The sequence below is a fragment of the Salvelinus namaycush genome, chromosome 7 (assembly GCF_016432855.1).
Source record: "Salvelinus namaycush isolate Seneca chromosome 7, SaNama_1.0, whole genome shotgun sequence".
NCBI classification, from domain to species: domain Eukaryota; kingdom Metazoa; phylum Chordata; class Actinopteri; order Salmoniformes; family Salmonidae; genus Salvelinus; species Salvelinus namaycush.
The window spans coordinates 3,252,190-3,396,368 of NC_052313.1; the positions used below are offsets into that span (position 1 = coordinate 3,252,190).

The 144,179-nt window shown below is 45.7% G+C and overlaps 1 protein-coding gene across 1 annotated transcript; it reads left to right on the forward strand.

The window, feature by feature from the left end:
• The first annotated feature begins 3,644 nt into the window (after positions 1-3,644).
• trpa1b (transient receptor potential cation channel, subfamily A, member 1b) lies at positions 3,645-115,051 on the forward strand. Its single transcript, XM_038996867.1, has 28 exons — positions 3,645-3,798; positions 18,707-18,852; positions 24,743-24,905; positions 25,298-25,473; positions 29,898-30,005; positions 45,541-45,649; positions 55,427-55,572; positions 62,843-62,979; positions 68,177-68,225; positions 70,543-70,642; positions 71,373-71,473; positions 75,781-75,950; positions 80,176-80,340; positions 80,683-80,797; positions 82,942-83,108; positions 83,511-83,601; positions 84,036-84,095; positions 84,294-84,392; positions 85,605-85,675; positions 85,957-86,116; positions 95,728-95,817; positions 101,174-101,343; positions 104,613-104,742; positions 108,632-108,814; positions 111,663-111,731; positions 112,005-112,106; positions 113,882-113,982; positions 114,255-115,051. Exons 1-28 carry the CDS (start codon positions 3,645-3,647, stop codon positions 114,454-114,456), a joined length of 3,534 nt encoding a protein of 1,177 aa, XP_038852795.1. The 3' UTR covers positions 114,457-115,051.
• The last annotated feature ends 29,128 nt before the right edge of the window (positions 115,052-144,179 follow it).

A 144,179-nucleotide genomic window follows, 5' to 3' on the forward strand; every position in this document is an offset into this window, starting at 1 on the left:
TGGGGTATTCAACTCTGACACTATAGAACTGGGGTTATAACTCTGACCCCTAGAAACTGGGGTTTTCATCTCTGACCGTCTAGAACTGGGGTATTCAACTCTGACCCTCTAGAACTGGGGTTTTAACTCTGACCCTCTAGAACTGGGTGTATTCAACTCTGACCATCTAGAACTGGGGTATTCAACTCTGACCCTCTAGGACTGGGGAATTCAACTCTGACCCTCTAGAACTGGGGTATTCAACTCTGATCCTCTAGAACTGGGGTATTCAACTCTGACCCTCTAGAACTGGGGTATTCCACTCTGACCCTCTAGAACTGGGGTATTCAACTCTGACCCTCTAAGACTGGGATATTCAACTCTGACCCTCTAGGACTGGGGTATTCAACTCTGACCCTCTTGAACTGGGGTATTCAACTCTGACCCTCTAGAACTGTGGGTATTCAACTCTGACCCTCTAGAACTGGGGAATTCAACTCTGACCCTCTAGAACTGGGGTATTCAACTCTGATCCTCTAGAACTGGGGTATTCAACTCTGATCCTCTAGAACTGGGGTATTCAACTCTGACCTTCTAGAACTGGGATATTCAACTCTGACCCTCTCGGACTGGGATATTCAACTCTGACCCTCTCGGACTGGGATATTCAACTCTGACCCTCTAGAACTGGGGTATTCAACTCTGACCCTCTAGGACTGGGATATTCAACTCTGACCCTCTAGGACTGGGATATTCAACTCTGACCCTCTAGGACTGGGATAATCAACTCTGACCCTTAGAACTGGGTATCAACTCTGACCCTCTAGAACTGGGGTATTCAACTCTGACCTCTAGAACGGGGTATTCAACTCTGACCTCTAGAACTGGGGTATTCAACTCTGACCCTCTAGAACTGGGTTTTCAACTCTGACCCTCTAGAACTGGGGTATTCAACTCTGACCCTCTAGAACTTGGGGTTTTCAACTCTGACCCTCTAGAACTGGGGTATTCAACTCTTACCCTCTAAAACTGGGGTTTTCAACTCTGACCCTCTAGGACTGGGGTATTCAACTCTGACCCTCTTGAACTGGGGTATTCAACTCTGACCCTCTAGAACTGTGGGTATTCAACTCTGACCCTCTAGGACTGGGGTATTCAACTCTGACCCTCTAGGACTGGGGTATTCAACTCTGACCCTCTAGGACTGGGGTATTCAACTCTGACCCTCTAGAACTGGGGTATTCAACTCTGACCCTCTAGAACTGGGGTATTCAACTCTGACCCTCTAGGACAGGGGTATTCAACTCTGACCCTCTAGAACTGGGGTATTCCACTCTGACCCTCTTGAACTGGGTGTTTTCAACTCTGACCATCTAGAACTGGGGTATTCAACTCTGACCCTCTAGGACTGGGGTATTCAACTCTGACCCTATAGAACTGGGGGTATTCAACTCTGACCCTCTAGAACTGGGGTATTCCACTCTGACCCTCTAGAACTGGGTGTATTCAACTCTGACCATCTAGAACTGGGGTATTCAACTCTGACCCTCTAGGACTGGGGAATTCAACTCTGACCCTCTAGAACTGGGGTATTCAACTCTGATCCTCTAGAACTGGGGTATTCAACTCTGATCCTCTAGAACTGGGGTATTCAACTCTGACCTTCTAGAACTGGGGTATTCAACTCTGACCCTCTAGAACTGGGGTATTCAACTCTGACCCTCTAAGACTGGGATATTCAACTCTGACCCTCTAGAACTGGGGTATTCAACTCTGACCCTCTAGAACTGGGGTATTCAACTCTGACCCTCTAGAACTGGGGTATTCAACTCTGACCCTCTAGAACTGGGGTATTCAACTCTGACCTCTAGAACGGATATTCAACTCTGACCCTCTAGACTGGGATATTCAACTCTGACCCTCTAGGACTGGGTATTCAACTCTGACCCCCTAGAAATGGGGTATTCAACTTGACCCTCTAGAACTGGGGTATTCAACTCTGACCCTCTAGAACTGGGGTTTTCAACTCTGACCCTCTAGAACTGGGGTATTCAACTCTGACCCTCTAGAACTTGGGGTTTTCAACTCTGACCCTCTAGAACTGGGGTATTCAACTCTTACCCTCTAGAACTGGGGTTTTCAACTCTGACCCTCTAGGACTGGGGTATTCAACTCTGACCCTCTAGGACTGGGGTATTCAACTCTGACCCTATAGAACTGGGGGAATTCAAATGACCTCTAGAACTGGGGTATTCAACTCTGACCCTCTAGAACTGGGGTATTCAACTCTGACCCTCTAGAACTGGGGTATTCAACTCTGACTCTAGGACTGGGGAATTAACTCTGACCCTCTAGAACTGGGGTATTCAACTCTGATCCTCTAGAACTGGGGTATTCAACTCTGATCCTCTGAACTGGGTATTCAACTCTGACCCCTAGGACTGGGATATTCAACTCGACCCTCTAGGACTGGGATATTCAACTCTGACCCTCTAGAACTGGGGTATTCAACTCTGACCCTCTAGAACTGGGGTATTCAACTCGACCCTCTAGAACTGGGGTTTTCAACTCTGACCCTCTAGAACTGGGGTATTCAACTCTGACCCTCTAGAACTTGGGGTTTTCAACTCTGACCCTCTAGGACTGGGGTATTCAACTCTTTCCCTCTAGAACTGGGGTTTTCACCTCTGACCCTCTAGGACTGGGGTATTCAACTCTGACCCTCTAGAACTGGGGTATTCAACTCTGACCCTCTAGAACTGTGGGTATTCAACTCTGACCCTCTAGGACTGGGGTATTCAACTCTGACCCTCTAGGACTGGGGTATTCAACTCTGACCCTATAGAACTGGGGGTATTCAACTCTGACCCTCTAGAACTGGGGTATTCAACTCTGACCCTCTAGGACTGGGATATTCAACTCTGACCCTCTAGGACTGGGATATTCAACTCTGACCCTCTAGGACTGGGATATTCAACTCTGACCCTCTAGAACTGGGGTATTCAACTCTGACCCTCTAGAACTGGGGTATTCAACTCTGACCCTCTAGAACTGGGGTATTCAACTCTGACCCTCTAGAACTGGGGTTTTCAACTCTGACCCTCTAGAACTGGGGTATTCAACTCTGACCCTCTAGAACTTGGGGTTTTCAACTCTGACCCTCTAGAACTGGGGTATTCAACTCTTACCCTCTAGAACTGGGGTTTTCAACGCTGACCCTCTAGGACTGGGGTATTCAACTCTGACCCTCTTGAACTGGGGTATTCAACTCTGACCCTCTAGAACTGGGGTATTCAACTCTGACCCTCTAGAACTGTGGGTATTCAACTCTGACCCTCTAGGACTGGGGTATTCAACTCTGACCCTATAGAACTGGGGGTATTCAACTCTGACCCTCTAGAACTGGGGTATTCAACTCTGACCTTCTAGAACTGGGGGTATTCAACTCTGACCCTGTAGGACTGGGGTATTCAACTCTGACGCTCTAGAACTGGGATATTCAACTTTTACCCCATGAGGTCCAGAGCTTTATACTTGTATTTTTTTATTTAAATGTTTTAAATTTTACTCCCTCATTTTTCTCCCCAATTTGGATCTTGTCTCATCACTGCAACTCCCCAACATGCTCGGGAGAGGCGAAGGTAGAGTCATTCGTCCTCCGAAACATGACTTTCCTAACCGTGCTCCTCATCACCCGCCAGCGTAATCCGGAAGCCAGCCGCACCAATGTTTTGGAGGTAACACCGTTCAACTGGCGACCAGAGTCAGCCTGCAGGCCCCCGACCCGCCACAAGGAGACGCTAGGAAGCAATGAGCCAAGTAAAGCCCCCCCGGCCAAACCCTCCCCTAACCCGGACGACGCTGGGCCAAACCCTCCCCTAACCCGACACGACTGCGGCCAAGAAAACCCTCCCCTAACCCGGACGACGCTTGGCCAAACCCTCCCCTAACCCGGACGACGCTGGGCCAAACCCTCCCCTAACCCGGACGACGCTGGGCCAAACCCTCCCCTAACCCGGACGACGCTGGGCCAAACCCTCCCCTAACCCGGACGACGCTGGGCCAAACCCTCCCCTAACCCGGACGACGCTGGGCCAAACCCTCCCCTAACCCGGACGACGCTTGGCCAAACCCTCCCCTAACCCGGACGACGCTGGGCCAAACCCTCCCCTAACCCGGACGACGCTGGGCCAATTGTGCGCCGTCCTATGGGACTCCCGACCACTGTTGGTTGTGGCACAGCCTGGGAATGAACCCGGGTCTGTAGTAACACCTTAGACTGCGGCACCACCCGGGAGACCCCACTGCTTTTCTGTTCTACCTGACAGTACATGGCACACACCTTGTGTTCTGTTTCTAAATCAGCCCCTGATTAGAGGGGAACAATGAAACAAGCTCAGGTCCAGAGTTGAGTTTGAGAGATCTAGGAGCTATTGTAATGGGATCAATCATGGGTTCAAATACTATTAAAAATAATTGTAAATACTTTTTTATCTGGGTTTGATTGAGCTTGCCTGGCACAATGGAACCAATAGAATAGTCACAAAGAGTGCAAACCACGCCCATCTGGCACTCCAGGCAGATTCGAAAAAAAACGCTGAAAATGTTTGAACGGTTTTGAATACTATTTGAACCCTGGGCTGAATGGGATGTCTCTGAACTGTGACCACTACACTACAGTACATAAACCAGCACTCCACTCATCCCGGGAGACAGACCAGACCGCAGCAGACAGCTTTACTCAGAGAGAGACAGTCAGCATCCAGCCAGCCAGCCAAACAGCCAACCAGCTAACCAGCCAGCCAGCCAGCCAGCCAGCCAGCCAACCAGCCAGCCAGCCAGCCAACCAGCCAGCCAGCCAGCCAGCCAACCAGCCAACCAGCCAGCCAGCCAACCAGCCAACCAGCCAGCCAGCCAGCCAACCTGCCAGCCAACAAGCCAACAAGCCATCCAGCCAGCCAGCCAGCCAACCAGCCAGCCAACCTGCCAGCCAACAAGCCATCCAGCCAGCCAGCCAGCCAGCCAACCAGCCAGCCAGCCAACCAGCCAACCAGCCAGCCAGCCAGCCAGCCAACCAGCCAGCCAGCCAGCCAACCAGCCAGCCAGCCAACCAGCCAACCAGCCAACCAGCCAGCCAGCCAACCAGCCAGCCATCCAACCTTCCTAACCACCAAATAGGTAAGTAGGCATAAACCCTTGTCTTTCTGTGGCTTCCTTTTACTTTCTTATGTACTGGTAACAGAAACAGGATTGTTGGAAATATGGTATTTTTTTATTAATACATCTAGATGTATTTTGTTGTTACCTAGCCAATTATAAACTTTTTCTACTCTCATTTTAAACGTTTCATTCGTCCATGCTTATTAAATTGATTGTGCCATTGGCAATGTTTAACTTTCGCTTCTTGAAATCTGATCCGAAAGCAACCTGTTGTTTATACAGAGGTGTTTACTGACGACAACTAGTACATCGCTGACCTGTACTGCATCAGTCACTGCTTCCTCTATATCTTTATGAGTTCTATGTTTAAATGTTTAAAAGTCTCGGTTTAAAATCTGTGGTCAGGAAGTGATGTACGATTGCATCAATGGCATTATATGTTTCATATATTACTGTGTAATGGGAACCACTCAAGACAACTTAGTATTGTGAAGTCGTAAAGCGCAATTGTTCCTGGAGACATTAACGTGCTAATATCATTGGCTGTTTGATCATTACTATACCAATATGTTATCAGGATGGAATAACAAGACAGACACACACAGACACACACTCGCACACAGACACACACTCGCACACAGACAGACAGACAGACAGACAGACAGACAGACAGACAGACAGACAGACAGACAGACAGACAGACAGACAGACAGACAGACAGACAGACAGACAGACAGACAGACAGACAGACAGACAGACAGACAGACAGACAGACAGACAGACAGACACAGAGACAAACACACACAGTTCAAGTCATGCGGTGAACTGTTAAAGGTAACACATTGCGCATGGAGGCAAAACAGTCATGTCATTTCCTGTGATTATAAACAAAACATTAGGAACACCTGCTCTTTCCATGACACCGACTGACCAGGTGAAAGCTATGATCCCTTATTGATGTCACTTCAATCAGTGTAGATGAAGGGGAGCAGACAGGTTAAATAAAGAAGTATGTTTAAGCCTTGAGACAATTGAGACATGGATTGTGTAAGTGTGCCATTCAGAGGGTGAATGGGCAAGACAAACGATTGAAGTGCCAGGCGCACCGGTGTGTGTCAAGAACTGCAACACTGCTGGGTTTTTCAAGCTCAACAGTTTCCTGTGTTTATCAAGAATGGTCCACCACCCAAAGGACATCCAGCCAACTTGTCACAACTGTGGGAAGCATTGTAGTCAACATGGGCCAGCATCCCTGTGGAACGTTTTCGACACCTTGTAGACTCCATGCCCGTATGAATTGAGGCTGTTCTGAGTGACTGCAACTCAATACTAGGAAGGTGTGCTTAATGTTTAGTAGACAGTGTATGTTTCCCAAATTAAAGAAGGAAAGATATAGAAGAGAGGGAGAATAAGATAAAAGCAGAGTTAGGAGAGAGATGATGGAGAGAGATGATGGAGAGAGAACAAGAGAGAGAGAGAGAACAAGAGAGAGAGAGAAAGAGAGAGAGAGAAGTGTGATGAGAGAGGCTGTTCTGAGGGCAAAAGGGGGTGAAACCCAATATTAGGAAGGTGTTCCTAATGTTTGGCACACTCATTGTATACTAAGTTGTGCACTATAAAGGGAATAGGGTGCCATTTTGGACACAGCCCCTTCCCACTGCACTGGCAATGACAGGAAGTCTAATAACACTGAGCTATATCACAGTTAAAAGTGGAACAACGTGATGTTATTTTCTGACTGTGTTAGTAGAATACGTTTCTTTGTCCATTTCTAGGGTTCTATTAGGTCCTATCTAGTCAACAATTAATCTCAACGCTCATTGGAGGAGCAGGGCCAATTATTCTCAAAGCTCATTGGAGGAGCAGGTCCAATTAATCTAAAAGCCCATTGGAGGAGCAGGTCCAAGAGAAGAACCTAGGAATCCTCTCTTCCAATGGTTTGGAGAGTAATTAAGGACGACGGAAGCAAAGCTTTCAGTCACAGCCTGGACTCAAAAGTCTTGATCGACACGATCAGTGTCCCATTGGAAAAACACCAGTCCATATAATACAGTCATACCCAGCCAATACCTTCAAGGTCATTTAGTAGACACTTATCCAGAGCAACTTACAGTCATACCCAGCCAATACCTTCAAGGTCATTTAGTAGACACTTATCCAGAGCAACGTACAGTTAAGTGCTTTGCTCAAGGGCAAATCGACAGCATTTTCACCTAGTCGGCTCAGGGAGTCGAACCAGCGACCTCTCTGTTACTGGCTCAACTCTCTTAACGGCTAGGCTACCTACCTGTACAGGACAGATGCATAGGACAGGAGATGTGACTTCACATGATGCAAATTAAGTTCCATCCAGGCAGCTCTTCATTATATAAATAATGTCTGTCTGTTTGGTCGCACAGAAACAACACTCTCGTTCCACGTCGGTGACATCACTGACTCAGACACGCGTTCCAAATGGCACCCTGTCCCCATAGGACTCTGGTCTAAAGTAGTGCACTATATAGGGAATAGGGTGCCATAGGGCTCTGGTCTAAAGTAGTGCACTATATAGGGAATAGGGTGCCATAGGGCTCTGGTCTAAAGTAGTGCACTATATAGGGAATAGGGTGCCATAGGGCTCTGGTCTAAAGTAGTGCACTATGTTGGGAATAGGGTGCCATTTGGGACGTAGCCTGACTGGGAGGAACAGACAAAATCAACAGTGTAATCACAACCATTGAAACGACCATGCAAATGTTTGGACATGGTGAGGCGGCAGGTAGCCTAGTGATTAGAGCGCTGGGCTAGTAACCAAAATCCCTGAGTTGGCAAGGTACAAATCTGTCGTTCTGCCCCTGAACAAAGCAGTTAACCCACTGTTCCTAGGCTGTCATTAAAAATAAGAATTTGTTATCAACTGACTTGACAAGTTAAATGAAGGTTAAATAATAATAAAATACAGTTGAAGTAGGAAGTTTACATACACCTTAGCCAAATATATTTCAACTCAGTTTTTCACAATTCCTGACATTTAATCCTAGTAAAAACTCCCTGTTTTAGATCAGTTAGGATCACCACTTTATTTTAAGAATGTGAAATGTCAGAATAATAGTAGAGAGAATGATTTATTTCAGCTTTTATTTCTTTAATCACAAGTTTACATACACTCAATTAGTATTTGGTATCATTGCTTTTAAATTGTTTAACTTGGGTTAAACGTTTTGGGTAGCCCTCCACAAGCTTCCCACAATAAATTGGGTGAATTTTGGCCCATTCCTCCTGACAGAGCTGGTGTAACTGAGTTAGGTTTGTAGGCCTCCATGCTCGCACACACTTTTTCAGTTCTGCCCACACACTTTCTATAGGATTGAGGTCAGGGCTTTGTGATGGCCACTTCAATACCTTGACTTTGTCCTTAAGCCATTTTGCCTCAACTTTGAAAGTATGCTTGGTGTCATTGTCCATTTGAAAGACCCATTTACGACCAAGCTTTAACTTCCTGACTGATGTTTTGAGATGCTGCTTCAATATATCCACATGATTTTCATACCTCATGATGCCATGTATTTTGTGAAGTTCACCTGTACCTTTTCCAAGCTGTTTAAAGGCACAGTCAACTTAGTGCATGTAGACTTCTGACCCACTGGAATTGTGATACAGTGAATTATAAGTGAAATAATCTGTTTGTGAACAATTGTTTGAAAAATGACTTGTGCCATGCACAAAATAGATGTCCTAACCGACTTGCCAAAACAATAGTTTGTTATCAAGAAATTTGTGGAGTGGTTGAAAAACGAGTTTTAATGACTCCAACCTAAGTGTATGTAAACTTCTGATTCCAACTGTAAATTGGTTGTCTATTATTTTTTGTCAATAGGCTAAAATAGCCTCTTTCCTCCCCTTCTTCTGACTGTTAAGACTCCTATTTAGGGAGCTTTGAGCGGTTCTGGACCAGTTTCCGACTGACATATTTGTCCAGAGTAGACCCACAACTGATCCAAATGGAATGAAATATATATATTTTTTTAAATCACAGGGCTTTTGCGCTGTTAATCAACTGACATTTTTCACTGCAGTTTACAGCGTTCCCCAAACTCGGTCCATGTTGACCCCAAAGGGTGTCCATTTTGTAATTCAAATTCTAATTCAAATCATGACCTCATTATTATTTGAATCAGCTGTGTGGTGCAAAAACCAAAACGTGCCCTTTTTGTACTCACTTGAAAATCAATAACACAATTATTCATTGCATTGTGGTGTTGCAGGCTAGTCTAGGTAGGATCATTGTATTGTCCCTAAACATGATCAATAGGGAACATTTGAAGCTGCGTGTCACGATCGTCATAGTAATCGGACCAAGGCGCAGCGTGCGTAGAGTTCCACATCTTTTAATAAACAGAAACTCACCAAACAAAAGCACAACCGAAACGCTACTGGTGTGTGTGCACACAGGCATCTATCTGTAGACAAGATCCCACGAAACACAACAGGGACATGGCTGCCTAAATATGATCCCCAATCAGAGACAACGATAAACAGCTGTCTCTGATTGGAAACCATACCAGGCCAACATAAACCATTAACCACCTAGATGACCCACCCTAGTCACTATCACGCCCCAACCAACAGAGAATAAACAGCTCTCTGTGGTCAGGGCGTGCCACTGCGTGCCTCATGTCTTTACTGTTCTTATATGTGCAACGAATAATCTTGGCCTCTGCTTACATTGAGCATTGGTGCAGATTTGTTTACATCCCTGTTAGTGAGCATTTCTCCTTTGCCAAGTGTATCCATCCACCTGACAGGTCGTGGCATATCAACAAGCTGATTAAACAGCATGATCATTACACAGGTGCACCTTGTGCTGGGGACAATAAAAGGCAACTCTAAAATGTGCAGTTTTGTCAGACTACACAATGCCACAGATGTCTCAAGTTTTGAGGAAGCGTGCAGTTGGCATGCTGACTGCAGGAATGTCCACCAGAGCTGTTGCCAGATAATTTTATGTTCATTTATCTACCATATGCCGCCTCTCTAGAATTTTGCAGTACGTCCAACCGGCCTCACAACCGCAGACCACGTGTAACCACGTCAGCCCAGGACCCCCACATTCGGCTCCTTCACCTGCCGGATCGTCTGAGACCAGCCATCCGCACAGTTGATGATACTGTTGGTTTGCACAGCCAAAGAATTTCTGTACAATCTGTCAGAAACTGTCTCATATGTGTGCTTGTCATCCTCACTAGGGTCTTGACAAGTTTGGCGTCGTAACTGACTCAAGTGGTCAAATGCTCACCTTCGATTGCCACTGGCAACGCTGGAGAAGTCTTCCCGGATTAATCCTAGTTTTAACTGTACAGGGCAGATGGCAGACAGCGTGTATGGCATTGTGTGGGCGAGAGGTTTGCTGATGACAACGTTGTGAAGCGAGTGCCCCATGGTGGCGGGGGGGGGGGGGGGGGGGGGGGGGGGGGTTATGGTATGGGCAGGCATAATTTAATTGAGCAGGTTTGGGATGCTCTGGATTTACATGTTCGACAGCATGTTCCAGTTCCCTCCAAAATCCTCCAACTTCGCACAGCCATTGAAGAGGAAAGAGGAGCGGGACAACATTTCCAAAGGCCACAATCATCAGCGTGATCAACTCTATGCAAAGGAGATGAGGCAAATGGTGGTCACACCAGATACTGACTGGTTTTCTGATATATATTCCCTGCTATTTTTTGTATCTGTGACCAACAGCTGCATATCTGTATTCCCAGTCAAGTCAAATGATTTGGGCCTAAGGAATACATTTTTAACTGACTGATTTCCCTATATGAACTGTGACTCAGTAAAATATTCTAAATAGCTGAATAATGCATTTATATTTTTGTTCAGTGTGGAAAGTATTTAAATCATTCAAGCCCTTATCCCCCACATTTTTTAATAATACCAACAAAAAAATATATATATATATATGTTTACAGTTTACTCATATTTGTTCAATGCACTTATGTACATGAGCTTGAGTCCTGAACAGTGACCTCAACAACTATCATTATGTTTACTAGAAAGGTGAGTTCCAGACCTTTCTAGAACTACTCAGTATTACTACACTGTATATTGTTCATGGTCCTCTCATGGTAAGTAAATACTTTTTGTTTTGTCTATTTAGCTGGAAATCTACATTATACCATTCCATTTATTTCATTTGACCTTTATTTAATTAGGCAGGTCAGTTAAGAAACAAACTCTTATTTACAATGATGGCCTACCGCAGCCAGACCCTAACCCGGACGACGCTGGACCAGTTGTGTGCCGCCCAATGGGACTCCCAATCACAGCCGGTTGTGATACAGCATGGAATCGAACCACGGTCTGTAGTGACGCCTCCAGCACTGAGATGCAGTGCCTTAGACCGCTGCGCCACTCGGGAGCCCCTCTCCACTCGAGAGTCCGATCTAACAGGGTAAAGCAGTGGTGGAAACCAATGATGTATATCAGAGGAGCCTGGTGGGTAATTTATAGGAGGACAGGCTCATTGAAATGGCTGGAACGGAATCAATGGAACGGTATCAAACACATCGACATATGGAACCCACATGTTTGACTGTTTCATTTATTCCCTTCCAGCCATTATAATGAGCCTATCCTCCTACAACTCTTCCCACCAGCCCCCTGTATATAATTGCTGATGCTGGATTGATGATGCTATGTGTTGAAAGTAAATCAAAATCCAAATGTTCCCCATTAAAACCATTCATGATCATTGGAATTGAAATCTCAGTGTACTTCCTGTATTGACAGGAATTTAAATGCCAGTGTACTTCCTTTATAGACAGGAAGTGAAATGGAATTGACATCAACCTTGGAACTTTCTGTAACCTATTTCAGCTCAGTGCAGGAAGTAGAAAAACAGCCAACAACCACTATAGTATATACTCGTTCAACTCTTTCGGTGATTTTCAACTCTTTCTGATTGAAACCAAGTTAACACTCAGTATTTCACCTCTAGTAGACACTTGCTATTTAAAATGCTATTTTAAGTATGGCTCCATGGCTGTGCACTTGCCTGAGGACAAAGCTATTTCACACTTCTATATGCATGAATCAAGCCAATACTTATCTAATCTAAAGAGAACTGAAGTTGATGCCAGGAGAGATAATTGATTGGATAGCTACGACCACAGTCTCCGAGAGAGGCCACGTCCCAATATTGATCCTCATTCAATAAAAGAGTCATTATTCTCTCAATAACGGAGGGATCAAATCAAATCAAATTGTATTGATCACATACATTTGTTTAGCACAGATGTTATTGTGAGTGTAGCAAAATGTTTATGTTCTAGTTCAACAATTCACATCAAATTCCTAATACACACAATCTAGGTATAAGATGAAGTCGTTTTAGGGCAAAATATTGACTGTCGCAAAATCACCCTCTTCCCTATATAGTGCATTACTTTAGACCAGGGTCCTATGGCACCCTATTCCCTATATATAGTGCACTACTTTTGACCAGAGCCCTATGGCACCCTATTCCCTATACATAGTGCACTACTTTAGACCAGAGCCCTATGGCATCCTATTCCCTACATAGTGCACTACTTTGACCAGAGCCCTATGGCACCCTATTCCCTACATAGTGCACTACTTTGACCAGAGCCCATAGGAAACAGGGTGCCATTTGGGACACATATAAAGTTCCATAGGACTCTGAGTGTTCAAAACATTAAGAACACCTGTTCTTCCCATGACATAGACTGACCAGGTGAATCCAGGTGAAAGCTATGATCCCTTATTGATGTCACTTGTTAACTGGCACCAGTGGGACAGTAGTGTCCCACTTCGACAACAGCCAGTGGAATTGCAGGGCGCCAAATTCAAAACAACAGAAATCCCATAATTAAAATTCTTCAAACATACAAGTATTATCCACCATTTTAAAGATAAACTTCTTGTAAATCCAGCCACAGTGTCCGATTTCAAAAAGGTTTTATGACGAAAGCACACCAAACGATTATGTTAGGTCAGTACCTAGTCACGGAAAAACACAGCCATTTTTCCAGCCAAAGAGGAGTCACAAAAAGCAGAAATAGAGATAAAATGTATCACTAACCTTCGTTGATCTTCATCAGATGACACTCATAGCACTTCATGTTACACAATACATGTATGTTTTGTTTGATAAAGTTCATATTTATATCTAAAAACCTCAGTTTAAATTGGCGCATTATGGTCAGAAATGTATTGTCTCAAACAAACATCCGGTGAAAGTGCCGAGAGCAACATCAAATAACAGAAATACTTATCATAAACATTGATAAACGATACAAGTGTTAAGCATGGAATTATAGATAAACTTCTCCTTAATGCAACCGCTGAGTCAGATTTCAAAAATGCTTTACGGCGAAAGCACACTTTGTGATTATGTTAGGTCAGCTCCTAACCACAGAAACCCATACAGCCATTTTCCAAACAAGGAGATGTGTCACAAAAGTCAGAAATAGCATTAAAATGAATCACTTACCTTTGATGATCTTCATCTGGTGGCACTCCAAGGTCTCCATGTTCGACAATAAATGTTTGTTTTGTTCGATAATGTCCCTCTTTTTGTCCAAAAACCTCCTTTTTGTTTGCGTGTTTGTCCAGTAATCCGAATGCAGAAGGAGCGTGCACTAATTCCGGACGAAAAGTCAAAATAAAGTACAATAAAAGTTAGTAGAAACATGCCAAACGATGTTTAAAATCAATCCTCAGGTTGTTTTTGTCAGAAATAATCAATAAAATTTCAACCGGACAAAAGCTTCGTCAATAGGAAAGGAGAAACAAGAAAGGTTCCTGATCAGGCGCATGGCTGATGAATGGAAATTTCCACTGTCCTCATTGAAAGTGGTGTATCTCCCTCATTTTTCAGAGTAAAAGCCTGAAACAATGCCTAAAGACTGGCCACATGCAGAAGAAGCCATAGGGGTCGTGAACTGGGTCATAAGTCTTTGTATGGTGGATAGGCTTTCAATGGAAAAACAGCCTTTCAAAATAATAGTACTTCCTGGTTGGATTTTCCTCGGGTTTTTGCCTGCAATATCAGTTATGTTATACTCACAGACATTATTCTAACAGTTTTGGAAACTTTAGAGTGTTTTCTATCCAGATCTACTAATTATATGCATATCCTATCTTCTGGGCCTGAGTAGCAGGCAGTTTAATTTGGGCACGCTTTTCATCCAAAATTCCAAATGCTGCCCCCTACCCTAGTGAAGTTAAATCCACTTCAATCAGTGGAGAAGAATGGGAGGAAACAAGATAAAGAAGGATTTTTAAGCCTTAAGACAATTAAGACATGGATTGTGTAAGTGTGCCATTCAGAGGGTGAATGGGCAAGACAGATTTTTTTAAGTGCCTTTGAACGGGGAATGGTAGTCAAGAACTGCAACACTGCTGGGTTTTTCAAGCTCAACAGTTTCTTGTGTTTATCAAGAATGGTCCACCACCCAAAGGACATCCAGCCAATTTGACACAACTGCGGGAAACATTGGGGTCAACATGGGCCAGCATCCCCGTGGAATGCTTTCAACATCTCGTAGAGTCCCTGCGCTGACGAATTGAGTCTGTTCTGAGGGCAAAGGGCGGGGTTGCAACTCAATATTAAGAGGATGTTCTTAATCTTTTGTACACTCAGAGTATAGGGATTTGGGTACTCTTTAGGACACAGCCCTTTTGTAGAGTTTAAACTCCAGAGTAATGATGGGTTATGACTCCACTAGAAAACACATAGGCTCCCCTCAGGCGGTCCATACAGCCCTTACCTTATACATCAATAATATGGCCATGTTATCGTCACATCCTTCCTACAGACACTACCAACGGCTAACGTGGGATTGTCTCTTTATGTTGAACAGTTGTTTTACGTTTTAATGTGACACACAGTAGAGTTGGATTAAAAAACAGAAGCCCACACATATCTACCTGTGTGACAAGATGTTGATAACGTCCATCATTTTCTGCTTTAGGCACAAAACAAGAAAATTTAAAAAAAAGCGACAGGAGGAAACACTGACACGAAAGCTCTACCACCAGGGTCATTATCATTTGTGCAAACCGTAGCAAACCGTAGCAAACCGTTAGCAAAACGTAGCAAAACGTAGCAAAACGTAGCAAACCGTAGCAAACCGTAGCAAACCGTTAGCAAAACGTAGCAAACCGTTAGCAAAACGTAGCAAAACGTAGCAAACCGTAGCAAACCGTAGCAAAACGTAGCAAACCGTAGCAAAACGTAGCAAACCGTAGCAAAACGTAGCAAAACGTAGCAAAACGTAGCAAAACGTAGCAAATCGCAGCAAAACGTAGCAAAACGTAGCAAACCGTAGCAAACCGTAGCAAACCGTAGCAAAACGTAGCAAACCGTAGCAAAATGTTATGCAACAGAAGGCACGTGTTTCTATTAGTGAAATTCAGCCATGTCCCATTCCGATTGGGACCATTTCTTTACATTTGGGTCCTGGTGAACACATCCCTGAACTTGTTCAATGATAAACTGTGCTTTTTGTTTCCGTTTTCTACACGAGATAATGTGGCCCAGGTGTAACCGATGTGAAACGGCTAGCTAGGTAGCGGTAGTGCGCGCTAGCATCCTTTCAGTCGGTGACGTCACTTGCTCTGAGTCTTGAAGTAGTGGTTCCCCTTGCTCTGCAAGGGCCGCGGCTTTTGTGGAGCGATGGGTAACGACGCTTCGTGGGTGACTGTTGTTGATGTGTGCAGAGGGTCCCTGGTTCGCGCCCGGGTCGGGGCGAGGGGACGGTCTAAAGTTATACTGTTACACAGGCATTAAGGAGAATGTTCTGTAACAGTGACAAAAATACCTATCTTGCTAGCTAGCACCTGTTAATGCTCATTTCTGTGTGCCTTTTCTGTTCGTGTGCCTACACTCAACACGACCCAGGACTGAGGTAACAGCCAGCCTCTCTCTCCAGTCTTCACCAATGTCATCTAGTATAGTAGCTTGGTCCTTGTGTTATATTCAGGGAGATAATACAGGGCCTCTCTCCTCCCCATATCACCCATCCTCACCTCTCCTCCCCATATCACCCCTCTCACCTCTCACCACACTCTCCACTCTCCAGAGTTGTAGGAGGATGGGCTCTTTTCCTCTCCTCCCCTCCCACTCTCCTCCCCATATCACCCTGTCTAAACTCCCCATATCACCCCTCCTCACCTCCCCTCACTCTCTCCACCCCACCTTACCTCACCTTTCATCACTCTCTCCACCTCTCCTCACCTCCCTTCCCTCTCTTCACCCCTCCTCACCTCTCCTCCCTTTTCCACCCCTCCTCACCTCCCCTCACTCTCTCCACCCCTTCTCACCTCCCTTTCCTCTCTACACCCCTCCTCACCTCTCCTCCCTCTCTCCACCCCTCCTCACCTCCCTTTCCTCTCTCCACCCCTCCTCCCCCCTCACTCTCTCCACCACTCCTCCCCTCTCATCACTCTCTCCACCTATCCTCACCTCCCTTTCCTCTCTCCACCCCTCCTCACCTCTCCTCCCTCTCTACACCCCTCCTCACCTCCATTCCCTCTCTCCACCCCTCCTCACCTCCATTCCCTCTCTCCACCCCTTCTCACCTCCCTTTCCTCTCTACACCCCTCCTCACCTCTCCTCCCTCTCTCCACCCCTCCTCACCTCCCTTTCCTCTCTCCACCCCTCCTCCCCCCTCACTCTCTCCACCACTCCTCCCCTCTCATCACTCTCTCCACCTATCCTCACCTCCCTTTCCTCTCTCCACCCCTCCTCACCTCTCCTCCCTCTCTACACCCCTCCTCACCTCCATTCCCTCTCTCCACTCCTTCTCACCTCCATTCCCTATCTCCACCCCTCCTCACCTCCATTCCCTCTCTCCACCCCTCCTCACCTCCATTCCCTCTCTCCACCCCTCCTCACCTCCATTCCCTCTCTCCACCCCTCCTCACCTCCATTCCCTCTCTCCACCCCTCCTCACCTCCATTCCCTCTCTCCACTCCTTCTCACATCCATTCCCTCTCTCCACCCCTCCTCACCTCCCTTCCCTATCTACACCCCTCCTTACCTCCCTTTCCTCTCTCCACCCCTCCTCACCTCTCCTCCCTCTCTCCACTCCTCCTCACCTCTCCTCCCTCTCTCCACCCCTCCTCACCTCCCTTTCCTCTCTCCACCCCTCCTCCCCCCTCACTCTCTCCACCACTCCTCCCCTCTCATCACTCTCTCCACCTATCCTCACCTCCCTTTCCTCTCTCCACCCCTCCTCACCTCTCCTCCCTCTCTACACCCCTCCTCACCTCCATTCCCTCTCTCCACCCCTCCTCACCTCCATTCCCTCTCTCCACCCCTCCTCACCTCCATTCCCTCTCTCCACCCCTCCTCACCTCCATTCCCTCTCTCCACTCCTTCTCACCTCCATTCCCTCTCTCCACCCCTCCTCACCTCCCTTCCCTATCTACACCCCTCCTTACCTCCCTTTCCTCTCTCCACCCCTCCTCACCTCTCCTCCCTCTCTACACCCCTCCTCACCTCCATTCCCTCTCTCCACCCCTCCTCACCTCCATTCCCTCTCTCCACCCCTCCTCACCTCCATTCCCTCTCTCCACCCCTCCTCACCTCCATTCCCTCTCTCCACTCCTTCTCACCTCCATTCCCTCTCTCCACCCCTCCTCACCTCCCTTCCCTATCTACACCCCTCCTTACCTCCCTTTCCTCTCTCCACCCCTCCTCACCTCTCCTCCCTCTCTCCACTCCTCCTCACCTCCATTCACTCTCTCCACCCCTCCTCACCTCTCCTCCCTCTCTCCACTCCTCCTCACCTCCATTCCCTCTCTCCACCCCTCCTCACCTCCATTCCCTCTCTCCACTCCTTCTCACCTCCATTCCCTATCTCCACCCCTCCTCACCTCCATTCCCTCTCTCCACCCCTCCTCACCTCCATTCCCTCTCTCCACCCCTCCTCACCTCCATTCCCTCTCTCCACCCCTCCTCACCTCCATTCCCTCTCTCCACTCCTCCTCACCTCCATTCCCTCTCTCCACTCCTCCTCACCTCCATTCCCTCTCTCCACTCCTCCTCACCTCCATTCCCTCTCTCCACTCCTCCTCACCTCCATTCCCTCTCTCCACCCCTCCTCACCTCCATTCCCTCTCTCCACCCCTCCTCACCTCCATTCCCTCTCTCCACCCCTCCTCACCTCCATTCCCTCTCTCCACTCCTCCTCACCTCCATTCCCTCTCTCCACTCCTTCTCACCTCCATTCCCTCTCTCCACTCCTCCTCACCTCCATTCCCTCTCTCCACTCCTCCTCACCTCCATTCCCTCTCTCCACCCCTCCTCACCCCTCTGCACTCTTGCTGGGGGGATACCTAGTGAGTTGTACAACTGAATTCCTTCAACTAAAATGTGTCTTCCACATTTAACCCAACCCCTCTGAATCAGAGAGGTGCGGGAGGCTTCCTAAATGGACATCCACGTCTCCGGGCGCCCGTGGACCAGTGGGTTAACTGGCTTGCAGGAGTGTGTGTATGTGTGTTATCCTGCGTGCACACGCGTGTGTTAATGACATCACTCTATCCTTCTTCCATTCAGCGATTGGACTGTGCGACAACATGCAGCTCACCAAGGAAGTGGCACCTCAGAATGGTTCCTATAAGTGTGTGATTGATGATGCAACAACATCTCACCAACTCACTGCAAAAACAGACGTCACGCAGGCAGCTATAAACCTGGTTGAGGTTAGTACAAGTTACAACGCTTTATTGTTCATTGAAATGTCAGTTTAAAATATGAAATGTGTCTTTGGCTTGTCAAGGATCGCAAAAGGGGAGGGAGTGGGAGGGGGGGAGTGGGAGGGGGGGAAGTGGGAGGGAGGGAGTGGGAGGGGGGAGTGGGAGGGAGGGAAGTGGGAGGGGGGGGAGTGGGAGGGAGGGAGTGGGAGGGAGGGAAGTGGGAGGAGAGGGGAGTGAAAGGGAGCGGAGGGAGTGAGGGAATTGTGAGTGGGAGGGGAGTGGGGGAGGGAGGGAAGTGGGAGGGGGGGGAGTGGGAGGGAGGGAAGTGGGAGGGAGGGAGTGGGAGGGGGGAGTGGGAGGGAGGGAAGTGGGAGGGGGGGAGTGGGAGGTGGGGGAGTGGGAGGGAGGGAGTGGGAGGGGAGGGGAGTGAAAGGGAGTGGGGGGAGTGAGGGAATTGTGAGTGGGAGGGGAGTGGGGGAGGGAGGGAAGTGGGAGGGGGGGAGTGGGAGGGGGGGAAGTGGGAGGGAGGGAAGTGGGAGGGGAGGGGAGTGAAAGGGAGTGGGGGGAGTGAGGGAATTGTGAGTGGGAGGGGAGTGGGGGAGGGAGGGAGGGAATTGTGATTGGGAGGGGAGTGGGGGAGGGAGGGAGGGAATTGTGAGTGGGAGGGGAGTAGGATATGAGGGGAGGGGATAAAGAAGGATGCATGGCACTTTCACCTCAGGTTGTACAAAATAGGTAATCTACAGTTAAACCCCATCTACTCATAGGCAACACCTCCACCACACCCCCACAGGGAACCAAAGATGCAAAACAAAGTTGGGCCTCTTCGGTTACGTTATCTTTGTTTCTGTTGTTTTGCTGTACTCAGTATTTTCCAGGTTTCTCTGCTTATTCAGGAAGGAAACTGAGCTTTTCCATTCCAACACCTGTTGTCCTCAATGCCTCTCTACATGAGGAGTTAGGATCTGATACAAACATGCAGAAACAGGAAATGTGATGTCATACAATACATACACATCGTTCAGTTTACCTGAATTGACTGAAGGGAAATGGAATTAACCTTTTCCTTACCTCTGTCTCCATCGGTTCCTTACCTCTGTCCCCATCGGTTCCTTACCTTACCTCTGTCCCCATCGGTTCCTTACCTCTGTCCCCATCGGTTCCTTACCTCTGTCCCCATCGGTTCCTTACCTCTGTCTCTATCGGTTCTTTACCTCTGTCCCCATCGGTTCCTTACCTCTGTCCCCATCGGTTCCTTACCTCTGTCCCCATCGGTTCCTTACCTCTGTCTCCATCGGTTCCTTACCTCTGTCTCCATCTGTTCCTTACCTCTGTCCCCATCGGTTCCTCACCTCTGTCCCCATCGGTTCCTTACCTCTGTCCCCATCGGTTCCTCACCTCTGTCTCCATCGGTTCCTTACCTCTGTCCCCATCGGTTCCTTACCTCTGTCCCCATCGGTTCCTTACCTCTGTCCCCACCGGTTCCTTACCTCTGTCCCCATCGGTTCCTTACCTCTGTCCCCACCGGTTCCTTACCTCTGTCCCCACCGGTTCCTTACCTCTGTCTCCATCGGTTCCTTACCTCTGTCTCCATCTGTTCCTTACCTCTGTCCCCATCGGTTCCTCACCTCTGTCCCCATCGGTTCCTTACCTCTGTCTCCATCGGTTCCTTACCTCTGTCTCCATCTGTTCCTTACCTCTGTCCCCATCGGTTCCTCACCTCTGTCTCCATCGGTTCCTTACCTCTGTCTCCATCGGTTCCTTACCTCTGTCTCCATCGATTCCTTACCTCTGTCTCCATCGGTTCCTTACCTCTGTCCCCATCGGTTCCTTACCTCTGTCCCCATCGGTTCCTCACCTCTGTCTCCATCGGTTCCTTACCTCTGTCTCCATCGGTTCCTTACCTCTGTCTCCATCGGTTCCTTAGCTCTGTCCCCATCGGTTCCTTACCTCTGTCCCCATCGGTTCCTTACCTCTGTCTCCATCTGTTCCTCACCTCTGTCTCCATCGGTTCCTCACCTCTGTCCCCATCGGTTCCTTACCTCTGTCCCCATCGGTTCCTTACCTCTGTCCCCACCGGTTCCTTACCTCTGTCCCCACCGGTTCCTTACCTCTGTCCCCACCGGTTCCTCACCTCTGTCCCCACCGGTTCCTCACCTCTGTCTCCATCGGTTCCTCACCTCTGTCTCCATCGGTTCCTCACCTCTGTCTCCATCGGTTCCTCACCTCTGTCCCCATCGGTTCCTCACCTCTGTCCCCATCGGTTCCTTACCTCTGTCCCCATCGGTTCCTTACCTCTGTCTCCATCGGTTCCTTACCTCTGTCCCCACCCTTTCCTTACCTCTGTCTCCATCGGTTCCTTACCTCTGTTCCCCATCGGTTCCTTACCTCTGTCCCCACCCTTTCCTTACCTCTGTCTCCATCGGTTCCTTACCTCTGTCCCCACCGGTTCCTTACCTCTGTCCCCACCGGTTCCTTACCTCTGTCCCCACCGGTTCCTCACCTCTGTCCCCACCGGTTCCTCACCTCTGTCTCCACCGGTTCCTCACCTCTGTCTCCATCGGTTCCTCACCTCTGTCTCCATCGGTTCCTCACCTCTGTCTCCATCGGTTCCTCACCTCTGTCCCCATCGGTTCCTCACCTCTGTCCCCATCGGTTCCTTACCTCTGTCCCCATCGGTTCCTTACCTCTGTCTCCATCGGTTCCTTACCTCTGTCCCCATCGGTTCCTTACCTCTGTCTCCATCGGTTCCTTACCTCTGTCCCCATCGGTTCCTTACCTCTGTCCCCATCGGTTCCTTACCTCTGTCCCCATCGGTTCCTTACCTCTGTCCCCATCTGTTCCTTACCTCTGTCTCCATCGGTTCCTTACCTCTGTCCCCATCTGTTCCTTACCTCTGTCTCCATCGGTTCCTTACCTCTGTCCCCATCGGTTCCTTACCTCTGTCCCCATCGGTTCCTTACCTCTGTCTCCATCGGTTCCTTACCTCTGTCCCCATCGGTTCCTTACCTCTGTCCCCATCGGTTCCTTACCTCTGTCCCCATCGGTTCCTTACCTCTGTCCCCATCGGTTCCTCACCTCTGTCTCCATCGGTTCCTCACCTCTGTCTCCATCGGTTCCTCACCTCCGTCTCCATCGGTTCCTTACCTCCGTCTCCATCGGTTCCTTACCTCCGTCCCCATCGGTTCCTCACCTCCGTCCCCATCGGTTCCTCACCTCTGTCTCCATCGGTTCCTTACCTCTGTCCCCATCGGTTCCTTACCTCTGTCCCCATCGGTTCCTTACCTCTGTCCCCATCGGTTCCTTACCTCTGTCCCCATCGATTCCTTACCTCTGTCCCCATCGGTTCCTTACCTCTGTCCCCACCGGTTCCTTACCTCTGTCTCCATCGGTTCCTTACCTCTGTCCCCACCGGTTCCTTACCTCTGTCCCCACCGGTTCCTTACCTCTGTCCCCACCGGTTCCTTACCTCTGTCTCCATCGGTTCCTTACCTCTGTCCCCACCGGTTCCTTACCTCTGTCCCCACCGGTTCCTTACCTCTGTCTCCATCGGTTCCTTACCTCTGTCCCCATCGGTTCCTTACCTCTGTCCCCATCGGTTCCTCACCTCTGTCTCCATCGGTTCCTCACCTCCGTCTCCATCGGTTCCTCACCTCCGTCTCCATCGGTTCCTTACCTCCGTCTCCATCGGTTCCTTACCTCCGTCCCCATCGGTTCCTCACCTCTGTCCCCATCGGTTCCTCACCTCTGTCCCCATCGGTTCCTCACCTCTGTCCCCATCGGTTCCTTACCTCTGTCCCCATCGGTTCCTTACCTCTGTCCCCATCGGTTCCTTACCTCTGTCCCCATCGATTCCTTACCTCTGTCCCCATCGGTTCCTTACCTCTGTCCCCACCGGTTCCTTACCTCTGTCCCCACCGGTTCCTTACCTCTGTCTCCATCGGTTCCTTACCTCTGTCCCCACCGGTTCCTTACCTCTGTCCCCACCGGTTCCTTACCTCTGTCTCCATCGGTTCCTTACCTCTGTCCCCACCGGTTCCTTACCTCTGTCCCCACCGGTTCCTTACCTCTGTTCCCCATCGGTTCCTTACCTCTGTCCCCACCCTTTCCTTACCTCTGTCTCCATCGGTTCCTTACCTCTGTCCCCACCGGTTCCTTACCTCTGTCCCCATCGGTTCCTTACCTCTGTCTCCATCGGTTCCTTACCTCTGTCCCCACCGGTTCCTTACCTCTGTCCCCACCGGTTCCTTACCTCTGTTCCCCATCGGTTCCTTACCTCTGTCCCCACCCTTTCCTCACCTCTGTCCCCATCGGTTCCTTACCTCTGTCCCCATCGGTTCCTTACCTCTGTCCCCATCGGTTCCTTACCTCTGTCTCCATCGGTTCCTTACCTCTGTCCCCATCGGTTCCTTACCTCTGTCTCCATCGGTTCCTTACCTCTGTCCCCATCGGTTCCTTACCTCTGTCCCCATCGGTTCCTTACCTCTGTCCCCATCGGTTCCTTACCTCTGTCCCCATCTGTTCCTTACCTCTGTCTCCATCGGTTCCTTACCTCTGTCCCCATCGGTTCCTTACCTCTGTCCCCATCGGTTCCTTACCTCTGTCTCCATCGGTTCCTTACCTCTGTCTCCATCGGTTCCTTACCTCTGTCCCCATCGGTTCCTTACCTCTGTCCCCATCGGTTCCTTACCTCTGTCCCCATCGGTTCCTCACCTCCGTCTCCATCGGTTCCTCACCTCCGTCTCCATCGGTTCCTCACCTCCGTCTCCATCGGTTCCTTACCTCCGTCTCCATCGGTTCCTTAACTCTGTCCCCATCGGTTCCTTACGTCTGTCTCCATCGGTTCCTTACCTCTGTCTCCATCGGTTCCTTAGCTCTGTCCCCATCGGTTCCTTACCTCTGTCCCCATCGGTTCCTTACCTCTGTCCCCATCGGTTCCTTACCTCTGTCCCCATCGATTCATTACCTCTGTCTCCATCGGTTCCTTACCTCTGTCTCCATCGGTTCCTTACCTCTGTCTCTATCGGTTCCTTACCTCTGTCCCCATCGGTTCCTTACCTCTGTCCCCATCGGTTCCTTACCTCTGTCTCCATCGGTTCCTTACCTCTGTCTCTATCGGTTCCTTACCTCTGTCCCCATCGGTTCCTTACCTCTGTCCCCATCGGTTCCTTACCTCTGTCCCCATCGATTCATTACCTCTGTCTCCATCGGTTCCTTACCTCTGTCTCCATCGGTTCCTTACCTCTGTCCCCATCGGTTCCTTACCTCTGTCTCCATCGGTTCCTTACCTCTGTCTCCATCGGTTCCTTACCTCTGTCTCTATCGGTTCCTTACCTCTGTCCCAATCGGTTCCTTACCCCTGTCCCCATCGGTTCCTTACCTCTGTCTCCATCGATTCCTTACCTCTGTCCCCATCGGTTCCTTACCTCTGTCCCCATCGGTTCCTTACCTCTGTCCCCATCGATTCATTACCTCTGTCTCCATCGGTTCCTTACCTCTGTCTCCATCGGTTCCTTACCTCTGTCCCCATCGGTTCCTTACCTCTGTCTCCATCGGTTCCTTACCTCTGTCTCCATCGGTTCCTTACCTCTGTCTCTATCGGTTCCTTACCTCTGTCCCCATCGGTTCCTTACCCCTGTCCCCATCGGTTCCTTACCTCTGTCCCCATCGGTTCCTTACCTCTGTCTCCATCGGTTCCTTACCTCTGTCTCTATCGGTTCCTTACCTCTGTCCCCATCGGTTCCTTACCCCTGTCCCCATCGGTTCCTTACCTCTGTCTCCATCGATTCATTACCTCTGTGTCCATCGGTTCCTTACCTCTGTTCCCATCGATTCATTACCCCTGTCTCTATCGGTTCCTTACCTCTGTCCCCATCGGTTCCTCACCTCTGTCCAGTGGGCTCGGGGAGGTGATGTGTCCCAGCTGGAGGGCTTGGTGAGGAGAGACCCAGGGGTACTGAGGGAACAGGATGACTCTGGTGCCTCTCTGGTCCACCACGCTGCTGGTGCAGGAAACATCCCTGTTATCAGGTTCATCTGCAGCAACACACACAGAGATGGTGAGGCTCCCGCTCAGCGCCATGTCATTCTAGGGTTCTTCATCCCAAACGGCACCCTATTCCCTATGTAGTTTACTTCTTTTGACCAGGGTCCATAGGGTTCTGGTTAAAAGTAGTGCACTATTTATGGAATGTGATCCTATTTGGGACGCACACTAGAACATGGTTGGTCAACTGAGTTCTGTTTGATTTTTAAAATATGTATTACTTATCCTTTTCCTCTGCTTAATTGCGTGTGTGTGTGTGTGTGTGTGTGTGTGTGTGTGTGTGTGTGTGTGTGTGTGTGTGTGTGTACCGTCATTGTGCGTGTGTGTATGCGTCTGTTTATGTATGTGTCTGTTTATCCGGTGACTGTGTGTGTATGCATACGTTTCCTACCTCTGTCCTCCCAGAGTGGAACCTGTATGATGATGAGGGGTCTATGCCGCTGCATTGGGCCGTGGAGAGGAACCAGTCAGAGAGCTGCAGGGCTCTGTTAGAGCTGGGGGTCGAACCCAACGTCCTCAACAAGGCCTTGATGTCTCCTCTACACCTGGCGGTCAGCCACCAACACAACCACCTGGTCAAGGTGAGACACTGTGAGCCTTACTTAGCCTATACCGGCTCGTAACTTCCCCTTCCAAAACCCTCCCGGTTACACTATTCTCTCAGGGGAAAATATATGAATTTATGGTTGGATCAGAATCACAGTTATAATCATTGACCAGTACGGAGAATTAAGCAAAACCACATGTCCAAATCCTTATCTCTATTTAATGGCTAATTTAGGAAAGGGACTATTTTAGCTAGCTAGCCACCGGAGGACAATGACACAACGAGATGCAACAATTCAAGTTTTTTCTTCTGTCAATGACGTTTGGCTTCTGATGCAATGGGATTGATGTGAAGCCAAATCCAATCTGTCTTCCCTTGACACTTTTTTGTTGTTGGGTCAGGACCATTCACAGCTGAGCTCACTCAGTTTAGCTCAATGCTGATTGGCTATTATTTTTATAAATGTTTTATCAATGGTGGCCAAATTCTCACTGGCTTCCCATGCATTCAATGCTGCGGGCTACAACAATGTCATACTTTTTTTGACCAGACAGAATCAAATAGATGGGTTACACATGCTGAGACAGAGGGGGCGCTGTTTCATTTTCTCGGATGCTTTCTCCCCGGTGGGATACATTCAGCCTCTTGCAAATTGAAGGAAATGTATGAAACACAGAGACAAAAGATACATTATTTGTATGTGTTTTTTATTTTTTGCGAGTACATTTTTGTGGGGGAAGCCTGGCTTCCCTTGGCTTCCCTGAAAACCCACCACTGATTTTAATAGTAATGTTAAATTCTACACGTTGGCTGTTAAGCTAATTATATTATATGACTGTTGACTGTTGATTCTGACGGTAATGCCGTTTGTTTTATATGAAATTATTAGGTGGAGGTCGCTGGCTACAATGACATATTCAACCTTTGCTATAAAGTTAGAGAAAAAAATTGAGGAAAAAGTAACTTAACAAAACATGTTGACCTTGTATTTTTCAGTTTCCAGTCGTCTTGATATGACGAGGGCCCGTATCCACAAAGCGTCTCAGAAAAATTCTAAATTAGGATTTTTTGTTGTTGTCTTGAAACAGGTTTAAACAGGATTCCTAAGTGTAGGTTTTAGGACGATGTAAAATCACTGACCAGACACAAATCAAGTCATAAACGTTTATTTCAGCTGGTAATCACGACAGTTTGAGGTCATGCAAAGGAAAGATAGTGATGACGTTCATCGATAGTGTTGTAAATTGGGGGATAACCAATCACGATGAGGCATCGCCAGCTGTGAACTCTATAGCACACATTGCTTCAGACAACCGCAGTGTATGTGACGGTACATCACATTTTTCAATAGTAAAACATTTGAAATTATTTTCATCTGACACGATCACTTTGCCTACTCTTAATTATTGCCTAATATGTTGGCATGCAGAATGTTTTTTACCAATTCTGATGGTTGTTAAAAGCTGAATTTTGACAATAATTCCCATTATATCAACACACTCGTCATTTCTCCCGTTGTCACGCCCTGACCTTAGATATCTCTGTTTTCTATATATTTTGGTTAGGTCAGGGTGTGACTAGGGTGGGTACTCTAGTGTTGTTTGTCTAGGGTTTTGTATGTCTAGGGTTGTTGTAGGTTTAGGGGTTTTGTATTTCTATGTTGGCCTGATATGGTTTATCGTTGTCTCCAATTGGGCATCATATTTAGGCAGCCCTGTTTCCCACTTTCTGTTGTGGAATCTTGTCTATGTGTAGTTCCCTGTCAGCACTCGTTTGTATAGCTTCTTGTTTCGTTTTGTTATTTTGTTAGTTTGTTCAGTGTTCATTCTTTTAATAAATAAGAATGTACGCATACCACGCTGCACCTTGGTCCGATCCTTATAACGAACGTGACACCCGTTTAACGACTCTAATTCTCTAAGACACAGTAGACATCAAGCCATGCTGATAATGTTGAACACAATGTGGCAACGTTTGAAAGGCGTATCATTATCGTCTAACACATTTAAAGTTAAAATACTCCCTATTTGCCTTCAGTTGCCTAATTTATAGTCATGCCAAATTAAGACACATTTTTTAGAAATGTGATGTTGCGCTCCAAATGGATAACATGATGTACAGTTGAAGTAGGAAGTTTACATACATCTTAGCCAAATACATTTAAACTCAGTTTTCCCAATTCCTGACATTTAATCCCAGTAAAAACATTTCGGGTAGCCTTCCACAAGCTTCCCACAATAAGTTGGGTGAAATTTGTCCCATTCCTCCTGACAGAGCTGGTGTAACTGAGTCAGGTTTGTAGGCCTCCATGCTCGCACACGCTTTTCAGTTCTGCCCACAAATTTTCTATAGGATTGAGGTCAGGGCTTTGTGATGGCCAGTCCAATATCTTGACTTTGTTGTCCTTAAGCCATTTTGCCACAACTTTGGAAGTATGCTTGGGGTCATTGTCCATTTGGAAGACCCATTTTCGACCAAACTTTAACTTCCTGACTGATGTCTTGAGATGTTGCTTCAATATTTTTGGATATTTTTCATACCTCATGATGCCATCTATTTTGTGAAGTGCACCAGTCCCTCCTGCAGCAAAGCACCCCCACAACATGATGCTGCCACCCCCGTGCTTCACGGTTGGTATGGTGTTCTTCGGCTTGCAAGCATCCCCCTTTTTCCTTCAAGCATAACGATGGGCATCATGGCCAAACAGTTTATTTTTGTTTCATCAGACCAGAGGACATTTCTCCAAAAAGTACAATCTTTGTCACCATGTGCAGTTTCAAACCGTAGTCTGGCTTTTTTATGGTGGTTTTGGAGCAGTGGCTTCTTCCTTGCTGAGCGGCCTTTCAGGTTAGGTCGATATTGGACTCATTTTACTGTGGATATAGATACTTTTGCACCTGTTTCCTCCAGCATCTTCACAAGGTCCTTTGCTGTTGTTCTGGGATTGATTTGCACTTTTCGCACCAAAGTACGTTCATCTCTAGGAGACAGAACGCGTATCCTTCCTGAGCTGTATGATGGCCGCATGGTCCCATGGTGTTTATACTTGCGTACTGTTGTTTGTACAGATGAACGTGGTACCTTCAGGTGTTTGGAAATTGCTCCCAAGGATGAACCCGACATGTGGAGGTCTACAACAGGTCTTGGCTGATTTCTTTTGATTTTCCCATGATGTCAACTAAAGAGGCACTGAGTTTGAAGGTAGTCCTTGAAATATATCCACAGGTACACCTCCAATTGACTCAACTGATGTCAATTAGCCGATCAGAAGCTTCTAAAGCCATGACATTATTTTCTGGAATTGTCCAAGCTGTTTAAAGGAACAGTCAATTTACTGTAAGTAAACTTCTGACCCACTGGAATTGTGATACAGTGAATTATAAGTGAAATAATCTGTCAGTAAACAATTGTTGGAAAAATGACGTGTGTCATGCACAAAGTAGATGTCCTAACTGACTTTCCAAAACTATAGATGGTTAAAAAGAAATGTGTGGAGTGGTTTAAAAACGAATTTGAATGATTCCAACCTAAGTGTATGTAAACTTCCAACTTCAACTGTAGGTAATTACAAATTTGTGGAAAAAACATGTTTGGTGGGACAGGGGCATCTAGTAACCCAGTGGTCTGCCAGGGGTCAAGGGTCAATGGATCCAAGACATGAATGTATCACAGTGTGGGTGACCGAGTGTGGGTGACTGAGTGTGGGTGACTGAGCGTGGGTGATTGAGTGTGGGTGACCGAATGTGGGTGACCGAGTGTGGGTGACCGAGTGTGGGTGACCGAGTGTGGGTGACCGAGTGTGGGTGACTGAGTGTGGGTGACCGAGTGTGGGTGACTGAGTGTGGGTGACTGAGCGTGGGTGACTGAGTGTGGGTGACTGAGTGTGGGTGACTGATTGAGTGTGGGCGTAAATGATGTGGTCAGTCTGGGGTTAGGTGGCTGGAGAAACCTGAATAGAAAGGGTTTGCGTGCCACAGCCACGCATTGTGCTAAAGATGATTGAACCCGAGTACCCTTGGCTCTGGAACCTTGTTGGCTCTAGAACCTTGTTGGCTCTAGAACCTTGTTGGCTCTAGAACCGTGTTGGCTCTAGGACCTTGTTGGCTCTAGGACCTTGTTGGCTCTAGAACCTTGTTGGCTCTAGGAACTTGTTGGCTCTAGAACCTTGTTGGCTCGTAGAACCTTGTTGGCTCTAGAAACTTGTTGGCTCGTAGGACCTTGTTGGCTCTAGAAACTTGTTGGCTCGTAGAACCTTGTTGGCTCATAGAACCTTGTTGGCTCATAGAACCTTGTTGGCTCTAGAACCTTGTTGGCTCGTAGGACCTTGTCAGCCTTTCTGTTGTCTGTTCTGGGGTGACAATACCAGCTGTCCCTGTGGCAGGAAGCCGAGAGTGGAGAGAGGTTTTATGTATCACAAAAGGTCTCATTATTCCTGTGTGTGTGTGTGTGTGTGTGCAGCTCCTGTTGTCCCACTATAAGACAGAGTCTAACCTAGAAGGATGTCTGGGCAACACTCCTGTCATGTTAGCCTGCTCCATCAACAACACTGAGGCTCTCTCCATACTGGTGAGTATTCACACTGACATATGTACTGTACGTGGCTGTAAATGTACAGATATACAGTAAATATGAAACACATGATTGTTTTTAAAAGTTGAAACTTGCTGGGGCCATACTTGTGAACGTTATGAAAAGTTTAAGTTTAACCATCAAACGATTAAAAATGTTAGCATTTCCCATCACACAACCTGGCTCACTTAGCCCTATGCTAACTTCACCAGGTGGCCGTGATTATATCCGGATCTAATTCTGTATGAGCAAATGAAAATGGTCGACGTAGTTGGACGTGACGGAACACTTTTCTATCAGAGAGTTCTTAATTTATAGCAATAATAAGGCACCATCTGGTAATCAAAGTTACCAAAACGCATATCATTTTTCAGATGGATGATTATCTCAGTGTTGCGAGCCTGGCTCCAGATGATTTTAAACCGACAGTGCAACTCAGCCACCGACAGTGTAACTCAGCCTCCGACAGTATAACTCAGCCGCCGACAGTATAACTCAGCCACCGACAGTATAACTCAGCCTCCGGCCTCCGACAGTATAACTCAGCCACAGACAGTATAACTCAGCCTCCGGCCTCCGACAGTATAACTCAGCCACCGACAGTATAACTCAGCCTCCGACTGTATAACTCAGCCACCGACAGTATAACTCAGCCTCCGACTGTATAACTCAGCCTCCGACAGTATAACTCAGCCTCCGACAGTATAACTCAGCCTCCGACAGTATAACTCAGCCACCGACAGTGTAACTCAGCCTCCGACAGTATAACTCAGCCTCCGTCAGTATAACTCAGCCGCCGACAGTATAACTCAGCCGCCGACAGTATAACTCAGCCTCCGACAGTATAACTCAGCCTCCGACAGTATAACTCAGCCTCCGACAGTATAACTCAGCCTCCGACAGTGCAACTCAGCCACCGACAGTGCAACTCAGCCACCGACAGTATAACTCAGCCTCCGACAGTATAACTCAGCCTCCGACAGTATAACTCAGCCTCCGACAGTATAACTCAGCCTCCGGCCTCCGACAGTATAACTCAGCCACCGACAGTATAACTCAGCCTCCGACTGTATAACTCAGCCACCGACAGTATAACTCAGCCTCCGACTGTATAACTCAGCCTCCGACAGTATAACTCAGCCTCCGACAGTATAACTCAGCCTCCGACAGTATAACTCAGCCTCCGACTGTATAACTCAGCGTCCGACAGTATAACTCAGCCTCCGACTGTATAACTCAGCCACCGACTGTATAACTCAGCCTCCGACAGTATAACTCAGCCTCCGGCCTCCGACAGTATAACTCAGCCTCTGACAGTATAACTCAGCCACCGACAGTATAACTCAGCCTCCGACAGTATAACTCAGCCTCCGACAGTATAACTCAGCCACCGACAGTATAACTCAGCCTCCGACAGTATAACTCAGCCTCCGACAGTATAACTCAGCCACCGACAGTATAACTCAGCCTCCGGCCTCCGACAGTATAACTCAGCCTCCGACTGTATAACTCAGCCTCCGACAGTATAACTCAGCCTCCGACAGTATAACTCAGCCTCCGACAGTATAACTCAGCCTCCGACAGTATAACTCAGCCTCCGACAGTATAACTCAGCCACCGACAGTATAACTCAGCCACCGACAGTGCAACTCAGCCACCGACAGTATAACTCAGCCACCGACAGTGCAACTCAGCCACCGACAGTATAACTCAGCCTCCGACAGTATAACTCAGCCTCCGACAGTATAACTCAGCCACCGACAGTATAACTCAGCCACCGACAGTGCAACTCAGCCTCCGACTGTATAACTCAGCCTCCGACAGTATAACTCAGCCACCGACAGTATAACTCAGCCACCGACAGTGCAACTCAGCCACCGACAGTATAACTCAGCCTCCGACAGTATAACTCAGCCTCCGACAGTATAACTCAGCCACCGACAGTATAACTCAGCCTCTGACAGTATAACTCAGCCTCCGACAGTATAACTCAGCCTCCGACAGTATAACTCAGCCACCGACAGTATAACTCAGCCTCCGACAGTATAACTCAGCCACCGACAGTATAACTCAGCCTCCGACAGTATAACTCAGCCTCCGACAGTATAACTCAGCCTCCGACAGTATAACTCAGCCGCCGACAGTATAACTCAGCCTCCGACAGTATAACTCAGCCACCGACAGTATAACTCAGCCTCCGACTGTATAACTCAGCCACCGACAGTATAACTCAGCCTCCGACTGTATAACTCAGCCTCCGACAGTATAACTCAGCCTCCGACAGTATAACTCAGCCTCCGACAGTATAACTCAGCCACCGACAGTGTAACTCAGCCTCCGACAGTATAACTCAGCCTCCGTCAGTATAACTCAGCCGCCGACAGTATAACTCAGCCGCCGACAGTATAACTCAGCCTCCGACAGTATAACTCAGCCTCCGACAGTGCAACTCAGCCACTGACAGTGCAACTCAGCCACCGACAGTATAACTCAGCCTCCGACAGTATAACTCAGCCTCCGACAGTATAACTCAGCCTCCGACAGTATAACTCAGCCTCCGGCCTCCGACAGTATAACTCAGCCACCGACAGTATAACTCAGCCTCCGACTGTATAACTCAGCCACCGACAGTATAACTCAGCCTCCGACTGTATAACTCAGCCTCCGACAGTATAACTCAGCCTCCGACAGTATAACTCAGCCTCCGACTGTATAACTCAGCGTCCGACAGTATAACTCAGCCTCCGACTGTATAACTCAGCCACCGACTGTATAACTCAGCCTCCGACAGTATAACTCAGCCTCCGGCCTCCGACAGTATAACTCAGCCTCTGACAGTATAACTCAGCCACCGACAGTATAACTCAGCCTCCGACAGTATAACTCAGCCTCCGACAGTATAACTCAGCCACCGACAGTATAACTCAGCCTCCGACAGTATAACTCAGCCTCCGACAGTATAACTCAGCCACCGACAGTATAACTCAGCCTCCGGCCTCCGACAGTATAACTCAGCCTCCGACTGTATAACTCAGCCTCCGACAGTATAACTCAGCCTCCGACAGTATAACTCAGCCTCCGACAGTATAACTCAGCCTCCGACAGTATAACTCAGCCTCCGACAGTATAACTCAGCCACCGACAGTATAACTCAGCCACCGACAGTGCAACTCAGCCACCGACAGTATAACTCAGCCACCGACAGTGCAACTCAGCCACCGACAGTATAACTCAGCCTCCGACAGTATAACTCAGCCTCCGACAGTATAACTCAGCCACCGACAGTATAACTCAGCCACCGACAGTGCAACTCAGCCTCCGACTGTATAACTCAGCCTCCGACAGTATAACTCAGCCACCGACAGTATAACTCAGCCACCGACAGTGCAACTCAGCCACCGACAGTATAACTCAGCCTCCGACAGTATAACTCAGCCTCCGACAGTATAACTCAGCCACCGACAGTATAACTCAGCCTCTGACAGTATAACTCAGCCTCCGACAGTATAACTCAGCCTCCGACAGTATAACTCAGCCACCGACAGTATAACTCAGCCTCCGACAGTATAACTCAGCCACCGACAGTATAACTCAGCCTCCGACAGTATAAGTCAGCCTCCGACAGTATAACTCAGCCTCCGACAGTATAACTCAGCCTCCGACAGTATAACTCAGCCGCCGACAGTATAACTCAGCCTCCGACAGTATAACTCAGCCACCGACAGTATAACTCAGCCTCCGACAGTATAACTCAGCCTTTGACAGTATAACTCAGCCTCCGACAGTATAACTCAGCCTCCGACTGTATAACTCAGCCTCCGACAGTGTAACTCAGCCTCCGACAGTATAACTCAGCCTCCGACAGTATAACTCAGCCTCCGACAGTATAACTCAGGCTCCGACAGTATAACTCAGGCTCCGACAGTATAACTCAGCCTCCGACAGTATAACTCAGCCTCCGACAGTATAACTCAGCCGCCGACAGTATAACTCAGCCTCCGACAGTATAACTCAGCCTCCGACAGTATAACTCAGCCACCGACAGTATAACTCAGCCTCCGACAGTATAACTCAGCCACCGACAGTATAACTCAGCCTCTGACAGTATAACTCCGCCTCCGACAGTATAACTCAGTTTACTGATAGTTTAATTGAAAGTAAGGTACTTGTTACCCAGCAATGATTTGATAATGAGATAAAAATGGCTGCATTGGACCGTTTGTGTAATGTTAGCAAGTATGGCCCGCTTTGATTATAGAGCTGATATTTCCCTGATAACCAATCTTTCTTTTATGTATTTTTTTACCAGTAGATAATAAAAGGAAATAGCTTTTCTTGAGAAAGAGACAGTTCTACGATTGACAATTGTATGAAAATTGCATGACGAGACTGTCAATGCTACTGCAAACCACTGCCTCTTTCCCCTAACACATCTCTGTACCTGTTCTCTGTCCAATCCACTGCCTCTTCCCCCTAACACATCTCTGTTGCTGTTCTCTGTCCAAACCACCCCCTCTTCCCCCTAATGCATCGCTGTACCTGTTCTCTGTCCAAACCACCCCCTCTTCCCCCTAATGCATCGCTGTACCTGTTCTCTGTCCAAACCACCCCCTCTTCCCCCTAATGCATCGCTGTACCTGTTCTCTGTCCAATCCACCGCCTCTTCCCAATAACACATCTCTGTACCTGTTCTCTGTCCAATCCACCGCCTCTTCCCAATAACACATCTCTGTACCTGTTCTCTGTCCAATCCACCGCCTCTTCCCCCTAACACATCTATGTTGCTGTTCTCTGTCCAAACCACTGCCTCTTCCCCCTAACACATCTCTGTACCTGTTCTCTGTCCAAACCACTGCCTCTTCCCCCTAACACATCTCTGTACCTGTTCTCTGTCCAAACCACTGCCTCTTCCCCCTAACACATCTCTGTACCTGTTCTCTGTCCAAACCCCTGCCTCTTCCCCCTAACACATCTCTGTACCTTTTCTCTGTCCAAACCACTGCCTCTTCCCCCTAACACATCTCTGTACCTTTTCTCTGTCCAAACCACTGCCTCTTCCCCCTAACACATCTCTGTACCTGTTCTCTGTCCAAACCACTGCCTCTTCCCCCTAACACATCTCTGTACCTGTTCTCTGTCCAAACCACCGCCTCTTCCCCATAACACATCTCTGTTGCTGTTCTCTGTCCAAACCCCTGCCTCTTCCCCCTAACACATCTCTGTACCTGTTCTCTGTCCAAACCCCTGCCTCTTCCCCCTAACACATCTCTGTACCTGTTCTCTGTCCAAACCACCCCCTCTTCCCCCTAACACATCTCTGTACCTGTTCTCTGTCCAAACCACTGCCTCTTCCCCCTAACACATCTCTGTACCTGTTCTCTGTCCAAACCACCGCCTCTTCCCCATAACACATCTCTGTTGCTGTTCTCTGTCCAAACCCCTGCCTCTTCCCCCTAATGCATCGCTGTACCTGTTCTCTGTCCAAACCCCTGCCTCTTCCCCCTAATGCATCGCTGTACCTGTTCTCTGTCCAAACCCCTGCCTCTTCCCCCTAATGCATCGCTGTACCTGTTCTCTGTCCAAACCCCTGCCTCTTCCCCCTAATGCATCGCTGTACCTGTTCTCTGTCCAAACCCCTGCCTCTTCCCCCTAACACATCTCTGTACCTGTTCTCTGTCCAAACCCCTGCCTCTTCCCCCTAATGCATCGCTGTACCTGTTCTCTGTCCAAACCCCTGCCTCTTCCCCCTAATGCATCGCTGTACCTGTTCTCTGTCCAAACCCCTGCCTCTTCCCCCTAATGCATCGCTGTACCTGTTCTCTGTCCAAACCACCGCCTCTTCCCCCTAATGCATCGCTGTACCTGTTCTCTGTCCAAACCCCTGCCTCTTCCCCCTAATGCATCGCTGTACCTGTTCTCTGTCCAAACCCCTGCCTCTTCCCCCTAACGCATCTCTGTACCTGTTCTCTGTCCAAACGACCGCCTCTTCCCCCTAATGCATCGCTGTACCTGTTCTCTGTCCAAACCCCTGCCTCTTCCCCCTAATGCATCGCTGTACCTGTTCTCTGTCCAAACCCCTGCCTCTTCCCCCTAATGCATCGCTGTACCTGTTCTCTGTCCAAACCCCTGCCTCTTCCCCCTAATGCATCGCTGTACCTGTTCTCTGTCCAAACCCCTGCCTCTTCCCCCTAACACATCTCTGTACCTGTTCTCTGTCCAAACCCCTGCCTCTTCCCCCTAATGCATCGCTGTACCTGTTCTCTGTCCAAACCCCTGCCTCTTCCCCCTAATGCATCGCTGTACCTGTTCTCTGTCCAAACCCCTGCCTCTTCCCCCTAATGCATCGCTGTACCTGTTCTCTGTCCAAACCCCTGCCTCTTCCCCCTAATGCATCGCTGTACCTGTTCTCTGTCCAAACCCCTGCCTCTTCCCCCTAACACATCTCTGTACCTGTTCTCTGTCCAAACCCCTGCCTCTTCCCCCTAATGCATCGCTGTACCTGTTCTCTGTCCAAACCCCTGCCTCTTCCCCCTAATGCATCGCTGTACCTGTTCTCTGTCCAAACCCCTGCCTCTTCCCCCTAATGCATCGCTGTACCTGTTCTCTGTCCAAACCACCGCCTCTTCCCCCTAATGCATCGCTGTACCTGTTCTCTGTCCAAACCCCTGCCTCTTCCCCCTAATGCATCGCTGTACCTGTTCTCTGTCCAAACCCCTGCCTCTTCCCCCTAACGCATCTCTGTACATGTTCTCTGTCCAAACGACCGCCTCTTCCCCCTAATGCATCGCTGTACCTGTTCTCTGTCCAAACCCCTGCCTCTTCCCCCTAATGCATCGCTGTACCTGTTCTCTGTCCAAACCCCTGCCTCTTCCCCCTAATGCATCGCTGTACCTGTTCTCTGTCCAAACCCCTGCCTCTTCCCCCTAATGCATCGCTGTACCTGTTCTCTGTCCAAACCCCTGCCTCTTCCCCCTAACACATCTCTGTACCTGTTCTCTGTCCAAACCCCTGCCTCTTCCCCCTAATGCATCGCTGTACCTGTTCTCTGTCCAAACCCCTGCCTCTTCCCCCTAATGCATCGCTGTACCTGTTCTCTGTCCAAACCCCTGCCTCTTCCCCCTAATGCATCGCTGTACCTGTTCTCTGTCCAAACCCCTGCCTCTTCCCCCTAACGCATCGCTGTACCTGTTCTCTGTCCAAACCCCTGCCACTTCCCCCTAATGCATCGCTGTACCTGTTCTCTGTCCAAACCACTGCCTCTTCCCCCTAACACATCTCTGTACCTGTTCTCTGTCCAAACCACCCCCTCTTCCCCCTAATGCATCTCTGTACCTGTTCTCTGTCCAAACCACCCCCTCTTCCCCCTAACACATCTCTGTACCTGTTCTCTGTCCAAACCACCGCCTCTTCCCCATAACACATCTCTGTACCTGTTCTCTGTCCAAACCACCCCCTCTTCCCCCTAATGCATCTCTGTACCTGTTCTCTGTCCAAACCACCCCCTCTTCCCCCTAACACATCTCTGTACCTGTTCTCTGTCCAAACCCCTGCCTCTTCCCCCTAATGCATCTCTGTTGCTGTTCTCTGTCCAAACCACCGCCTCTTCCCCCTAACGCATCTCTGTACCTGTTCTCTGTCCAAACCACCGCCTCTTCCCCCTAACGCATCTCTGTACCTGTTCTCTGTCCAAACCCCTGCCTCTTCCCCCTAATGCATCTCTGTTGCTGTTCTCTGTCCAAACCACCCCCTCTTCCCCCTAACACATCTCTGTTGCTGTTCTCTGTCCAAACCACCCCCTCTTCCCCCTAATGCATCGCTGTACCTGTTCTCTGTCCAATCCACCGCCTCTTCCCAATAACACATCTCTGTACCTGTTCTCTGTCCAATCCACCGCCTCTTCCCAATAACACATCTCTGTACCTGTTCTCTGTCCAATCCACCGCCTCTTCCCCCTAACACATCTCTGTACCTGTTCTCTGTCCAATCCACTGCCTATTCCCCCTAACACATCTCTGTACCTGTTCTCTGTCCAAACCACTGCCTCTTCCCCCTAACACATCTCTGTACCTGTTCTCTGTCCAAACCACCCCCTCTTCCCCCTAATGCATCTCTGTACCTGTTCTCTGTCCAAACCACCCCCTCTTCCCCCTAACACATCTCTGTACCTGTTCTCTGTCCAAACCACCGCCTCTTCCCCATAACACATCTCTGTACCTGTTCTCTGTCCAAACCACCCCCTCTTCCCCCTAATGCATCTCTGTACCTGTTCTCTGTCCAAACCACCCCCTCTTCCCCCTAACACATCTCTGTACCTGTTCTCTGTCCAAACCCCTGCCTCTTCCCCCTAATGCATCTCTGTTGCTGTTCTCTGTCCAAACCACCGCCTCTTCCCCCTAACGCATCTCTGTACCTGTTCTCTGTCCAAACCACCGCCTCTTCCCCCTAACGCATCTCTGTACCTGTTCTCTGTCCAAACCCCTGCCTCTTCCCCCTAATGCATCTCTGTTGCTGTTCTCTGTCCAAACCACCCCCTCTTCCCCCTAACACATCTCTGTTGCTGTTCTCTGTCCAAACCACCCCCTCTTCCCCCTAATGCATCGCTGTACCTGTTCTCTGTCCAATCCACCGCCTCTTCCCAATAACACATCTCTGTACCTGTTCTCTGTCCAATCCACCGCCTCTTCCCAATAACACATCTCTGTACCTGTTCTCTGTCCAATCCACCGCCTCTTCCCCCTAACACATCTCTGTACCTGTTCTCTGTCCAATCCACTGCCTATTCCCCTAACACATCTCTGTACCTGTTCTCTGTCCAAACCACTGCCTCTTCCCCCTAACACATCTCTGTACCTGTTCTCTGTCCAAACCACCCCCTCTTCCCCCTAATGCATCTCTGTACCTGTTCTCTGTCCAAACCACCCCCTCTTCCCCCTAACACATCTCTGTACCTGTTCTCTGTCCAAACCACCGCCTCTTCCCCATAACACATCTCTGTACCTGTTCTCTGTCCAAACCACCCCCTCTTCCCCCTAATGCATCTCTGTACCTGTTCTCTGTCCAAACCACCCCCTCTTCCCCCTAACACATCGCTGTACCTGTTCTCTGTCCAAACCCCTGCCTCTTCCCCCTAATGCATCGCTGTACCTGTTCTCTGTCCAAACCCCTGCCTCTTCCCCCTAATGCATCGCTGTACCTGTTCTCTGTCCAAACCCCTGCCTCTTCCCCCTAACACATCTCTGTACCTGTTCTCTGTCCAAACCCCTGCCTCTTCCCCCTAATGCATCGCTGTACCTGTTCTCTGTCCAAACCCCTGCCTCTTCCCCCTAATGCATCGCTGTACCTGTTCTCTGTCCAAACCCCTGCCTCTTCCCCCTAATGCATCGCTGTACCTGTTCTCTGTCCAAACCACCGCCTCTTCCCCCTAATGCATCGCTGTACCTGTTCTCTGTCCAAACCCCTGCCTCTTCCCCCTAATGCATCGCTGTACCTGTTCTCTGTCCAAACCCCTGCCTCTTCAACCTAACGCATCTCTGTACCTGTTCTCTGTCCAAACGACCGCCTCTTCCCCCTAATGCATCGCTGTACCTGTTCTCTGTCCAAACCACCGCCTCTTCCCCCTAATGCATCGCTGTACCTGTTCTCTTTCCAAACCCCTGCCTCTTCCCCCTAATGCATCGCTGTACCTGTTCTCTGTCCAAACCCCTGCCTCTTCCCCCTAATGCATCGCTGTACCTGTTCTCTGTCCAAACCCCTGCCTCTTCCCCCTAACACATCTCTGTACCTGTTCTCTGTCCAAACCCCTGCCTCTTCCCCCTAATGCATCGCTGTACCTGTTCTCTGTCCAAACCCCTGCCTCTTCCCCCTAATGCATCGCTGTACCTGTTCTCTGTCCAAACCCCTGCCTCTTCCCCCTAATGCATCGCTGTACCTGTTCTCTGTCCAAACCCCTGCCTCTTCCCCCTAACGCATCGCTGTACCTGTTCTCTGTCCAAACCCCTGCCACTTCCCCCTAATGCATCGCTGTACCTGTTCTCTGTCCAAACCACTGCCTCTTCCCCCTAACACATCTCTGTACCTGTTCTCTGTCCAAACCACCCCCTCTTCCCCCTAATGCATCTCTGTACCTGTTCTCTGTCCAAACCACCCCCTCTTCCCCCTAACACATCTCTGTACCTGTTCTCTGTCCAAACCACCGCCTCTTCCCCATAACACATCTCTGTACCTGTTCTCTGTCCAAACCACCCCCTCTTCCCCCTAATGCATCTCTGTACCTGTTCTCTGTCCAAACCACCCCCTCTTCCCCCTAACACATCTCTGTACCTGTTCTCTGTCCAAACCCCTGCCTCTTCCCCCTAATGCATCTCTGTTGCTGTTCTCTGTCCAAACCACCGCCTCTTCCCCCTAACGCATCTCTGTACCTGTTCTCTGTCCAAACCACCGCCTCTTCCCCCTAACGCATCTCTGTACCTGTTCTCTGTCCAAACCCCTGCCTCTTCCCCCTAATGCATCTCTGTTGCTGTTCTCTGTCCAAACCACCCCCTCTTCCCCCTAACACATCTCTGTTGCTGTTCTCTGTCCAAACCACCCCCTCTTCCCCCTAATGCATCGCTGTACCTGTTCTCTGTCCAATCCACCGCCTCTTCCCAATAACACATCTCTGTACATGTTCTCTGTCCAATCCACCGCCTCTTCCCAATAACACATCTCTGTACCTGTTCTCTGTCCAATCCACCGCCTCTTCCCCCTAACACATCTCTGTACCTGTTCTCTGTCCAATCCACTGCCTATTCCCCCTAACACATCTCTGTACCTGTTCTCTGTCCAAACCACTGCCTCTTCCCCCTAACACATCTCTGTACCTGTTCTCTGTCCAAACCACCCCCTCTTCCCCCTAATGCATCTCTGTACCTGTTCTCTGTCCAAACCACCCCCTCGTCCCCCTAACACATCTCTGTACCTGTTCTCTGTCCAAACCACCGCCTCTTCCCCATAACACATCTCTGTACCTGTTCTCTGTCCAAACCACCCCCTCTTCCCCCTAATGCATCTCTGTACCTGTTCTCTGTCCAAACCACCCCCTCTTCCCCCTAACACATCTCTGTACCTGTTCTCTGTCCAAACCCCTGCCTCTTCCCCCTAATGCATCTCTGTTGCTGTTCTCTGTCCAAACCACCGCCTCTTCCCCCTAACGCATCTCTGTACCTGTTCTCTGTCCAAACCACCGCCTCTTCCCCCTAACGCATCTCTGTACCTGTTCTCTGTCCAAACCCCTGCCTCTTCCCCCTAATGCATCTCTGTTGCTGTTCTCTGTCCAAACCACTGCCTCTTCCCCCTAACACATCTCTGTACCTTTTCTCTGTCCAAACCACTTCCTCTTCCCCCTAACACATCTCTGTACCTGTTCTCTGTCCAAACCACTGCCTCTTCCCCCTAACACATCTCTGTACCTGTTCTCTGTCCAAACCACCGCCTCTTCCCCATAACACATCTCTGTTGCTGTTCTCTGTCCAAACCCCTGCCTCTTCCCCCTAACACATCTCTGTACCTGTTCTCTGTCCAAACCCCTGCCTCTTCCCCCTAACACATCTCTGTACCTGTTCTCTGTCCAAACCACCCCCTCTTCCCCCTAACACATCTCTGTACCTGTTCTCTGTCCAAACCACTGCCTCTTCCCCCTAACACATCTCTGTACCTGTTCTCTGTCCAAACCACCGCCTCTTCCCCATAACACATCTCTGTTGCTGTTCTCTGTCCAAACCCCTGCCTCTTCCCCCTAATGCATCGCTGTACCTGTTCTCTGTCCAAACCCCTGCCTCTTCCCCCTAATGCATCGCTGTACCTGTTCTCTGTCCAAACCCCTGCCTCTTCCCCCTAATGCATCGCTGTACCTGTTCTCTGTCCAAACCCCTGCCTCTTCCCCCTAATGCATCGCTGTACCTGTTCTCTGTCCAAACCCCTGCCTCTTCCCCCTAACACATCTCTGTACCTGTTCTCTGTCCAAACCCCTGCCTCTTCCCCCTAATGCATCGCTGTACCTGTTCTCTGTCCAAACCCCTGCCTCTTCCCCCTAATGCATCGCTGTACCTGTTCTCTGTCCAAACCCCTGCCTCTTCCCCCTAATGCATCGCTGTACCTGTTCTCTGTCCAAACCCCTGCCTCTTCCCCCTAATGCATCGCTGTACCTGTTCTCTGTCCAAACCCCTGCCTCTTCCCCCTAATGCATCGCTGTACCTGTTCTCTGTCCAAACCCCTGCCTCTTCCCCCTAATGCATCGCTGTACCTGTTCTCTGTCCAAACCCCTGCCTCTTCCCCCTAACACATCTCTGTACCTGTTCTCTGTCCAAACCCCTGCCTCTTCCCCCTAACACATCGCTGTACCTGTTCTCTGTCCAAACCCCTGCCTCTTCCCCCTAATGCATCGCTGTACCTGTTCTCTGTCCAAACCCCTGCCTCTTCCCCCTAATGCATCGCTGTACCTGTTCTCTGTCCAAACCCCTGCCTCTTCCCCCTAACACATCGCTGTACCTGTTCTCTGTCCAAACCCCTGCCTCTTCCCCCTAATGCATCGCTGTACCTGTTCTCTGTCCAAACCCCTGCCTCTTCCCCCTAATGCATCGCTGTACCTGTTCTCTGTCCAAACCCCTGCCTCTTCCCCCTAACGCATCGCTGTACCTGTTCTCTGTCCAAACCCCTGCCTCTTCCCCCTAATGCATCGCTGTACCTGTTCTCTGTCCAAACCACTGCCTCTTCCCCCTAACACATCTCTGTACCTGTTCTCTGTCCAAACCACCGCCTCTTCCCCATAACACATCTCTGTTGCTGTTCTCTGTCCAAACCCCTGCCTCTTCCCCCTAACACATCTCTGTACCTGTTCTCTGTCCAAACCCCTGCCTCTTCCCCCTAACACATCTCTGTACCTGTTCTCTGTCCAAACCACCCCCTCTTCCCCCTAACACATCTCTGTACCTGTTCTCTGTCCAAACCACTGCCTCTTCCCCCTAACACATCTCTGTACCTGTTCTCTGTCCAAACCACCGCCTCTTCCCCATAACACATCTCTGTTGCTGTTCTCTGTCCAAACCCCTGCCTCTTCCCCCTAATGCATCGCTGTACCTGTTCTCTGTCCAAACCCCTGCCTCTTCCCCCTAATGCATCGCTGTACCTGTTCTCTGTCCAAACCCCTGCCTCTTCCCCCTAATGCATCGCTGTACCTGTTCTCTGTCCAAACCCCTGCCTCTTCCCCCTAATGCATCGCTGTACCTGTTCTCTGTCCAAACCCCTGCCTCTTCCCCCTAACACATCTCTGTACCTGTTCTCTGTCCAAACCCCTGCCTCTTCCCCCTAATGCATCGCTGTACCTGTTCTCTGTCCAAACCCCTGCCTCTTCCCCCTAATGCATCGCTGTACCTGTTCTCTGTCCAAACCCCTGCCTCTTCCCCCTAATGCATCGCTGTACCTGTTCTCTGTCCAAACCCCTGCCTCTTCCCCCTAATGCATCGCTGTACCTGTTCTCTGTCCAAACCCCTGCCTCTTCCCCCTAATGCATCGCTGTACCTGTTCTCTGTCCAAACCCCTGCCTCTTCCCCCTAACACATCTCTGTACCTGTTCTCTGTCCAAACCTCTGCCTCTTCCCCCTAACACATCGCTGTACCTGTTCTCTGTCCAAACCCCTGCCTCTTCCCCCTAATGCATCGCTGTACCTGTTCTCTGTCCAAACCCCTGCCTCTTCCCCCTAACACATCGCTGTACCTGTTCTCTGTCCAAACCCCTGCCTCTTCCCCCTAATGCATCGCTGTACCTGTTCTCTGTCCAAACCCCTGCCTCTTCCCCCTAATGCATCGCTGTACCTGTTCTCTGTCCAAACCCCTGCCTCTTCCCCCTAACGCATCGCTGTACCTGTTCTCTGTCCAAACCCCTGCCTCTTCCCCCTAATGCATCGCTGTACCTGTTCTCTGTCCAAACCACTGCCTCTTCCCCCTAACACATCTCTGTACCTGTTCTCTGTCCAAACCACTGCCTCTTTCCACTAACACATCACTGTACCTGTTCTCTGTCCAAACCACTGCCTCTTCCCCCTAACGCATCTCTGTACCTGTTCTCTGTCCAAACCACCCCCTCTTCCCCCTAATGCATCGCTGTACCTGTTCTCTGTCCAAACCACCCCCTCTTCCCCCTAATGCATCGCTGTACCTGTTCTCTGTCCAAACCACTGCCTCTTCCCCCTAATGCATCTCTGTACCTGTTCTCTGTCCAAACCCCTGCCTCTTCCCCCTAACACATCTCTGTACCTGTTCTCTGTCCAAACCACTGCCTCTTCCCCCTAACACATCTCTGTACCTGTTCTCTGTCCAAACCCCTGCCTCTTCCCCCTAACACATCTCTGTACCTGTTCTCTGTCCAAACCACTGCCTCTTCCCCCTAACACATCTCTGTACCTGTTCTCTGTCCAAACCACCGCCTCTTCCCCATAACACATCTCTGTTGCTGTTCTCTGTCCAAACCACCGCCTCTTCCCCCTAACACATCTCTGTACCTGTTCTCTGTCCAAACCACCGCATCTTCCCCCTAACACATCTCTGTACCTGTTCTCTGTCCAAACCACTGCCTCTTCCCCCTAACACATCTCTGTACCTGTTCTCTGTCCAAACCACTGCCTCTTCCCCATAACACATCTCTGTACCTGTTCTCTGTCCAAACCCCTGCCTCTTCCCCCTAACACATCTCTGTACCTGTTCTCTGTCCAAAACCCTGCCTCTTCCCCCTAACACATCTCTGTTGCTGTTCTCTGTCCAAACCACCGCCTCTTCCCCCTAACACATCTCTGTACCTGTTCTCTGTCCAAACCACTGCCTCTTCCCCCTAACACATCTCTGTCCCTGTTCTCTGTCCAATCCACCGCCTCTTCCCCCTAACACATCTCTGTACCTGTTCTCTGTCCAAACCACTGCCTCTTCCCCCTAACACATCTCTGTACCTGTTCTCTGTCCAATCCACCGCCTCTTCCCCCTAACACATCTCTGTACCTGTTCTCTGTCCAAACCACCCCCTCTTCCCCCTAACACATCTCTGTACCTGTTCTCTGTCCAAACCACTGCCTCTTCCCCCTAACACATCTCTGTACCTGTTCTCTGTCCAAACCACCGCCTCTTCCCCCTAACACATCTCTGTACCTGTTCTCTGTCCAAACCCCTGCCTCTTCCCCCTAACACATCTCTGTACCTGTTCTCTGTCCAAACCACTGCCTCTTCCCCCTAACACATCTCTGTACCTGTTCTCTGTCCAAACCACTCCCTCTTCCCCCTAACACATCTCTGTACCTGTTCTCTGTCCAAACCACTGCCTCTTCCCCCTAACACATCTCTGTACCTGTTCTCTGTCCAAACCACTCCCTCTTCCCCCTAACACATCTCTGTACCTGTTCTCTGTCCAAACCACTGCCTCTTCCCCCTAACACATCTCTGTACCTGTTCTCTGTCCAAACCACCGCCTCTTCCCCATAACACATCTCTGTTCCTGTTCTCTGTCCTTTAGCTGAAGCACGGGGCACAGCTCAGTAGTCAGAACAAGCTAGGCCACTTCGCCATCCACACAGCTGCTTTCGCAGGCGCAAAGAAAGCCATGGAGGTCATCCTCAAAGCTGGTACGTCTTTACCATGAGAACAATAAAGGACTGCATTTACTTTTCCACGTTTTCTATGGGTACTACTGTAAGGATAATCATAAAATATGGTATCTGTTAAATGTTTTTCATTAGGTCTACGATTATGTGTCCCCTCCCCCCTATTACCATTGCATAGTTACCATCTGACTGTGTATCCAGGCGTGTCGTGCACACCAAAAAGTCTGAGGGGGCATAAAGTACATGAGGATAGTTGGGGTGGTCCGTAGGTTTGTAGGTTGGGGTGGTCCGTAGGTGGTCCCCCCCCCCCCGGTGACAGCCACTGTTGCATTCTGAAGATAACTTTAGCGCCGCCCTAAATAACCTGATTCAAATTTGACATAAACCCTCAAATCGGTATGTAACGACACGTTATATAATTGTTTTATTGACACTTTAGAGGTGATAAGTTGGACAAATTGGGTGAAAAAAAGCCGTTTCCCCATACAACATATCTCCCCTTTTCACTACCACTCAGTAGCCCCCCCCCACCCCACGAGTTCCCTTCACTGGAACTAAGGGGCCTAGCCCAAACCATGAAAAAAAGCCCAGGACCATTATTCCTCCTCCACCAAACTTTACAGTTGGCACTATGCATTGGGGCTGGTAGCGTTCTCCTGGCATCCGCCAAACCCATATTCATCCGTCGAACTGCTAGATGGTGAAGCGTGATTGATCACTCCAGAGAATTTCCACTGCTCCAGAGTCCAATGGCGGCGAGCTTTACACCACTCCAGCCGTAGCTTGGCATTGCGCATGGTGATCTTAGGCTTGTATGCGGCTGCTTGGCCATGGAAACCCATTTCATGAAGCTCCTGACGAACAGCTGTTTTGCTGACTGACGTTGCTTCCAGAGGCAGTTTGGAACACGGTAGTAAGTGTTGAAGTCAAGGACAGATGATTTCTATGTGCTATGCGCTTCTGCACTCGACGGTGACATTCTGTGAACTTATGTGGCGTACCACTTTGTGGCTTAGCCGTTGTTGCTCCTAGACGTTTCCACTTCACAATAACAACACTTACAGTTGATCGGGGCAGCTCTAGTAGGGCAGAGATTTGACGAGCTGATGAAAAGTGGCATCCTATGACGCTGCCACTCAGCTCTTCTGTACGGGCCATTCTACTGCAATGTTTGTCAATGGAGATTGCATGGCTGTGTGTTCGATTTTTATGCACTGGTCAGCAACGGGTGTGGCTGAAATATACAAAACCACTCATTTGAAGGGGTATCCACATACTTTTGATATCGTATCTATGTACAGCTGCCAAACACGGAGGAGAAGAGCAGATGCAGGTTTGAATTTAAATTAGCCACTACGGTGTCTTCTTCGTGGATGTACATTGTAGCTCACCAGCATCTAAAACTCTTGGTTTGGAATGTAATTACAGTGGGGAGAACAAGTATTTGATACACTGACGATTTTGCAGGTTTTCCTACTTACAAAGCATGTGGCCCGCCCCTGTGAAGAGACATGGGTAATAAACTTTAATAAACTTAAACTTTTCAGACACACCCCTCTCCCTCCACTATATAAGCCATTGACAAAAATATAACCTTCTGTTCCGGGTACATTAGGATGACGATCCGATGTCAGAATGGTTCAGATAATAACTACAGAACTAAGCCAACATCAGCATGAGCTTTGGTTGTGAATGGTATGAACTTTGAACTCGTATTCACTATAGAAGTGATACCTCCTAGCTGTTGAGTTAGCAACAGCTGCTGCAAACGCAGGCTAGGAAGGACATACAGAGTATCCCGTCTACTACACAATGACGTTACTACAACGTAACCAATTTACCAGCAGAGGCATTCTTCAAAGGACAAAGGAATCGGTTGGGCAACACGGCCTTCCATCTACCACCAACCTACCTACCGAAGCACAGCTCAGAGTAAATCTTTTTTGCATTTTCCTTTTCCAAATGGGCGGTAATTTAGAATGCATAAGATATTGTATTTACGATAGCACAGCTTCGCCCTTTGTCCCTCAGTCTTCCCGCTCTTTCACTCAAATCCAGCCCCTTTTCTTTTGTGTAACAAGCTGTCATACCTGTTCCGCCCGCTAGGGACGTTTTCCTTTATGACGTAATTTGTAATCAAGGTATGATTTATTCCGTGTATATGTAATTCTGTGTGATTAGTTAGGTATTTAGTAAATAAATAATTAAACCCAATTTTGTATTGCTGATTCAACTTGTTAGCAAGGGTTCGTGAAGATAACCAAGAATTTACAACTTTCAGATGAGACTGAAATAAGTTGACGATTAATATTGACTGCTATTGATGTAAAATATTATTAGGTCTTTAAGAGTTTATTCGGAAGATAACAGCTCTATAAATATTCTTTCATGGTGCTCCTCCTCTCTAGTTAATTACATTTACATGATTAGTTCAATCAGGTAATATTAATTACGGAGAAAGTATTTCATAGAATAGCATGTCATAACACTTAATCCGGCATAGCCAAAGACACGACACCAGCGCATGTCCAGGCCCGTCTGAAGTTTGCCAATGACCATCTGGATGATCCATAGGAGGAATGGGAGAAGGTCATGTGGTCTGATGAGACGAAAATAGAGCTTTTTGGTCTAAACTCCACTCGCCGTGTTTGGAGGAAGTAGAAGGATGAGTACAACCCCAAGAACACCATCCCAACCGTGAAGCATGGAGGTGGAAACATCATTCTTTGGGGATGCTTTTCTGCAAAGGGGACAGGACAACTGCAAAGTATTGAGGGGAGGATGGATGGGGCCATGTATCGCGAGATCTCGGCCAACAACCTCCTTCCCTCAGTAAGAGCATTGAAGATGGGTCGTGGCTGGGTCTTCCAGCATGACAACGACCCGAAACACACAGCCAGGGCAACTAAAGAGTGGCTCCGTAAGAAGCATCTCAAGGTCCCGGAGTGGCCTAGCCAGTCTCCAGACCTGAAACCAATAGAAAATCTTTGGAGGGAGCTGAAAGTCCGTATTACTCAGCGACAGCCCCGAAACCTGAAGGATCTGGAGAAGGTCTGTATGGAGGAGTGGGCCAAAATCCCTGCTGCAGTGTGTGCAAACCTGGCAAAGAACTACAGGAATCGTATGATCTCTGTAATTGCAAACAAAGGTTTCTGTACCAAATATTAAGTTCTGCTTTTCTGATGTATCAAATACTTATGTCATGCAATAAAATGCAAATTAATTACTTAAAAATCATACAATGTGATTTTCTGGATTTTTGTTTTAGATTCCGTCTCTCACAGTTGAAGTGTACCTATGATAAAAATGAAAGACCTCTACATACTTTGTAAGTAGGAAAACCTGCAAAATCGGCAGTGTATCAAATACTTGTTCTCCCCACAGTATATGCTAACATGGCTAGTAGCTAACGTTAGCCAGCTGGAACCAGCTATATAGCACAAGTTCTCCATATGATGTTGAGAAACAGTGCATTGTGGGTAGTTCCGAAGATATCTGGATATAAGTTATTAAATAGGTTTAAAAACTTCAAAATATAATTATGTTTTTAGTTTGAGGTAATCAGATCGTAACTACAACTAAGTTACTAAGTCTTTAACTACACAGTGTTGTTACTTTGGTGAGTAAAACTCATGCTCCCTACCCTTTAACTCTAAAACCTTTTAAATGTAAAAAAAATTCTCCGTTGTCAAGAAGGGGGGCCGCTAAAATGTTTTGCTTGCAAGGCGGGGGACATTTTTGTTGTTGCTTGGAAGTAGGTACGCAGACCCGTGAGCCACTGCGGCCGCCCCCCCTTGATGAAGTCAGATTTTATTGTGGCCCACACCCCCCATCAACGTTGTCCATCTTTACACTGACTTGTACACGGCTGTCATTTTGTGTCAGAATGGTCATCCGCGGAGCCACACGAAAAAACCAGAGACCACGTCACGGACTCACTGTTTACCCAACCTGTTTACTCATCGTCATAACAGGACACTGGATGTGTTTAATCCAACAGCTAAATATTTGTGAAGGTTCTGTCGTTGTCAGATTTGGACCAAATGAGAATTCACATTCTTAAGGCCAGGCCAAGCCATATATCCACAGATGGCATGACTAAGGGGAAATGAGTTGAGTTAGAAGACTCGATGTTCGTCCACTTGTCATCCTAGTTTCCATTAAACTGAAAGAAAACAGAACACAGTTTAGAGATATTAACTTGAACAGGATATACCCTAATAACTTAGAAATTCAACTTAGTGTATCTACTTTATCTACTGTAAACAGAACAGCTTTCATGAAGTGTGTGGCCTCAACAGAACAGTTTTCCATGAAGTGTCTGGCCTCAACAGAACAGTTTTCCATGAAGTGTCTGGCCTCAACAGAACAGCTTTCATGAAGTGTCTGGCCTCAACAGAACAGCTTTCATGAAGTGTCTGGCCTCAACAGAACAGCTTTCATGAAGTGTCTGGCCTCAAGAGAACAGCTTTCATGAAGTGTCTGGCCTCAACAGAACAGCTTTCCATGTAGTGTCTGGCCTCAACAGAACAGCTTTCATGATGTGTCTGGCCTCAACAGAACTGCTTTCCATGTAGTGTCAGGCCTCAACAGAACAGCTTTCCATGTAGTGTCTGGCCTCAACAGAACAGCTTTCATGATGTGTCTGGCCTCAACAGAACAGCTTTCATGAAGTGTCTGGCCTCAACAGAACAGCTTTCATGAAGTGTCTGGCCTCAACAGAACTGCTTTCATGATGTGTCTGGCCTCAACAGAACAGCTTTCATGATGTGTCTGGCCTCAACAGAACTGCTTTCCTTGTAGTGTCTGGCCTCAACAGAACAGCTTTCCATGTAGTGTCAGGCCTCAACAGAACAGCTTTCCATGTAGTGTCAGGCCTCAACAGAACAGCTTTCATGAAGTGTCTGGCCTCAACAGAACAGCTTTCCGTATAGTGTCTGGCCTCAACAGAACAGCTTTCATGAGCTGTCTGGCCTCAACAGAACAGCTTTCATGAGCTGTCTGGCCTCAACAGAACAGCTTTCCGTATAGTGTCTGGCCTCAACAGAACAGCTTTCATGAGCTGTCTGGCCTCAACAGAACAACTTTCATGAAGTGTCTGGCCTCAACAGAACAGCTTTCATGAAGTGTCTGGCCTCAACAGAACAGCTTTCATGAAGTGTCTGGCCTCAACAGAACAGCTTTCATGGAGTGTCTGGCCTCAACAGAACAGCTTTCCGTGTAGTGTCTGGCCTCAACAGAACTGCTTTCCATGTAGTGTCTGGCCTCAACAGAACAGCTTTCATGATGTGTCTGTCCTCAACAGAACTGCTTTCCATGTAGTGTCAGGCCTCAACAGAACAGCTTTCATGAACTGTCTGGCCTCAACAGAACAGCTTTCCGTATAGTGTCTGGCCTCAACAGAACAGCTTTCATGAGCTGTCTGGCCTCAACAGAACAGCTTTCATGAGCTGTCTGGCCTCAACAGAACAGCTTTCCGTATAGTGTCTGGCCTCAACAGAACAGCTTTCATGAGCTGTCTGGCCTCAACAGAACAGCTTTCATGAGCTGTCTGGCCTCAACAGAACAGCTTTCAGTATAGTGTCTGGCCTCAACAGAACAGCTTTCATGAGCTGTCTGGCCTCAACAGAACAGCTTTCCATGATGTGTCTGTCCTCAAGAGAACAGCTTTCATGATGTGTCTGGCCTCAACAGAACTGCTTTCCATGTAGTGTCAGGCCTCAACAGAACAGTTTTCATGAACTGTCTGGCCTCAATAGAACAGCTTTCCGTATAGTGTCTGGCCTCAACAGAAAAGCTTTCATGATGTGTCTGGCCTCAACAGAACTGCTTTCCATGTAGTGTCTGGCCTCAACAGAACAGCTTTCCATGTAGTGTCTGGCCTCAACAGAACAGCTTTCATGAGCTGTCTGGCCTCAACAGAACAGCTTTCATGATGTGTCTGTCCTCAAGAGAACAGCTTTCATGATATGTCTGGCCTCAACAGAACTGCTTTCCATGTAGTGTCAGGCCTCAACAGAACAGCTTTCATGAACTGTCTGGCCTCAACAGAACAGCTTTCCGTATAGTGTCTGGCCTCAACAGAACAGCTTTCATGAGCTGTCTGGCCTCAACAGAACAGCTTTCATGAGCTGTCTGGCCTCAACAGAACAGCTTTCCGTATAGTGTCTGAACTCAACAGAACAGCTTTCATGAGCTGTCTGGCCACAACAGAACAGCTTTCCATGATGTGTCTGTCCTCAAGAGAACAGCGTTCATGATGTGTCTGGCCTCAACAGAACTGCTTTCCATGTAGTGTCAGGCCTCAACAGAACAGTTTTCATGAACTGTCTGGCCTCAATAGAACAGCTTTCCGTATAGTGTCTGGCCTCAACAGAACAGCTTTCATGAGCTGTCTGGCCTCAACAGAACAGCGTTCCATGTAGTGTCTGGCCTCAACAGAACAGTTTTCCATGAACTGTCTGGCCTCAACAGAACAGCTTTCATGAAGTGTCTGGCCTCAACAGAACAGCTTTCATGAACTGTCTGGCCTCAACAGAACAGCTTTCCATGAACTGTCTGGCCTCAACAGAACAGCTTTCATGAAGTGTCTGGCCTCAACAGAACAGCTTTCATGAACTGTCTGGCCTCAACAGAACAGCTTTCCGTATAGTGTCTGGCCTCAACAGAACAGCTTTCATGAGCTGTCTGGCCTCAACAGAACAGCTTTCATGAGCTGTCTGGCCTCAACAGAACAGCTTTCCGTATAGTGTCTGGCCTCAACAGAACAGCTTTCATGAGCTGTCTGGCCTCAACAGAACAGCTTTCATGAGCTGTCTGGCCTCAACAGAACAGCTTTCAGTATAGTGTCTGGCCTCAACAGAACAGCTTTCATGAGCTGTCTGGCCTCAACAGAACAGCTTTCCATGATGTGTCTGTCCTCAAGAGAACAGCTTTCATGATGTGTCTGGCCTCAACAGAACTGCTTTCCATGTGGTGTCAGGCCTCAACAGAACAGTTTTCATGAACTGTCTGGCCTCAATAGAACAGCTTTCCGTATAGTGTCTGGCCTCAACAGAAAAGCTTTCATGATGTGTCTGGCCTCAACAGAACTGCTTTCCATGTAGTGTCTGGCCTCAACAGAACAGCTTTCCATGTAGTGTCTGGCCTCAACAGAACAGCTTTCATGAGCTGTCTGGCCTCAACAGAACAGCTTTCATGATGTGTCTGTCCTCAAGAGAACAGCTTTCATGATATGTCTGGCCTCAACAGAACTGCTTTCCATGTAGTGTCAGGCCTCAACAGAACAGCTTTCATGAACTGTCTGGCCTCAACAGAACAGCTTTCCGTATAGTGTCTGGCCTCAACAGAACAGCTTTCATGAGCTGTCTGGCCTCAACAGAACAGCTTTCATGAGCTGTCTGGCCTCAACAGAACAGCTTTCCGTATAGTGTCTGAACTCAACAGAACAGCTTTCATGAGCTGTCTGGCCACAACAGAACAGCTTTCCATGATGTGTCTGTCCTCAAGAGAACAGCGTTCATGATGTGTCTGGCCTCAACAGAACTGCTTTCCATGTAGTGTCAGGCCTCAACAGAACAGTTTTCATGAACTGTCTGGCCTCAATAGAACAGCTTTCCGTATAGTGTCTGGCCTCAACAGAACAGCTTTCATGAGCTGTCTGGCCTCAACAGAACAGCGTTCCATGTAGTGTCTGGCCTCAACAGAACAGTTTTCCATGAACTGTCTGGCCTCAACAGAACAGCTTTCATGAAGTGTCTGGCCTCAACAGAACAGCTTTCATGAACTGTCTGGCCTCAACAGAACAGCTTTCCATGAACTGTCTGGCCTCAACAGAACAGCTTTCATGAAGTGTCTGGCCTCAACAGAACAGCTTTCATGAAGTGTCTGGCCTCAACAGAACAGCTTTCATGAAGTGTCTGGCCTCAAGAGAACAGCTTTTCATGTAGTGTCTGGCCTCAACAGAGCAGCTTTCATGAAGTGTCTGGCCTCAACAGAACAACTTTCATGAAGTGTCTGGCCTCAACAGAACAGCTTTCATGAAGTGTCTGGCCTCAAGAGAACAGCTTTCATGAAGTGTCTGGCCTCAACAGAACAGCTTTCATGAAGTGTCTGGCCTCAACAGAACAGCTTTCCATGTAGTGTCTGGCCTCAACAGAACTGCTTTCCATGTAGTGTCTGGCCTCAAGAGAAGGACCAAGGACAGGCCAGGAAGACACTTAGGAACATTAGTGTTGAATATTTTCCTGGTATTTTACAAATGTTCCATCCTGAGTAACACTGTATTTCTAAACAAAACCAGAAGTGTCATTCAAAAGCATATAAATATGTTTGAATTTGATTAGAGCTTTTATCAGCATGAAGATTCCAACCTGATGCTACCTGAGCCTGATTAAATACATTTAATGAGCCCTACGTTAAATATATTTAATGAGCCCTACGTTAACAACATTTAATGAGCCCTACGTTAACAACATTTAATGAGCCCAATAAAAATAAAAGATTAAGATGAGCAAAAGAACACAGAAACTGGACAGAGGAACTCTGCCTAGAAGGCCAGCATCCCGGAGTCCTCTCTTCACTGTTGACGTTGAGGCTGGTGTTTTGCGGGTACTATTTAATGAAGCTGCCAGTTCAGGACTTGTGCGGCGTCTGTTTCTCAAATTAGACACTCTAATGTACTTGTCCTCTTGCTCAGTTGTGCACCGGGGCCTCCCACTCTATTCTGGTTAGAGCCAGGTTGCGCTGTTCTGTGAAGGGAGTAGTACACAGCGTTGTACGAGATCTTCAGTTTCTTGGCAGTTTCTTGCATGGAATAGCCTTCATTTCTCAGAACAAGAAGAGACTGACGAATTTCAGAAGAAACTTCTTTGTTTCTGCGCATTGTAGGGCCTGTAGTTGAACCCACAAATGCTGATGCTCCAGATACTCAACTAGTCTAAAGAAGGTCAGTTTTATTGCTTCTTTAATCAGGACAACAGTTTTCAGTTGTGCTAATATAATTGCAAAGGGGTTTTCTAATGATCAATTAGGCTTTTAAAATGATAAACTTGGATTAGCTACCACAATGTGCCATTGGAACACAGGAGTGATGGTTGCTGATAATGGGCCTCTGTACGCCTATGTAGATATTCCATAAAAAAAATTGCCATTTCCAGCTACAATAGTCATTTACAACATTAACCATGTCTAAACTTTTGATGTTATTTTAATGGACAAAAAGGTGTTTTTCTTTCAAAACAAGGACATTTCTAAGTGACCCAAACTTTTGAACAGTAGTGTGTATATATATATTTATATATCATATATAAGCTCTAACATGTGTTTTGAGTTAGTCATCACCTTAGATAGCACTGTCCATTTCGTTGTGTTAGACTTCGAAACAACATCCACAATGACCATGTTTTACACTCAGTTTCTGTTGTTGAACTACTTTCTTCAAATTGACCAATCACAATCAGGTGAGTTTTTAAAAGCCTGATTCTGTTTTGGCGATGTGTGTGTTTATGATGTGATTTTCAATGTATTTGCGTTGATGTCAGAGTGGTTAGAGGGATAATAGAGCCCTGAGCACCAGGCTATTAGGACCTGATGATCGTTGGCGAGTTGGGTACTACCAACACAAGTCCAGAGTGCATAAGACTCATGACTCATAACTGCCGGTCACCACAACAACCCTACTATTGAGTTCCACTCTTTGTGTGTGTGAGTTTAGTTTCAAATACAGTGTACACACATCCGCTGACTTTCAGATGCTGGCTATGACATGACCACTCCTGTTGTTTGTGTGTTGTCCAGGAGAGGAGATGGGTCATTCCATAGAGGAACACATTAACGTCCTGGATAAGTCGTACAGTAGTCCTCTGCACATGGCGGTCAGGGGAGGAAACGTGGACATGATTAAGTTCTGCATCCAGAAAGGAGCTAAGATTGATCAGCAACAGGTAACAGAAGGGTATGATTGGTTCAGAATCAGGTACGTCAACATATGTGATCATATGATTGGTTCAGAATCAGGTACGTCAACATATGTGATCATATGATTGGTTCAGAATCAGGTACGTCAACATATGTGATCATATGATTGGTTCAGAATCAGGTACGTCAACATATGTGATCATATGATTGGTTCAGAATCAGGTACGTCAACATATGTGATCATATGATTGGTTCAGAATCAGGTACGTCAACATATGTGATCATATGATTGGTTCAGAATCAGGTACGTCAACATATGTGATCATATGATTGGTTCAGAATCAGGTACATCAACATATGTGATCATATGATTGGTTCAGAATCAGGTACATAAACATATGTGATCATATGATTGGTTCAGAATCAGGTAACATGAGGGATCATATGATTGGTTCAGAATCAGGTACATAAACATATGTGATCATATGATTGGTTCAGAATCAGGTACGTCAACATATGTGATCATATGATTGGTTCAGAATCAGGTACGTCAACATATGTGATCATATGATTGGTTCAGAATCAGGTACATAAACATATGTGATCATATGATTGGTTCAGAATCAGGTAACATGAGGGATCATATGATTGGTTCAGAATCAGGTACATCAACATATGTGATCATATGATTGGTTCAGAATCAGGTAACATGAGGGATCATATGATTGGTTCAGAATCAGGTACATCAACATATGTGATCATATGATTGGTTCAGAAACAGAGATCCTACAAATCATTATTTCTTCTGCAAGCAATTCCATAGTTTCAGCAACCATAATTTGAATAATCATAGTGTAGCCTAATGTAATTGTCTAAATACAATAAATTATTGTACCGTTTTCCAATGTACAGCGTCCACACAGACAATCACATCAGGTTTTACTTGTTTCTATCTTTGTATTTCTAAATTAATTTCTTCATACTTTTACACGAGGGGCTCATTGGACTGCACCAGAAGACCACAAGCTTAAGTAAAGATCTCCTCAGGATCTTCCAGGCAAATAATAATCATTTTAGGAATTATAATCTCTACTCCCACTCCGCCCGTGTAACGGAGTCTGGGAATGATCCCACCGTCTGTAAGATTGCTTCCCAAATGGTACTTACTGTACTTGACCTGCACTTACTGTACTGACCTCCACTTACTGTACTGACCTCCACTTACTGTACTGACCTCCACTTACTGTTCTGACCTGCACTTACTGTACTGACCTCCACTTACTGTACTGACCTCAATTTACTGTACTGACCTCCACTTACTGTACTGAACTCCGCTTACTGTACTGACCTCCACTTACTGTACTGATCTCCACTTACTGTACTGACCTGCACTTACTGTACTGACCTTCACTTCCTGTACTGACCTCCACTTACTGTACTAACCTCCACTTACTGTTCTGACCTGCACTTACTGTACTGACCTCCACTTACTGTACTGACCTCCACTTACTGTACTGACCTCCACTTACTGTACTGACCTGCACTTACTGTACTGACCTTCACTTCCTGTACTGACCTCCACTTACTGTACTGACCTCCACTTACTGTACCGACGTCCACTTACTGTACTGACCTCCACTTACTGTACTAACCTCCACTTACTGTACTGACCTTCACTTCCTGTACTGAGCCTCCACTTACTGTACCGACCTCCACATACTTTACCTCCACTTACTGTACTGACCTCTACTTACTGTACTGACCTTCATTTACTGTACTGACCTCCACTTACTGTACTGACCTTCACTTACTGTACTGACCTCCACTTACTGTACTGACCTCCACTTACTGTACTAACCTCCACTTACTGTTCTGACCTGCACTTACTGTACTGACCTCCACTTACTGTACTGACCTCCACTTACTGTACTGACCTCCACTTACTGTACTGACCTCTACTTACTGTACTGACCTCCACTTACTGTACTGACCTCCACTTACTGTACTGACCTCTACTTACTGTACTGACCTTCATTTACTGTACTGACCTCCACTTACTGTAGTGACCTCTACTTGCTGTACTGACATCCACTTCCTGTACTGACCTCTACCTACTGTACTGACCTCCACTTCCTGTACTGACCTCCACTTCCTGTACTGACCTCCACTTCATGTACTGACCTCCACTTCCTGTACTGACCTCCACTTACTGTACTGATCTCCACTTACTGTACTGACCTCCACTTCCTGTACTGACCTCCACTTCCTGTACTGACCTCCACTTACTGTACTGAACTCCGCTTCCTGTACTGAACGCCGCTTCCTGTACTGACCTCCGCTTCCTGTACTGACATCCGCCGCCACTTCCTGTACTGACCTCCAATTCCTGTACTGTCCTCCCCGTCCTGTACTGTCCTCCACTTCCTGTACTGACCTCTACTTACTGTACTGACCTCCACTTACTGTACTGACCTCCACTTACTGTACTGACCTCTACTTACTGTACTGACCTCCACTTACTGCACTGACCTCCACTTCCTGTACTGACCTCCACTTACTGTACTGACCTCTACTTACTGTACTGACCTCTACTTACTGTACTGACCTCCACTTACTGTACTGACCTCTACTTACTGTACTGAGCCTCCACTTACTGTACTGACCTCCACTTACTGTACTGACCTCTACTTACTGTACTGACCTCCACTTACTGTACTAACCTCTACTTACTGTACTGACCTCTACTTACTGCACTGACCTCCACTTACTGTACATTTAACTCCACTTCCTGTACTGACCTCCACTTACTGTACTGACCTCCACGTACTGCACTGACCTCCACTTCCTGTACTGACCTCCACTTACTGTACTGACCTCCACTTACAGTACTGACCTCCACTTACTATACTGAATGGCATGTGGTGTGGATCTGAGCGAATTGGGGAGGTCTCTGCTCTGTTCCTGCCATTCATGCTTGTGACCCCTTAACATTATACCGCAGTGGTCTAAATCAGGGTCACACACATCGTTTCTTAATAGTCTTAAACAAATCAAATGAACTCTAATTGTATTAGTCTCATGCGCCGAATACAACAGGTGTAGTAGACCTTACAGTGAAATTCTTACTTACGAGCCCTTACCCAACAATTCCGTTTCCAAAAATATACAGGGGGCACCGGTTATTTGAGGAGATGACTACAGAGAGTAGCAGTGAAGAGAGGGTTGGGTGGGGGGCACCGGTTATTTGAGGAGATGCCAACAGAGAGTAGCAGTGAAGAGAGGGTGGGGGGGGGGCACCGGTTATTTGAGGAGATGACTACAGAGAGTAGCAGTGAAGAGAGGGTTGGGTGGGGGGCACCGGTTATTTGAGGAGATGCCAACAGAGAGTAGCAGTGAAGAGAGGGTGGGGGGAGGCACCGGTTATTTGAGGAGATGACAACAGAGAGTAGCAGTGAAGAGAGGGTTGGGTGGGGGGCACCGGTTATTTGAGGAGATGCCAACAGAGAGTAGCAGTGAAGAGAGGGTTGGGTGGGGGGCACCGGTTATTTGAGGAGATGCCAACAGAGAGTAGCAGTGAAGAGAGGGTGGGGGGGGGGCACCGGTTATTTGAGGAGATGACAACAGAGAGTAGCAGTGAAGAGAGGGTGTGGGGGGGGCACTGCAAATATTCTCGGTAGCCATTTGACGAGATGTTCAGGAGTCTTATGGCTTGGGGGGTAGAAGCTGTTTAGAAGCATCTTGGACCTAGACTTGGCGCTCCGTTACCGCTTGCCGTGCAGTAGCAGAGAGAACAGTCTATGACTAAGGTGGCTAGAGTCTTTGACACATTTTAGGGCCTTCCTCTGACACCGCCTGGTATAGAGGTCCTGGAAGCTTGGCCCCGGTGATGTACTGGGCCATTCGCACTTCCCTCTATAGTGCTTTATGGTCGGAGGCCGAGCAATTGCCATACCAGGCAGTGATGCAACCAGTCAGGATGCTCTCGATGTTGCAGCTGTAGAACCTTTTGAGAATCTGAGGACCCATGCCATATATTTTCAGTCTCCTGAGGGGAATAGGTTTTGTTGTGCCCTCTTCACAAACGTCTTGGTGTAATTGGACCATGTTACTGTTGGTGATGTGGATACCAAGGAACCTGAAGCTCTCAACCTGCTCCACTGCAGCCCCGTCGATGAGAATGGGGGCGTGCTCAGTCCTCTTTTTCCTTTAGTCCACAATTATCTCCTATGTCTTGATCATGTTGAGGGAGAGGTTGTTGTCCTGGTACCACACGGCCAGGTCTCTGACCTTCTCCCTATAGGCTGTCTCGTCGTTGTCGGTGATCAGGCCTACCACTGTTGTGTCATCGGCAAATTGAATGATGGTGTTGGAGTCGTGCCTGGCCGTGCAGTCATGAGTGAACAGGGAGTACAGGAGGGGACTGAGCAAGCATCCCTGAGGGGCCCCTGTGTTGCGGATCAGCGTGGCGGATGTGTTGTTACCTACCCTCACCACCTGGGGGCGGCCCGTCAGGAAGTCCAGGATCCAGTTGCAGTGAGAGGTGTTTAGTCCCAGGGTCCTTAGCTTAGTGATGAGCTTTGAGGGCACTATGGTGTTGAACGCTGAGCTGTAGTCAATGAAATGCATTCTCACATAGGTGTTCCTTTTTGTCCAGGTGTGAAAGGGCAGTGTGGAGTGCAGTGGAGATGGCATCATCTGTAGATCTGTTGGTGTGGTATGCAAATTGGAGTAGGTCTAGGGTTTCTGGAGTGATGGTGTTGATGTGAGCCATGACCAGCCTTTCAAAGCACTTCATGGCTACAGACGTGAGTGTTACGGGTCGGTAGTCATTTAGGCAGGTTACCTTAGTGTTCTAGGGCACAGGGACTATGGTGGTCTGCTTAAAACATGTTGGTATTACAGACTCAGACAGGAAGAGGTTGAAAATGTCAGTGAAGACACTTGCCAGTTGTTCAGCGCATGCTCGCAGTACACGTTCTGGTAATTCGTTGGGCCCTGCGGCCTTGTGAATGTTGACCTGTTTAAAGGTTTTACTCACATCGGCTGCATTGAGCGTGATCACACAGTCTTCCGGAACAGCTGGTGCTCTCATGCATGTTAGTGTTGCTTGCCTCGAAGCGAGTATAGAAGTAGTTTAGCTCGTCTTGTAGGCTCGTGTCACTGGGCAATTCTCGGCTGTGCTTCCCTTTGTAGTCTGTAATGGTTTGCAAGCCCTGCCACATCCGACGAGCGTCAGAGCCGGTATAGTACGATTCGATCTTAGTCCTGTATTGTTGCATTGCCTGTTTGATGGTTCATCGGAGGGCATAGCGGGATTTCTTATATGCTTCCCGGGATAGAGTCCCGCTCCTTGAAAGCGGCAGCTCTAGCCTTTAGCTCAGTGCAGATGCTGCCTGTAATCCATTGCTTCTGGTTGGGGTATGTACGTACGGTCACTGTGGGGATGACGTCATCAATGCACTTATTGATGAAGCCAATGACTGATGTGGTGTACTCCTCAATGCCATTGGATGAATCCCGGAACATATTCCAGTCTGTGCTAGCAAAACAGTCCTGTAGCATAGCATCCGGGTCATCTGACCACTTCCGTATTGAGCGAGTCACTGGTGCTCCCTGCTTTCATTTTTGCTTGTAAGCAGGAATCAGGAGGATATAATTATGGTCAGATTTGCCAAATGGAGGGCAAGGGAGATCTTTGTATGTGTCTCTGCGTGTGGAGTAAAGGTGGTGCAGAGGTATTTTTCCTCTGGTTGCACGTTTAACATGCTGATAGAATTTTGGTAAAACGGATTTAAGTTTCCCTGCATTAAAGTCCCCGGCTACTGGGAGCGCCGCCTCTGGTTGAGCGTTTTCTTGTTTGCTTATTGCGGAATACAGCTCATTCAATGCTGTCTTTGAGCCAGCCTCTGACTGTGGTGGTATGTAAACAGCTACAAAAAATACAGATGAAAACTCTCTAGGTAGGTAGTGTGGTCTACAGCTTATCATGAGATACTCTACTTCAGTCGAGCAATAGCTCGAGACTTCCTTATGTATCGTCGTCGTTCAGCCACGACTCCGTGAAGATGTTACAGTTGGTAGTTTAATCCTCCACGTTACTCAGCGATTTTATTGTCCAAAGAGTGCACGTTTGCAAGCAGAATGGATGGAAGTGGGGTTTTATTCAATCGCCTGCGAATTCTCAGAAAGAAGCCCGACCTTCGCCCCCTCTTTCTCCGCCTCCTCTTCACACAGATCACAGGGATCGGGGCCTGTTCCCGAGGAAGCAGTGTATGCTTCGCGTCGGGCTCGTCAGAGTCGTGAAAGGAAAAAGAGGATTCTTGTAACGAGTGCACTGAGAGTTGGGAAGCAAGTTCAGGGAGTGAGTGTTTTAATGAATAAACGTAGCATAATACAAAACAAGGAACCACGAACAACGCACAGACATGACACAGAAACAATGACGCCTGGGGAAGGAACCAAAGGGAATGACAGATATAGGGCAGGTAATCAAGAAAGTGATGGAGTCCAGGTGAGTCTGACGATGCCCAGGTGCGCGTAACGATGGTGAAAGGTGTGCTCCATAACGAGCAGCCTGGTGACCTAGAGGCCGGAGAGGGAGCACACGTGACAATTCTGCTAGTCCGTGGTGAGTAATTGCAGTTCTGATGTCTAGAAGTTATTTTCGGTCATAAGAGACGGTAGCGTGAAAATTATGTACAAAATAAATACAAAAATATGTTACAAACAATGCAAATAAACGAACATAAAACACAATCGGCTGGGGTCACGTAAAACGTCTGCCATCCTCTCCGGCGCCATCTACTTTGGTTATGGGTTATTGGCCTAAAAAAAGAAGACACCTGTACCATGTCAGATATAAAGTTGAAATAAATTCTATGTTGTGTTTGCATCCCAATATGACCCTTTATATAGGTCAAAAAAAAAATTGACATAGAAATGACAGATTTTCTGCATTTGATTTGATTTATTTATTATTTCATTCTGAAAAATATTAATAACATTCCACCCATGAGGACACTAGGTCATTTGACTTTAGGAAAGGGCTACGAGCTTATGTTACCACCTTTCACCAGGTGTGTATCCCAAATGCAACCTATTCCCTATATAGTGTGTTACTTTTGACCAGAGCCCTGGTCACTGTGTGTTTGTGTGTGTGTGTGTGTGTGTGTGTGTGTGTGTGTGTGTGTGTGTGTGTGTGTGTGTGTGTGTGTGTGTGTGTGTGTGTGTGTGTGTGTGTGTGTGTGTGTGTGTGTGTGTGTGTTCTCACTGTGTGTATATTGTACTGTACTCCAGGTGGACCGGTCCACAGCGCTGCACTTTGCCTGTTCCCAGGGAGCTACAGAGGCTGTTAAACTGATGCTGGCTTCTTACAGTAGAGTGGACAGCATCATTAACCTGCCTGATGGAGCTTGCCAGACACCTTTACACAGGTGGGAGAGTTTGTTCATTCATTTATTTATTTGTTTTTTCCATACATTTATTTGCACGTTTGTTTCATTAGTTAATTAATTAATTACGTTGTTCTTTTGTTCATTCATTCAGTCATCCATTCATCCAATCGTTTGTTTATCCATGAATTCTTTTGAATGTTAAAGTCGTGAACCATAACAAATCATCATTCTATTCTATGGTGTGACAGAACCAAACATGTTTCAGGAGTCAGGGTAACAGTTGCTCGGTGACAAAGCTTGTGTTTGAAAAGGAACCATTAGTCATAATGTAAGAAGTGGGGGGAATAGTTTGAATAATATTTGTAGAGAAAGATAGATAGGAGACATTGCCTCACAACCTATACCTTGACTGCGTTCCAAATTGCAGCCTAGTCCCTATATAGTGCGACCAGAGGCCTATGTTGTTAGTCCTTTGTCTCCATGACCAGTAACCACGGTAACTATCCAACAGCAGTGTGTGCTGTGTAAAGAGGACCTTGGCCTTGGCTACACCTGGCTAAAACCTACATCATAACATAACTACCCTCATATAAAAAAGGGAATGATACTATAGGTTTAAAAAGCTCTACTGCATGGTTAAGAAAGCATGGGATGACTGGTTTTTAATAATATTGGTGATCGTAAGGATATACCTCAGTCTCACATCCTCTCTATCTAACAGCTATGTGTTGGCACAGGAAACAGAATAGAAACAGGTCCTGACACAACGGAAAAGGCCTTTTATTTAAAAAACGTTTAGCTATTTAGACTGTATTCTTCAACTACACGTTTTATGAACGCTTAATTAATAACAAGTCGATGGAAAATCTAAGCCTCATTATTTTCATGACGTTCAGCCTGACTTCACTTCAGATCCAAATGAAAAAAATCTAATAATTCTGTAGTGTAGTCCATATAATAAGAAATAGAATCGGTAGAATAGACTCTAATAGACTCTAAAATCTAAAAATGTTACCAGCCTAGGTGTACAGATCAGTACAGATCAAGTGACCATGGGGATCTATAGGGTGCCATTTGGAATGATATTCATCATTCATCATTCTTAAATGGAATAAGTTTGGAAGGGTACCAAAACATTTCTGCAGCATTGAAGGCCCCCAAGAACACAATGGCCTCCATCATTCTTAAATGAAATAAGTTTGGAACCACCAAGACTCTTCCCAACTGAGAAATCATGGGGGAAGGGCCTTGGTCAGGGAGGTGACCAAGATCCCGATTGTTACCCTGACAGAGTTACAGAGTTCCTCTGTGAAGATGGGAGAACCTTTCTGAAGGACAACCATCTCAGCAGCACTCCACTAATCTGGCCTTTATTGTAGAGTGGCGAGACGGAAGCCACTCCTTAGTAAAATAAACATGACAGCCCGCTTGGAGTTTGCCAAATGGCATTTAAAAGGACTCTCAGTCCCTGCTCCAGAGTGCTCAGGACCTCAGTCTGGGGTGAAGGGTCACCTTCCAATAGGACAACGACCCTAAGCACACAGCCAAACAACGAAGCAGTGGCTTCGGGACAAGTCTCTGAATGACCCTGAGTGGCCCAGCCAGAGCCCGGACTTGAACCTGATGGTACATCTCTGGACCGACCTGAAAATAGCTGTGTAGCGTCGGTCCCCATCGAACCTGTCAGAGCTTCAGAGGATCTACAGAGAAGAATGGGAGAAAGTCCCCAAATACAGGTGTAGCAAGCTTGTAGCGTCATACCCAAGAAGACTTGGGTATGCTGTAATCGACGCTGTATTCACTGCCAAAGGTGCTTCAACAAAGCACTGAGTAAAGGGTCTGAATACTTAAATGTGAAATTTCCGTTTTTTTCCCAAAAATTATGTCAGGCAGCATATTATGTTAATGGCTGCAATCCCAGTGATGGGATGATATGACAACAGCCAGTGAAAGTCTAGGGCGCCAAATTCAAAACAACAGAAATCTCATAATTAAAATTCCTCAGACAACCATGTGTTTCATACCATTTTAAAGACATTCTTGTTGTTAATCCCACCAAAGTGTCCGATTTCAAATATGCTTTTCAGCGAAAGCACTACAAACAATTATGTTAGGTCACACCAAACCACAATAAGCACAGCCATTTTCCAGCGAAAGATAGCAATCACAAAAAAGCAGAAATATAGCTAAAATGAATCACTAACCTTTGATAATCTTCATCAGATGACACTCATAGGACTTCATGTTACACAATACATGCATGTTTTGTTTGATAAAGTTCATATTTATATTAAGAAATCTGAGTTTACATTGGCGCGTTACATTCACTAGTTCCAAAAACATCCAGCGATAGTGCATAGCCACATCGTTTCAACAGAAATACTCACCATAAATGTAGATGATAATACAAGTTATACACATTGAATTATAGATATACCTCTCCTTAATGCAACCGCTGTGTCAGATTTATTTATTTTTTATTACGGAAAAAATAATATAATATATATATATAATAATCTGAGACGGAGCTCAGAACAATAGCCAAATTAGCCGCCATGTTGGAGTCAACAAACCAGAAAATACATGATAAATGTTTCCTTACCTTTGATGAATTCATCAGAATGCAGTCCTAGGAATCCCAGGTCCACAATAAATGCTTGATTTGTTCGATAATGTCCGTTATTTATGTCCATATAGCTACGTTGGTTAGCGCGTTTGGTAAACAATTCCAAAGTCACAAACCACGTCCACTATAAAGTGACGAAATGTCAAAAAGTTCCGTAACAGTCAGTAGAAACATGTCAAACAATGTACTGAATCAATCTTTAGAATGTTGTTAACATACATCTTGAATAACGTTCCAATTAGAGTCATCAGACAAAGTTCTATTGACTGTTGACATCTAGTGGAAGCCGTAGGAAGTGAATACTCATCCATATCTCGCTGTAATTTCAATGAGAGCTTGATTGAAAATCTGCACCCCCAGAAAAAAATCCAAACAGAAAGTGCAACTTCTCAGGTTTTTGCCTGCCGTATGAGTTCTGTTATACTCACAGACATAATTCAAACAGTTTTAGAAACTTCAGAGTGTGTTCTATCCAATAATAATAATAAAATGCAAATATTAGCAACTATGGCTGAGGAGCAGGCCGTTTACTCTGGGCACCTCTGTGCACCTTTCATCCAAGCTGCTCAATACTGCCCCTTCAGCCATAAGAAGTTAATGCCTGCTCTTAACACGCTGAGCAACATAACACCCTTATATTTGCTACATAAAACCCTTGTATAGGGTACATTACACCCTTATATAGGCAGCAGGTAGTCTATTGATTAGAGCGTTGGACTAGTTAACCGTAAGGTTGCAAGATCGAATCCCCGAGTTGACAAGGTACAAATCTTTCGTTCTGCCCCTGAACAAGGCAGTTAACCCACTGTTCCCAGGCCGTCATTGAAAAGAATAATTTGTTCTTAACTGACTTGCCTAGTTAAATAAAGGTAAAAATAAATAAAACATGTAACATCTCTCTCTCAGTGGAGGCAAATACATACATGTGAAAACCATGTTCTTGATGTATTTGATACCATTCCGCTTCAACCATTACCAAAGTCCCGTCCTCCCCAATTAAGTTGCCACCAACCTCCTGTGCTGTCTATATATGGCAAATGGCAGTGTAAGCCAGTGTTACCCAACTCTAGTCCTCGAGTACCCCAAACAGCCAGTGGTGGAAAAAAATACCCAATTGCCATACTTGTGTAAAAGTAAAGATACCTTAATAGAAAATGACTCAAATCATAGTGAAATCCACCCAGTAAAATACTACTTGAGTAAAAGTCTAAAAGTATTTGTTTTTTTTAAATATACTTAAATTTCAAAAGTAAATGTAATTGCTAAAATACCAAAGTAAAAGTATAAATCATTTCAAATTCCTCACATTAGGCAAACCAGACAGCACAATATATTTAATTTTTTATATTTACAGATAGCCAGGGGCACGCTCCAACACTTAGATACAATTTACAAATTAAGCATTGTTGTTTAGTGAGTTCCATAGATCAGAGGCAGTAGGGGTGACCAGGGATGTTCTCTGTTTAGTGAGTCCTCCAGATCAGAGGCAGTAGAGATGACCAGGGATGTTCTCTGTTTAGTGAGTCCACCAGATCAGAGGCAGTAGGGATGTTCTCTGTTTAGTGAGTCCTCCAGATCAGAGGCAGTAGGGATGACCAGAGATGTTCTCTTGAATTGGACCATTTTCCTGTCATGTTAAGCATTCAAAATGTAACGAGTGCTATAGGTTTTCAGGGAAAATGTATGGAGTAAAAAGTACATTATTTCCATTAGGAATGTAGTGAAGTTAAAGTAAATGTCAAAAATATATAGATTAAAGCATAGCCTAAAAACATGCATGTTTTGGAATATTTGTATTCTGTAAAGGCTTCCTGATTTTCCATCTGCCTTTTAGGTTAGTATTGTGGAGTAACTACAATGTTGTTGATCCAGCCTCAGTTTTCTCATATCACAACCATTCAACTCTATAAGCATTTTAAAATGACCATTGGCCTCATGGTAAAATCCCTGAGCGGTTTCCTTCCTCTCCAGCAACTGAGTTAGGAAGGACGCCTGTATCTTTGTAGTGACTGGGTGTATTGATACACCATCCAAAGTGTCATTAATATCTTCACCATAATCAAAGGGAGATTTAATAATTTCTGTTTGTTTTTTTACCCATCTACCAATACTGTATGTGTCTTTATTTGCGAGGGATTGGAAAACCTCCCTGGTCTTTGTGGTTGAATCTGTGTTTGAAATCCACTGCTCGCCTGCAGGAACGTACATATATTTTCTATGTGTGGGGTACAGAGATGAGGTAATCATTCACATATCATGTTAAATACTATTATCGCACACAAAGTGAGTCGACACAACTTATTATGTGACTTGTTAAGGACATTGTTACTCCTGAACATATTTAGGGTTGCCATAACAAAGGGGTTGAATACTTAGTGACTCAACACATTTCAGTTTTCTATTTGTTATAAATTTGATTTAAAAAATCACACCAGCAAAATTCCATTTTAACAATATGGGGTATTGTGTGTGTGTGTAGGCCAGTGGCAATTTGTATTTTTTAAATCCATTTTAAATGCAGGTCGGTAACACAACAAAACGTGGGAAAAGTAAAGGGGTGTGAATACTTTCTGAACCCACTGAAGCTTTGGTTGGTTCTCTATTTTCCAGGTCAACTATATTTGATCACACAGAGTTGGCGGAGTACCTCATCTCAAAGGTAAATACAATACACACACACACACACACACACACACACACACACACACACACACACACACACACGCATGTGCACGCGCACATGCACACGCACGCACACACACAGAAACACAAACACACATCAGAGTTGGAGGTGTACCTCATTTTAACACTACAGTTATATAGTCAAGTCCATGGAGAATAAGAGCACCTCCTCCCAGCTGCCCACTGCACTGAGGCTAGGAAACACTGTGACCACCGATAAATCTACTACAAATTAGCTGGGCTAGACAGTCTGGACCATCTCTTTCTAAAATTATCCGCCCCAATTGTTGCAACCCCTATTACTAGCCTGTTCAACCTCTCTTTCGTATCGCCTGAGATCCCCAAAGATTGGAAAGCTGCCGCGGTCATCCCTCTCTTCAAAGGGGGAGACACTCTAGATGCAAACTGTTACAGACCTATATCTATCCTACCCTGCCTTTCTAAGGTCTTCGAAAGCCAAGTTAACAAACAGATCACCGACCATTTCGAATCCCATCGTACCTTCTCTGCTATGCAATCTGGTTTCCGAGCGGGTCATGGGTGCACCTCAGCCACGCTCAAGGTCCTAAACGATATCATAATTGCCATCAATCAAAGACAATACTGTGCAGCCGTATTCATTGACCTGGCCAAGGTTTTCGACTCTGTCAATCATCGCATTCTTATCGGCAGACTCAACAGCCTTGGTTTCTCAAATGACTGCATCGTCTGGTTCACCAACTACTTCTCAGAGAGAGTTCAGTGTGTCAAATCGGAGGGCCTGTTGTCCGGACCTCTGGCAGTCTCTATGGGGGTACCACAGGGTTAAATTCTCGGGCCGACTCCTTTCTCTGTATATATCAACGATGTTGCAACAGCTCTTGCTGCTGGTGATTCTCTGATCCACATCTATGCAGACGACACCATTCTGTATACTTCTGGCCCTTTTTTGGACACTGTCTCCAGACGAGCTTCAATGCCATACAACTATCCTTCCGTGGCCTCCAACTGCTCTTAAACGCTAGTAAAACTACATGCATACTCTTTAAACCGGTCGCTGCCCGCACCTGCCCACCCGTGTAGCATCACTACTCTGGACGGTTCTGACTTAGAATATGTGGACAACTACAAATACCTAGGTGTCTGGTTAGACTGTAAAATCTCCTTCCAGACTCACATTAAGCATCTCCAATCCAAAATGTAATCTAGAATCGGCTTCCTATTCCGCAACAAAGCATCGTTCACTCATGTTGCCAAACATACCCTCGTAAAACTGACCATCCTACCGATCCTCGACTTCGGTGATGTCATCTATAAAATAGCCTCCAACACTCTACTCAGCAAATTGGATGCAGTCTATCACAGTGCCATCCGTTTTGTCACCAAAGCCACATATACTACCCACCACTGCGACCTGTATGCTCTCGTTGGCTGGCCTCGCTTCATATTCGTCGCCAAACCCACTGGCTCCAGGTCATCTATAAGTCTTTGCTAGGTAAAGCCCCACCTTATCTCAGCTCACTGGTCACCATAGCAGCACACACCCGTAGCACGCACTCCAGCAGGTATATTTCACAGGTCACCCCCAAAGCCAACTCCTCCTTTGGCCGCCTTTCCTTCCAGCTATCTGCTGCCAATGACTGGAACGAATTACAAAAATCACTGAAGCTGGAGACTCATATCTCCCTCACTAACTTTAAGCATCAGCTGGCAGAGCAGCTTACGGATCATTACACCTGTACATAGCCCATCTGTAAATAGCCCATCCAACTACCTCATCCCCAAATTGTTATATATTTTTTTGCTCCTTTGCACCCCAGTATCTCTACTTGCACATTCATCTTCTGCACATATATCACTCCAGTGTTTAATTGCTAAATTGTATTTATTTCACCTCTATGGCCTATTTATTGCCTTACCTCCCTAATCTTACTACATTTGCACACACTGTATATAGATTTGTCTATTGTATTATTGACCGTATGTTTGTTTGTTCCATGTGTAACTCTGTGTTGTTGTTTGTGTCACACTGCTTTGCTTTATCTTGACCAGGTCACAGTTGTAAATGAGAACTTGTTCTTAACTGACCTACCTGGTTAAATAAAGGTAAAATAAAAAATAAAAAATAAGAAATTGCCCAGAAACCGTCTCGCATAATGTGCTTCTGAATCCTAATAGACTGTGTGACCAAATGGCACCCTATTCCCTACTGTATCCTAATAGACTGTGTGACCAAACGGCACCAGATTCCATACAAAAAATAGTGCAGCATATAAGGAATAGGACTTAACTTGTATTGAATGTTGTGTTGACAGGGTGCAGACATTGACTACATAGACTGCAAGGGTCTTTCTCCCCTGCTGCTGGCTACTAACTGTGGAGCCTGGAGAACTGTGGCTCTTCTGTTGTCCAAAGGTCAGCTTTTACACTAAATCAATAACTGAATTCAAATGCAACAAATCTGTGGAATGAACTCAGGTTGTGGAGTGTGTCTGTCTGTCTGTCTGTCTGTCTGTCTGTCTGTCTGTCTGTCTGTCTGTCTGTCTGTCTGTCTGTCTGTCTGTCTGTCTGTCTGTCTGTCTGTGTGTGTGTGTGTGTGTGTGTGTGTGTGTGTGTGTGTGTGTGTGTGTGTGTGTGTGTGTGTGTGTGTGTGTGTGTGTCTGTCTGTCTGTCTGTCTGTCTGTCTGTCTGTCTGTCTGTCTGTCTGTCTGTCTGTCTGTCTGTCTGTCTGTCTGTCTGTCTGTCTGTGTGTGTGTGTGTGTGTGTGTGTGTGTGTGTGTGTGTGTGTGTGTGTGTGTGTGTGTCTGTCTGCGTGTCTGTCTGTCTGTCTGTCTGTCTGTCTGTCTGTCTGTCTGTCTGTCTGTCTGTCTGTCTGTCTGTCTGTCTGTCTGTCTGTCTGTCTGTCTGTCTGTGTGTGTGTGTGTGTGTGTGTCTCGTGTCTGTGTGTGTGTGTCTGCTTGTCTGTGTGTGTGTATGTGTCTGTCTGTGTGTGTGTGTGTGTGTCTTGTGTCTTGTGTCTGTTTGTGTCTGTCTGAGTGTGTGTGTGTGTGTGTGTGTGTGTGTGTGTGTGTGTGTGTGTGTGTGTGGGTGTGTGTGTGTGTGGGTGTGTGTGTGTGTGTGGGTGTGTGTGTGTGTGTGTGTTCAGGTGCCAACGTCAACATAAAGGACAAGTCAGGGTGTAACTTCCTTCACCTGGCCATCCTGCAGCCCAAAGGCCTAAAGAACCTCACAGGAGACATCCTACAGGTAACACAGCATGACACAACATGACACAACATGACATAACATGACACAACATGACACAACATGACATAACATGACACAACATGACACAGCATGACATAACATGACACAACATGACACAACATGACACAGCATGACACAACATGACACAACCGTAGATGTAACATGGTATCCAATGGTAGCAGTGCTTGGAAAGGTTCATTGCCATCGGAAAGTGATCAAAGCCCTTATTCCACATTCTGTTGTGTTACAGCCTTTATTCCAAATGGATTGCATATTGTTTTTTTCTCACCCAGCCACACACAATTCCTCAGAATGATAGAGTGAAAATGTCTTATTTCTTTCTTTTTCTTATGATATCAGATCTGTTGATAATGAGATACAGAAATATCTCACTTACATTCACAGCCCTGAGTCAATGCTGTGTGGAAGCATATTTGGCTGATATTACTGCTGTGAGTGTTTATGGTTTATGGTAAGTCTCCTAGAGCTTTCCACACTTGGATTGTACAATATTTGCCAGTAATTCTTTTCAAAATTCTTTAAGGTTGTTGATCGTTGCTAGACCACCATTTGCAGGACTTTTCATAGATTTTTAACTAGATTTAAGTCAAACTGTAACTCGGCCATTCAGGAACATTCACTGTCTTCTTGGTAAGCAACTCCAGTGTATATTTGGCCTTATGTTTTAGGTTATTGTCCTGCTGAAAGGTGAATTAATCTCCTAGTGTTTGGTGGAAAGTAGACTTCACACGTTTTTTCTCAAAGATTTGAGTTTCTTTTTGTCCTGAAAAACGATTACAAGCATACCCATAACGTGATGCAGCCACCACTATGCTTGAAAATATGGAGAGTGGTACTCAGTGATGGGTTGTACTAGATTTTCCAAAAACATAACACTTTGTTTACTGGACAAAAAGTGTATTGCTTTGCCACATTTTTTGCAGTATTACTTTAGTGCGTTGCAGTAGCGATGTGTTGGTAAAACCACAGAGGAAGCAAAGCCAGGTGAAAAAAGCCATATTACGTTGCTCTATAACCTGTTAGTTCCTTTGCCTTGTTAAGACCCGTTGACTTTTTCCACATTTTGTTACATTTCAGCCTTATTCCAATTTTTTTTTTTTTTAAGTAATCATCAATCTACACACAATACCCCATAACGACATCACAATAACCAATAATGTCAAAGCAAGAAAAGGTTTTTCGAAAAAAACATTACACATTTTTTTTTAAACACACAAATACCTTATTTGCATAAGTAGACAGACCCTTTGCTTTGAGACTCGAAATTGAGCTCAGGTGCATCCTGTTTCCATTGATCATCCTTGAGATGTTTCTACAACTTGATTGGAGTCCACCTGTGGTAAATTCAATTGATTGGACATGATTTGGAAAGGCACACACCTGTCTATATAAAGTTCCACAGTTGACAATGCAAGTCAGAGCAAAAACCAAGCCATGAGGTCGAAGGAATTGTCCATAGAGCTCAGAGAAAAGATTGTGTTGAGGCACAGACCTGGGGAGAGATCCTTGATGAAAACCTGCTCCAGAGTGATGAGAACCTCAGACTGGGTTGAAGGTTCACCTTCCAACAGGAGAATGACCATAATCACACAACGAAGACATAAGCAGGAGTGGCTTCGGGACTCTAAATGTCTCTGAATGTCCTCGAATGGCCCAGCCAGAGCCCGGACTTGAACCCGATCGAACATCTCTGGAGAGACCTGAAAATACAGTTGCAAAAAAACGTTTGTGAACTCTTTGGAATTACCTGGATTTCTGCATTGATTACTCATGAAACGTGGTCTGATCTTCATCTAAGTCACAGTAATAGACTAACAGAATCCGACTAAACTAATAACACACGAACCGTTGTACTTTTCACCTTTTTTTTTAAAGACATTGTGTAATCAATCAAAGTGCATGCTGTAAAACATTTCCTGTAGCTGCTTATAAGACTTGCACAACGTTGAGGAGGAATTTTGAACCGTTCCTCCCTACAAATCTGTTTCAGTTCATCACTATTTCTGGGTTGTCTTGATTGCACAGCCCTCTTCTTGTCATGCCACAGCATCTCAATTGGGTTTGTCAGGAATCTGACTTGGCCATTCCAAAACACAAATCTACTTCCTGTTCTGCCATTCTTCAGTTGATTTACTTGTGTGCTTTGGGTCATTGTCTTGTTGCGTCACCCAACCTCTCTTATGCTTGAGGTCATGGACTGCTGCCCTGACATTCTCCTGTAAAATGTCTTGATACACTTTTGAATTCATTGTTCCCTCAATGATTGCAAGGTGTCCAGGCCCTGAGGCAGCAAAGCATGCCCCAAACCATGATGCTCCCCCAACCATACTTTACAGTTGAGATGAGGTTTTGGTGTTGGTGTGCAGTGCTCGTTTTCCTCCACACATAGCATTGTGCATTTTTCCCAAAAAAGTTAAACTTTTGTCTCATCTGTCCACAGCACATTTTCCCAGAAGAGTTGTGGAACATCCAGGTGATCTTGGGCAAACAGTGGTTTCCTTTGTGGTGTCCTTCCATGAACACCATTGGGGTTCAGTGATTTTCTGATAGTGGACACATGAACACAGACTTTCATTGTTTGTAGAGTTTTCTAGAGGTATTTTGCTGTTACCCTTGGGTTCTTTCTCACCTCTTTCAGGATTGATCTTTGTGCTCTCGGAGTGATCTTCGCAGGACACCCACTCCTAGGGAGAGTAGCAACAGTCCTGAATCTTCTCCATTTGTAGACAATATGTCTTACCGTGGATTGATGAACACCAAGGTCTTTAGCAATGATTTTGTAACCTTGTCCAGCTTCGTGCATCTCTTTAATGCGCCGTCTAAGGTCCTGTGAAAGTTGCTGGGATCGAGGCATGGCTCACACTAACTAATCTTTCTGGAGAAGAACAGATTTGTCAGTAAACAGGTTTTGCGTGACTTTATTTATAGGGCAGGGCACCTGTGCAACCCACACCTCCAATCGCATCTCCTTAATTGAAACACCTGACTCCAAATAGCTTTTTGGAGAAGTCGTTGCCACAGAGGTTCACTTACTTTTTCCATCCGGCACTGTGAATGATTTCTCAATGTCTTCAATACAAATTTGAAAAGTCAAATCAAATCAAATGTTATTTGTCACATACACATGGTTAGCAGATGTTAATGCGAGTGTAGTGAAATGCTTGTGCTTCTAGTTCCGACCGTGCAGTAATAACCAACAAGTAATCTAACAATTTCACAACAACTACCTAATACACACAAGTGTAAAGGAATGAAGAATATGTACATAAAAATATATGAATGAGTGATGGTACAGAACGGCATAGGCAAGATGCAGTAGATGGTATCGAGTACAGTCTATACATATGAGATGAGTAATGTAGGGTATGTAAACATATAAAAGTGGCATTGTTTAAAGTGGCTAGTGATACATGTATTACATCAAGATGGCAAGATGCAGTAGATGGTATAGAGAACAGTATATACATACAGTACAACAGTTTGTGTGTTATTAGTTTAGTCAGATTGTGTTTGTCTATTAGTGTGACTTAGATGAAGATCAGACCACGTTTTATGAGTAATCAATGCAGAAATCCAGGTAATTCCAAAGGGTTCACAAACTTTTTCTTGCAACTGTAGCTGTGCAGTGACGCTCCCCATCCATCCTGATAGAGCTGATAGAGCTGATAGAGCTGATAGAGCTGATAGAGCTGATAGTGCTGATAGAGCTGATAGACCTGATAAAGCTGATAGAGCTGATAGTGCTGATAGAGCTGATAGAGCTGATAGTGCTGATAGAGCTGATAGACCTGATAGACCTGATAGAGCTGATAGAGCTGATAGTGCTGATAGAGCTGATAGTGCTGATAGAGCTGATAGAGCTGATAGAGCTGATAGAGCTTGAGAGGATCTGTAGAGAAGAATGGGCAGCATAATGCCTTCTGCTGCCAATCACTTTCTGCCAGCTGAATATACACTGCCTATTGTTAAAGATAATTAAATGTTCTCTCTATCGCCATGATCTATTTGTGCTGAGTCTGTTTCTAGTATCGAATGAAGCTGGATTACTCTCTGTGATAGTTTATTAAAACCATTTAGAGGTTTTCCCAATGCCTCAGCCGTCTGCTGTTGCCTACTTTAGCTACAGTACTGGCCGAGACAGAATGAATCAGACTTAAAGGACTTTAGTAGACCTTTTGGGTGGGACAGTCTGTCTATTTGCTCTCAGGAAGTCAGGGTTGTAGTGTGTGTGTGTACATATGTTTACTTACGTGTGTGTGTGTGTGTGTGTGTCTTGCCCCCTACAGCACAGCAGTATGATGGATCTGTTGAGTACCGAGGACAACGAGGGCTGCACCCCGCTCCACTACGCTTGCAGACTGGGCATCCACGAATCTGTCAAAAACATCCTGGTTCTACAGGTCTCTCTGGAGCGCAAGTCCAAGGACAAGAAGTCGGCCCTGCACTTCGCTGCCCAGTGAGTGTTTGTTAAGCCAAGTGGTGGATGCATTGCTGAGACAATGTTGAAACATCAATCCATGGGGAAGTCAGTGCCACATTTTCATTTTCACTCCAACACTCTGACATTATTCACAGAGATGCATGTGTGTTTAGTGAGTCCATCAGACCAGAGGCAGTAGAGATGACCATGTGTTCTCTTGATAAGTGAGTCCGCCAAGCCAGAGGCAGTAGGGATGACCATGTGTTCTCTGTTTAGTGAGTCCACCAGACCAGAGGCAGTAGAGATGACCATGTGTTCTCTGTTTAGTGAGTCCACCAGACCAGAGGCAGTAGGGATGACCATGTGTTCTCTGTTTAGTGAGTCCACCAGACCAGAGGCAGTAGAGATGAGCATGTGTTCTCTGTTTAGTGAGTCCACCAGACCAGAGGCAGTATAGATGACCATGTGTTCTCTGTTTAGTGAGTCCACCAAGCCAGAGGCAGTAGAGATGACCATGTGTTCTCTGTTTAGTGAGTCCACCAGACCAGAGGCAGTAGGGATGACCATGTTTTCTCTGTTTAGTGAGTCCACCAGACCAGAGGCAGTAGAGATGAGCATGTGTTCTCTGTTTAGTGAGTCCACCAGACCAGAGGCAGTAGAGATGACCATGTGTTCTCTGTTTAGTGAGTCCACCAGACCAGAGGCAGTATAGATGACCATGTGTTCTCTGTTTAGTGAGTCCATCAGACCAGAGGCAGTAGAGATGACCATGTGTTCTCTGTTTAGTGAGTCCACCAGACCAGAGGCAGTATAGATGACCATGTGTTCTCTGTTTAGTGAGTCCATCAGACCAGAGGCAGTAGGGATGACCATGTTTTCTCTGTTTAGTGAGTCCACCAGACCAGAGGCAGTAGAGATGAGCATGTGTTCTCTGTTTAGTGAGTCCACCAGACCAGAGGCAGTAGAGATGACCATGTGTTCTCTGTTTAGTGAGTCCACCAGACCAGAGGCAGTAGAGATGACCATGTGTTCTCTTGATAAGTGCATGAATTTGACAATTTTCCTGTCTTGCTAAGCATTCAAAATGCAATGAGTACTATAAGTTGTCAGGGAAAATATATTGAGTAAAAAGTACAGTATTTTCTCTAGTGAAGTAAAGGTTGTCAAAAATATAGTAAAGTAAAGAATATAACCCCAGAAAACGACTTAAGAAGTACTTTAAAGTATTTTTACTTAAGTACTTTACACCATTGATGATGACTCAATGTTTGCAAGAGGGAGGGTGATTTCTGATTCCATCGGTCCTCATCTTGCGGCTCAGACACTTCGTTCAGGATAAATGGAGTTAGCCTTCCCCGGAGCAGAGGGGTATCCCACGAAGCAAGTTAGATCTACTCAGGGTTTTCTAAAGCGAACCAGCTTCAGTTAGCTTCACATTCCAGCTCAGGCTTCATCCGTAGGCCTACAGTACTATGACGGTGGATATTGCTCGTCCGTCTGCCGCTAACTTGAGCCAGGCTTGTAACTGCTCGTACATGTCACACGTGGCAAGTCGAACACCAAACTCTTCATTGGGACAATGCTGAAACATCAATCTATGAGCGAGTTAGTGACACATTTTCATTTGTGCCGGAAAAAACATGAAAGAAAAGTTATCTTGCAAGTTTGCTCTTAGAAATGCCGTCTTCATTATCTTTATTTTATTACTTATCATTATGAGCTTATTAATGCCTAAGCACTTTTCTTCTCCACTCCTACCGATAAAATAATTGTACAATAATAGTTTTCTTTGTCATACAAAAGTTTTCCTGTGCGTGAAGTTTCAAATGCATTCTGTCATTACTAAGTAATGTGATAATAGGTATTATCATAAAATAAAAAAATTCAAACAAAATAACATTTGATTCATAAAATATTTAATCAGTCTTCTTCCTCAAATTAATGGGATGATGATGCAATGAGGAGCAAGTTAGTTCCTAAGGATTCATAAAGATTTACCTGACTAAAAGGTGAGCCACGTTCGTATGACTGGTTGTTCTGAGTTGAACTCAGAGTTGACCAAAGTTATCTAGCTAAGTCCCCAAACCTGATTTTGAGGATACCCCTCAGGTTAGTTCTGAAGGATTCTTTACCATAGAATTGTACCTGGCTAAAAGGTGAGTCATTTTGTGACATTGGTTATACCGTTTATCACTTTTTCTGTCGGGTTCATATTCCCAAAGTAGCCATACAACAAATGATAATGTGAATCTCTATTAGGCTGTATGTGATCCCAGTGCAATTTATAGTCTACAGACGAATTGGAAGGCACATCAAGACAGTTGATATTTTACTTTGAAGTATATTTTCTACTACTGTATGTACCCTACTGTATTTTCGATTTGTTTTAAGTAGCCTAGACAGTGTCTCAGACCTTTGTGGGTAGAAGCGGCAGATTGGCCATCTGGCAATTCTGGCAAATGCCAGATGGGCTGGACCATTTTTTTGTTGGGTGGGCTGGTCGATATAGACACAAAAATATAGTTTTATATATATATAAAAAAAGCAATATAAAAAGGTGACATGGCTGGCAGCCCATGCATGGGGCTCTTCAGATATTCTTTGTAAATATTTTTTTTAGCAATTTCACTGTCTTACTAATCTATACGAAGCCTTTGGCTGATCAGTGGCCAACGGACGGCTGCCCTATCAAGATTGTCCGGCCCGGTTTTCTGATAGGCTAAGCTGAGGTCATGCAAACTCACATTCAAAGTCAAACGCTGCAAAGAGACCAGCTCTGACTCCTGTCCTCCGTTAGACAGCCAAGATCATGGATAGTGAAAAAAATAGAAAGGGTGCCTAAGTAACAGTATTGTTTCAATCACCTGAACCGGGACCCTCTAGCACACATCAACAACAGTCACCCTCAATGCATCATTACCTGTCACTCTAACCATGCAGAGCAAAGGGAACCAACAACTTCAAGGTCTCTGAACGAGTGATGTCACCGATTGAAATGCCACTGCTAACTAGCTAGCCATTTCACACCGGTTACACCTATATACGTGGGTATTATATTTAGTTAGCGACCTAATTCATGTTTTGATTTTTCTTGAACACTAAAGTTAATTTGGCAATTATATTAGTTAGTGCACATAAAGATATATGTAAATCATCTCTATTGAACAAAACAAAAAAATCGTGAAATTCTCGAGTCCTATTTTGACAGTAAAATATAACAACTATAGTCTAATTGTTAACCCAAAATGCATGACAATCACTGGATTAGTTTGCTCGTCAAAATATCTTGAATCGTTCATTCCTGCTTGGACATGTTAGATGAAAAAAATCGTATTTCTTGATTACCTCAGTAGTCTTAAATTAAATAAGTAAATGTATTATTTACTTCTTAATAAAGCACGTTTAATGACTATCAGATGATTAATCATAATTTCAGTCTGACCAAATCATGGGCTGGTGCCACCTACTGTAAGGGTCAGACACAACAAAATGCTTGCAGAGAGTTCTTAGCTATCTTTTGTTTATTTATTTAACCTTTATTTAACAAGTCAGTTAAGAACAAATTCTTATTTACAATGACGGCCTACCAGAAGGCCTCCTGCGGGGATGGGGGCCTGGGGTTAAAAATAAAAAATACAATATAAATATAGGACAAAACACACATCACAACAAGAGAGACAACACAACACTACATAAAGAGAGACCTAAGACAACAACATAGCAAGGCAGCAACACATGACAACACAGCATGGTAGCAATCTTCGATTTATTTTCTTAAAATCAGATTTCAAACCTAACTCTAACCATAACCACACTGCTAAAGTTATGCCTAACACTGACCTAAAATTAAGACCAAAAAGCAACATTTTGTTTTCAAGAATTTTCACGATATAGATAATTTTTACTTTGTGGCTGTAGTAACTAGTGACAACCTGTCATCAAGGCAAAGGGTGACTACTTTGAAGAATCTCAAATCTCAAATATATTTTCATTTGTTAAACACTTTTTTGGTTACTACATGATTCCATATGTGTTATTTCATAGTTTTGATTTCTTCAGTATTATTCTACAATGCGGAAAATAGTAAAAATAAAGATAAATCTTGCAAAACGTACGTGTGTCCAAACTTTTGACTGGTACTATATATGTTTTCCTCACCCTCATCCCACTCACACACACCCACACCCCCCTAACTCTCCTCTCATCAGATATGTTCATATTAACACCAGGTATACCTATAACTCTCTTCTCATCTCATCAGGTATGGTCGTATTAACACCTGCCAGCGTCTGCTGGAGACCATCACAGACTCCCGCCTGCTGAACGAGGGGGACGACAGAGGCTTGACTCCCCTACACCTGGCCTCTGGAGGGGGACACGCCAAAGTGGTGGAGCTGCTGCTTCGTAAAGGAGCTCTCTTTCACAGGTACTAGCACTGACACATCTGCACATGACTAGGCTGTTCACAGTGAGAAAGATAGTGGCACAGATTTTGTCTTTAAAGGTTTGCAACAGATCGTCAAGCCAATCTGTAAATACTGACATAGGAGTAGGATCACCAACATTTCTGTAAATGTCCCAAAAGCCCCTTGTTATTCTGAAACTCCCGGATGGAATATTACTAGAATCCGGAGGGAATAAATAGGTAATCCGGGATTCTTCAACTGGGAATTCTGGGAAATGTAGCTGAATTTTGCAACCCAACGTGGAGAATGTAACGGTGTGTTATTGTCACTGGTGTATTCTGTCTCGTCTCTCTCTTCCTTAGTGATTACAAAGGGTGGACCTGTTTACACCATGCGGCGGCAGAGGGGTACACCCAGACCATGAAGATCGTCCTGGCCACCAACATCAAACTACTGGACAAGCTGGATGAGGATGGGGTTCGGACAACCTTTGTTTCATTCAGACCACTGTCGTGTCTCTGACATCTTTAATGTGATGACAAGCTATTTTATCAAATCAATTACCTAACGTTTGATTGATTAAGTGATTGAATTAAACCATGCAACAATAAACTCGTTAAAAACCTGGGGCACCACGGAAGAGTTAGTTTATATAGAGAGGCTACCTCCCAAATCCACTCTTAAAGTAAAATGATTGGTTATCTGCACGAACCCAGCCTTCACTATGAATCCTCCATACAGCAATTGTCTCAATGATTTATTTACTAACTAATTAAACAATTACAGAATAGACAATACATAATAACATTATACTGTAAATACCGTCCCTGGTGGGCTAAACAAAAACAGTTTGGTTATAACATGATAAATTCAGAGAGGAAAAGGGGCAGAGGAATACAAAGGAACATGGATCTCTATTGGACATGGGAATCTATTCTCGCATAAATATGAACGCATATGCGCTTTTACAATCGCTCGTTCGGATAAAGAAATGTAATCAGTATTTACGATGGAGCTGGTGATATAAGGCTCTGGTTTTCCCAGTCGAGGTTGCCATTCTGCTTTGTAGATTCTGCCGGGTCGTCGTGGAGTGAGATGTTCATCTGTTTCGGTCAATGTTCTTACTAGATTTGCTACCTTTCCAACTGCAGTCTATTAGGCTGTAATCTAGGACTCACTTCTTTTTGAGAGATCAATAGTTCAGAGTTCAAACCATTTCACGTGTGGATCAAGCTCTCATGTTTTCTGGCCGGTAGAGTTGAAATTAGACTTTTTAAACGTGAGGACAAGTGCTCGCGGTATTTGGAACTGAGGTGACTTTTTGTCACCGGGGCTTTTATTCTAGAGTGGAAAAGAGGTTGGTTTTTAATTTCCAACCAATGCCTGTTCACTTGGGCGTGATGACTGACTGGGAACAAGTTACCATAAAACAAACAAACTAAATCACATTGTTATCTTTTCAAAAGTATTCTTATACTTTGTCAAACATTTTATTCAACATTCAGATGCAAGCCTCATAACTGAGGAACCTGTATAAACAGAGTTGGGGTAATGTGGCTGTATTGTCTACCATGAGGTCACAAACATGAAACAAAACGTACCGGGTCGTAGCTGGCTTCTCCACCGACCGTTTCCACATTCTCTAAATTAGGAACAATGTTTCATTCTCCAAATCGGGGAGGTAGGAGTATTTGTCGGGAGAATTCCTTTGTTCTACTGTGACCCTCAATCTCCCATACTGCATGGTCAGGGAGACAAGAGTCTCTGCAAGGAATTTATGATGTGGTTTTAAAGTCATAAAACTGCCCTGCTCCCTCCTAACAGGAGAAGGGGGGGTTGTTCACATTTCTTCTAGCCGAATCACTGAAAGGGCTAGCGTCATGACACAACCTTTACGTTTAATTCAGACAACCTTTACATTTCATTCAGACTACCTTTACGTTTAATTCAGACAACCTTTACGTTTCATTCAGACAACCTTAACGTTTCATTCGGACAACCTTTACGTTTCATTCAGACAACCTTTACGTTTCATTCAGACAACCTTTACGTTTCATTCAGACTACCTTTACGTTTCATTCAGACTACCTTTACGTTTCATTCAGACTACCTTTACGTTTCATTCAGACTACCTTTACGTTTCATTCAGACTACCTTTACGTTTCATTCAGACAACCTTTACGTTTCATTCAGACAACCTTTACGTTTCATTCAGACTACCTTTACGTTTCATTCAGACTACCTTTACGTTTCATTCAGACAACCTTTAGGTTTCATTCAGACAACCTTTAGGTTTCATTCAGACAACCATTACGTTTCATTCGGACAACCTTTACGTTTCATTCTGTCTTTCGCTAAGTTCAGGACATATCAGTTTCGTATACAAAATGACATTTTTAGCTGCCATATGTAAAAAAGAAAAGAAAAAACAAGCATAATATTTAGCCTAGCTAGACATTCTAACAGCAATCATCACCCCCGTTGGAAGCAAGATTATTCATTTTGAAATGCTTTAAATTCTGCACAGACTTCTCTATGTATGAATGAATCATTAAACGTTCCTCGAGATGTGTTGATTAGGTGACGATGAGAATTCACAAATCTTATGTTGTTGTGATCAGAGCACAGCACTGCACGTGGCAGCCAGGGAGGGCCACGTAGCTGCAGTGAGACTGCTGCTGCAGAGAGGGGCGGAGATCAGCCTAAACAAGAGCCACGCCTCCTTCTTCCACGAAGCACTGCAACACAGGAGGAAGGATGTGGTCAACGCCATCATCGACAGTGACAGGTTTGATCAGTCATGTGGGCTGAGGGTTGTAGAATTGCCGAAATCCCCTAGGTTTTGGTTCCTGGTTGGAACATTCCAGAGGGTTAGTTCAGGTCATCATCGACAGGAACTGGTTAGCAGTTTCCTGGAATTAGGAGGGAGTAAGCAGGTAATCTATAGTTCTCCAACCAACATTTCTGGAACACCTACAGATTTGGGGAAAGTTACTGGAATTGTACAGCCCCAGTCAAGTGGGTCCCTAACCCTTTTGTGCCATGACTAGGTCAGGTCATCAGCACAGGAACAACTCTGGGCCCTGTAGTATGGATACTTTCAAAGACTTGTGAAAGTTCTCGGATCCTTCCAGATTAGCACAGTGTCATGTGTCCATGCATCATTTGTTTGTTTGTTTGTTTATTGCAGATGTAGTGACACCCTGAGGACGTTCAAACTTGATGCTGGCCAACGTTGTCCAGTGTTGGAACTGGTTGACTTGCTGCCAGAGTCTTGCAAGGTTTGACCCCTTCACACACCTGAACAATTCCAATACAGTATATTATTGTGAAATGATGGCAAAACATGCAGCAATGAAACGGTGTAAACGGTATATATGCCTACTGTATGGAGTCATCTTTGGTGTTGTTCTCAAGTCAACTGACTTGATAAAAAATAAAACAAAGTTATCTGATAGGCGTGGGCATTGACTTTAAAAACAAATCTGTAGGAAAAGTGTGCAGCGTTGCAAGATTCCAGTAACTTTCCTAAAATTCCCTGTTTTTCATGAAATCCCAGTTGGAGTTTTCCCAAAATCAGGAGGGAATAAGCAGGAAATCCAGAATCCTCCAACCAGGATTTCTGGAAAAATTGGGAATTTAAGGAAAGTTAAAGTAATTTTGGTGATTTAACCAGATGACAATGTCCCCTGTTATCTCCCTGTAACCTGCTCAGCACCTACTGGACTGCTGCATCCGAGAGTCAGAGGACGATGACAACAGTCCTGACTATCATGTGTGTACATTCTACTGTGTGACTTTTATTGTGGAAACGTAAAGTCTTAGTGTCCCTGACAGGTTTCCATTTATTTTTTTATCATCGACCTTACGCTACCATACACACTTAAAACTGTATAATTATAGAAAAGGATTGACTTATTTGCTCTCCCTTTTTCATACAATTATAAATGTATTTTTTCTTTCTATTGTGTAGATAGAGTACAATTTCCAGTGGCTACAGGCACCGATAGCACTAAAGAAACACGCAAAGACTGACAAAAGTCTGAAGGTCCAGCCCCTCGCCGCTCTGAATGTAAGTAGTTCCAATACAAGTACAATAGTCTCTCCTTGGCTTTCTATTGTTGATCTACTGTAAGAGCAAGGCTGCGCTGTTACAGAACGTGGATCCCAGAGACAGACAGATCTATACACAGCCTGGTGAAGGTCTACTGAGAATGAAACGTTTGGGTACCAAAGATCCATTAACTGTTTGGAAGTATCAAGATCACCAGGGTTCTGGGCATCAAGATCACCAGGGTTCTGGGCATCAAGATCACCAGGGTTCTGGGCATCAAGATCACCAGGGTTCTGGGCATCAAGATCACCAGGGTTCTGGGCATCAAGATCACCAGGGTTCTGGGCATCAAGATCACCAGGGTTCTGGGCATCAAGATCACCAGGGTTCTGGGCATCAAGATCACCAGGGTTCTGGGCATCAAGATCACCAGGGTGCTTGGCATCAATATCACTGAGGTGCTTGGCATCAAGATCACCAGGGTTCTGGGCATCAAGATCACTGAGGTGCTTGGCATCAAGATCACCAGGGTGCTTGGCATCAAGATCACCAGGGTTCTGGGCATCAAGATCACTGAGGTGCTTGGCATCAAGATCACTGAGGTGCTTGGCATCAAGATCACTGAGGTGCTTGGCATCAAGATCACCAGGGTTCTTGGCATCAAGATCACAAGGGTGCTCGAGTTTCCCTGCTATTCAGCCAGAGATTATTATCCGATTATCCGATATTAAGAAAGAGATTATTATCCAATTCAATGATCCACATAATCACCAACCTGTTGTTCTCTCTCTCTCTCTGAGGCGATGGTGAACTACAACCTGTTGATCTCTCTCTCTCTCTGAGGCGATGGTGAAATACAACCTGTTGTTCTCTCTCTCTCTCTCTGAGGCGATGGTGAAATACAACCTGTTGTTCTCTCTCTCTCTCTCTGAGGCGATGGTGAAATACAACCTGTTGTTCTCTCTCTCTCTGAGGCGATGGTGAACTACAACCTGTTGTTCTCTCTCTCTGAGGCGATGGTGAACTACAACCTGTTGTTCTCTCTCTCTCTCTGAGGCGATGGTGAAATACAACCTGTTGCTCTCTCTCTCTCTGAGGCGATGGTGAACTACAACCTGTTGTTCTCTCTCTCTCTCTGAGGCGATGGTGAAATACAACCTGTTGTTCTCTCTCTCTCTCTCTGAGGCGATGGTGAACTACAACCTGTTGTTCTCTCTCTCTCTCTCTGAGGCGATGGTGAACTACAACCGCATAGAGCTCCTTACACACCCCGTCTGCAAGAAATACCTGGAGATGAAGTGGTTAGTATTCACAGTGTTCTAGGTCACATCCTAAATGGTACCCTATTCCCTACATAGTGCACTACTTTTAACCAGGGCCTATAAGAATGTGTTACAATTCTTCTATAAAGTGGTCAGTAATAATGGTACAGTTGCAAAAATTACTGAAACTTTCTCAAAATTTGTAAAAAAATACCAGAATTTTCTTGCCCTGTTTCAGAGTGATGGAGGTTCATTTCCACTCTATTTTGCAGTGGGCATGTTTTTTTCTGTTCATCGATTCTTCTATTTCCTAACTCCAGGGTGGCCTACGGGAGCGTTGCTCACCTCCTGAACCTGTTTGTATACCTGCTGGGTCTGCTTCCTCTCACCCACCTCATAGTGAGCCTGAGACCCAGCATGGACTACACCGGCCCTGACAACACCACAGCTGTCACCATGGTGCCCATTTCCTTCAGAGAGGTACAGTACTGTACGCTAATACCCGCTGCATGGCTATCAAATGGCAGGTTTGGGAGGAGGGGGGTGTTGGGCTAGTGAATAACACAAGATGGAAAAAAAATAACATATGATTGTTAGGATGTACAAGTCTAGTGGGCAAACAGTTTAATGGAGGGGGTTCTTCATTCGGTAGCATATGAACAACACACTACTATAGAACACCATGTCCCTCTCTGTCCTGGGGATTCAAATCATCAACTCATCATCAGCGTTGAATATTTGAATATGCTGTGGAGTGCCAGGGCAAAAAAAGACATAAAAATATACGTTTACACCTTAAGGTTCTGAGGGCCGAGATTGGGAAAGGCTGCAATAGAAAGACAGGTGCCTATATAGTCAAGGTTGCAGGTTATTGAGTCAATTCATAAAACACATGACAACTGTCTCTAGATATAGAAGAGGCATGACACCCAGAGCTCTCACAGGACACACTATAGGGGCTACCTCCCACATGGCAACAGCTTCCCATAGAGGGCCCATAGGGGCCTGGTCTAAAGTAGTGCACTACATAGGGAAAAGGGTTCCATAGGGCTCTGGTCTAAAGTAGTGCACTACATAGGGAATAGGGTTCCATAGGGCTCTGGTCTAAAGTAGTGCACTACATAGGGAATAGGGTTCCATAGGGCTCTGGTCTAAAGTAGTGCACTACATAGGGAATAGGGTTCCATAGGGCTCTGGTCTAAAGTAGTGCACTATATAGGGACTAGGGTTCTATTTGGGATACACACTAGGTGATGTCATGACAGAGATAATGTGTTCACTCCTCACTCCCCGGTCCAGTAGGACAAGGAGAAGACTATTATTAATGTGGCCTTGTTGGCCAGGGCCTCATTTCCAGGGCCTCGTTTCCCAGAGCCTTGTGTGCCAGGGCCTCGTTTCCCAGGGCCTTGTTGGCCAGGGCCTCGTTTCCCAGGTCCTTGTTGGCCAGTGCCTTGTTTCCCAGAGCCTTGTTGGCCAGGGCGTCGTTTCCCAGATCTTTGTTGGCCAGGGCCTCATTTCCAGGGCCTCGTTTCCCAGAGCCTTGTGTGCCAGGGCCTCATTTCCCAGGTCCTTGTTGGCCAGGGCCTCGTTTCCCAGGTCCTTGTTGGCCAGGGCCTCGTTTCCCAGGTCCTTGTTGGCCAGGGCCTCGTTTCCCAGGTCCTTGTTGGCCAGTGCCTTGTTTCCCAGAGCCTTGTTGGCCAGGGCGTCGTTTCCCAGATCTTTGTTGGCCAGGGCCTCGTTTCCCAGGTCCTTGTTGGCCAGGGCCTCGTTTCCCAGGTCCTTGTTGGCCAGGGCCTCGTTTCCCAGGTCCTTGTTGGCCAGTGCCTTGTTTCCCAGAGCCTTGTTGGCCAGGGCGTCGTTTCCCAGATCTTTGTTGGCCAGGGCCTCGTTTCCCAGGTCCTTGTTGGCCAGGGCCTCGTTTCCCAGGTCCTTGTTGGCCAGGGCCTCGTTTCCCAGGTCCTTGTTGGCCAGTGCCTTGTTTCCCAGGTCCTTGTTGGCCAGGGCGTCGTTTCCCAGATCTTTGTTGGCCAGGGCCTCGTTTCCCAGGTCCTTGTTGGCCAGGGCCTCGTTTCCCAGGTCCTTGTTGGCCAGTGCCTTGTTTCCCAGAGCCTTGTTGGCCAGGGCGTCGTTTCCCAGATCTTTGTTGGCCAGGGCCTCGTTTCCCAGGTCCTTGTTGGCCAGGGCCTCGTTTCCCAGGTCCTTGTTGGCCAGGGCCTCGTTTCCCAGGTCCTTGTTGGCATTAAGATCATAGCTAGAACCATATTATGATATCTTTAGTAGCCGAGCTGTTTCCCAAACCCATTGTTACTAAAGTTTCCCTTGAAAACGCTTGTTACGTACCGACTTCCTACGACAACTCGTAGAACAGCTACCTACCGTGCCTTCAGAAAGTATTCACACCACTTGACTTTTTCCACATTCTGTTGTGTTACAGCCTGAACTATTCTCACCCATCTACACACAGTACTCCATAATGACAAAGTGCAAACATGTTCTTAGAAATTAACCTGAAACACAGAAATATCTCATATACAATAAGTATTCACACTCGCTGAGACAAAAACTTTGTAAAAGTCAAGGGTTGTGAATCCTTCCTGGAGGCACCCTTTTTGGCGTCACACTAATCACATAATCAATAGGTTTATCCGTCTCTCTGTGACCGCCGACAACCTCAGAACAAAGTCGACTACAAATACGAAGTCGCCAATGTCTTTTCAATTGTTGCAAACAAGCGAAGAATAAAAACGATGCTTCAACTGAAAACCCCGACTGAAAACCCCGACTGAAAACCCCGACTGCGAAAAGATAAATACATTATAGGCAACGTGGGCCTATATATTTCAATCCAATTGAAATAAAAGTTATGTTCATTCAATTGAATTCTACTTTGTCTAAATCTAGGCTACTGTTTGTAATGTTTCTCCCTCAATATATTTCATGATGTGTAACAACATGTGCAGAATGATCTGCCAAATGCTGTTTTACTGCACCAATCTAATTTACATAATACAAAATATTCCCATGAAAATCTGTCCGTTTTAAGCTAGAGAGATATATCCGTTATTTTGAAATCGCTGCGTCTCAATACATCACTTCTGCCAGTGTCGCGTTTCATCCATCGGTCTTCTCACGAAAACGTGTCCAGCGTCAGAATGGTTTGACCTACAAACACTATTACTAATCTATGGAAAGGGGGAGACTCTGATGAACACGATGGTGTTCTCTGTTTTTCTTTACGACCTCAACAAGTGTCACAGGACTCGTCTGAAGGTAACCGGTACCGTCTTTCAAAAATGAAAATAAGTATTGTAGTTTTGTGACTACCCAAAAAAGGGTTTAAAATGTGTAAAAAAAAAATATATATATATATTTTTCCTGATCTTTCTTATACTGTATGTCCTAGATATTGTACAGAAACTTCAAAACAGTGTTTTATTTTGATATATTTTTTGATGGTCTTCTTTGGCCTGGATGAATGTGTTATTCAATGGGATTCTCTGGGCTATAGTAGTACTTTTTGTAGGGGTTGATAAATGTTTTAATCGGGGAGAAATCCAGTTGGAAATATCATACTATACATTTTTAATCGGGGAGAAATCCAGTTGGAAATATCATACTATACATTTTTAATCGGGGAGAAATCCAGTTGGAAATATCATACTATACATTTTTCAAGCCTTTTTAAAACTCATCATGAATCTTTTTTTTTTTTTTTGTAAGAACTAGAAATGATTCATCACACCTCTCTTTCATTACGAACTGGAAATAATTCATCACGACTCTCGTACTGCACGCTCTGCAGAAACTAGCAGCGGAAGCAAAATAGCCATATCTCAACCCTACTATAAAATATGGCGGTGGATCTTTGATGTTATGGGGCTAATTTGCTTCCACTAGTCCTGGGCCCTTTGTTAACATGGACTTTACCAGGTACAAGGACATTTTAGCCAAAAACCCGGTGGCGTCTGCCAGGAGGCTGAAACTTGGTCGCAAATTGATCTTCTAGTCAATCTTCCAGTTGATTTTCCAGCAAGACAATAACCCCAAGCACACATCAATATCCACAAAGTAATTGTTAAATGACCACAAAAATCTATAGTTTTCCATGGTCATTTGTTTTCGGACTTTAACCCCATTGAAAACTGTGGTTTTTATAAAGAGCATAGTCGAAGGACATCAAGGATCTGGTAAGAGGAATGGTCTAATATCTCTCCAAACGTGCCCTCCAATCTCATAATTGTTTTTAAAGAGGGAGGATGCTGGAATATTCCAAACAGGTGATCCTATTTAAAGGGGGAGGGTGCTGGAATATTCTAAACAGGGGATCCTATTTAAAGGGGGAGGGTGCTGGAATATTCTAAACAGGGGATCCTATTTAAAGGGGGAGGGTGCTAGAATATTCTAAAAAGGGGATCCTATTTAATTAAAGGGGGAGGGTGCTGGAATATTCTAAACAGGGGATCCTATTTAAAGGGGGAGGGTGCTGGAATATTCTAAACAGGGGATCCAATTTAAAGGGGAGGGTGCTGGAATATTCTAAACAGGGGATCCTATTTAAAGGGGGAGGGTGCTGGAATATTCTAAACAGGGGATCCTATTTAAAGGGGGAGGGTGCTGGAATATTCTAAACAGGGGATCCTATTTAAAGGGGGAGGGTGCTGGAATATTCTAAACAGGGGAACCAATATTTATTTTCTCTTTTTTAGATGTTTTTTCATTACTTGTTAAACAAACATTTCTCTGATTGTATTATGTTGAACATACAATATGACTCAGCTTTTGTAAAATGTATTTGCTAGTCTTTTTTTCTCATCTTTAACAAGGTTAATTTTGGACCTCGCTGTCTCTTGTCTTGTGTATTTTCAGCATGCAGAACAGAAACAAAGGGCCATAGGGGTTAGGGCATAGAGTTTGACATGTATTACGTTTATGTTGAAGGTTAGGATAAGGGACAATGGTTAGGTTATGGTGAAGGTAAGGTTTGGTTAGGATTAGGGACAATGGTTAGGTTATGGTGAAGGTAAGGTTTGGTTAGGTTAGGTTATGGTGAAGGTTAGGTTTGGTTAGGATTAGGGACAATGGTTAGGTTATGGTGAAGGTAAGGTTTGGTTAGGTTAGGTTATGGTGAAGGTTAGGTTTGGTTAGGATTAGGGACAATGGTTAGGTTATGGTGAAGGTAAGGTTTGGTTAGGTTAGGTTATGGTGAAGGTTAGGTTTGGTTAGGATTAGGGACAATGGTTAGGTTATGGTGAAGGTAAGGTTTGGTTAGGTTAGGTTATGGTGAAGGTTAGGTTTGGTTAGGATAAGGGACAATGGTTAGGTTATGGTGAAGGTAAGGTTTGGTTAGGTTAGGTTATGGTGAAGGTTAGGTTTGGTTAGGATTAGGGACAATGGTTAGGTTATGGTGAAGGTAAGGTTTGGTTAGGTTAGGTTATGGTGAAGGTAAGGTTTGGTTAGGATTAGGGACAATGGTTAGGTTATGGTGAAGGTAAGGTTTGGTTAGGTTAGGTTATGGTGAAGGTAAGGTTTGGTTAGGTTAGGTTATGGTGAAGGTTAGGTTTGGTTAGGATTAGGGACAATGGTTAGGTTATGGTGAAGGTAAGGTTTGGTTAGGTTAGGTTATGGTGAAGGTTAGGTTTGGTTAGGATAAGGGACAATGGTTAGGTTATGGTGAAGGTAAGGTTTGGTTAGGTTAGGTTATGGTGAAGGTTAGGTTTGGTTAGGATTAGGGACAATGGTTAGGTTATGGTGAAGGTAAGGTTTGGTTAGGTTAGGTTATGGTGAAGGTTAGGTTTGGTTAGGATTAGGGACAATGGTTAGGTTATGGTGAAGGTAAGGTTTGGTTAGGTTAGGTTATGGTGAAGGTTAGGTTTGGTTAGGATAAGGGACAATGGTTAGGCTATGGTGAAGGTAAGGTTTGGTTAGGATTAGGGACAATGGTTAGGTTATGGTGAAGGTAAGGTTTGGTTAGGTTAGGTTATGGTGAAGGTTAGGTTTGGTTAGGATAAGGGACAATGGTTAGGTTATGGTGAAGGTAAGGTTTGGTTAGGTTAGGTTATGGTGAAGGTTAGGTTTGGTTAGGATAAGGGACAATGGTTAGGCTATGGTGAAGGTAAGGTTTGGTTAGGATTAGGGACAATGGTTAGGTTATGGTGAAGGTAAGGTTTGGTTAGGTTAGGTTATGGTGAAGGTAAGGTTTGGTTAGGTTAGGTTATGGTGAAGGTTAGGTTTGGTTAGGTTAGGTTATGGTGAAGGTAAGGTTTGGTTAGGATTAGGGACAATGGTTAGGTTATGGTGAAGGTAAGGTTTGGTTAGGTTATGGTGAAGGTAAGGTTTGGTTAGGATAAGGGAAAATGGTTAGGTTATGGTGAAGGTAAGGTTTGGTTAGGTTATGGTGAAGGTAAGGTTTGGTTAGGATAAGGGAAAATGGTTAGGTTATGGTGAAGGTAAGGTTTGGTTAGGTTAGGTTATGGTGAAGGTTAGGTTTGGTTAGGATAAGGGACAATGGTTAGGTTATGGTGAAGGTAAGGTTTGGTTAGGATTAGGGACAATGGTTAGGTTATGGTGAAGGTAAGGTTTGGTTAGGTTAGGTTATGGTGAAGGTAAGGTTAGGTTAGGTTATGGTGAAGGTTAGGTTTGGTTAGGTTAGGTTATGGTGAAGGTAAGGTTTGGTTAGGATTAGGGACAATGGTTAGGTTATGGTGAAGGTAAGGTTTGGTTAGGTTATGGTGAAGGTAAGGTTTGGTTAGGATAAGGGAAAATGGTTAGGTTATGGTGAAGGTAAGGTTTGGTTAGGTTATGGTGAAGGTAAGGTTAGGTTAGGTTATGGTGAAGGTTAGGTTTGGTTAGGTTAGGTTATGGTGAAGGTAAGGTTTGGTTAGGATTAGGGACAATGGTTAGGTTATGGTGAAGGTAAGGTTTGGTTAGGTTATGGTGAAGGTAAGGTTTGGTTAGGATAAGGGAAAATGGTTAGGTTATGGTGAAGGTAAGGTTTGGTTAGGTTATGGTGAAGGTAAGGTTTGGTTAGGATTAGGGACAATGGTTAGGTTATGGTGAAGGTAAGGTTTGGTTAGGTTAGGTTATGGTGAAGGTTAGGTTTGGTTAGGATAAGGGACAATGGTTAGGTTATGGTGAAGGTAAGGTTTGGTTAGGTTAGGTTATGGTGAAGGTTAGGTTTGGTTAGGATAAGGGACAATGGTTAGGCTATGGTGAAGGTAAGGTTTGGTTAGGATTAGGGACAATGGTTAGGTTATGGTGAAGGTAAGGTTTGGTTAGGTTAGGTTATGGTGAAGGTTAGGTTTGGTTAGGATAAGGGACAATGGTTAGGTTATGGTGAAGGTAAGGTTTGGTTAGGTTAGGTTATGGTGAAGGTTAGGTTTGGTTAGGATAAGGGACAATGGTTAGGCTATGGTGAAGGTAAGGTTTGGTTAGGATTAGGGACAATGGTTAGGTTATGGTGAAGGTAAGGTTTGGTTAGGTTAGGTTATGGTGAAGGTAAGGTTTGGTTAGGTTAGGTTATGGTGAAGGTTAGGTTTGGTTAGGTTAGGTTATGGTGAAGGTAAGGTTTGGTTAGGATTAGGGACAATGGTTAGGTTATGGTGAAGGTAAGGTTTGGTTAGGTTATGGTGAAGGTAAGGTTTGGTTAGGATAAGGGAAAATGGTTAGGTTATGGTGAAGGTAAGGTTTGGTTAGGTTATGGTGAAGGTAAGGTTTGGTTAGGATAAGGGAAAATGGTTAGGTTATGGTGAAGGTAAGGTTTGGTTAGGTTAGGTTATGGTGAAGGTTAGGTTTGGTTAGGATAAGGGACAATGGTTAGGTTATGGTGAAGGTAAGGTTTGGTTAGGATTAGGGACAATGGTTAGGTTATGGTGAAGGTAAGGATTGGTTAGGTTAGGTTATGGTGAAGGTAAGGTTAGGTTAGGTTATGGTGAAGGTTAGGTTTGGTTAGGTTAGGTTATGGTGAAGGTAAGGTTTGGTTAGGATTAGGGACAATGGTTAGGTTATGGTGAAGGTAAGGTTTGGTTAGGTTATGGTGAAGGTAAGGTTTGGTTAGGATAAGGGAAAATGGTTAGGTTATGGTGAAGGTAAGGTTTGGTTAGGTTATGGTGAAGGTAAGGTTAGGTTAGGTTATGGTGAAGGTTAGGTTTGGTTAGGTTAGGTTAGGTTATGGTGAAGGTAAGGTTTGGTTAGGATTAGGGACAATGGTTAGGTTATGGTGAAGGTAAGGTTTGGTTAGGTTATGGTGAAGGTAAGGTTTGGTTAGGATAAGGGAAAATGGTTAGGTTATGGTGAAGGTAAGGTTTGGTTAGGTTATGGTGAAGGTAAGGTTTGGTTAGGATTAGGGAAAATGGTTAGGTTATGGTGAAGGTAAGGTTTGGTTAGGTTAGGTTATGGTGAAGGTTAGGTTTGGTTAGGATAAGGGACAATGGTTAGGTTATGGTGAAGGTAAGGTTTGGTTAGGTTAGGTTATGGTGAAGGTTAGGTTTGGTTAGGATTAGGGACAATGGTTAGGTTATGGTGAAGGTAAGGTTTGGTTAGGTTAGGTTATGGTGAAGGTTAGGTTTGGTTAGGATTAGGGACAATGGTTAGGTTATGGTGAAGGTAAGGTTTGGTTAGGTTAGGTTATGGTGAAGGTTAGGTTTGGTTAGGATAAGGGACAATGGTTAGGCTATGGTGAAGGTAAGGTTTGGTTAGGATTAGGGACAATGGTTAGGTTATGGTGAAGGTAAGGTTTGGTTAGGTTAGGTTATGGTGAAGGTTAGGTTTGGTTAGGATAAGGGACAATGGTTAGGTTATGGTGAAGGTAAGGTTTGGTTAGGTTAGGTTATGGTGAAGGTTAGGTTTGGTTAGGATAAGGGACAATGGTTAGGCTATGGTGAAGGTAAGGTTTGGTTAGGATTAGGGACAATGGTTAGGTTATGGTGAAGGTAAGGTTTGGTTAGGTTAGGTTATGGTGAAGGTAAGGTTTGGTTAGGTTAGGTTATGGTGAAGGTTAGGTTTGGTTAGGTTAGGTTATGGTGAAGGTAAGGTTTGGTTAGGATTAGGGACAATGGTTAGGTTATGGTGAAGGTAAGGTTTGGTTAGGTTATGGTGAAGGTAAGGTTTGGTTAGGATAAGGGAAAATGGTTAGGTTATGGTGAAGGTAAGGTTTGGTTAGGTTATGGTGAAGGTAAGGTTTGGTTAGGATAAGGGAAAATGGTTAGGTTATGGTGAAGGTAAGGTTTGGTTAGGTTAGGTTATGGTGAAGGTTAGGTTTGGTTAGGATAAGGGACAATGGTTAGGTTATGGTGAAGGTAAGGTTTGGTTAGGATTAGGGACAATGGTTAGGTTATGGTGAAGGTAAGGTTTGGTTAGGTTAGGTTATGGTGAAGGTAAGGTTAGGTTAGGTTATGGTGAAGGTTAGGTTTGGTTAGGTTAGGTTATGGTGAAGGTAAGGTTTGGTTAGGATTAGGGACAATGGTTAGGTTATGGTGAAGGTAAGGTTTGGTTAGGTTATGGTGAAGGTAAGGTTTGGTTAGGATAAGGGAAAATGGTTAGGTTATGGTGAAGGTAAGGTTTGGTTAGGTTATGGTGAAGGTAAGGTTTGGTTAGGATTAGGGAAAATGGTTAGGTTATGGTGAAGGTAAGTTTTGGTTAGGTTAGGTTATGGTGAAGGTTAGGTTTGGTTAGGTTATGGTGAAGGTTAGGTTTGGTTAGATTAGGTTAGGTTATAGTTATGGGGAAGGTTAGGGACAAGGGTTAGGTTAGGTTTATGGGGAAGGTTTGGTTAGGTTAGGTTTATGGGGAAGGTTTGGTTAGGTTAGGTTTAGGGACAATGGTTAGGTTTTGGTGAAGGTAAGGTTTGGTTAGGTTAGGTTTATGGTGAAGGTTAGGTTAGGTTTAGGGATAAGGGTTAAGTTAAGAAAATGGGGTTAGGTATAGTTTCAGTAGGGGTGCGGGTTAGAGAAAGGCATACAAGTAAGTATTGGCTAAGTGTTTCGCCATCCGTTGCCATTCACAATCTGCTGGTTGAACATACATTACCTGTTGATGGAGGAACAGCCACAATCTGAATCGAACCCTAACCTTTTTTTTTAACCTTTGCCTCACAGCAAAACTCCTTCCTGTCCATTTGCATGGTGATGGTGCTAGTCATGAACATCTACTCCATGGGGAAGGAAGTGATGCAGATGTATCATCAGGTACAGTAACCGCTCCAGGAACTGATCTAGAATCAGCTTACTTTCCCAAAATCCTAATTTAACATGCAAATTAATATACCGGAGTAGGACAATGTTGCTCTAAGCACTGATCTAGGATCAGTTTACCTTCCAAAAAGTCATAACCTTACATGTGCATTACTATACCAGATTAGGACAATGTTGCTCCAGATACTGATCTAGAATCAGTGTACTGAAGTTTTAAACTTAAGAGGACATTTCAAACTAAAAACAATCTTTGTCGGAAGTATTCATACCTTGAGAGGGTTCTAAAGTCGAGTTGTACTGAAATTATCTGGTGCCGACTTATTCCACTCCTCCTGGGAAACTAAGAGTGCAGAGGTGTTTTGTGGATACATGTATTACATGATATGGGACATACAGTATGGAGACAGCCTGGCTTTAGGATACATGGAGACAGCCTGGCTTTAGGATACGTGGAGACAGCCTGGCTTTAGGATACATGGAGACAGCCTGGCTTTAGGACACATGGAGACAGCCTGGCTTTAGGACACATGGACACAGCCTGGCTTTAGGATACATGGAGAGAGCCTGGCTTTAGGACACATGGAGACAGCCTGGCTTTAGGACACATGGAGACAGCCTGGCTTTAGGACACATGGACACAGCCTGCCTTTAGGATACATGGAGAGAGCCTGGCTTTAGGATACATTGACACAGCCTGGCTTTAGGACACATGGAGAGAGCCTAGCTTTAGGATACATGGAGACATCCTGGCTTTAGGATACATGGAGAGAGCCTGGCTTTAGGATACATGGAGACAGCCTGGCTTTAGGACAAATGGAGACAGCCTGGCTTTAGGACACATGGAGAGAGCCTGGCTTTAGGACACATGGAGACAGCCTGGCTTTAGGATACATGGAGAGAGCCTGGCTTTAGGATACATTGACACAGCCTGGCTTTAGGATACATTGACACAGCCTGGCTTTAGGATACATGGAGAGAGCCTGGCTTTAGGATACATTGACACAGCCTGGCTTTAGGACACATGGAGACAGCCTGGCTTTAGGACACATGGAGAGAGCCTGGCTTTAGGATACATGGAGACAGCCTGGCTTTAGGATACATGGAGACAGCCTGGCTTTAGGATACATGGAGACAGCCTGGCTTTAGGACACATGGAGAGAGCCTGGCTTTAGGATACATGGAGACAGCCTGGCTTTAGGACACATGGAGAGAGCCTGGCTTTAGGATACATGGAGAGAGCCTGGCTTTAGGATACATTGACACAGCCTGGCTTTAGGATACATGGAGACAGCCTGGCTTTAGGACACATGGAGACAGCCTGGCTTTAGGACACATGGAGACAGCCTGGCTTTAGGACACATGGAGACAGCCTGGCTTTAGGACACATGGAGAGAGCCTGGCTTTAGGATACATGGAGAGAGCCTGGCTTTAGGATACATTGACACAGCCTGGCTTTAGGATACACGGAGACAGCCTGGCTTTAGGACACATGGAGACAGCCTGGCTTTAGGATACATTGACACAGCCTGGCTTTAGGATACATGGAGACAGCCTGGCTTTAGGACACATGGAGAGAGCCTGGCTTTAGGATACATTGACAAAGCCTGGCTTTAGGATATATGGAGACAGCCTGGCTTTAGGACACATGGAGAGAGCCTGGCTTTAGGATACATTGACACAGCCTGGCTTTAGGATACATGGAGACAGCCTGGCTTTAGGACACATGGAGAGAGCCTGGCTTTAGGATACATGGAGACAGCCTGGCTTTAGGATACATTGACAGAGCCTGGCTTTAGGACACATGGAGAGAGCCTGGCTTTAGGATACATGGAGACATCCTGGCTTTAGGATACATGGAGACAGCCTGGCTTTAGGATACATTGACACAGCCTGGCTTTAGGATACATGGAGACAGCCTGGCTTTAGGATACATTGACACAGCCTGGCTTTAGGACACATGGAGAGAGCCTGGCTTTAGGACACATGGAGACAGCCTGGCTTTAGGACACATGGAGACAGCCTGGCTTTAGGATACATGGAGACAGCCTGGCTTTAGGATACATGGAGACAGCCTGGCTTTAGGACACATGGAGACAGACTGGCTTTAGGACACATGGACACAGCCTGGCTTTAGGACACATGGACACAGCCTGGCTTTAGGACACATGGACACAGCCTGGCTTTAGGACACATGGACACAGCCTGGCTTTAGGACACATGGACACAGACTGGCTTTAGGACACATGGACACAGACTGGCTTAAGGACACATGGAGACAGACTGGCTTTAGGACACATGGAGACAGACTGGCTTTAGGACACATGGAGACAGACTGGCTTTAGGACACATGGAGACAGCCTGGCTTTAGGACACATGGAGACAGACTGGCTTTAGGACACATGGAGACAGACTGGCTTTAGGACACATGGAGACAGACTGGCTTTAGGACACATGGAGACAGCTTGGCTTTAGGACACATGGAGACAGCTTGGCTTTAGGACACATGGAGACAGACTGGCTTTAGGACACATGGAGACAGACTGGCTTTAGGACACATGGAGACAGACTGGCTTTAGGACACATGGAGACAGACTGGCTTTAGGACACATGGAGACAGACTGGCTTTATGACAGTGGTTCACAACTGGTTTTGCCTTGGGACCCAAATTAAAACAGGTTGTCTCATTCGAAACCCAATATTCGCATCGCAAAAAACTATTTTTAATGCTATATTGATAGTAAATGTTGCATTTATATGACAAGGGAACAGCATTCCCACCTCTTTCATTGTCAATTATTAAATGTTTCCCAAATTCTTGATGAATAATGTTATTAAACTCACTGGCTTGAGACACAAAATCAACCGAAATAGAACTGCTAAAAGCTCTATATTTAAAATACTGTGATTGAAGAGATAAAATTATAAATTCTACACACTTTCTACCTAGTTTAAGTATTTAGAGTAGTTTTTTCATGAAATCATAAAAATTAATATTTTTCTTTAACTCAGACACACCAGACCCATTCAAAACCTTCCTTGACCCAAATTTGGGTCGTGCCTCACCAGCTGAGAATCGTTGCTTTAGGATACTCCCAAGGTATTAACACATCTGACAAGATGAAGAAACCTAGAGAGGAACCAGTCTCCGTGGCGTGGCCAGTCCTCTTCTGGTGTTGTGACCAAGATGGGGGTGGTATACAGAAGATAGCCCTATTTGGAAAAAAGACCAAGTCCATATTATGGCAAGAACAGCTCAAATAAGCAAAGATAAACAACAGACCATCATTACTTTAAGACATGAAGGTTAGTCAATCTGGAAAATTTCAAGAACACTGGAAAAGGAAGACCCAGAGTTACCTCTGCTGCAGAGGATAAGTTCATTAGAGTTACCAGCCTCAGAATGGAAAGGAAGACCCAGAGTTACCTCTGCTGCAGAGGATAAGTTCATTAGAGTTACCAGCCTCAGAAATAGCAACCCAAATAAATGTTTCACAGAGTTCAAGTAACAGACACATGTCAACATCAACTGTTCAGAGACTGCGTGAATCAGGCCTTCATGGTCAAATTGCTGCAAAGAAACCACTACTAAAGGATACCAATAATAAGAAGAGACTTGCTTGGGCCAAGAAACACAAGCAATGAACATTAGACCGGTGGAAATCTGTCCTTTGGTCTGATGAGTCCAAATGTGAGATTTTTGGTTCCAACAGCCGTGTCTTTGTGAGACACAGAGTAGGTGAACGGATGATCTCTGCATGTGGTGTTCCCACTGTGAAGCATGGAGGAGGAGGTGTGATGGTGTGGGAGTGCTTTGCTGATGACACAGTCTGTGATTTATTTAGAATTCAAGGCACACTTAACTAGTATGGCTACCACAGCATTCTGCAGCGATACGCCATCCCATCTGTTTTGCGCTTAGTGGAACTATAATTCGTTTTTCAACAGGACAATGACCCAACACACCTCCTGTCACGCCCTGACCTTAGAGATCCTTATTATTCTCTATGTTTGTTTAGGTCAGGGTGTGACTCGGGTGGGAAAGTCTGCTTTCTATTTCTTTGTGTTTGGCCGAGTATGGTTCCCAATCAGAGGCAGCTGTCTATCGTTGTCTCTGATTGGGGATAATATATAAGTTATCATTTCCCTTTTGGGTTTTGTGGGATCTTGTTTTCTGTTTAGTGTCTGTGCCTGACAGAACTGTTCGCTTTAGTTTTTTTGTCTTTGTTATTTTGTTTTGGTGTCATCAATAAAAAGACGATGTACACCTACCACGCTGCACCTTGGTCCACTCTTCCTTCTACAAACGAGCGCCGTTACACCTCCAGGCTGTGTAAGGGCTATTTAACCAAGAAGGAGAGTGATGGAGTGTTGCAACAGATGACCTGGCCTCCACAATCACCCAACCTCAACCCAATTGAGATGATTTGGGATGAGTTGGACCGCAGAGAGAAGGAAAAGCAGACAACAAGCGCTCAGCATATGTGGGAACTCCTTCAAAACTGTTGGAAAAGCATTCCAGGTGAAGCCGGTTGAGAGAATGCTGTCATCAAGGCAAAGGGTAGCTACTTTGAAGAATCTAAAATATAAATATATTTGGATTTGTTTCACCATTTTTTTGTTACTGCATTATTCCATATCTTATTTCATAGTTTTGATGTCTTCGCTATTATTCTATAATGTAGAAAATAGTAAAAATAAGGAAAAACTCGAATGAGTAGGTGTGTCCAAACTTTTGACTGGTACTGTATGTGTAGCGTGGTGAAACCTTCACACAGTATGAGCGGGTGGAGGACATGCAGACCATCACTCATCATGATGAATCATGACACACCCAACCTTGGTGGTGTCAAAAGCATTCTGTAATAGGGCATTTTTACAGAAATCTGTTTGAAATGTTGGAATATCGTTCTGCACCTGGATCTACTTGGCCACATTTACATTTTTGTCATATAGTAGAAAAGCAGAAGCAGTGGAAGGTGTGTTCAGTAAGTTACATCATTTGAATTTAAAGGCAATATCCTATTTTGAGAAACACTCAAAGAAAGTGTTGTAACTCACGCATTGAAGTCAATTGGTTGCTGAGGCTCTAAGTTCTAGTTCCGGCCTAATGTAAATAACATTCTCTGGTTGCTGAGGCTCTAAGTTCTAGTTCCGGCCTAATGTAAATAACATTCCCTGGTTGCTGAGGCTCTGAGTTCTAGTTCCGGCCTAATGTAAATAACATTCTCTGGTTGCTGAGGCTCTAAGTTCTAGTTCCGGCCTAATGTAAAAAACATCCTCTGGTTGCTGAGGCTCTAAGTTCTAAATTCCGGCCTAATGTAAATAACATTCTCTTGTTTTCCCTCAATAGCGTTTGAGTTACCTGAAGGACATCTCTAACATTCAGGACTGGTACTCAATCATCTTCTCTCTTATCTTCGTTATCGCCCTGTTCTTCAACGCTGAGGGGTCCTGGCACTGGCAGGCTGGGGCGCTGGCCATAATCATGTCATGGGTTAACTTCCTCCTCTATCTCCAAAGGTAATTACCAACTGTCCAAACAATGTAGCCCATTCGTCTCTGTCTAGAGAGATGAGAAAACGTGTTTACTGTTATTTAGAGATTGTTAATTTTCTGATGATTGTTCGTGTTTGGTTGACATTCCATGGTAAGGGAAATACTTTGAGACTCAACAAAAACAAAAACAATTGGTTCCAATGTTTACCAAACCATACTATGCACAACAACTACCTACAGCATTGACATTACACCTTTACTTTGTAAAAAATCTATTTTGTTTATTGATCTAAAGTAAGTGAAGTGGATTTACACCCGATATGGGAATTACAGCAACGGAGGTACATCATGGGTCTCTTATCAGTACTATACAGAAATAAATCATTAGAAATGTCATGCTCTTCACAGTGATTTATCCCGGATAGGTACACCGAGGTAGATATACCAAATAACACCACATTTGGTTTGTCCGGAACAGACCAAATATAAACCAATCAAAGACGTCAATGTTTCACAAGTTTAGACATCATAGTGCAGCACAGCAGAGCACAGTAGAGTTCAGTAAAGTACCCTACTGTACTGAAAAGTAAAGTACCCTAGTGTACTGAACTCTACCCTACTGTACTGAACAATACTGAGTCCACGTTGGTACTCCACGTTGGTACTCATGGGTCCACGTTGGTACTCATGGGTCCACGTTGGTACTCATGGGTCCACGTTTGTACTCATGGGTCCACGTTTGTACTCATGGGTCCGCGTTTGTACTCATGGGTCCGCGTTGGTACTCATGGGTCCGTGTTGGTACTCATGGGTCCGTTTTGGTACTCATGGGTCCACGTTGGTACTCATGGGTCCACGTTGGTACTCATGGGTCCACGTTGGTACATATGGGTCCGTGTTGGTACTCATGAGTCCACGTTGGTACTCATGGGTCCGTGTTGGTACTCATGGTTCCGTGTTGGTACTCATGGTTCCGTGTTGGTACTCATGGGTCCGTATTGGTACTCATGGGTCCGTATTGGTACTCATGGGTATGTGTTGGTACTCATGGGTCCACGTTGGTACTCATGGGTCCACGTTGGTACTCATGAGTCCACGTTGGTACTCATGGGTCCGTTTTGGTACTCATGGGTCCACGTTGGTACTCATGGGTCCGCGTTGGTACTCATGGGTCCGCGTTGGTACTCATGGGTCCGCGTTGGTACTCATGGGTCCGCGTTGGTACTCATGGGTCCGCGTTGGTACTCATGGGTCCGTGTTGGTACTCATGGATCCGCGTTGGTACTCATGGGTCCGCGTTGGTACTCATGGGTCCGCGTTGGTACTCATGGGTCCGCGTTGGTACTCATGGGTCCGCGTTGGTACTCATGGGTCCGCGTTGGTACTTATGGATCCGCGTTGGTACTCATGGGTCCGCGTTGGTACTCATGGATCCGCGTTGGTACTTATGGATCCGCGTTGGTACTCATGGGTCCGCGTTGGTACTCATGGGTCCGCGTTGGTACTCATGAGTCTGCGTTGGTACTCATGGGTCCGCGTTGGTACTCATGAGTCCGCGTTGGTACTTATGGATCCGCGTTGGTAATCATGGGTCCGCGTTGGTACTCATGAGTCCGCGTTGGTACTTATGGATCCGTGTTGGTACTCATGGGTCCGCGTTGGTACTTATGGATCCGCGTTGGTACTCATGGGTCTGCGTTGGTACTCATGAGTCCATGTTGGTACTTATGGATCCGCGTTGGTACTCATGAGTCCATGTTGGTACTTATGGATCCGCGTTGGTACTCATGGATCCGCGTTGGTACTCATGGATCCGCGTTGGTAATCATGGGTCCATGTTGGTACTTATGGATCCGCGTTGGTACTCATGAGTCCATGTTGGTACTTATGGATCCGCGTTGGTACTCATGAGTCCGCGTTGGTACTTATGGATCCGCGTTGGTACTCATGGATCCGCGTTGGTAATCATGGATCCGCGTTGGTACTCATGGATCCGCGTTGGTAATCATGGGTCCGCGTTGGTAATCATGGGTCCGCGTTGGTAATCATGGATCCGCGTTGGTACTCATGGGTCCGCGTTGGTACTCATGGGTCCGCGTTGGTACTCATGGGTCCGCGTTGGTACTCATGGGTCCGCGTTGGTACATATGGGTCCGTGTTGGTACTCATGGGTCCGTGTTGGTAATCATGGGTCCGCGTTGGTACTCATGGATCCGCGTTGGTACTCATGGGTCCGCGTTGGTACTTATGGATCCGTGTTGGTACTCATGGATCCGCTTTGGTACTCATGGGTCCGCGTTGGTACTCATGGGTCCGCGTTGGTACTCATGGGTCTGCGTTGGTACTCATGAGTCCATGTTGGTACTCATGGATCCGTGTTGGTACTCATGGGTCCGCGTTGGTACTCATGGGTCCGCGTTGGTACTCATGGGTCCGCGTTGGTACTTATGGATCCGCGTTGGTACTCATGGATCCGCGTTGGTACTCATGGGTCCGCGTTGGTACTCATGGGTCCGCGTTGGTACTCATGGGTCCGCGTTGGTACTCATGAGTCCGTGTTGGTACTCATGGGTCCGCGTTGGTACTCATGGATCCGCGTTGGTACTCATGGATCCGCGTTGGTACTCATGGATCCGCGTTGGTACTCATGGATCCGCGTTGGTACTCATGGATCCGCGTTGGTACTCATGGGTCCGCGTTGGTACTCATGGGTCCGCGTTGGTACTCATGGGTCCGCGTTGGTACTCATGGGTCCACGTTGGTACTCATGGATCCGCGTTGGTACTCATGAGTCCGTGTTGGTACTCATGGATCCGCGTTGGTACTCATGAGTCCATGTTGGTACTCATGGGTCCGCGTTGGTAATCATGGGTCTGCGTTGGTACTCATGAGTCCACGTTGGTACTCATGGGTCCGTGTTGGTACTCATGGTTCCGTGTTGGTACTCATGGTTCCGTGTTGGTACTCATGGGTCCGCGTTGGTACTCATGAGTCCATGTTGGTACTCATGGGTCCGCGTTGGTAATCATGGGTCCGTGTTGGTACTCATGGGTCCGCGTTGGTACTCATGGATCCGCGTTGGTACTCATGGGTCCATGTTGGTACTCATGGGTCCGCGTTGGTACTCATGGGTCCGCGTTGGTACTTATGGATCCGCGTTGGTACTCATGGGTCCGCGTTGGTACTCATGGGTCCGCGTTGGTAATCATGGGTCCGCGTTGGTACTCATGAGTCCGTGTTGGTACTCATGGATCCGTGTTGGTACTCATGGGCACTGTGTTTTCTCTTTCCAGGTTTGAGCACTTTGGGATCTACGTGGTGATGTTTCGGGAGATTGCAAGGACGTTGTTTAAAATCCTACTGCTATTCTTCTTTCTGATGCTGGCTTTCGCCTTGGTCTTCTATGCCCTCATGCTCAACCAGGTGACAAGAGACACTAGAAACAATGCTCCCACTTTAAACAACACATTGTTTTGTATAAGTCCTACATTAAGGTCATTTGTAATTTCCTCAAATCAATGAAGATATATGAGATGGAAAGGAGATGGAACTAAAATCTGTTTTAAAGTCAAATCAAAACAAATGTTATTGGTGACGTACACATGGTTAGCAGATGTTAATGTGAGTGTAGTGAAATGCTTGTGCTTCTAGTTCCGACAGTGCAGTAATATCTAACAGGTAATCTAACAATTCCCCAAAAATGACCTAATACACACAAATGTAAAAGGGTGAATGAGAATATGTATATATATATATATACATGAATACATAGGCAAGGTGCAACAGATGGTATAAAATACAGTATATACATATGATATGAGTAATGTAAGATATGTAAACATTATTAATAAAGTGGCACTATTTAAAGTGGCTTTGTTTTAAAGTGACTAGTGATCTATTTATTAAAGTGGCCAGTGATTGGGTCTCAATGTAGGCAGCAGCCTCTCTGAGTCAATGATGGCTCTTTAGCAGTCTGATAGCCTTGAGATAGAAGATGTTTTTCAATCTCTCCGTCCAAGCTTTCCCTCTGTCGTGTTCTGTCTGCCCTCTGTCGTGTTCTGTCTTCATTCTGTCGTGTTCTGTCTTCCCTCTGTCGTGTTCTGTCTGCCCTCTGTCGTGTTCTGTCTGCCCTCTGTCGTGTTCTGTCTGCCCTCTGTCGTGTTCTGTCTGCCCTCTGTCGTGTTCTGTCTGCCCTCTGTCGTGTTCTGTCTGCCCTCTGTCGTGTTCTGTCTGCCCTCTGTCGTGTTCTGTCTGCCCTCTGTCGTGTTCTGTCTGCCCTCTGTCGTGTTCTGTCTGCCCTCTGTCGTGTTCTGTCTGCCCTCTGTCGTGTTCTGTCTTCCCTCTGTCGTGCTCTGTCTTCCCTCTGCCGTGTTCTGTCTTCCCTCTGCCGTGTTCTGTCTTCCCTCTGTCGTGTTCTGTCTGCCCTCTGTCGTGTCTGCCCTCTGTCGTGTCTGCCCTCTGCCGTGTTCTGTCTGCCCTCTGCCGTGTTCTGTCTGCCCTCTGTCGTGTTCTGTCTTCCCTCTGTCGTGTTCTGTCTTCCCTCTGTCGTGTTCTGTCTTCCCTCTGTCGTGTTCTGTCTGCCCTCTGTCGTGTTCTGTCTGCCCTCTGTCGTGTTCTGTCTTCCCTCTGTCGTGTTCTGTCTGCCCTCTGTCGTGTTCTGTCTTCCCTCTGTCGTGTTCTGTCTGCCCTCTGTCGTGTTCTGTCTGCCCTCTGTCGTGTCTGCCCTCTGTCGTGTCTGCCCTCTGTCGTGTCTGCCCTCTGTCGTGTCTGCCCTCTGTCGTGTCTGCCCTCTGTCGTGTCTGCCCTCTGTCGTGTCTGCCCTCTGTCGTGTTCTGTCTTCCCTCTGTCGTGTTCTGTCTGCCCTCTGTCGTGTTCTGTCTGCCCTCTGTCGTGTTCTGTCTGCCCTCTTTCGTGTTCTGTCTTCCCTCTGTCGTGTTCTGTCTGCCCTCTGTCGTGTTCTGTCTGCCCTCTGTCGTGTCTGCCCTCTGTCGTGTCTGCCCTCTGTCGTGTCTGCCCTCTGTCGTGTCTGCCCTCTGTCGTGTCTGCCCTCTGTCGTGTCTGCCCTCTGTCGTGTCTGCCCTCTGTCGTGTCTGCCCTCTGTCGTGTTCTGTCTTCCCTCTGTCGTGTTCTGTCTTCCCTCTGTCGTGTTCTGGCTGCCCTCTGTCGTGTTCTGTCTGCCCTCTGTCGTGTTCTGTCTGCCCTCTGTCGTGTTCTGTCTGCCCTCTGTCGTGTTCTGTCTGCCCTCTGTCGTGTTCTGTCTGCCCTCTGTCGTGTTCTGTCTGCCCTCTGTCGTGTTCTGTCTGCCCTCTGCCGTGTTCTGTCTGCCCTCTGCCGTGTTCTGTCTGCCCTCTGCCGTGTTCTGTCTGCCCTCTGCCGTGTCTGCCCTCTGTCGTGTCTGCCCTCTGCCGTGTCTGCCCTCTGTCGTGTCTGCCCTCTGTCGTGTCTGCCCTCTGTCGTGTCTGCCCTCTGTCGTGTCTGCCCTCTGTCGTGTCTGCCCTCTGTCGTGTCTGCCCTCTGTCGTGTCTGCCCTCTGTCGTGTCTGCCCTCTGTCGTGTTCTGTCTGCCCTCTGTCGTGTCTGCCCTCTGTCGTGTCTGCCCTCTGTCGTGTCTGCCCTCTGTCGTGTCTGCCCTCTGTCGTGTCTGCCCTCTGTCGTGTCTGCCCTCTGTCGTGTCTGCCCTCTGTCGTGTCTGCCCTCTGTCGTGTTCTGTCTGCCCTCTGTCGTGTTCTGTCTGCCCTCTGTCGTGTTCTGTCTTCCCTCTGTCGTGTTCTGTCTGCCCTCTGCCGTGTTCTGTCTGCCCTCTGCCGTGTTCTGTCTGCCCTCTGCCGTGTTCTGTCTGCCCTCTGCCGTGTTCTGTCTGCCCTCTGCCGTGTCTGCCCTCTGCCGTGTCTGCCCTCTGCCGTGTCTGCCCTCTGTCGTGTCTGCCCTCTGTCGTGTCTGCCCTCTGTCGTGTCTGCCCTCTGTCGTGTTCTGTCTGCCCTCTGTCGTGTTCTGTCTGCCCTCTGTCGTGTTCTGTCTGCCCTCTGTCGTGTCTGCCCTCTGTCGTGTCTGCCCTCTGTCGTGTCTGCCCTCTGTCGTGTCTGCCCTCTGTCGTGTCTGCCCTCTGTCGTGTCTGCCCTCTGTCGTGTTCTGGCTGCCCTCTGTCGTGTTCTGTCTGCCCTCTGTCGTGTTCTGTCTGCCCTCTGTCGTGTTCTGTCTGCCCTCTGTCGTGTTCTGTCTGCCCTCTGCCGTGTTCTGTCTGCCCTCTGCCGTGTTCTGTCTGCCCTCTGCCGTGTTCTGTCTGCCCTCTGCCGTGTTCTGTCTGCCCTCTGCCGTGTTCTGTCTGCCCTCTGCCGTGTTCTGTCTGCCCTCTGCCGTGTCTGCCCTCTGCCGTGTCTGCCCTCTGCCGTGTCTGCCCTCTGTCGTGTCTGCCCTCTGTCGTGTCTGCCCTCTGTCGTGTCTGCCCTCTGTCGTGTCTGCCCTCTGTCGTGTCTGCCCTCTGTCGTGTTCTGTCTGCCCTCTGTCGTGTTCTGTCTGCCCTCTGTCGTGTTCTGTCTGCCCTCTGTCGTGTTCTGTCTGCCCTCTGTCGTGTTCTGTCTGCCCTCTGCCGTGTTCTGTCTGCCCTCTGCCGTGTTCTGTCTGCCCTCTGTCGTGTTCTGTCTTCCCTCTGCCGTGTTCTGTCTGCCCTCTGCCGTGTTCTGTCTTCCCTCTGCCGTGTTCTGTCTGCCCTCTGTCGTGTTCTGTCTGCCCTCTGTCGTGTTCTGTCTGCCCTCTGTCGTGTTCTGTCTGCCCTCTGTCGTGTTCTGTCTGCCCTCTGCCGTGTTCTGTCTGCCCTCTGCCGTGTTCTGTCTGCCCTCTGCCGTGTTCTGTCTGCCCTCTGCCGTGTTCTGTCTGCCCTCTGCCGTGTCTGCCCTCTGCCGTGTCTGCCCTCTGCCGTGTCTGCCCTCTGTCGTGTCTGCCCTCTGTCGTGTCTGCCCTCTGTCGTGTCTGCCCTCTGTCGTGTCTGCCCTCTGTCGTGTCTGCCCTCTGTCGTGTTCTGTCTGCCCTCTGTCGTGTTCTGTCTGCCCTCTGTCGTGTTCTGTCTGCCCTCTGTCGTGTTCTGTCTGCCCTCTGTCGTGTTCTGTCTGCCCTCTGCCGTGTTCTGTCTGCCCTCTGCCGTGTTCTGTCTGCCCTCTGTCGTGTTCTGTCTTCCCTCTGCCGTGTTCTGTCTGCCCTCTGCCGTGTTCTGTCTTCCCTCTGCCGTGTTCTGTCTGCCCTCTGTCGTGTTCTGTCTGCGCTCTGTCGTGTTCTGTCATGCCAAACTGTTTTTTTTCTTCTCTCGTTTGTCTTTTTAGGAAGAGTTTAAGCGACTGGATCTGTCAGTGATCCAGATCTTTGTGATGATGGTCGGGGAACTGAATTACCAAAGCAATTTTCTGGACATATACCTACACAACAAATTTCCATTTCCCTTCATCACTTTCTACATGTTGGTGATATTTATCATCTTCATGCCGATCCTGCTGATGAACATGATGGTAAGCCCCTCCATGATGACCCAGTATCTGGGGCTCCCCAGTGGTGCAGCGGTCTAAGGCGTCACTACAGACACCCTGATTCAAATCCAGGTTGTATCACAACCGGCCGTGATTGGGAGTCCCATAGGGCGGCGCACAATTGGCCCAGCGTCGTCCGGGTTTGGGCGGTGTAGGCCGTCATTGTAAAGAAGAATTTGTTCTTAACCGACCTGCCTAGTTAAATAAAAAAGTATTAATGTCCCATCCACCTTTTTAGAGTTAATTTCCTGCAAATCTACACATTTTGCCATGGGGCAGAGAGAAGCAATTTTACTCCTTTGCCAATGTGGAGTTTTACCAAAAATGTCCTGCAATTCTACACATGTTGCCATTAAGGAAGAGAGAAATGTTTTCTGTTTTTAGTATGATATCTGAAAGTGACTCACAAAATCAACGGGGGCTCCCTAGTCGGTAATTCCACCAAGTTTATATATCTGGCCGATTTACCAATCTACAAATGTACCAAAATAAAAACAAATGGTCTAGTTGAGAGACTGTCAGTGACTGACATAAGGGAAAAACAGCTGATGAACAACCACATGTTGAAATTTCACCTTGTGTTATTCTACTATTCTACCTAGCAACAGTTAAGTTGAAACCCTGACTTGAGTAATTTTTTAAAACTTTGGAAATTGATCTGCGGGCGTTCAAAAGTTGCCCATCGCTGATCTACAGCTATCCTTTGGTGTCCCTGTAACGGTCGTTTTCCTCCTCGTCTGAGGAGGAGCAAGGATCGGACCAAAACGCAGCGTATTGTGAAGACATAATCTCGTTTATTTAAACAAAGACGAAAAACACTTGAACAAACTACAAAATAACAAACGACGTGAACAGACCTGAATTTGAGAACAAAACACATGAACGCACGAACAGGAAGGAACACACGAACGAACAAACGAATGAAACGAAACGAAACAGTCCCGTGTGGTACAAACACTGACACAGGAACAATCACCCACAAACAAACAGTGAGAACAGCCTACCTTAATATGGTTCTCAATCAGAGGAAACGTAAAACACCTGCCCCTGATTGAGAACCATATCAGGCTAGTTGAATGAACCCAACATAGAAAAACATAACATAGAATGCCCACCCAGCTCACGTCCTGACCAACTAAACAAGACTAAACAAAGGAAATAAGGTCAGGAACGTGACAGTCCCATCCATGGTGTCCAAGTCCATCCCTGCATATCCATGGTATTTGTCACTGACTACTACCAATGTGCTATCGTTAGAATGGTTGTTGAGAGATCTCCATTTTAAAAACTAAATAGACTCACTGTTGACTATCAGAGTCATTCCAAACGGGAGGTTTAACAGAGCAAATTAAATGTGACCATTGATTATCACTCGTATATCATCAATGATGTTTATATTGGTCAAAATAGCCTAAAACCTAAAACTCAAGGCCAAATCTATACTGGAGTTTCTTACCAAGAATACAGTTGATGTTCCTTACAGTTTTGACTTCTAATAGAATATAATAATAATAATAATATAATAATATAATTTATACTTCTAATATCTAATTGAAATCTTTAAAAAAGACCAGAAAATGGTTGTCTAACAATGATCAATCAATTTGACAGAGCTTGAATAATAAAATAAAAAATAATGGGCAAATGTTGCACAATCCAGGTGTGGAAAGCTCTTAGAGACTTACACCGAAAGACAGCTGTAATTACTGCCAAAGGTACACTACCGTTTAAACGTTTGGGGTCACTTAGAAATGTCTTCGTTTTTAAAAGAAAAGCACATTTTTTTGTCCATTAAAATAACGTCAAACTGATCAGAAATACAGTGTATTCATTGTTAATGTTGTAAATGACTATTGTAGCTGGAAACGGCAGATTTTTTATGGAATATCTACATAGGCGTACGGAGGCCCATTATCAGCAACCATCCCTCCTGTGTTCCAATGGCACGTTGTGTTAGTTAATCCAAGTTTATCATTTTAAAAGCCTAATTGATCATTAGAAAAACATTTTGCAATGATGTTAGCACAGCTGAAAACTGTTGTCCTGATTAAAGAAGAAATAAAACTGGCCTTCTTTAGACTTGTTGAGTATCTGGAGCATCAGCATTTGTGGTGCTCCAGTGCACATCCCCGGTGCACAACTGAGCAAGAGGACAAGTAGATTAGAGTGTCTAGTTTGAGAAACAGATGCCTCACTAGTCCTCAACTGGCAGCTTCATTAAATAGTACCTGCAAAACACCAGCCTCAACGTCAACAGGCGACTCCGGGATGCTGGCCTTCTAGGCAGAGTTCCTCTGTCCAGTGTCTGTGTTGTTTTGCCCATCTTAATAATGTATTTTTATTGGCCAGTCTGAGATGTGGCTTTTTCTTTGCAACTCTGCCTAAAAGGCCAGCATAGTGTGGTCAGAGGGGTGTGGTTAAATGTGGAAGACACATTTCAGTTGAATGCATTCAGTTGTACAACTGACTAGGTATCCCCCATACGTTAAATATGTTATGTCTAGTCAATGAGACCAGGCTGAATAATGATATCTCTGCATTGAATTTTGTCTTCATTTTGTCAGATTAATGAGTTCGACACCATTGATCTAAGACCAACAGTCTAAAGTGGCTCCCTCTCTGGTCTCCTTTCCTTAGATCTTTCCTCGTCTCTTTATTGATGAATGGGAGGAGACACGGAGAGGAAACCGCTTCAGACTATTGAAAGACAGCCCCAACTTTTCGCAGGGAAAAGAGACTACGGGAGGTCAATGCTAATTGTCAATGGGATAGCTGCCAACCCACCAAAATATTGATGGTTCCTATTGGTGTCCCTTTGTGTGTACTACAGATTGGATTGGCTGTCGGTGACATCGCTGAGGTACAGAGAAGTGCCGCTCTGAAGAGAATAGCCATGCAGGTGTGTAGCTGGATAACAACCAGTCCACTTGATAAGATTTGTGTTATGCTGATTTTAGGGTGTTTTGAGAAATTTTACACATTTTGAATATCTAATGGGTACTTGTTTTAGTGTCATTGTAAAGTTTGGTTTTTGATTGGGTCAACATCACTTCTTCGTCATATTGTACTAGTATACCATAATATAGCTTATTAACCTTTCTCCAAATACTCAACATGACAAAATTCCTTGCGGATATTGTTGACGGAAGGCATTGATGTATTTCTGTGTCAGATTGAACTTCACACCAATCTGGAGGAGAAGATGCCATACTGGTTGTTGAAGAGAGTGGACCAATCGTCCGTCACCATCTACCCCAACCGCAAGTGCTCCAAGGTAGGTATGGTGCCCGGGCCTGGATTCCTAAAGCATCTCATTGTACCATCTACCCCAACCGCAAGTGCTCCAAGGTAGGTATGGTGCCCGGGCCTGGATTCCTAAAGCATCTCATTGTACCATCTACCCCAACCGCAAGTGCTCCAAGGTAGGTATGGTGCCCGGGCCTGGATTCCTAAAGCATCTCATTGTACCATCTACCCCAACCGCAAGTGCTCCAAGGTAGGTATGGTGCCCGGGCCTGGATTCCTAAAGCATCTCATTGTACCATCTACCCCAACCGCAAGTGCTCCAAGGTAGGTATGGTGCCCGGGCCTGGATTCCTAAAGCATCTCATTGTACCATCTACCCCAACCGCAAGTGCTCCAAGGTAGGTATGGTGCCCGGGCCTGGATTCCTAAAGCATCTCATTGTACCATCTACCCCAACCGCAAGTGCTCCAAGGTAGGTACGGTGCCCGGGCCTGGATTCCTAAAGCATCTCATTGTAGCATTTCAAATCTACTTAATGCTCTCTTAGATCAGTTCTCCTGTTCAGAGACACCGTTTGAAACGTAACCCTAGTGCTCAAGAGTCACATTCACTGGAGGGAAAAACAACACCAGAGTTATTGGTGACTGGTGTAGATCGAGATAGATTGTCTTCTCTGTTGAGGTCTTCAATAAGTAACGACATAGAGGACGGAGGATGATCACTGTAGATTATAACACTGAGTGTACAAAACGTCGAAAGCGTTCAAAAGCGGAGGCAAAAAAATAGAATAAAACAACAAAAAAATGAATAGCAGAGGCACTTACAGTAGAGTTACAGGCTAGCTGTATGTAGGGGTCTTTTGATGTCAATCCACAGCAATCTAAACACAATACCCCACAATGGCAAAGCGAAAAACTGTTTTTTATACTTTTTTGCAAATGTTTTACAAATAAAAAAACAGACATGTGTTGATGCACAGATCTGGGGAAGGGTACTCAAAAATGTCTGCAGCGTTGACGATGCGCAAGAACACAGTGGCCTCCATCATTCTTAAAAGGAAGAAGTTTGGAACCACCAAGACACACTGACAGCTGGCCGTCAGCCAAACTGAGCAATCTAGAGAGGGGCCTTGGTAAGGGAGAAGGGCCTTGGTAAGGGAGGTGACCAAAAACTAGATGGTCACTGACAGAGCTCTAGAGTTCCTCTGTGTGTATGGGAGAACCTTCCAGGAGGACAACCATCTCTGCAGCCCTCCACCCATCAGGCCTTTATGGTCGAGTGGCCAGACTGAAGCCACTCCTCAGTAAAAGGCACATGATAGCCCGCTTGGAGTTTGTAAAAGGGCACCTAAAGACTCTCTGAATACGAGAAACAAGATTCTCTGGTCTGATGAAACCAAAATTGAACTCTTTGGCCTGAATACCAACACTGTTGGAAAAGCATTTCTCATAAAGCTGGTTGTGAGAATACAAAGAGTGTGCAAGCTGGCATCAAGGCAAAGGAAGTCTACTTTGAAGAATCTCAAATATATATTTTGATTTGTTTAACACTTTTTTTGGTTACTACATGATTCCATTTGTGTAATGCCATCGTTTTGATGTCTTCACTATTATTCTACAATGTTGAAAATAGTAAAAATAAAGAAAAAACCATTCAATGAGTAGGTGTGTCCAAACTTTTGACTGTATATTCAACATCTATGATCTACTTAGAGATTCTCTATCTTTATGTAAATAATTAAAGAGCTGTGCAGTATTCACTTGGTAACCTGTTGTTTGGTCAAATGGTCTCTATATACTGCAGTTCTGGAGTCAAGGAGAAGCCAACGAAGTGCGTACTCATCTATTGACCAACTCGTCAAATTCAACCTCTGTCGAAGCTGAACTACGCAAACAGAAGCAAAGGTGACACGTACGATCAGAAAGGGTTGTTGTATGGTGTGTTAAGGAGGGCTAGGGCTTGTATGGTGTGTGAGCAGCCTCTAGTGGTCTTGTCTTACAGACTGAAGGAGATATCCTGTATATATATTTCTATGTTAATGACTGAAGGAGATATCCTGTGTGTATGTTTCTATGTTCCTATACAGACTGAAGGAGATATCCAGTATTTATATTTCTATGTTCCTATACAGACTGAAGGAGATATCCAGTATTTATATTTCTATGTTCCTATACAGACTGAAAGAGATATCCAGTGTGCTGGAGAAGCAGCACGACCTGATGAAGCTGATGATCCAGAAGATGGAGATCACCTCGGAGGCAGACGAACATGACGGGCCCACAGAGGTCAAAGGTTACAGGCAGAGGTCAAACTGGGGTCGAGCCAAGTGCTCTAAGTGGATCCCGCTGATGAAGGCCATCAAGCGCAAGAGCGTTTGAGTCCTTCACCTTAACTGGTGACCAACAACCATACGACAACTAAGATATTACCGCTATTAAGACATATTATTATAGCACATTTAAAATACAGTAGAATGTCATCTGTATATACACAATCATTTAACTGATTTAAAATGTCTTGTAGGATAGTATGATTAGCATGAATGAGCTATCAGTAGGGATACTAGTGCCGATGCATATAAATTGGTGATTTCCCCATTTATTTTTCAGAATGTAATTAAGCCATTCTATTGTGTCTCTCTGTCTCTCTGTCTCTCTGTCTCTCTGTCTCTCTGTCTCTCTGTCTCTCTGTCTCTCTCTCTGTCTCTGTCTCTGTCTCTCTCTGTCTCTCGGCAAATGCCATATTTGTCTCTCTGACTTCATACCTACTGTATGATTGTAATAATGATTACAAAAGATCTACATCATTTGAAATAGTGGGTTATTGCATAAGATTCAAATAATTTGAAATAGTGTGTGATTGCATATGAGTAAAAAATTATTGGAATTAGTGTGTATCTTTTAACCCGTTTGAAACCTGCTGTAACTGAATGGTTTTATTTTGCATGGAACTAATAAAAAGTGTCAAATCATACTCATACTGTATATGTGGCAGGAAATCACAATGGAACTATTGGTCCAACTTTATCTGGATAGTCCCAACTGATGATCTATAGATGGTCTGGATAGTCCCACCTGATGATCTATAGATGGTCTGGATAGTCCCAACTGATGATCTACAGATGGTCTGGATAGTCCCAACTGATGCTCTACAGATGGTCTGGATAGTCCCATCTGATGATCTACATATGGTCTGGATAGTCCCACCTGATGATCTACAGATGGTCTGGATAGTCCCACCTGATGATCTACAGATGGTCTGGATAGTCCCATCTGATGATCTACAGATGGTCTGGATAGTCCCATCTGATGATCTACAGATGGTCTGGATAGTCCCAACTGATGATCTACAGATGGTCTGGATAGTCCCACCTGATGATCTACAGATGGTCTGGATAGTCCCAACTGATGATCTACAGATGGTCTGGATAGTCCCAACTGATGCTCTACAGATGGTCTGGATAGTCCCAACTGATGCTCTACAGATGGTCTGGATAGTCCCACCTGATGATCTACAGATGGTATGGATAGTCCCATCTGATGATCTACAGATGGTCTGGATAGTCCCAACTGATGCTCTACAGATGGTCTGGATAGTCCCACCTGATGCTCTACAGATGGTCTGGATAGTCCCATCTGATGATCTACAGATGGTCTGGATAGTCCCATCTGATGATCTACATATGGTCTGGATAGTCCCACCTGATGATCTACAGATGGTCTGGATAGTCCCAACTGATGCTCTACAGATGGTCTGGATAGTCCCAACTGATGATCTACAGATGGTCTGGATAGTCCCACCTGATGATCTACATATGGTCTGGATAGTCCCACCTGATGATCTACAGATGGTCTGGATAGTCCCACCTGATGATCTACAGATGGTCTGGATAGTCCCATCTGATGATCTACAGATGGTCTGGATAGTCCCAACTGATGATCTACAGATGGTCTGGATAGTTCCACCTGATGATCTACAGATGGTCTGGATAGTCCCAACTGATGATCTACAGATGGTCTGGATAGTCCCAACTGATGCTCTACAGATGGTCTGGATAGTCCCAACTGATGCTCTACAGATGGTCTGGATAGTCCCACCTGATGATCTACAGATGGTCTGGATAGTCCCATCTGATGATCTACAGATGGTCTGGATAGTCCCAACTGATGCTCTACAGATGGTCTGGATAGTCCCACCTGATGCTCTACAGATGGTCTGGATAGTCCCATCTGATGATCTACAGATGGTCTGGATAGTCCCACCTGATGATCTACAGATGGTTTGGATAGTCCCAACTGATGATCGACAGATGGTCTGGATAGTCCCAACTGATGATCTACAGATGGTCTGGATAGTCCCAACTGATGATATACAGATGGTCTGGATAGTCCGATCTGATGATATACAGATGGTCAAACTATCAACTAACTATCGGTTGATATGCAACTACTTGCTACGGTTTCGGTTAGGGCTAGGCTAAGGGTAAGAGTAAGGGTTGGGTTGAGGTTAGGATAAGGGTTAGGGTTAGGGTTAGGGTTAGGATAAGGTTAGGGTTAGGATAAGGTTAGGGTTAGGATAAGGGTTAGTGTAAGTGCTAAGGTTAGGATAAGGATTAGGTTATGGTTGTTGGACAGGTTAGTTGAAATGTTGTTGACAGTTATTGAACATCTACTAAACATCTACACACCATCTGCTTGGGACTATCCGAGTTATACCGACCTATAAACCACAAACTAGTCAGTATAAACCCATTTCTTATAGACTCCAAATACTTTCTCAAAAGGGACAGGTTACGTGTGTATTGAGTAAAGCCGCCACATTTACCGTCAAATCGTGTAACCGATGATTATGGATGAAGACTGTCAGGAATATAAAATAACAGTCATAAGGCCATCCGAATGAATAAGGCCTTTGCTAAGTGCGCAGTTAAATTGAAGGGAACTACACATTTAAAAAAAAAAAGGTCTCCTGATGTGTTTAAAGCATTAGAACATATTAGAACATCAAATGATGTTGTTCATCTATTTTTTTTAAATACACTTGAGAGTGAAAACCTGAAAAGATTTGGACAAATCCGTAACCTGAGAATATAAAACAGAGAAAACGGAATTTGGAAAATAACAAAATAGAATTTCTGAAAAATGTATTGTATTTTATAGAGACCTATAAATATGACTAAATTATACTGAACAAAAATGTTAACGCAACAACTTCAACGATTTTACTGAGTTACAGTTAATATAAGGAAATTATTTAATTTAAATAAATTCATTAGGCCATAATCTATGGATTTCACATGACTGGCCAGGGGCGCAGCCATGGGCGGGCTTGGGAGGGCATAGGGCCACCCACTGGGGAGCCAGGCCCAGCCAATCAGAATGAGTTTTTCCACACAGAAGGGCTTTAGTACAGACAGAAATACTCCTCAGTTTCATCAGATGTCCGGGTGGCTGGTCTCAGACGATCCGGCAGTTTGAAGAAGTCGGATGTGAAGGTCCTGGGCTGGTGTGGTTATAGTCTGCAGTTGTGTGGCCGGTTGGACGCACTCTCCAAAATGACATTGGAGGTGGCTTATGGTGGAGAAATGAACATTCAATGCTCTGGCAACAGCTCTGGTTGACATTCCTACAGTCAGCATGCCCAATTCCACGCTCCGTCAGAACTTGAGACAGCAGTGGCTATTTATTGGCCACAGCAGAAGTTCCACCTATTTAAGGTTAATGCTGTTTAATCAGCTTCTTGATATGCCACACCTGTCAGGTGGATGGATTATCTTTGCAAAGGAGAAATGCTCACTAACTGGGATGTAAACACATTTGTGCACAAAATGTGATAGAAGTGTAAAAAATGAAAATTTCTGGCATCTTTAATTTTAGGTTATGAAACATGGGACATGTGTTTATGTTATGTGCATTATAGTAAGAATAGGTCTGATTACTTTCGTAGGCTGATATATATTTCAGCTAGCACATAAATGATTGAAAATGGTAGAGCTTTGCCTCTGAATATTGAACTGTGCTTAACGCTCAAACAGGACAGGTTTTAAATGATGCCATACAACTCCTAACAACAATGTAGTTCATTAGGGGGATACCATGTGCAGGACTCAAGCTGTGGTTCCTGTGACTGTCATTCCAAAACCATTATACTAAAAGGCTAAAATATCTTGGTACGGTCTGGTTTTGTAATAAGGTTGTTTAGTACTTTTTGAAGGGGTCACATTTGAAAAAATAAAATAAAATACACCAAAACTGAAATCCGTTTAAAATTAAATCAACTTTTATGCCTAACCGATACAAAAAACATGATATTTTTTTGTGTGGAACGAACAGCTGACTGAAGTGGTTGACGTTTTCCACTGTAACATGGACTCTTTAAAACAACTAGTCTTTGGTTGCCTAGCAAAACACCCCCTTCCCTGCAGCAGCAGCAGTCAGGAGCTGAGAAGAGGAGAACATTTTTGCAAACTCCTCTGACTAACATTTGACTAGTATTATGCATGACAATGATACGTGTAGTTGGTTTAGGTCCTGGTCGACAGACACTGAGCTTGAGGGTCAGGTTGGTTCAAGAGGGACCCTTGTTATAGACCCTACGGACAGACAGTGGATGAGCCTTAGACGCTGTAGATGGATGTTCCTCTTGTTCTCTCTTTTCAAGACGAAACCCCAATAAAATATACTAAGAAAGATCTTCACATATTTGCCATTTTGTGTGCAAACCCTGGTGTAATTCCAGACCCTTGGCGCAGTTGATGAGCCTTACAAAAGACTAGCCTGTTAGCTTGTTGGGTTTAGAACAGGGCTGAGTAAGAGCCAGGGGGTGTGGGCTGGTGTACTGAACGGCTAGCCTGTTAGCTTGTTGGGTTTAGAACAGGGCTGGGTAACAGCCAGGGGGTGTGGGCTGGTGTACTGAAAGGCTAGCCTGTTAGCTTGTTGGGTTTATAACAGGGCTGGGTGAGAGCCAGGGGGTGTGGGCTGCTGTAGTGAAAGGCTAGCCTGTTAGCTTGTTGGGTTTATAACAGGGCTGGGTAAGAGCCAGGGTGTGTGGGCTGGTGAAATGAAAAGCTAGCCTGTTAGCTCGTTGGGTTTAGAACAGGGCTGGGTAAGAGCCAGGGGGTGTGGGCTGGTGTACTGAAAGGCTAGCCTGTTAGCTCATCGGGTTTAGAACATGGCTGGGTAAGAGTCACTGGGTGTGGGCTGGTGTAGTGAAAGGCTAGCCTGTTAGCTCATTGGGTTTAGAAAAGGGTTGGGTAAGAGCCAGGGGGTGTGGGCTGGTGTCGTGAAAGACTAGCCTGTTAGCTCGTCGGGTTTAGAACAGGGCTGGGTAAGAGCCAGGGGGTGTGGGCTGGTGTAGTGAAAGGCAAGCCAGGGCTGGGTAAGAGCCAGGGGGTGTGGGCTGGTGTAGTGAAAGGCTAGCCAGGGCTGGGTAAGAGCCAGGGGGTGTGGGCTGGTGTAGTGAAAGGCAAGCCAGGGCTGGGTAAGAGCCAGGGTGTGTGGGCTGGTGTAGTGAAAGGCTAGCCAGGGCTGGGTAAGAGCCAGGGGGTGTGGGCTGGTGTAGTGAAAGGCAAGCCAGGGCTGGGTAAGAGCCAGGGGGTGTGGGCTGGTGTAGTGAAAGGCTAGCCAGGGCTGGGTAAGAGCCAGGGGGTGTGGGCTGGTGTAGTGAAAGGCCAGCCAGGGCTGGGTAAGAGCCAGGGGGTGTGGGCTGGTGTAGTGAAAGGCAAGCCAGGGCTGGGTAAGAGCCAGGGGGTGTGGGCTGGTGTAGTGAAAGGCCAGCCAGGGCTGGGTAAGAGCCAGGGGGTGTGGGCTGGTGTAGTGAAAGGCAAGCCAGGGCTGGGTAAGAGCCAGGGTGTGTGGGCTGGTGTAGTGAAAGGCCAGCCAGGGCTGGGTAAGAGCCAGGGGGTGTGGGCTGGTGTAGTGAAAGGCTAGCCAGGGCTGGGTAAAAGAGGTGTGGTGATAAGCTAACTGATGCTCCATAAAGATCCCAGACACATGTGGGCTCTTGTCTGAAAGAGTGTATATATTTTCTCTGTTTTCTTGTCCACAACCCTAGCTTCCAAAGAAAGTGTTGAAAGTGGTTCTCTCAGCTGAGCGGTAGTTCTTTATGCCCTGTTCTGTGAAACACACACTGTGGGAACAACATTCTGACATCAAAACGTTTAACGTTTGCGGCCCACGGATGCACCCCAAATTGCGTCATATTCCTGTAACATTCCCCAAAATTCCCTGGTTTCCCAGAATCCTAGTTGAAGGTTTCCCTCCGTTCTCAATTCGTCCTGATTCGAGGAACACTCAAACAGGAATTTGTGTGAAACCTGTGAAATCTGGTAAAGGTCACAGTAAATTCCACAAAACCATTGGATCTCTACTGGTGTGCAATCTGTTGAATCTGTACTAAGTGGTAGCATAACAGATAGCATAGTTAGCCTCGGTGTCAGCAACATGTTCTAGCACAAATGGATTAGCGAAATGTGCCAATACCAGGACAAAGTAGAACAGGAGATTTTAACATATAAAATAGTGATCTGCTACTAACAGCTGTTGTTACCAATTCACACAGCCCTATCCCTAAACATGGAATACGTGTAACATCTTTAAGTAACTTATAAAGTTGTTTAAAAGTCCCAACATCAAAAAATAAATTAGTCAATGCACAATGCAAGTTTACTGTTAAACCATTTAAATCTGCGTCAAAGGGTAATACCTACATCTTAAAGTTTACTATGAAACCATTTAAATCTGGTCTCAAATACAGGTTGACTCTGTTATAAGGAGTCACAGATATCCTCCTCAATGATTCCATTGGCTTTGTCCTAAATGGTACCCTATTCCCTATAGGGAACACATTTTTATCCAGGTCCACAGAGCTCTAGTCAAAAGTAATGTCCTATAAAGGGGAATAGTGTGCCACTTGAGATGAATGCATACTCTCTTAATGGCCATATGTTCATTTCTTGTCACACACCATTCGTTTCGCTCTGCAGCTGTGGAACCACAGTGGTGACCATGGGAACCAAGCGTCCAGTTGGGGAAGAAAACACAAAATGGCCACCGCCTATGTCATAGCTTGAGCTTTGCACCTGTCCCTTCTGTCTATCAGGCACACCACTGAGTGGACTGGGGTTGTGTCACAAATGGCAATCTGTAACGTTTACAACTACCCTACTACCCGTAGGGCTCTGGTGAAAAGTAGTGCACTATATACTGCAGGAGATTGGGTTCCATTTGGGACCACTTAAATAATTATATTGAGGTAAAAATCCCTGAGAAACCATGTTGTTGGGCAAATGTTGATGGACAAAATATTAAAATGTCCCCGTCAAAATCATATGTATAACTGCTAAGCCTTAGGGTAATTATTCCCATGGCCATAGCAATAAGCATGTACAGTATAGTCATCCGTTACTCTAATAGTTTGGGACGTTCTTTATATAGTGCTCTAATGGTTTGGGACCCTTCCTACAGTATATAGAACTCTAATGGTTTGGGACCCTTCCTACAGTATATAGAACTCTAATGGTTTGGGACCCTTCCTACAGTATATAGAACTCTAATGGTTTGGGACCCTTCCTACAGTATATAGAACTCTAATGGTTTGGGACCCTACCTACAGTATATAGTACTCTAATGGTTTGGGACCCTTCCTACAGTATATAGTGCTCTAATGGTTTGGGACCCTTCCTACAGTATATAGTACTCTAATGGTTTGGGACCCTTCCTACAGTATATAGTGCTCTAATGGTTTGGGACCCTACCTACAGTATATAGAACTCTAATGGTTTGGGACCCTACCTACAGTATATAGTACTCTAATGGTTTGGGACCCTTCCTACAGTATATAGTGCTCTAATGGTTTGGGACCCTACCTACAGTATATAGAACTCTAATGGTTTGGGACCCTACCTACAGTATATAGTACTCTAATGGTTTGGGACCCTTCCTACAGTATATAGTGCTCTAATGGCGGTACTTCCGGATACTTCCGGCGCCGACCGAGATGGCCGCCTCGCTTCGCGTTCCTTGGAAAATATGCAGTATTTTGTTTTTTTATGTGTTATTCCTTACATTGGTACCCCAGGTAATCTTAGGTTTCATTACATACAGTCGGGAGGAACTACTGAATATAAGAGCAACCTCAACTCACCATCGTTCCAACCAGGAATATGACTTTCCCGAAACGGATCCAGTGTTTTGCCTTCCACCCAATACAATGGATCTGATCCCAGCCGGCGACCCTATGCGACGCCGTAAAAGGGGCAAACGTAGCGGTCTCCTGGTCAGGCTTCGGAGACGGGCACATCGCGCTCCACTCCCTAGCATACTACTCGCCAATGTCCAGTCTCTTGACAATAAGGTTGATGAAATCCGAGCAAGGGTAACATTCCAGATAGACATCAGAGATTGTAACGTTCTCTGCTTCACGGAAACATGGCTAACTCAAGAGACGCTAACGGAGTCGGTGCAGCCAGCTGGTTTCTCCACGCATCGCGCCGACAGAAACATACATCTTTCTGGTAAGAAGAGGGGCGGGGGTGTATGCCTTATGATTAACGAGACGTGGTGTGATCATAACAACATACAGGAACTCAAGTCATTCTGTTCACCTGATCTAGAACTCCTCACAATCAAATGTCGACCGCATTATCTACCAAGGGAATTCTCTTCGATTATAATCACAGCCGTATATATTCCCCCCCAAGCAGACACATCGATGGCCCTGAACGAACTTTATCTGACTCTTTGTAAACTGGAAACCACACACCCTGAGGCTGCATTCATCGTAGCTGGGGATTTTAACAAGGCCAATCTGAAAACAAAACTCCCTAAATTCTATCAGCATATCGATTGTGCTACAAGGGCTGGTAAAACCTTGGATCATTGTTATACTAACTTCCGCGAAGCATATAAGGCCCTCCCCCGCCCTCCTTTCGGAAAAGCTGACCACGACTCCATTTTGTTGCTTCCAGCCTACAAACAGAAACTAAAACAACAAGCTCCCTCGCTCAGGTCTGTTCAACGCTGGTCCGACCAATCTGATTCCACGCTTCAAGACTGCTTCGATCACGCGAATTGGAATATGTTCCGCATTGCGTCCAACAACAACATTGACGAATATGCTGATTCGGTGAGCGAGTTCATCAGAAAGTGCATTGACGATGTCGTACCCACAGCAACGATTAAAACATTCCCAAACCAGAAACCGTGGATTGACGGCAGCATTCGCGTGAAACTGAAAGCGCGAACCACTGCTTTTAACCAGGGCAAGGTGACCGGAAACATGACCGAATACAAACAGTGTAGCTATTCTCTCCGCAAGGCAATCAAACTAGCTAAGTCCCAGTACAGAGACAAAATAGAGTCGCAATTCAACAGCTCAGACACAAGAGGTATGTGGCAGGGTCTACAGTCAATCACGGATTACAAAAAGAAAACCAGCCCCGTCGCGGACCAGGATGTCTTGCTCCCAGACAGGCTTAATAACTTTTTTGCTCGCTTTGAGGACAATACAGTGCCACTGACACGGCCCGCTAACAAAACCTGCGGGCTCTCCTTCACTGCAGCCGAGGTGAGTAAAACATTTAAACGTGTTAACCCTCGCAAGGCTGCAGGCCCAGACGGCATCCCCAGCCGCGTCCTCAGAGCATGCGCAGACCAGCTGGCTGGTGTGTTTACGGACATATTCAATCAATCCTTATCCCAGTCTGCTGTTCCCACATGCTTCAAGAGGGCCACCATTGTTCCTGTTCCCAAGAAAGCTAAGGTAACTGAGCTAAACGACTACCGCCCCGTAGCACTCACTTCCGTCATCATGAAGTGCTTTGAGAGACTAGTCAAGGACCATATCACCTCCACCCTACCGGACACCCTAGACCCACTCCAATTTGCTTACCGACCCAATAGGTCCACAGACGACGCAATCGCAACCACACTGCACACTGCCCTAACCCATCTGGACAAGAGGAATACCTATGTGAGAATGCTGTTCATCGACTACAGCTCAGCATTTAACACCATAGTACCCTCCAAACTCGTCATCAAGCTCGAGACCCTGGGTCTCGACCCCGCCCTGTGCAACTGGGTCCTGGACTTCCTGACGGGCCGCCCCCAGGTGGTGAGGGTAGGTAACAACATCTCCACCCCGCTGATCCTCAACACTGGGGCCCCACAAGGGTGTGTTCTGAGCCCTCTCCTGTACTCCCTGTTCACCCACGACTGCGTGGCCACGCACGCCTCCAACTCAATCATCAAGTTTGTGGATGACACTACAGTGGTATGCTTGATTACCAACAACGACGAGACGGCCTACAGGGAGGAGGTGAGGGCCCTCGGAGTGTGGTGTCAGGAAAATAACCTCACACTCAACGTCAACAAAACAAAGGAGATGATTGTGGACTTCAGGAAACAGCAGAGGGAGCACCCCCCCTATCCACATCGATGGGTCAGTAGTGGAGAAGGTGGAAAGTTTTAAGTTCCTCGGTGTACACATCACGGACAAACTGAATTGGTCCACCCACACAGACAGCGTTGTGAAGAAGGCACAGCAGCGCCTCTTCAACCTCAGGAGGCTGAAGAAATTCGGCTTGTCACCAAAAGCACTCACAAACTTCTACAGATGCACAATCGAGAGCATCCTGTCGGGCTGTATCACCGCCTGGTACGGCAACTGATCCGCCCACAACCGTAAGGCTCTCCAGAGGGTAGTGAGGTCTGCACAACGCATCACCGGGGGCAAGCTACCTGCCCTCCAGGACACCTACACCACCCGATGTCACAGGAAGGCCATAAAGATCATCAAGGACAACAACCACCCAAGCCACTGCCTGTTCACCCCGCTATCATCCAGAAGGCGAGATCAGTACAGGTGCATCAAAGCAGGGACCGAGAGACTGAAAAACAGCTTCTATCTCAAGGCCATCAGACTGTTAAACAGTCACCACTAACATTTAGCGGCCGCTGCCAACATACTGACTCAACTCCAGCCACTTTAATAATGGGAATTGATGGAAATTATGTAAAAACGTACCACTAGCCACTTTAAACAATGCCACTTAATATAATGTTTACATACCCTACATTACTCATCTCATATGTATATGTATATACTGTACTCTATATCATCTACTGCATCTTGCCATCTTTATGTAATACATGTATCACTAGCCACTTTAAACTATGCCACTTTATGTTTACATACCCTACATTACTCATCTCATATGTATATACTGTACTCTATACCATCTACTGCATCTTGCCTATGCCGTTCTGTACCATCACTCATTCATATATCTTTGTGTACATATTCTTTATAACTTTACACTTGTGTGTATAAGGTAGTAGTTGTGGAATTGTTAGGTTAGATTACTTGTTGGTTATTACTGCATTGTCGGAACTAGAAGCACAAGCATTTCGCTACACTCGCATTAACATCTGCTAACCATGTGTATGTGACAAATAAAATTTGTTTGGGTTTGGGACCCTTCCTACAGTATATAGAACTCTACTGGTTTGGGACCCTTCTAACAGTATATAGAACTCTAATGGTTTGGGACCCTTCCTACAGTATATAGAACTCTAATGGTTTGGGACCCTTCTAACAGTATATAGAACTCTAATGGTTTGGGACCCTTCCTACAGTATATAGAACTCTAATGGTTTGGGACCCTTCCTACAGTATATAGAACTCTAATGGTTTGGGACCCTTCCTACAGTATATATAACTCTTATGGTCTGGGACCCTTCCTACAGTATATAGAACTCTAATGGTCTGGGACCCTTCCAACAGTATATAGAACTCTAACGGTCCGGAGCTTCCAGTGACGGTCAACGGCCCGGAGCTTCCAGTGACGGTCCACGGCCCGGAGCTTCCTGCGCCGGTGCCATGGCCGGAGCCTTCTTCTGCTCCGGTGCCCAGTCCAGCCACGGTGTCCAGTCCCGCTCCATGGCAGGAGCCTTCCTTTGTGCCGGTGCCCAGTCCAGCCACGGTGTCCAGTCCCGCTCCATGGCAGGAGCCTTCCTTTGTGCCGGTGCCCAGTCCAGCCACGGTGTCCAGTCCCGCTCCATGGCAGGAGCCTTCCTTTGTGCCGGTGCCCAGTCCAGGTACGGTGTCCAGTCCCGCCCCATGGCAGGAGCCTTCCTCTGTGCCGGTGCCCAGTCCAGGCACGGCGTCCAGTCCCGCTCCAAGGCAGGGGCCTTCCTCTATACCGGATCCGGGATCTGGGCAGGGGCGGCGACCTGCACCGGAGCCGCCACCGACACTAGTCACCCCCCTACCCTCACAGTTTGGTTTCAGGTTTTAGCGGCCGGAGTCCGCACCTTTGAGGGGGGGGGGGGGGGGGGGGGGGGGGGGGGGGGGGGGGGGGGGGGGTACTGTCACGCGTGTAGTAGGTCAGGGCGTGACAAGGGGGTGTTCTAGTTCAATATTTCAATAAGCAGCTGGTAATCGTTGCCTCTAATTGGGGATCATATTTAGGTAGCCATTTTTGTTGGATATTGTTTGGTTTTGTGCTTGTTGCACCACGTAGTCATGTTCTGTTGCTTGTTATTGTTTTGTTGAAGAAGTTTCACTGTAATTAAATATGTGGAACTCAACACACGCTGCGCCTTGGTCCGTTTCTTACAACAACCGAGGCCCTGAAGCAAGGATATGCATGTTTTTGGTACCATTTGAAAGGAAACACTTTGAAGTTTGTGGAAATGTGAAAGGAATGTAGGAGAATATAACACAATAGATCTGGTAAAAGATAATATAAAAGAAAAAACCAACCGTTCCTTTGTATTTTTTTGTACCATCATCTGTGAAATGCAAGAGAAAGGCTGTAATGTATTATTCCAGCCCAAGTGCAATTTAGATTTTGGCTACTAGATGGCAGCAGTATATAAGCAAAGTTTTAGACTGATCCAATGAACCATTGTGTTTCTGTTCAAAATGTTGTATCAAGACTGCCCAAATGTGCCTAATTTGTTTATTAATAATTTTTCATGTTCAAAATGGTGCACTCTCCTCAAACAATAGCATGGTATTATTTCACTGTAATAGCTACTGTAAATTGGACAGTGCAGTTTTGGCTTTCTGCCAAAATCAGATATGTCTATGTCCTGGGAAATGTTCTTGTTACTTACAACCTCATGCTAATCGCATTAGCCTACTGTCCCGTGGATGGGACACCGATCCCGAAGAAGTTTTTAACTTTTACCGCCTCAGAAACCCGGATCCGGGAGCACCCCCCACCCCCCCCCCCCACTGACTAGCATAGCTAGCATAGCGTCACAAGTAAATTGTAGCTTCTAAATATCATTAAATCACAAGTCCAAGACACCAGATGAAAGATACACTTCTTGTGAATCTAGCCACCATTTCTGATTTTTAAAATGTTTTACAGGGAAGACACAATATGTAAATCTATTAGCTAACCACGTTAGCAAAAGACACCATTTTTTTTACTCCACTATTTTTCCACTCCATCACCAGCTATCACCAATTCGACCAAATAAAGAAATAAATAGCCACTAACCAAGAAAAAACCTCATCAGATGACAGTCTGATAACATATTTATTGTATAGCATAGGTTTTGTTAGAAAAATGTGCATATTTCAGGTATAAATCATAGTTTGCAATTGCAGCCACCATCACAAATCTCCCCAAAGCGACTAGAATTACTACATAGAGCAACGTGTATTACCAATTTACTCATCATAAAACATTTCTTAAAAATACACAGCTCACAGCAATGGAAAGACACAGATCTTGTGAATTCAGACAATATTTCAGATTTTCTAAGTGTCTTACAGCGAAAACACAATAAATCGTTATATTAGCATACCACATTTGCAAACGTTACCCGAGCATTGATTCAAGGCAAAATGAGCTATAGCGTTATCATCACCAAAATACATTAATTTTTTCACTAACCTTCTCAGAATTCTTCCGATGACACTCCTGTAACATCATATTACACAATCCATATAGAGTTTGATCGAAAATGTGCATATTTAGCGGCACAAATCGTGCTTACACAATGGAAATAGTGTCCAACTACTCAAGCAATCTGCCCGGCGCCATCTTGAAAATACAACTATTTTTATCGAAAACTATTCATAAACTTGACTAAAAAAATACAGGTTGGACATGAAATGAAAGATGCATTAGTTATTAATGCAACCGCTGAGTTAGATTTTTAAAATTAACGTTACTAGACATACAGTGTGCGTTACAGCCAGACTAGTGCCGCAATAATGGCGTCACTAGTCGCCATTATTGAGTTTACATTTTTCCACATAAAAACGGAATAACATCATAAATAGCTCTTACTTTTCGACGAGCTTCCATCAGAATCTTGGCCAAGTGGTCCTTTGTCCAAAAGAATCGTTGCTTGGTTGTAAAACGTTGCATTCAACTTCTGATATAGCAGCTAACAATAGCTAACAATAGCTATTTTGCCCCAACGTGTCCAAATCCTCAAGACGCAATACTGAGGAAATTCCGAAAAATAGCAATATACTCGCATAATCTGATATAACTCGGTTTAAAATAGCTTCGTTATGATGTTTCTAACACCTATATCGAATTAAATTACAGACGGATACATCTAAGGTTGATAACTGAGCGTTTGAAAATGGCATCCTGAGGTCCTTCTCTGCGTAATGGTCAGCGTCGAAAAGAAGGCGCACCTCACTCCTTGGCCTTTTATAAACTCTGAGAGCTACGTAGAAAGCCCATTCCACTTCTCATTGGTTACTGACATCCAGGGGAAGGCGGGTGCAGTTCATGTCGTTCCATAGGATACACACAGACCTTTAAAACTGATCTGAGACCAGAGCTTCGCTCTCAGACCTTCGCAGTACCTGTCATGGATTTCGCTGTAGAAAGAGTTCTGGGTCACCCACAGACATAATTCCAATGGTTTATGAAACTAGAGAGTGTTTTCTATCCAATAGAATTAATAATATGCATATTGTACGAGCAAGAATTGAGTACGAGGCAGTTTAATTTGGCAACACCCAGAAAAAAAAAATGCTAACTGCTCCCCCTATTGACAAAAGGTTTTAATGCAGAAAGAAAAGAGCTCCAGCTTCTTAGCTTCTTCTTCTTCTTCATGGCCTCAATTTTGTTCTGCACGTTGAATATAGTTGCGGAGAGTCCTTGTTTGTAAATTGTAAAAATCCAAATAACTTCACAGATCTTCATTGTAAAGGGTTTAAAAACGGTTTCCCATGCTTGTTCAATGAACCATAAACAATGAATGAACATGCAGCTGTGGAACGGTTGTTAAGACACTAACAGCTTACAGACGGTATGGCAATTAAGGTCACAGTTATGAAAACTTAGGACACTAAAGAGGCCTTTCTACTGACTCTGAAAAACACTAAAAGAAAGTTGCCCAGGGTCCCTTCTCATCTGCGTGAACATGCCGTAGGCATGCTGCAAAGAGGCATGAGGATTGCAGATGTGGCCAGAGCAAAAATGTCAATGTCCTTACTGTGAGACGCCTAAGACAGCACTACAGGGAAACAGGACGGACAGCTGATCGTCCTCGCAGTGGCAGACCACATGTAACAACACCTGCACAGGATCGGTACATCCGGAAATCACACCTGCGGGACAGGTACAGGATGACAACAACAACTGCCCGAGTTACACCTGGAAAACACAATCCCTCCATCAGTGCTCAGACTGTCCTCAATATGCTGAGAGAGGCTGGACTGAGGGCTTGTAGGCCTGTTCTAAGGCAGGTCCTCACCAGACATCACCGGCAACAACATCGCCTATGGGCACAAACCCACCTTCACTGGACCAGACAGGACTGGCAAAACGTGCTCTTCACTGACGAGTCACGGTTTTGTCTCACCGGGGGTGATGGTTGGAATCGCGTTTATCGTTGAAGGAATGAGCATTACACCGAGGCCTGTACTCTGGAGCGGGATCGATTTGAAGGTGGAGGGTCCGTCATGTTCTGGGGCGATGTGTCACAGCATCATCGGACTGAGCTTGTTGTCATTGCAGGCAATCTCAACGCTGTGCGTTACAGGGAAGACATCCTCCTCCCTCATGTGGTACCCTTCCTGCAGGCTCATCCTGACATGACCCTCCAGCATGACAATGCCACCAGCCATACGGCTCGTTCTGTGCATGATTTCCTGCAAGACGGGAATGTCAGTGTTCTGCCATGGCCAGCAAAGAGCCCGGATCTCAATCTCATTGAGCACGTCTGGGACCTGTTGGATCGGAAGGTGAGAAATGTCCGGGAACTTTCAGGTGCCTTGGTGGAAGAGTGGGGTAACATCTCACAGCAAGAACTGGCAAATCTGGTGCAATCCATGTTGAGGAGATGCACCGCAGTAGTTAATGCAGCTGGTGGCCACACCAGATACTGACTGTTACTTTTGATTTTAACCCCCCCCCCCCTTGTTTGTTCCATTTCTGTTAGTTAAACTTGTTCAGTTTATGTCTCAGTTGTGAAATCTTGTTATGTTCATACAAATATTTATACATGTTAAGTTCACTGAAAATAAACGCAGTTGATAGTGAGAGGAGTTGTATACGTATATATATATAATTTTTATGTGAATCACATTTTTAGTTAGCATATCCCCGACGGCATTGCGCATTCCCCAGTTTGGGAATACCGGATGTAGATATAGAATTACAACATGATATACAGACATGGATCAGGTTTAGCAGTCACTTAGTGAACAACAGCTATCCACATTTCACTATGTTTAGCTAGATGTTTAGAAGCAGGATGTAGAAATTACAACATTTTCACTATGTTTAGCTAGATGTTTAGAAGGAGGATGTAGAATGACAGCATCTTCGTTCAGGGTTTAGTATGTAGTTAATGCCGGAAGGGAATCAAACCCACAAACTCTTCATTCAACTCCGCCATCAGGACCGGGATTGGATAAAAAAAATCTGTCCATATAATCTTGTTCATTATGATCTTAATGGGGAAACTATATCAGATTCTGAGACGATGTCACGATTTCCGCCGAAGTCGGGTCCTTTCCTTGTTTGGGCGGCGCTCGGCGGTCGGCGTCGCCGGTCTTCTAGCCATCATCGATCCACTTTTCATTTTCCATGTGTTTTGTCTTGTTTTTCCTCACACCTGGTTTCAATTCCCTCAATCACTTGTTGGGTATTTAACCCTCTGTTCCCCCCATGTCTTTGTGTGGGATTGTTTATTGTAAGTGCTTGTGCACGTGTTGATTGGTGCGCGACAGGTTTTTGTACCCATATCTTGTTATTTTTATGCCGTTGGTTTTGCTATTAAACTGCTCTGGTTATTACCAAGTTCTGCTCTCCTGCGTCTGACTTCTCTTCCACCGGTTACGCACCCCTTACAGACGATATGTTAAGATGGCGCCGAAGAGAATGGCTGCCGTTTTACATGCTCCTAGCTATTTTGTACGTTTTTTTTTTGCGTTGTTTGTAACTTAGTTTTTAACTTACTTTATACATAATGTTGCTGCTACCGTCTCTTATGACTGAAAATAACTTCTGGACATCAGAACAGCAATTACTTACCACGAACTGGAATAAGCTTTTTCCTTTAAGGAGTCCGACAAGAAGGATATACTGCTTTCCCGGGAACAGGCCCAAATTCCCGTCATTTAAGAAAAGACGGAGGAAAAGAAGGCACAGGTACCCACTGCCATCTGTGCTACTTGCTAACATGCAATCATTGAAAAATAAAATTGATAACCAACGATTACGATTATCCTATCAAAGGGACATTAAAAACTGTTTCACCGAGTCGTGGCTGAACGACGACAAGGATAATATAGGGTTGGCGGGATTTTCCATGCACCGGCAGAACAGAGAAGCTAAGTATGGTAAGACAAGGGGTGGGGGTGTGTGTCTTTTTGTCAATAACAGCTGGTGTGCGATGTCTAATATTAAAGAATTCTCTAGGTATTGCTCGCCTGAGGTAGAGTAACTTGTGATAAGCTGTAGACCACACTATTTACCAGGAGAGTTCTCATCTACATTATTTGTAGCTGTCTATTTACCACAACATACCGATGCTGGCACTAAGACTGGGACCCTGGGACTAAACACAGCCCTCTGCAACTGGATCCTGGACTTCCTGACGGGCTGCCCGCAGGTGGTAAGAGTAGGCAACAACACGTCTGCCACTGATCCTCAACACTGGGGCCCCTCAGAGGTGTGTACTTAGTCCCTCCCTGTTCATCCATGATTGCGTGGCCAAACACGACTCCAACACCATCATTAAGTTTGCTGATGACACAACAGTGGTCGGCCTGATCACTGACAACGATGAGACAGCCTATAGGGAGGAGTTCCGAGAACTGGCAGTGTGGTGCCAGGACAATAACCTCTCCCTCAGTGTGAGCAAGATCACATCAACAACGAACAAGAATCGTCCAAACACACCAAGACAGACGTGAAGAGGGAACGACAAAACCTTTTCTCCTCAGGAGACTGAAAAGACTTGGCATGGGTTCCCAGATCCTCAAAAATGTCTACAGCTGCACCATCGAGAGCATCCTGACCGGTTGCGTCACTGCCTGGTATGGCAACTGCTTTGGCATCTGACCGTAAGGCGCTACAGAGGGTAGTGCGTACGGCCCAGTACATCACTGGGGCCAAGCTTTCTGCCATTCAGGACATATATAATAGGCCGGTGTCAGAGGAAAGCCCATAAAATTGTCAAAGACTCCAGTCACCCGAGTCATAGACTGCGGTAGCGGAGCGCCAAGTCTTTGACCAAAGGCTCCTTAACAGCTTCTACCCCCAAGCCATAAAACTGCTGAACAATTATTCAAATGGCCACCGGACTATTTACATTGACCCCTCCGCCTCTTTTTTGTACACTGCTGCTATTCGCTGTTTATTATCTTTGCGTAGTCACTTCACCCCTACCTACATGTACAAGTTACCTCAGCTAACCTGTACCCCTGCACACGGACTCGGTACCGGTATCCCCTGTATATAGCCTCGTTGTTGTTATGTTATTGTCTTATTTTTTACTTTAGTTTATTTGGTAAATATTTTCTTAACTCTTCTTGAACTACACTGTTGGTTAAGTGCTTGAAAGTGTCACGATTGTCGTCGGGAGAAGGAGAAGAGAACCAAGGTGCAGCGTGGTAAGTGTCCATATTAACTTTTAATAAATACTAACACTTGAACAAAAACAACAAAATGACAAACGAACAGTTCGGCAAGGTGCACTACACTAAACAGAAAACAACTACCCACAAACACAGGTGGGAACAGGCTACCAAAGTATGGTTCTCAATCAGAGACAACGATAGACAGCTGCCTCTGATTGGGAACCATACCAGGCCAAACACATAGAAATACAAAACTAGGACAACATAGAACACCAGACATAGAATGCCCACCCAAACCCATGCCCTGGCCAACCAAAATAGAGACATAAAAAGGTCAGGGCGTGACAGAAAGTAAGCATTTCACGGTAAAGTCTACACTTGTTGTATTCAGCATTTCACGGTAAAGTCTACACTTGTTGTATTCAGCATTTCACGGTAAGGTCTACACTTGTTGTATTCAGCATTTCACGGTAATGTCTACACTTGTTGTATTCGGCATTTCACGGTAATGTCTACACTTGTTGTATTTAGCATTTCACGGTAATGTCTACACTTGTTGTATTCGGCATTTCACGGTAATGTCTACACTTGTTGTATTCAGCATTTCACGGTAAAGTCTACACTTGTTGTATTCAGCATTTCACGGTAAAGTCTACACTTGTTGTATTCGACGCATGTGACTAATAAAGTTTGAATTTATTTGTTTTCTAAATAAGTATATAATAAGTATATAATAAGTATATAATAAGTACATAATAAGTATATAATAAATATATAATCCCGACTGTCCTTCTGAAGTTTTCATGTGGAAAACGGTTGGAGAAGGAGTGGGATTAACGGAAGCATGGGAACGTGTCCTTGGATTAGGAAGCATTCCTGACCAATGAGGGAGAGAGAGGGACATTTGAGAAATACGGAGCTGACAGACAGAGTGCAGGAAACGTATGCCCTCTCACTGATGAATGAACAGAAGAGAGTGCCTTACGAGAGAAAGGGAAACAGTGACTGTATGTAAGACTCATGCGCAGCAAACAATCCCTATACACCAACACTGTATGGGGCTGTTGCAGTTTCGCTAGTGTTAGTACCATTTAGCCTTCAAACGGTGTTTAAACCCAGATCAGTAACACCTATGGGTGAGTGGAGTTCCTAACTTCCTGTAACACTATATCTCAGAAGGGAAATGTAACAACAGAAACAACATAAAAGCCACAAGTCACATACACCTAAATGATGGTGTGTCTATGAATTCATAAATGTATTTTAACCATACAAGTGCAATATGTCAAGCTTCAGAAATAGCAACGGACATTTTCTTGAAGGGAATAATGGAACCCTGGGAAGCACGCTGGGATGAAAGGCAGGTGCTTCAGTGGAGTGCTGGGGATGCATCCTAAGTAACATCCTATTCCCTATGTAGCGAGCTTCTTTTTTTACCAGGGGGCCAATAGGGCTCTGGTCAAAAGCAGTGGACTATATAGAACATAGGCTGCCATTTGGGAGGTAGTCCTGGTGTGAATTAGACATTTTCCAATCAGCTGTCCGGATGCTGTGGAGAGCAGCGGTGTACAGTAGCTCTCCTCCAATCAGCTGTCTGGATGCTGTGGAGAGCAGCGGTGTACAGTAGCTCTCCTCCAATCAGCTGTCTGGATGCTGTGGAGAGCAGCGGTGTACAGTAGCTCTCCTCCAATCAGCTGTCTGGATGCTGTGGAGAGCAGCGGTGTACAGTAGCTCTCCTCCAATCAGCTGTCTGGATGCTGTGGAGAGCAGCGATGTACAGTAGCTCTCCTCCAATCAGCTGTCTGGATGCTGTGGAGAGCAGCGGTGTACAGTAGCTCTCCTCCAATCAGCTGTCTGGATGCTGTGGAGAGCAGCGGTGTACAGTAGCTCTCCTCCAATCAGCTGTCTGGATGCTGTGGAGAGCAGCTGTGTACAGTCGCTCTCCTCCAATCAGCTGTCTGGATGCTGTGGAGAGCAGCGGTGTACAGTAGCACTCCTCCAATCAGCTGTCTGGATGCTGTGGAGAGCAGCGGTGTACAGTAGCTCTCCTCCAATCAGCTGTCTGGATGCTGTGGAGAGCAGCGGTGTACAGTAGCTCTTCTCCATCCCTCTATCTCTCCGTCCATCCTTTCCCATCCATCCATCCCTTTTTCTTTCTAGTGAATTTGGCATGGCCCGTGTGACACCAGAATGGAGCATGGATCTCAGCTGTGCCTTGTAGATTATCGTTGACCCAGCGTTGCTAGTGTAGTAAAAGCACAACCCAATTATGGGGGGGATTACATGACTACTCATAGATATCTTATGTACTGGGAATATTTCCTCAGAACAAGGAGGAGGATTCTGACTGTGTTGCTGTGGGGGAAAGGTTATCTCCACTTCACATGGGAGATAACGTCTTTAAAAAAAAATGTTATAATCATTCTGATCGGAGCCGAATGGGTGGAGTCAAGTTCAGGGTCTCGTTACCCAGAGGCCTTCATAGTGTTAAGATCATCGTTAGAACCTTCTTACGATGTATATTTAATAGCCAATGTATTTCCCAGAGCCTTCTGACTACTTAAAAATCGTATCTCATCTACAAGTTAGCCAGACCACTCGAAGAGCAGCCAAAGAGCATTGTTAGATGCTTGTTTTTGCCCTTTTGTGTCTCTGGGGTGGCAGGTAGCCTAGCGGTTAGAGGCAGGTAGCCTAGCAGTTAGAGGCAGGTAGCCTAGCGGTTAGAGGCAGGTAGCCTAGCGGTTAGAGGCAGGTAGCCTAGCGGATAGAGGCAGGTAGCCTAGCGGTTAGAGGCAGGTAGCCTAGCGGTTAGAGGCAGGTAGCCTAGCGGTTAGAGGCAGGTAGCCTAGAGGTTAGAGGCAGGTAGCCTAGCGAGCATTGGAGTAGAAACCAAAAGGTTGCAAGATCGAATCCCCGAGCTGACAAGGTAAAAATCTGTCGTTCTTCCCCTGAACAAGGCAGTCAACCCGCTGTTCCTAGGCCGTCATTGTAAATAAGAATTTGTTCTTAAAACCTCTAACACCTCCCAAACCCGGATCCGGGATCCCCCCCATCAAAAAAGCTGACTAGCATAGCCTAGCCTAAAGCCACAGGGATATCATATAATAAAATGTTCATGAAATCACAAGTCCAAGACACCAAATGAAAGATACACATCTTGTGAATAAAGCCATAATTTCTGATTTTTAAAATGTTTTACAGGGAAGACACAATATGTAAATCTATTAGCTAACCACGTTAGCAAAAGACACCACTCCCATACTCCACCATTTTTTTTACTCCATCAGCAGCTATCACAAATTCGACCAAATAAAGATATAAATAGCCACTAACCAAGAAACAACCTCATCAGATGACAGTCTGATAACATATTTATTGTATAGCATAGGTTTTGTTAGAAAAATGTGCATATTTCAGGTATAAATCAGAGTTTACTATTGCAGCCCCCATCACAACTCTCACTAAAACGACTAGAATAACTACAGAGACCATCGTGTATTAGCTAATTACTCATCATAAAACATTTCTTAAAAATACACAGCGTGCAGCAGATGAAAGACACAGATCTTGTGAATCAAGACAATATTTCAGATTTTCTAAGTGTTTTACAGCGAAAACACAATATAGCATTATAGTAGCTTAGCACAATAGCAAACATCACCCCAGCATTGATTCAAGGCAAAAATAGCTATAACGTATAAACCACCAAAATATATTAATTTTTTCACTAACCTTCTCAGAATTCTTCAGATGACAGTCCTGTAACATCATATTACACAATTCATATAGAGTTTGTTCGAAAATGTGCATATTTAGCGGCACAAATCGTGCTTATACATTGAGAAAAGTGTCCAAAATCTCAAGCAATCTGTCCGGCGCCATCTTGGAACGGCACCTATTCTTATCGAAAACTATTCATAAACTTGACTAAAAAAATACAGGTTGGACAGCAATTGAAAGACAAATTAGTTCTTAATGCAATCGCTGAATTACATTTTTAAAATTAACCTTACTGCGCAATACAGGCTGCGATAACGCAAGGCTACACTGCAAGTAATGGCGTCTCATGCATTTTACTTTTTTCAACAGAACAATGAATTATCCGCATAAATAGTTCTTACTTTTCGATGAACTCTCATCAGAATCTTGGGATAGGTGTCCTTTGTCCAAAAGAATCGTTGCTAGGTTGGAGAACGTCGTCTTCAGAGTTGCAATTAGCAGTAAACATTAGCACGAAAGAGAGAGATACCCAAATTCCTACAGCGCCAAGGAAATGAATACCTGAAAATCGCAATATACTGACATAAACTGATATAATTCGGTTCAAAATAACAAGATTATGATGTCTTTAAAGCCTATATCGAATAAAAACACAGCCGGAAATGTCAAAGACCTATAACCGATGTTTCCAAAAGAACGTCCCAAGGTCCTTAGTGCGCCAGAGCGAAGGTGAAAAGAAAGAGCCACCTATTTCCCAAGCAATTTATAAACTTTGGGAACTACGTAGAAACTCCATTTCAAGTCTCCCTATTCGCTAACAACCAGGGGAAGGCGTATGAAGTGCATCTCAACCAATAGAAGACAGTCAGAGTTATCCACAGGTCTGGGAACAGCGAGCAGATTTCAGCATTTTCAAATCCTCATAGGAGAATTGCTCTAAGTCCAGTTCTGTTTCACTTACAGACATAATTCAAACGGTTTTAGAAACTAGAGAGTGTTTTCTATCCAATAGTAATAATAATATGCATATTGTACGAGCAAGATTTGAGTACGAGGCAGTTTAATTTGGAAACGAATTTGTACTATGTCGAAATGGCACCCCCCTAGTGGCAAGAAGTTGACTTGCCTAGTTAAATAACATAAATCTTTATTCACAGAAGATTTCTGCTAAACATAGACTCAAGATGTTTAGTCTATGTGTCTAACAATTTCAATATTTATCAGAATTGATCCCAGATCTGTGGTTAAGGTGTAACTTCTGGCTGGACTTGAGAGTGGCGTTGAGAAATGGTTGCACTGCAGATGAAAGAAAGGAAACGAGAATAGGAAGCAGCCTAAGAAACCAATACAACAACTGCTTCCAAAATGGTGCCTTTTCCCCCATAGGACTCTGGTCTAAAGTAGTGCACTATATAGGGAATAGGGTGTCATAGGGCTCTGGTCTAAAGTAGTGCACTACATAGGGTGCCATTTGGGACACAACCAGTGGTGCATTGGGGAATCCCTTGATAAAGCAAAATGTGGACTAAGTCATGCCTAAGACACCAATACAACAGCTGCATGCCAAGTTAATTAAATGTTAAATAAAAAATATAAAAAATAATGCATTGGGGAATCCCCTGATAAAGCACAGGGTTCCCTCCCTAACCCCTACCCCCTTGCCACGCCCTAGTCATGCCAGTGCTCCAGATGTCATGGGAAAAGCTGACAGCTGTGGCCGAAGCACGTGGGCCTGCGTGTGAAAGAACGCTACGTCTGCGGTAACCCAATCTCTCTGTGAAACGCACACAGGATTAGCCTCTTTTGATAAGGTCGTCAGACATGTCTGTTACCAAAGAGGAACAAGATGTGTGGGGGTGGGATCATGGGATGGGGAGAGATGCACACTACATCAGCGGTTCTCAGACCTCTCCTCGGGAACACCAGACATTTCACAGTGTTGTTGTAGCTCTGAAATAGCTCACCTGATTCACCTAGTCAAGGGCTTGATAATTAGTTGACTAGTTGAATCAGGTGTGCTAGCTGTGCAATAGTTAAAATACATGTGAGAGCTGGGGATCCCTGAGGAGAGGTTGGAGAATGGCTGGGGGTCACTGAGGAGAGGTTGGAGAACGGCTGGGGGTCACTGAGGAGAGGTTGGAGAATGGCTGAGGGTCACTGAGGAGAGGTTGGAGAACGGCTGGGGGTCACTGAGGAGAGGTTGGAGAATGGCTGGGGGTCACTGAGGAGAGGTTGGAGAATGGCTGGGGGTCACTGAGGAGAGGTTGGAGAACGGCTGGGGGTCACTGAGGAGAGGTTGGAGAACGGCTGGTGTAGTGTACTTCTCTCCCATACCACTACACGATCGATTTGATTGTCCTGTGTACTGTCATCTACTGTAGCTAACCTGAGGAATGTTCTGAGAGGAACCAGGATGAGGAAACTGATGAATGTTCTGAAAGGAACTAGGATGAGGAAACTGAGGAATGTTCTGTAGAGGAACCAGGATGAGGAAACTGATGAATGTTCTGAAAGGAACTAGGATGAGGAAACTGAGGAATGTTCTGTAGAGGAACCAGGATGAGGAAACTGAGGAAGGTTCAGAGAGGAACTAGGATGAGGAAACTGAGGAAGGTTCTGAGAGGAACTAGGATGAGGGAACTGAGGAATGTTCTGAGAGGAACTAGGATGAGGAAACTGAGGAATGTTCTGAGAGGAACTAGGATGAGGAAACTGAGGAATGATGATGTTCTGAGAGGAACTAGGATGAGGGAACTGAGTAATGTTCAGAGATTAACGTTCAGAGAGGAACTAGGATGAGGAAACTGAGTAATGTTCTGAAAGGAACTAGGATGAGGAAACTGAGGAATGTTCTGAGAGGAACTAGGATGAGGAAACTGAGGAATGTTCAGAAAGGTTTTCTGACAACAAGCTGGAAGTGTATGAAGTAATCTGCTGTAAAATGAAGTGTTTGTTCACAGTACGCTGTAATGGCTGATGTACATCAGTAAAGAGTTGTGCACTATATAGGGAATAGAGTGCCATAGGGCTCTGGTCTAAAAGTAGTGCACTATATATAGGGAATAGGAAGCCATTTGTCCCCCAGAATTGGTACTGTAGGTTTTCACTTTGCCCCTGTCCCAGTAGATAAATAAACCTCTAACATTACCTTTTTAAATAATTTATTTTTATTTCACCTTTTTTTAACCAGGTAGGCCAGTTGAGAACAAGTTCTCATTTACAACTGCGACCTGGCCAAGATAAAGCAAAGCAGTGTGACAAAAACAACAACACAGAGTTACACATAGGATAAACAACACAATAGAAAATCTATATATACAGTGTGTGCAAATGGAGTAAGGAGGTAAGGCATTAAATAGTCCATAGTAACGAAGTAATTACAATTTAGCAAATTAACACGGCAGTGAGAGATGTTCAGATGAAGATGAGCAAGTAGAAATACTGGTGTTCAAAAGAGCAAATAAGTAAATAGAAGCAATATGGGGATGAGGTAGTTGGGTTAGTTATCGTTACACTACGGTGCAGTAGGTCACAGTGTGTCCTTAGATTGTCTGATAAATGGATGGATAAATTACAGATCCAGAAAATATTTATTGTTTTGGAAAAACAATTTCAGAACATCTGGGAAATTCTACCATAATCCTATTTCCAGATAATGTCCCCGTCAAACATTGTTTTATAGATGCTTAATCAGTAGTAAAGGAGTAACCAGTCATCCTCAATACCAAAGTACAGTATGCTAGAGGAAAGGTCACTGTGGTTGAGAGAGAGAGAGAGAGAGAGAGAGAGAGAGAGAGAGAGAGAGAGAGAGAGAGAGAGAGAGAGAGAGAGAGAGAGAGAGAGAGAGAGAGAGAGAGAGAGATATTGAGGGGTGGGGAAATGTTGCTGAAAACATTGTCACCCTGCCAATTCCAGGACATTTAAATTAGCCGGATGAGAGTGGCGGCAGGTTTCCGTTTTACAAAGACTTGACTCGCTATACAAGAGAGGTTAAGAGAATACACACTTCATTCTGAACTAAACATTCGATCTGCTGGTATGCTAAGTCAGGCTACATGATAACAATAGCTACATTCCTAAACTAGGAATGTCATTTTGACATCTGAGGATGAGATGGATCAACTAAGGACATTTTTAAATCCTTTTTTTCCTTTTCATTTTGTTTGGAGAAGCAGCCTTCACATTCCTGGATCAGAAAAATAACGTATATTTCTAAAACCACCTATGGACAGACATAGCATCAAACTAGAGGTGGTTTGATCAGGTATATCCCACCTGTAACTCTCCAGTGACTCCTCTGTCCTGCTACAGGGCAGAGGTGAAACCGACAGACATGTCCACCGGCTCAGTAAGCGACGGAGAGGACATTGAGACACGTCACAAACGGACTGACGCAACATTTGAAAGCAACAAAACAAAACGGAACGTTGCACAGAAACGTTACACTTCCACCGAGTGCTCAGACGACGAGTTCGGTACTGACGACGGTTACGAAGTCGAAACCAAGCGATCGTACAGCACCGCTGCCGGAGGAAAACAACTTCATCAAAAGGATGGTCGGCAGATGCAAAGGAACGCTGCAAACGCCAGAGAGAGGGCGAGGATGAGGCTGCTGAGCAAAGCGTTTTCCAGACTGAAAACGTGCCTGCCGTGGGTACCGGCCGATACCAAACTGTCCAAACTGGACACACTGCGACTAGCATCTAGCTATATAACACACCTCCGACAGCTACTACAAGACAACCACTTCGAGAGCAGCGTTGTACACCCTGTCAGCCTGGTAGGAAGCTTTATATATTAGACAATGTCTCTGTCTGTTCACAGACCTTGTCAACTTGGATTTGAAAGTCACAAATGTCTATTATAATTTTTTTAAACGTTTAAACGTTGGTAATTTAGCAGACTCTCTAATCCAGACCAACTCATTCTATTGCATGTAGAAAAATGTGCTGTGTAAAATGTGTAGGAAAATGTGCTGTGTAAAATGTGTAGAAAAATGTGCTGTGTAAAATGTGTAGGAAAATGTGCTGTGTAAAATGTGTAGGAAAATGTGCTGTGTAAAATGTGTAGAAAAAATGTGCTGTGTAAAATGTGTAGAAAAATGTGCTGTGTAAAATGTGTAGGAAAATGTGCTGTGTAAAATGTGTAGGAAAATGTGCTGTGTAAAATGTGTAGGAAAATGTGCTGTGTAAAATGTGTAGAAAATGTGCTGTGTAAAATGTGTAGGAAAATGTGCTGTGTAAAATGTGTAGAAAAATGTGCTGTGTAAAATGTGTAGGAAAATGTGCTGTGTAAAATGTGTAGGAAAATGTGCCGTGTAAAATGTGTAGGAAAATGTGCTGTGTAAAATGTGTAGGAAAATGTGCTGTGTAAAATGTGTAGGAAAATGTGCTGTGTAAAATGTGTAGGAAAATGTGCTGTGTAAAATGTGTAGGAAAATGTGCTGTGTAAAATGTATAGGACAATGTGCCGTGTAAAATGTGTAGGAAAATGTGCTGTGTAAAATGTGTAGGAAAATGTGCTGTGTAAAATGTGTAGGAATACGCAACAAATTTCATCCATTGCTTTTTGCGGAAAGGGGTTGTAAGTCAGACAATTGATGAGTCTACTTTGTGTCTGATTTTTTGTAGGCTAATATACTATAATAACACCATGATGGTAAATCAAATAGAATTCCTATTCTTGCTGCCTTTTTTATGTTGCAATATTTACTAATATATGCTGTCTATTTATTCAATCGATCTCTCTCTCTCTCTGTCACAGACTTGGCCATTTGTGGTAGGTAGATCAGAGGACAACAAGGATATCTCTGCAGCCGGAATGTGTGGAGTTATATCATAGGACAGGAGTGATCTCTCTCTCTGCTGGGACAGTCCTGTTCTACCCTGGCTGCTGGCACCCTATTCTTTACATAGTGCACTAAAATACTGCACTATATTGGGAATAGGGTGGATGCCAGTTGGAACTAATTTCAAGTATTTTTTGTTATAAAAATCTCTGTCTCTGTCTCTCTCTCTCTCTCTCTCTCTCTCTCTCTCTCTCTCTCTCTCTCTCTCTCTCTCTCTCTCTCTCTATCTCACAGAGTATTCACTTTGAACTCTATTCCAACTTTACTTGTAATGCAGTAAGGAGAGTCTTTGGGAGCATGTTTATAATGTTTTAATAAATCTGCCGATAAGCATCTAGAATGGCCAGTTTCTTCAAAGCGATGGAGAGGACACTCTTAAAGCAAGACGAGGAGAACATGTCCTTAATGAGGAAGCTCTGTTGGGAGGAGAAAACAGATGTTTTTATATGGTTGTTTCGTTGTTATGTGGTGTCTTGTTCTGTCAGTGGTCTAAGCACAGCACCCTGTGTTTTGTTATTTCAAGCCATGCTGTAAATAGCAACGTACAATAATGCTTTACACTGGATGCAGTTTTGTTGTTCATTTCCATTTGTTTGGAGAAAAGATCATCAGGAACAGGCCTATGTCATACAATTACAGATTGTTGATGTCCAATGCCAAACACCCAAAAGACATAGCAATATCCAATACCCCAATACCCCATTACCCCAATACCCAATACCCCAATATCCAATACCCCAATACCCAAATACCCCAATACCCCAATACCCAATACCCCAATACCCAATATCCAATACCCCAATACCCCATTACCCCAATACCCAATACCCCAATATCCAATACCCCAATACCCCAATACTCCAATACCCAATACCCCAATACCCAATACCCCAATACCCCAATGTCCAATACCCAATACCCAATACCCCAATACCCCAATACCCCAATACCCCAATATCCAATATCCAATACCCCAATACCCCAATACCCCAATACCCAATACCCCAAAGTCCAATACCCCAATATCCAATACCCCAATACCCCAATATCCAATACCCCAATACCCCAATACCCCAATATCCAATACCTAATACCAATACCCCAATATCCAATACCCCAATACCCAAATACCCAATACCCCAATACCCAATACCCCAATACCCAATACCCCAGTACCCAATAACCCAATACCCCAATACCCCAGTACCCAATAACCCAATAACCCAATACCCCAATTCCCAATACCCCAATACCCCGGTACCCAATAACCCAATACCCCAATACCCCAGTACCCAATAACCCAATACCCCAATACCCAATACCCCAATACCCCGGTACCCAATAACCCAATACCCCAATACCCCAGTACACAATACCCCAATACCCCAATACCCAATAACCCAATACCCAATACCCCAATACCCCAATAACCCAGTACCCAATACCCCAATACCCCAATAA

Bases quoted from the DNA above. Each gene is read 5' to 3' on its own strand.
- trpa1b (XM_038996867.1), top strand. From the start codon at position 3,645: ATGACTTTCCTAACCGTGCTCCTCATCACCCGCCAGCGTAATCCGGAA. The intron at 71,474-75,780 runs GTAACACAGCAT...TGCCCCCTACAG, and splicing joins TCACAGGAGACATCCTACAG to CACAGCAGTATGATGGATCT. The intron at 84,393-85,604 runs GTAAGTAGTTCC...TCTCTCTCTGAG, and splicing joins AGCCCCTCGCCGCTCTGAAT to GCGATGGTGAACTACAACCG.